Here is a 121896-nt window from a genome sequence, read left to right as displayed (position 1 = left end):
GTGTGTCCTGCTAAAGAATTTAGGCTTTATTCCAAACACATTAGAGGGTCCAGAAGGATTTTACACAGAAGAATGACATTAGCTTCTTTTTGGAGTCATCAAAAGTGAGAAGTTACAATCTCAGGGTTTGGAAACAGATGGAGACCAGGATGATATTAATGGTGCAGTCACTGGTGGCTATGGGAGCTTGGGAAAGTTACCTAATCTCCCTAAGCCTCAGTTTCTTCTTTGAAATTGAAAAACAACCATCACCACTACCACAGCAACAGCAAAACTACCTTTCTCATAGGTATTATTGTTTTATTTTCTGAGAATTAAATGAATACCATTTGTCACATTCTTAGCACAGTGCCTGGTACATAGAAAGCCCTCAAGCCTGATAGCTGCTTTTTACTAGCACACATATCACCTCCAGCATTATTACTATTGTAGAAATTGCTCTGGGAGTTGTATGCAGGTGAGTCAGAGGTAGGGGACAAGCTGGAGTAAGGGACACTGCTTAGGATACCTTTGGAATAATCTAAGGAAGAATATTCTATTTTTATTATTTGTTTTTGGTCCAGTACCCAGCTGTCATTCAGAAGGAATAAAAAAAGTTTATGGAATAAATGAAAAGGAAGACTGAGCAGAATTTAGTGATTGATTAGCTTAGAGAAACCAGGGGGACAGTAAAAGATGACTTCAAGGCTTCATGCTTGGGGGGCTGCAGAGTTCTGGTTCTGTTGACACAAGGAAAACACCCCTGGCTCTGCTTTCTCAGACCATTGCTCACCTGACATCTTTGGATGGTCAGCCGCTCTTCCAATTTCATTCATTAGCTCAGTGACTGTGTGTGCACATCTGCCAATTTGTCTTTTTCCAGAAAGCCTTGTCATAACCATAATGGAGGCATATTCAAATTTAAAAACTTCAAATTTTTGAAGTCTCAGATGCCACTTACAAATTGGTTCTAAATACCTCTCTCTGGTTGTTTCCAAATCTCATTTTATTTGTGGGTCATGTAGATGTCTCTGGAAAGACTATGGCATCCTATGCCTCTGTTTAGGGGCATTGATAGAATCCTTCACTTTACGATTAATGTTGTGTTTGAAACCAAACATTCTTATGGCTTCTCAATATTATGTAATTGCCACTTTCTCTTCTTTTTATATACAGAATAATATTTTGGGTCTCATATCACAAACAGACAACCAAAACTGGCTCAGCTTTTGGCTCTTCTTTTCCTGCTAAAATGGTACTTCTACTTTAACTCTGAAGACAGAGAAACCTGGGAATGTGACCTGAGATCTTGTTCTTAACCAAGTGATCTGTCCACCATGAATGCCTGATTTTAGTACAAGCCTAGAGCGGTTGGAGCTGAAACCATGGTTCCCTGTTGTTGTTTTCCTTTTTCCTTGAGTTTGATTATTCTGATTACTAAAAATGCCTTGCTGTTTGACAAAGAACAGGAATTTTGAGATTGCTCTGGGGCTAGGTTAGCCCAGTTCAAGGCTCTGCCAACATTTAGAGAGATTGTTTTTTAGAATGGAACTTTTTAAAAAATGTTTATTTTTTTATTTTTGAGAGAGAGAGAGAGAGAGAGAGAGAGAGAGAGAGAGAGAACAAGCAGAGGAGGGGCAGAGAGAGAGAGGGAGACACAGAATCTGAAGCAGTCTCAAACTGAAGCAGAACTCAAACCCACAAATTGTGAGATCATGACCTGAGCCCAAGTTGGACGCTTATCCCACTGAGCCACCCAGGCACCCCTAGAGTGTACCTTTTTAATAAGTGCCTTATATGAAAACAAGTGACACATCATAAATGAGTTGAGAGTGCTCTCTACTAGTGAAAATGGTGGAGGGTTGATCCATTCAAACTCTTTGCCTAGTTGTACTTGGGATCCAGGGCACACATCTGTGAGACAGCTCTCCCAGATAAGGGGAAGTAGAGCAAACCCCACTGCCTGTCAGGATGGCTGTCCTGATCTCAGCTTCACTAGCTCCTGAGGTCCTGCCAAAGAATTTAGTAAGAACTCATGTAGACCTGGAGGCCAAAGTTGAACAGAAAGAGTCCCTGCAGTAGCACACATGTGGCCCTTCTTCTCCTTCTCTCTCCTTGTCCCCTAGTCTGTGTGTGTGTGTGTGTGTGTGTGTGTGTGTGTGTGTGTTTCAGAAATAGTACATAAGTGATGGGAAATTAAATGTCTCTGTGGGAAAAAGCAGTGTTTCAGGTTCTCAGCATTTTAGTCAGCTGCTGTCATATTTTTCCAGACTGTAAATGTATTTTGAAGCTATTAAAATCTATTCATAGTGATGAAAAAAGGTAGGAACTCAATGGTTCTTTCCCAATTGCTATTTGTCCAATAACAAATACCTAAACACTTTAATTAGCCTTTTTATTTCCCCTATGGCGGCAAAATAATCCTCCTCATCTATGTGGGGGAAACAAATCTGTGCTGGGAACATAGCAAGACAAAAACCTCCCTGGGCTAGTCTGTTTGTCCAAGAGTATGGATTTTGGCAGCTGCTTTAAGAGTTTGGCTCCCTGATGAGGGCGCTGGTCTCTTTTGGGTGTGGGAAAGGAGAGGTAGAGAGCCCGGGAATCTCTTTTAAATCACAGACAAAAGGAAACCAGGAAGTAAGGAGAAATTACTTCAGTCTGCTCATAGCTCAGGATGTTAAAGGCAGTAACCTCAGCTGGTTGGTTAATCATTAGCAAAAAGGAAAGAGCAGCGGAGGTCAGGACTGGCCAAACCACAGAGACGGACTTGACGCAGGGAGAGAGCTCCTGGAAGAGGCAAGATGTGATCTTTCCTGGTGTTAACCTCTTTCTTGTATTAACTTTTCCTTGGGACGTAAAGCAAGATGACTCTTTTCTGTTCCCAGACATTTGTCTAAATAAAGCCCTCTTAATTTTGTTTTTGCTGTGGGATTCCTAAGCAGACCAGAAGAAAAGGCATCTTCCCTGAGCAGCTGCCCAGCTCCTGCTCAGTTTTGCTCTAGGGCAGCCGCTCTGGCCACAAAAAGCAAGCAGGTGAGTGTCCCCAAGCGGGGCTCGCGGCAGGCAGATCTGCCCCATTGTTGTGAAACAGGGCTTTGCACGCTCTCCGAAGCCAGGGGAATTGGTGCTGACTTCCAAGTTGCCCGGTGGAAGAAGAGAGTGGATCTGCAGAGACTGAAAGGAGAGGGAGAAGCCCCTCTCCTCTCCTCCCTCCCAGGGCACCATGGGCAACATTTGTGTGAGGTTCTTGACGTACTTGAAGCCCTGTCTCCCATGCCTGTTCCAGGAGGCCGACAAGCCGGTGGTGATTGAGAACCCAGTGGCCCGCTGCTCCCCTGATGCTTGCAGGTCACAGAGTCAGGAGCTCAGGAGAAGCCGTGGTCACCTCTTTGTGGCTCTATTTGATTACCAGGCTCGGACTGCAGAGGACCTGAGCTTCCTCGCGGGTGACAAGCTCCAAGTCCTGGACACTTCCCAGGAGGGCTGGTGGTTCGCCAGGCACTTGGAGAAAAGGGTAGATAGCTCTGGGCAGCTGCTGCAGGGCTATATTCCTTCTAACTATGTGGCTGAGGACAGGAGCCTGCAGGCAGAGCTGTGAGTAGTACAAACCCATACTTTATTTCTCAACTCTCTGAGGGCGGGTAATGAGTTTTCCTTCTTATCTGCAACCCCCTAATTTCCAAAGAGCTACCCAGAAAGTATGAGGAAGTACTGGCAAGAACCTTTTAATTGAAACACACCTCTACTGTTAAGAGTGAAACTGGCAGGTAATTGTTGTTGAAATGACTTCTATTACCATATGTATACCCGTGGGCCCTGGGTGTTCATCAACTTTAACAAATGGTGCATCTAATACTCTACCTTTTCTTTGGCTGTAAAATATGTCTCACTTTAAAAAGAGAACTGCATTTCATTTGCAGGTATATCATATATATAAATCACACCTTCAAATCTGAAGTTCAGCTCTCTCTCTTTTAAAACTTTTGAAGCATCAACGCCCAACCCTAACTCTAATTTTAATCCCTTTTCATCCTGTTAGACACACACAGAGCCAATTAACATCAGGGTAGCATTTAGAAGATGCTAATTTTTCACTGCATTTTCCCAGTGAAATAATGACCAGACATTTTTCTTTGAGTTCCAGATATGGACTTAGGCCACACAAATTGTGATAGTTTGGGGTTTTATTATGATTAGAAACTGACCAGCTATAGATATTTAGTAAGTTTTAACAACAACAACAAAAATATAATGGCTGTATTTCCCCAGAGGAGGAGATAATGACTAATCTGATATTTGGAAAAAAAATTCTATGATTATGGTGGACCCACAGAGGAAAATTTTATATACACCCATCCATCCATCCATGCAAGTGCCAGGCACAGCAGAGGCATGGTAAGTGGAGGAGGGGTAGGTTATGCTAGTGGTGGTTGAACATAAAGTGGATAAAGCACAGTCTTGACAATGGATACTTGAGGTTTGGTGGGTTGAGAAGCAATTGGGGACTATTACTGGCCCTAACTTTGTTACTGCCTGGTTCCAGTGAAACCCAAGACTGGGAATGTCTCCCAGGACTTATTTTATGGAATGTATCTTGGTAGAGGAACCACTGAGGATTCACTTATTTTCTCATATGTTTCTCTTTTTTATGAGAATTGCAGCATCCTTTACTGGCCTAAGGAATAAAATGGCAAGGAAGTGCCAATCAGGCAGTATTGCTGCATTCCAAACTCAAATACAAATACAAAAGGAAGGTTGGTAATTTTTGAAATTCTTTCCAACACTAGGAACCTATATGTGTTAAAAAAAAAAAAAAGGGGGTCTTATTTTATGCCTAAATAGAAATGAATTGAAATCTAGACTTTTGGTGAATGGAATTGATCAATTCTCAAATGAGAAAATCATCTGTTTGAACATGTATTTTCTGTGATAATCTATAGGAAATATCTTTATTCACCAAATGCTTGCTTATGTGCATTTATGTTTTCACTACTATATGATTTATGGATATGGTATGATAATGTATGGTATTATGTATGTTTCAAATTCAGCAAAACATATGCATACTAGATAAATAAATACTAGAATATTAATACTAGAGCCTTGAATTCATAATCTAATATTTTTATCATTCTATTTATTTATTTTTTTCATCATGATAAGCGGACTCTTTAATTCCCATCTCCTATTTCCCCCATCTTCCCATCCACCTCCCCTCTGGTAACAACCAGTTTGTTCTCTATAGTTAAGAGTCTGTTTCTTGGTTTGTCTCTCTTTTTTTCTTTGCTTTTCTCTTCTGTTTCATAAATTTCATATGAATGAGATCATATGGTACCTGTCTTCCTCTGACTGATTGCACTTACATTATACTCTCTAGCTCTATCCATGCCATGTTGCAAATGGCAAGATTTCATTCTTTTCATGGGTGAATAATATTCCATTATAGAAATGTATGAGATACATGTATATATATACATATATACATGTATATACATGTATATATGTATATATATGCATATACATGTATATGTATATATATGTGTATATATACATATATCTCAGATACATATATCGTATCTTTATCCATTCATTTATTGATGGATACTTGGGCTGCTTCCATAGTTTGGCTATTATAAATAATGCTGCAATAAATAAAGGAGTGCATGTATCCCTTTGAATTAGTGTTTTTGTATTTTTTGGGTAAGTACACAGTAGTATGATTACTACATTTTAGGATAGTTTTATTTTTAGTTATTTGAGGAAGCTCCATACTGTTTTCCACAGTGGCTTCACCAGTTTGCATTCCCACCAGCTCTGCAAGAGGGTTCCTTTTTCTCTACAACTAGGCCAACATTTGTTGTTTCTTGAGTTTTTGGCTTTATCCATTCTGACAGGTATGAGGTAATATCTCATTGTAGTTTTGATTTGCATTTTCCTGATGATGAGTGATGTTGAGCATCTTTTCATGTGTCTGTGGGCCATCTGTGTGTCTTTTTTGGAGAAATTTCTGTTCATGTTTTCTACCCATTTTTAATTGAATGATTTTTGGCGGGGGGGTGGGTACTGAGTTGTATCAATTCTTTGTATATTTTGGATACTAACCTTTTATCAGATATGTCATTTGCAAATATCTTCTCCCATTCACTAAGTTGCCTTTTAGTTTTGTTGATTTTTTCCTTTGCTGTGCAGAAACTTTTTATTTGATGTAGTCCTAATAGGTTATTTTTGCTTTTATTTCCCTTGCTTCAGGACACATATCTAGAAAAATGTTGCTAGGGCCAGTGTCAGAGAGATAACTACCATGGTCTTTTCTAGGATTTTTATGGTTTCAGGTCTCACATTTTGGTCTTTAATCCATTTTGAATTTATTTTTGTGTATGGTGAAAGAAAGTGGTCCAGTTTCATTCTTTTGCATGTGGCTGTCTAGTTTTTCCAACAATATTTGTTGAAGAGACTTTTTCCCATTGTATCTTCATTTCTCCTTTGTCAAAGATTAATTGACCACATAAATGTGGGTTTATTTTTGGGTTTTCTATTTGATTCCAATGATTTATGTGTCTGCTTTTTGCCAGTACCATATTATTTTAATTTTTGTTTTTCTTTTTCAAGACTGCTTTGGCTATTCGAGGTCTTTTTTGGTTCCATACAAATTTTAGGGTTGCTTGTTCTAGTTCTGTGAAAAATGCTGTTGGTATTTTGATAGGGGTTGCATTGAATGTGTAGACTGCTTTGGGTAGTAGAGATATTTTAACAACATTTGTTCTTCCAACCCATGAGCGTGGAATGCCTTTTCATTTCTTCATGTCATCTTGAATTTCTTTTATCAGTGTTTTATAGTTTTATATTTGCAAATGACATGATACTATATATAGAAAGCTCTAAAGACTCCACCAAAAAAAACCCCACTAGAACTGATAAATGAATTCAGTAAAGTCGCAGGATACAAAATCAATGCATAGAAATCTGTTGCATTCCTATACACTAATAATGAAGCAGCAGAAAGTGAAATTAAGAAGACAATCCCATTTACAATTGCACCAAAAACAATAATATATCTAGGAATAAACTTAACCAAAGAAGTGAGAGACCTGTTCTCTGAAAACCATAATGTACTAATTTTACATACATTCAATTCATATTACTGCTTAGGATCTCTGTTTGCTCATCTGTAAGGTCCCTGATTTCACCCAGATCTCTGGATTCTCTGATTGTCTGGAAACATGAGCTTTTTTTTTTTTTTTTTTTGTGGAACATGAGCTCTTAATGTTTCATATGTAGTGGTTTAGCTACATACTTGACAGACAATGCTGAGGAAAGCAAGTAAACTGAAATAAAATAAGCAATTCAAAAGTGATAACTTTCTGGGTAACAGGCTCAAGCACAGTGTCCTTGCTTATTTGGATTCTATTTGCCTAACAAACACAAAATAAGACAACTAAAATTTTGTGACTATTTTTTATTCTTATGGGCTATCTGTAACCAAGAATACTTTTCTTTGATGCACATAATTCCTGACCTCATTCCTCTTGGAATTTGTTCTCAGCAGTGTTCCAATGTGTCACTACCAACCTATATCTTGGGATCTTCATCCACTGGAATAAAAACTTGTTGCCCAGATGTTGCCACTGGACCTCCTGGTTAGTTCAGGCCATTTCTTTTCTTTCAAGTGTACGCCATGGCCTTCATCTATGATCCTAGGTTGTTAATGAGGGTGCTTGCCACCAAAAGGCTAAATTCCTTCAATACTTTTAGTGCATGGAGCTGTCACCTCTAGAATTCTAGTCCATTTCAGGTAGTGGTGATTTTAACTTAACAATTAAGCAGTTAACAGTCTTATGAGTGAAAGTGTCTGAGTGGCCCACACAGTGCCTTAATACTTGGGGAGTTACACAAAGATGTCTTTTTTCATTGAGTTTTTCAAAGTTATACTTCATTTTTTACTTTCAAATACTGTGGAAGTTAATGTAGGTTTTTTTGTTTTTTGTTTTTTTTTTTACGATGAGCTCAGAATATAGTATTAAGATTATTATTTACATTTACATATGTGAGATTAGAGGCAATGGGAAACCAGTGAGAATTAAGTCATCTAATTTCTAATTAGATTAGTTAAACACAATGCCTATTAGTATTCATTTGTTTGTGTCTTTATTCTTGAGTTGTCATAATAAGAAAACAATGCAAATACTTTTGGAGTTATTAGTGTCAGGGCAAACCAGTTGAAAGTTTTAGCATTTGGCTTTTTTTTTTTTTTTTTTAATACTAAGAAGTACAGATGTTAAAAAAAGAACTATAGTATTGTTAAAAGATAAACCAATTTAATACTTGTTTGTTATTCAACTTTGAAGTGCTTTACCTTTTCTGAATATCTTACGTTAAGTGATATAATAAACCCGTTCTTAATGACTTATTTTGTCTCTAGGAAGAATCATTGTATTACCTCATCTTCAATTTGAATTCCTAGATTCTTTCATAGATGAGTGTTTTTCTTCAACATTTCAACATGGAATTTCTCAAAACCCTTACTCTTAGTGTCTGATTACTCAGAACTCCCTTTATATTTTTTATTCGCAGTGTTTTTAGAGATATAAAGTTCATCCAGAAAATAATGGTATGGAAATTACACATAAATCTTCAAGCCAAGAACAATGGCTTTAAGTTCTATGAGTTTATTGTAAAAAAGTTTAACTAATGCAATATAGTGATGAAAAGCAAAATAATCAGCAATTGTGTAATTTACACGTAGCATCATTTATCTACAGGGGGTTTAAAAAGTTGTTTGCCTGATTGTTAAGTGTGTATAAAAGTGTGGGAAAGCATTTAGTGAAAAGTTTCTTCTCCTTCTATTATTGCCATGTAAAGGCAGATTATTTCCAGTTCCTCTCCTATTCATCATGTTATGAACTGCTTTGAAAAAAAATATTTGTAATTTATAATTTTGTTGGTAGTTTATGCTATGAAATAAAAGTGTTAGAATTTTATGAAGTATAAAGGTAAGAGAACTTCTTTCTATCCATTTAGGACATATTTTCCTAATTGTGCTCCTTTTTAATGTGTCAACTAGAGTTATGTCAAAATTTCATCTAACTTACGGTCATTGCCATTGTTTGGCTTGAAGAAAATACTAAGAAATAAAATGGTATGTTCTTAGGAAGAGAATTCTTTTACCCCACCATTTAAAAATAGAATTGGAGCCTCATTATTTGGTTATTTGAATACTGCTAAATTTAATAACTATCCAATACAAGTTGTACATAGTGTTCCTAGTTATTTTCAAACTAGGTATCCGTAGACTTCTTTCTCAGCTGAGAAATGAAGCCACCTTTTGATCTTGTTAGTTAAAGGTAGAGTAACAATGTGGTTTAAAAATTAAAATTATTATAAATACATACATACATACATACATACATACATACATACATACATAAAGGCATCAGAATATATAGATTTTGAGTATAATTTGGCATACAATGTAACATTAGTTGCAGGTGTACAAGATAGTGATTGGACAAGTTTATATATTACATTCTGTTGACTACAAGTGTAGCTACCATCTGTCCCCATATGTCCCCATTTTAATACCATTTACTATATTTTTATGCTGTGTCTTTTATCCCCGTTATTTATTCATTTCATAACCAGAAACCTGTATCTCCCACTCCCCTGCACCCATTTTGCCCAACCCCTATCTTCCTCCCCTCTGGCAGCCATCAGTGTGTTTTCTGTACTTATAGGTCTGATTCTGTTTTTTTATTTTTTCATTTGTTTTTCATTTTGTTTTGTTTAGATTTCATTTCTGAGTGAAATCATGTGGTATTTGTCTGCTTAGTCTGACTTATTTCACTTAGCATAATACCTTCTAGGTCCATCCATGTTGTCTCAGATGGCAGGATCTCATCTTTTTATGACTGCATAATATTTCATTATATATATATATATATATATATATATATATACACACACACACACACACACACACACACACACACACACACGCACACCCCATCATTCTTCTTTGTTCATGTATTGATGGACACTTAGCTTGCTTCCATATCTTGGTTATTATAAATAATACTGCAATAAACATAGGGGTGCATATCTTTTCAAATTAGTGTTTTCATTTTCTTTGGGTAAATACCCATTAGTGGAATTTTTTGATAATACAATATTTATATTTTAATTTTTTGAGGAACTTCCATACTATTTTCCACAGTGGCTATACCAAAGGCATCGTAATATTCACAAACCAATCTGACATATCTACTTTGAGTAGTTTAAATCACTAGAAAATCACCGACAGGCAATTCATCCTATAATTGTTCTTTTTTCCAGATCATTTATTTCTTTCCCTTTGTGATAGTTTTCAGGGAAGACTAAATGGATATATGTGGAATATGAAAATTATTCATTTTCAGTTTCTCCCCACTAAGACAAAATATATTTAAATACCATCCTTTTAGAAGCTAAGTGGAAAAGAGATTTCCATATAAAAGTAAAATGTATTATAAGAATACATATAGCTGTTTATCAAAGTAAATGTTTCAGATAAATCCAAAATAAGAATTTTAGGACAAATAATTTAAGTTAATTAGAAAAATGTATTAGTAAGTGACTGTATTACCAGTAGAATTATGATGTTTTCTCTCCTAATCCTTTATTGTGAAATAACAATATGGTGCCAAAATAATTAATTTATAAAACATTACATCTCAGATATAATATGGTTTTTCATGTTAGTATAACTATTATGTTTATGTTAACATAACTGTGTTTCTCATAATTTGTTATATAATGAATTTTTATGTACATTGTCACCGTTTTGGGGACGAATGATAGGTAACTGCTAAATTAAAATAAATTTTATAAGAATAATGGCAAAGTTATAGAAGTGAGGAAAAGAGGATCCAACTAAACTGCATTAAAATCACAAAATTTAAGTGTAATTAATAGTTTAAAGTAATTGATAGTAATATTTGATTACAGCATTTCAAGTTATCTTTGAGAAGTAATCAAATGACATGGTATGGAATCATTAAAGTTAATACGAATAATTCTTAATCTTTTAGTTTCTTTTAATTTATTTTATTTATTATTATTATTTTTTTTTTTCAAGTAGGCTTTTTGCCCAGCCTGGAGCCCAGTGTGGGGCTTAGACTCATGACCCTGAGATCAAGACCTGAACTAAGATTGAGTTGGAGGCTTAACTAACTGAGCCACCTAGGCACCCAATTCTTAATCTTTTCTTTTATATAATATATATATTAAAATTTTTTTAAATGTTTATTCATTTTTGAGAGACAGAGAGTGCAAGCGGGGGAGGGGCAGAGAGAGAGGGAGACACAGAGTCCAAAGCAGGCTCCAGGCTCTGAGCTGTTAGCACAGAGTCCCATGTGAGGCTTGAACCCACGAACCATGAGATCTTTACCAGAACTGAAGTCGGACCCTTAACCTACTGAGCCACCCAGGTGCTTCTTAATCTTTTCTAAGAAAATTGATAATACTTTGAAAGTTTCAATTGCAATATGCCATTCAAACTCTTTTCTAGTAACAGTATTGATTTTTCTTTTCAGGTTTTCAACAAGTTAATAATGATGGAAAAAATTTTATGTGAGTGAAATAACACATAAGCTGCTATGCTTCAATCTTAAAGATTAGAACCTAGATTTCAACTTAATCAAATTCATTTTTTGAAAGAAAAATATTCTGTTGGTTTTTCAAATTGGTTTTTGTTCAAGAGAATTTCTTCAAATGTATAGTTTGTCTCTGTAGATACATCCTGATGTTGTTTTTATTTTATTTTATTTTTAATGTTTATTTACTTTTGAGAGAGAGAGAGAGAGAGAGAGAGAGAGAGGCAGAGAGAGAAGGAGACACAGAATCCAAAGCAGGCTCTGAGTTGTCATCACAGAGCCTGATGTGGGGCTCAAACCCACGAACCAGGAGATCATGACCCGAGCTGAAGTAGGGTGTTTAACCAACTGAGCCACTTAGGCGCCCTTCCTGGTATTATTTTTTTGATAAATGAAGGTCAAGCTTCTCACCAAATTGACATTGTCAAGTTAGATACAAACTTCTATATAGTAAAGTAGGGCTAACTTTTGTTAAGCTGCTATTATGTCTTGTCCTCTAGGTCTTGAGGCTCCCAAGAGAAAACAAACAAACAAATAAACAAACAAGGTTTTACTTCAACTAACTGCCTGATTATCAGCTCAGAAAATTCCCTTTGGGTTTTCCAACTCTCAGTACCACAATGAGATACCACTATGTCACAAATAAAAATCAGAGCAATCTTTGGACTTTTCTGCTGGATATTTTAACTAGGTCCAAATGTTAGTGGCACAGAGTTTCAACTGAAATATAATGTTAATTGCTTTTTATGTGCTTAAGAACACAGGCTGTGCAACCAGTTGATCTAGATTGGAGTTTGGCTCTGTCATGACTTGAGCAAATTATTTGACCCCTCTGCCTCAGATTTGTAAAATAGGAATGAAAATGACATCTATCTTGTAAGGTCATTATGTAACATAAATGAGATTATTTGTGCAAAAAGCATACACCACAGAGAACCTGACATATAATAAGGGCTTCATAAATGTTACCTATTATCGAATTGCATGGCTCCCCATTTACTTCTGTCTAAATAGATCATACTTTGTGCATCTCCACTCTAGCCTCAGCTCACAATATTCTTTCCCTAGAACAGGTTTCATACGCTGAACATCTTTTAGTCTTTTTTCCATACTTTCTATCACCTGCAGTCTTGGGCTTCATCCACATGGTCAGACTTGTCCTGCCTGCAAACCTCTCCCTCCTCTTGTCCTGAGCAACTTTCACGCATCTTCAGTCTCACTCTGTTTGTTCTTCTCTCCCTGAAGCCTTTCTTGACGTGTTGAACTAGGTTTGGTGTTCCTGCTTAGAGCCTTTAACATTTATCATCATTGCTTATCCATTTTCTGCGAGACTATGCACTTTGGGTGTGGGAGGTGGAGAAAGGAGCCATTGCCCTGGGTCCCAGAGCTTAGTGTGGTAGCTGTGCACAATAAGCACTCATGAACATTGGCTGGGTAAATGAATAATTAAATGAATGTTTGCTTATCTATAAATCTCAGATCTTTTAAAGAGCAGCTGACAAAGCCAACTTTTTTTCTTAACAGTTGCTCTCTGAGTTGTTTTTTTACCTACCAGAAATAACTAATGAGTTTCCTCACTCATGCATTGGGCATTTTGCATTCTTTTCTCAATGAATTGTTCATGTCTCAATTTTTGGTTAGACTCATAGTCATAAGAGTATAATTTCCAGGTCCCAGAAATTAATGACTCTAATCTACTTCTGGGGGAAAAATACTTAGGGGTCACAAATTGATTTGAATATTGTCCATAGTGTAGAATGACCATCAAACCAGAAACAGATTATGAATCTCATTGAAATGGTATTTCAAAATCACAGACATGCATATTAAACTATACTGTGGTTATATTTAGAGTAAAGGAATTATTGGCCTGAGCTCTTAAATGGATAGAACACCAAAACCCAATTTACAAAATTAATGTTGTAGGGCCAGACTTATAATTTCAGTTTTTATGCTTAACATACATAATTTCAAATTATTATGTATATGAAATATTTTTCAGTTTGTGCATGCTGAAAGTTTGATGCTTTTACTGAATATTAATAGATTTTCTCTGTCACATTCTAAAACATTATCAAACACAATAATTATATGTTCTTTTTACTGGTTTTCTTACTAATTAACTGCTGATTTCTCTGCAGCATTTTCTGATTCCATTTTTAATGGGAGTTCTTAACACTTGTTAGTACTGGAAAGATTGGACCAATTTTTCTGGAGGAAGATAGTTATGCAGATTGACAGTAGCTTGAAAGCTATTTTAGACCTCCTTATGGAGCTATTTTCCTGAAGCCCATAACTTTAGTATTAGTTTATGTGGATTTTTTTTGAAGATCAACCTAACAAGAATTTTGCTAAACTTATAGATATAAATGTAGATCATGTGATCTGTATTATACCCCTTCTTGCTTTTTTGACTAATTTCAGATTCCATATGGACTGTCTCTTGTGTGTGATCTTATTGTCATGATTTCATTTTTTCCTCCAAAGGTTCTCAATTAGATTTATTTGCTATTTAAAAATTGAATTAATTTTAGTGTTAGATTATTTAGTGTTTTTAAAAAATATTTATTTATTTTAAGACACAGAGAGAGTCAAGCAAGGGAGGGGCAGAGAGAAAGGGGGAGAGAAAATCCCAAGCAGGCTCCATGTTGTCAGCACAGAGCCCCTTGTGGGGCTTGATCTCACAAACCATGAGATTATGACCTGAGCAGAAATCAAGAGTTTGACACTTAACTGACTGAGCCACCCAGATGCCCCAAATTCTTTAATGTTTTTACTTATGTCTCCTTTTTTATTTATATGGAATATTTTGTAGTACCTTTAAATTCAAACTAAATTTCTCAGTTGGAGATTTTTTTATGAATTATTTGCTTTTTGAAGGGTAAAATGAGAATGCAATTCAAGAAGTGCTATAACTAAAAACTTTTGTAATTCAAGAAATGCTAATACTAAGAGCTTTTAAACTTTATATTAGGTATCTATTTTGAAAGGCATTTAAAATCTTGTATCAAAATAAATATTTCCATTAACACAAATGTTGCATACCACATTGGCAGCATGATTTGGGCGATTCAGAAGAATCCCATATGGTTCCTATGGAAAGCCAGTATTGTTGGTAGATTTAAAGTCACTTTAATGCTCTTCCAATCTCACATATATCTTTTTTCTATTTATGAATATTAATCAATTACAACATACCAAGATTCTCATTGCAAGAGGGACATCATCCTGCAAGCTCCAGAATTGTCCTGCTTGCAAAGTCGCTTCCAGAAAGTCATCTCTGGGGGATGCCTGTGTCATTTCTGTGAAGTAGGACTCAGAACATTTTCTCCAAAATCTTCTCAGCATTTCTAGTGATTGAGAAAGATGGAGTCTATGGGATTCATGTATCCATTCACAAAATATAAACATTTTGTGTATATTTATTTTATTAAAGGCATTCTTTTTATACAGTGGGAGATACCAAAATGGATAAGACAGTGCTCATTCTCCACAGAATTTTAACAGTCTCTGGAGGTAAGACAAATAAATCAAGAATGTATAGTGCCCCTCAGCCAAAGACCACCAGGAATACACCTGCACTGGTTTATTACTTATTGCAGGGAAGGAGAACACAGCATGGACACCAGTGGAGCATCTCAGTAAGAGCATGTTAGGAAGGATACATTATAGAGTTTGGGGTGGAATTTTGGAGAGAGTTTAAAGAAGCAGGGCTTTGCTCTGGATTGACTGCTGTTAGGCGGTAAGGATAACTATATGATTGGGTATTTTAATACATTTTGTTGAGAAGGAGGGAGACTAGTTCAAGATTAAGGCTACAATTGGTAAAGAAACAATAGTCATTTGTATTGGCCAAGATAGGTAGATATTTGGTCATTTTTGTGGTTGGACAATGTCCATGCTTTTGTGGGTATTCAGATGTTATTAAGAGTGATCTGATCTTGTTTTTGACTTGATCCATCATGGTCACAGGGTGGCCTCGTCTGATGTTGATGTTCTGTGAGACTGTTTATGTTCAACAGAAGAACACCAAGGCCTAGTTATAAGTGCCAGGCCGGCTCTTGGATGTCAGGGGGCTTTTATTTCTCTTTCTCAGCTAGTATAAGACAGATGCTGATACATGCCATAAGGACAGCACAGACTGTCATGTAGCTTGCACTTCAAAAAATAATTATTTAATGGAATGAAGAAGCAAATACGTGGATCAGTACTGCTTTGGGAAAAAAAAAAATCACACCATTCTTTTAGGGTTTAGCTGATAAGACCCTTTCCTAATTTTTCCTACCTTCATAGGAAGAATTCATAATTTGTTCTTCCTATAATTTTGTATTTCTTGTTAGTAGAATAATGGATGTAAAGATGGAATTTTGCAGGCATTATAAGAGGTGTTATAGATGTGACAGGAATAAGAATCGCAGAGTATTATAGACTTCACAAGGGTTATAAGAACCATACAGTGAGAATCTAACTAACAGGAGAATGGGCTGAAGATCAATTCTTTAGAAATGCTCATGGTTTTGGTAAGTGCAGTGAGTGTATAGATTACAGTAATGGTTCCATTTGTTCACACCCTCTTGCATCCACATTCTTGGGAAGTCTCCTCCCACACAAACTCTCAATTTGGCCAATTAACTTGTTTTGGTCAATAGAACAATAGGAAATGTGACAAAAACAGAGATTGAAAAGTGCTTGCATGTTGGGACTTGTTTTCTTATTGCCCTTGGAGTTCTGCAGCTACCTTGAGAAAATCCCAGGCAAAAACCCTGGAGGGTGAGAGACCAGGTGAAGAGAGGGCTTATTTGTCCCACCTGACTTTCTAGCTGACTGGAGACTCATGGTCAAGCCTAGCTAAGATCAGCCGAGCCTGTTCCAAATCACTCCCAAATTAGATTTGTGAGTTAACTATATAGTTGTTTTGAAGCAAAACCTAACTAATCCAAGGAAGAAGAGCCCCTGAAAGAAGCAGTCAAGAATTCATGAAAGTAGAAAAAAAACAAAGGGCATATTTTTCAAAACAGGGAGATAGAATGTCAAGAAAGAGATTTGCGGCCAAATGCTAAAGAAAGATCAGAGTAACAAGAAAGGGGTAAAAACTATTAGAATTGCTTGGAGATTACTGATAACACTAACACGAAGTTTTATAAAGTAATTATGGATGATGTCATGAGATAAAGAGAGTTTAATGAGGAACTTCATGTTCTGTCTAGGACTCTGCTCTGGGAGGGTTAGGCTGGGCTGAGCCATAGGAAAGAGTATTATATTATATGGCTCTACACACGTGACTTGGGTACATCCGAAATTTAGCGAAGGGAAAGCAAAATCAAAAGAGGCAGTGGAACCCAGCTGCCTACATCTCTGAACAGAGCATGTATGGTCCTAAGGACTGTGTCTGTTTGTCTGGGACTTACCAAAGGTTTCACCCTCCATAGGGCATCAAAGTTAGTGGTAGTTTTTTAACATCCTCTGGTGGGTTTGGATATTTGGCATTTGGAGGGTGGGGTAGAGTGGGCATAGGCTGAGGGTTCATCTTTAGTGTGGTCGGTTTGGCCTTCTCAAAATTGTTGGAAAAATTAATGAGTTTTTCTCTTTGGTGCCACACACCTAAAATTTTGGGTCATGTGGGAAGATTGAACTAATTCTAGGTCTTAAAGTAGAGGCAGCAGGGCGCCTGGGTGGCTCAGTCGGTTAAGCGGCCGACTTCAGCTCAGGTCATGATCTCGTGGTCCGTGAGTTGGAGCCCCGCGTCGGGCTCTGGGCTGATGGCTCAGAGCCTGGAGCCTGCTTCCGATTCTGTGTCTCCCTCTCTCTCTGCCCCTCCCCCATTCATGCTCTGTCTCTCTCTGTCTCAAAAATAAATAAAACCTTAAAAAAAAATTAAAAAAAAAATAAAGTAGAGGCAGCAAATATATGTAACTTTTAAAGAAGTTTGTGAAGGAAAGGAGAGATACAGAATAGTGTGTTAAGGAGGCCTAATGAGAAGAACCTACTTGGAAATACTGAGTCAATTTAACAGCTCCTTAAAAATGCTTCAATACTTAATTATATACTTACATCTACATTTTTATTTTATTTTTGCATCTACATTTTTAATACTTTCTATGGCATAGTAGTAGTACTATTTTACAAAATAAAAAGAATGCACTCAGATCCATTTATTCCAGTAATGTTTTATATACAAAAAGCAATACGTGGTCCTCTTTGCATTTTTCTAGAAGACAGATGGGGATTGTGTTAGGTAAGCCCTGACTGTCTTCTATTGTATATTACAGTTGTAGGATAGTCCTCTGTTTAGCTTCAGGCTATTATAGTACAGTGAATACAGTGATGTTTCAGATAAAAGCAATACAAAAGTGACTCAATGTCTTTTATCTGTATTATGCAATGGTTTATAGGAAAACAGGTAGATACTGGGTTTGCTGCTGAATCACTTTGAACTCTGTGCTCTCTCTCATCACAATCCTAACTTAAGGGGTGCCTGGGTGGTCAGTTGGTTGAGCGGCCGACGTGGGCTCAGGTCATGATCTCATAGTCCGTGAGTTTGAGCCCCGCGTTGGGTTCTGTGCTGGCAGCTCAGAGCCTGGAGGCTGCTTTGGATTCTGTGTCTTCTTCTCTCTCTGACCCTCCCCCATTTGCACTCTGTTTCTCTATTTTGAGAGAGACAGAGAGACAGAGCACAACTAGAGGGGCAAATAGAGAGGGAAACACAGAATCCAAAGCAGGTTCCAGGCTCTGAGCTGTCAGCACAGAGCCTGATGCAGGGCTTGAACCCACCAACCTTGAGATCATGACCTGAGCTGAAGTTGGACGCTTTACCTACTGACTGAGCCACCAATGTGCCCCCAAATGCCTATTAATAAGAGGGGATAATTTGTGGTTTATTTATTCAGTAGAGTATTAGACAATAGTGAAAATAATGAATTAAGTGGCATGTAACAGCATGGATGAATTTTGGAAACATAATGTTGAGTGAAAAGAAAATTTCAAGAGATTGCATATAATAAGATTCTATTTTATAAAGTCTACAAATAAGGAAAAACAAATAATATGTTGTTTGGGTAGGCATGCAGGTTAGTAAAGTATAAAATAAAGTAAGGGAATAATAAACAGTAGCTATTGGATTTTCTCATCTGAGTATTATAAATTCCATACTTCTGCAAAACACTTAAATGCTTAGAAGTCACTTAGGTCATGAGACATAAAGGGTAGCAAATATGCTGGCCAAAAGGCCACATACAAATATTGTGATTGAACATATATAGTTCATGATTTACCTTCCTCATAAAACTACTTTCACTGAATTATCCTTTAATATTACCCCCCTAACATAAATAAGAAAGATATAAAAACATATAGCTTTTGCAATTTCTGTTGTCATTATACACTATGATTTTGAAGATACTCTTCCCTCAAATTTCAATGACAAGAATCCTTAACTTGTAGACCATAGACTCTTAGAGATAGGCTTAAGACAATCATGAATCCTCTGAAACGCTGTGTAATATTTCTGTGATGTAGGAGCACCTGGATGGCTCAGTTGGTTAAGCATCCAACTCTTGATTTCGGCTTAGGTCATGATCTCAGTGTCATGAGATCAATCCTTCATTGGGCTCCACATTGGTCATGGAGACTCCTTAAGATTCTTTCTCTCCCTCTCCCTTTGGCCCTCCCCCTGTTCACGATCTCTCTCTGTCTTAAAAAGAAAAGAAATTTATGTGATGTATATTTGTACATTTTTTAGGATAAGGGGTTATAGGTTTTATAATGGTCTAATGGGGACCATGTTAAAAAAGCATACAAATCTGTATTATAAAGTCAGCAAAGGCACAGTTTGTTTGTTTCTCTTGAAAAATTGATTTACTTCCTTATAGCAGATAAGAATTTTATTACATATCACATTTTTTTTAAATTAAGTACCATGAAGCTCAGAGTCCAGTTAAATGCTTGTTCACAATAACCGTATTTGACCTTAAGTCTGGTTTATTTTCTTCCTTCTTTTTCTCTCTCTCCTTTTTTTTAGAATCCTTTTGGTTCTTAAACTATAGAACAAGTACTGAGTTTTGTAGGGGTCTGTTATTATAACCTACTTTATTACATAAATAATAATGATCATTCTAGACATGTTTTATATTTTAAAACCTTAACTTATAAAGAAAAAGTAATTTTGTATCTTTATATACTAATTAAGAATACATTTTTAAATGGTCTTTCTGAGTTTAGTTGAGAGACTAATTCTAAAGCAGCATGACAGGTTGTTGGGTAGATTACAATGAACAACTATTGGCCGAAACTCTACCTAGCCACTCCTTTATCTTGCTCCCAATTTTTCCCCCCTCATTCTAACACTAGTTGGTGGTGTCTCTCCTGCCTCTTACCTTGTTTGTTTCCTTCTCTGTTTCAACCGGGCATACATCTTTGTTTGCTGGAGAATTTCACACAATTTCCCCGCCCTTTCTACTTGTTTCCAGAATTGTAGTCAGTGTGTGTTTGTGCACGTGTAATTCAATCTGGTTATCTCTTGATCTGCAGAGTGAGGCAGGAAATTGCCCTCAGTAGGGGCTTCAAACCTGTGTGAGACCCACATGCATTTGAGGAGAAACACACAAGGAACAAAGAGAAGAATTGAAACAAAGGGAAGGAGGGGACTCAGTGGTTTAAAATGTGGGTAAAAAGAGCAGATGAATTTTTAATAAACATCGCAAAAGAAGATGTAAGGAACAAACAGAAGATCCCATGAGCAAAAATGAGCAAAGATAAACACCAGTATAAAGCTGGTGTTTAAGGAAATTAAATGAAGTGAGACTGTGAGAAAGTAGGAGAAAGGAAATTGGTGAGCAGGTCGATAATAGCATGGCCTGGTTTGTAGTTGAGGGAAGACTAGATACAGATACCTTGCTGAGAATGGAAATAAGTTGGGCAAATGTGGGCACGTAGGAAAGTTCATGATTCTAGGCTTATGTTATTTTAACTGTGTTTAAAAAATTATCCCTGTGCTTTTACATTTGTGTTACATAAACATTTATACTGAGGAGACTATATAACAAGATGAGGTTTTTCAACTCAGGCTTTACTTTTGGGTCCACAGTGAGAAAAATAAAATGCCAATTACTGTCAACCAAAGTGACTTAAACCCTTTTCTTCATTCTACCCTCTTTTTGCCATCCAGTGATATAGTACACTTCAGTGTTGATTATCTTTCACAAGGCAAAAAGAAAACAACTGACAAAAATGCATACATTTATTGTACAAAAAATAAAACCAAGTACATGACTACTGGGACCTAAAAATGAATTGACCTCCTGTACTGTGGACAAATTGGGTTAAAGCAACTTCACAGTGATATAAGAAGGCTTTAACATTCAGTAATGGAAAATTGACTGTACAGGCAAGGTGGTAAAACAAGGCTTTTGTAGGGAATTAAAAGAAGTTAATAGCCTTCCTTGGCCCCCAGTGATTTAGAAAGTCTCACAAAGAAAAGTACTGACACATTTGGGTGTGTCTGACATTCCCCCTTAGGGAAACCTGAAGGCTTGCTTTGTTATTTGCTGATTTAGTAGTTTTTGAAAAATGCTGTGTTCATAATAATAAAAACAACTTTTTTTTTTCTGATGACGTGTTCACAGGCAGAGTATGAAATTGCTTTTGAGGAGCTAAAAAAAATAAATAGGTGAACACATACTGAGAAGGCTTACATAAACTCCTGCAGAGTTCCCGTGATGACTTTTCCTAGGACAGAGCTCACTTTATTTTGTTCACCTTATCTATACATTTACATTTACAGTTAAGTAGACTGGTATTTATCTAGTGAAACTATTTCATTTATTTAATGGACAAAGTACCGTTTAAAAAAATCTTTTTCAAAGGAATATTTTCAGTTTGTTTGATTTTTGAAAGTAATTTGACAAAAGTTAATCTTCAAATGCAAAGAAGGAGTATCTCCCAGGAATCTTTGCTCAATGGTTCTGGGAATATAAAATATGTCAATAAGCATTTTGGTTTAACATTTTAAACACATTGTCATACCTGACAGAGATCAGTCAGCACACTTCACGATTCAGTTTAGTGCAGTGGGTATTATGAGAAAAATGATCTCAACCTGTTTTTGAAACCTATGTTTTTATCCATTTGACATTAATTTTAGCAACTTTTGGTTGCTATAATTTTGTGCCATTGTAGAGAAGTACGAGTATAAGTAATGAATGGTTTAGTTTGATCCAGCAGAAAGTAAGTATATTTGTAGAGGGCAACCCAAGGAATTGGCAAGGTTCACTGCATTCCTGGAGCTTACCTTATCTAATGGGATCTCAGCCACTGCTGAAAGAGGGAAGAAAACGATCCTGTTCCTCGAAGATTTGTCATGGAAAGAGGCTTTGTCCCAGCAAAAAAGGAAACTTTGTTATTTCTTCTTAAATTGCTGATCTATTTTCAGAAACTCAGTATTTGTGCAGACAAACTTATTAAAAAAGAGCAGATAGATCTCCTGCATGTTCCTTTTCTATCCAGACACTTCCTAGAATGGAAAACTGAAATGGAATCATGTGTAATGAAACTTAGAGGTAATGATCCTTGAGAAAGAGAGCCAGAAAAAAGGAAAGAGAATAGTTCAATTGAGGACAAGATGGAGAAAACTAAGGATATGAATAAGGGAGGAGAAGACAATATTTAAATTTCTATTACAAAGCAAAGTAACAAGTGTCAAAGATCAATGTGAATGTTCTCTACTGTAAACAGAAACCATAGAAACAGATATTCACCTGCTCACTATTTATTCACTAGTTGTTGCAACACAAAAACTCAGTACCTGTTAGCTTAACCACCAATATTGGAAAAAAATAATCAGTAGAGTGGAGAATTAAGGAAAACATTTAACAATAATTCTATTTAAAGGTCGGTGAGTCAGAAAATTTGATTTTAAGGAGTAGCTACACGAATTATATGACAGTTTTCCTTGTTTCTTCCTTTTTTTTGATTTAGACATTTGTTACATTTAATTCAAGTTTATTAACTATTATGCACAATAGTTTGCTAATAAAATGTTATCAGATTATAACTTTGAAGCAGAATTTTCAGTCAATATTATTAGGTAGAAGTTTTTGGTAAGTTCTTTTGATGGGTGTGTAGGACTGAGTAATGACTGTGGTCATATTAGAAAAGAATGAAAACATTAGCAAGTGTAGAACATGCCTGATTCTTCTTTTTTGTTTTGTTTTTGTTTTTTATTTTTATTTATTTTTATTTCAAAAGACTCATTTTTGTTAAAGTTTTAACTTTTTTTTGTTAATTTAATTTTTTAAAATTTACATCTGAATTAGCATATAATGCAACAATGATTTCAGGAATAGATTCCTTAATGACCCTTACCCATTTAGCCCATCCCCCCTCCCACACCCCCCTCCAGTAGCCCTCTGTTTGTTTTCCATATTTATGAGTCTCTTATGCTTTGTCCCCCTCCCCCTTTTTATATTCTTATTGTTTCCCTTCCCTTATGTTCATCTGTTTTTTCTCGTAAAGTACTCATATGAGTGAAGTCATATGATTTTTGTCTTTCTCTGACTAATTTCACTTAGCAGAATACCCTCCAGTTCCACCCACGTAGTTGCAAATGGCAAAATTTCATTCCTTTTGATTGCCGAGGAATACCCCATTGTATATATATATACCACATCTTCTTTATCCATTCATCCATCGATGGACATTTGGGCTGTTTCCATACTCTGGCTATTGTTGATAGTGTTGCTATAAACGTGGGGGTGCATGTGTCCCTTCGAAACAGCACACCTGTATCCCTTGGATAAATACCTAGTAGTGCAATTGCTGGGTCATAGGGTAGTTCTATTTTTATTTTTTTGAGGACCCTCCATACTGTTTTCCAGAGTGGCTGCACCAGCTTGCATTCCCCAAGAATGTGCCTGATTCTTTTTTTTTCCCTAGGTTTTTTTTATTTTTTTATTTTTATTTTTTATTTTTTTTTCAATATATGAAATTTATTGTCAAATTGGTTTCCATACAACACCCAGTGCTCATCCCAAAAGGTGCCCTCCTCAATACCCATCACCCACCCTCCCCTCCCTCCCACCCCCCATCAACCCTCAGTTTGTTCTCAGTTTTTAAGAGTCTCTTATGCTTTGGCTCTCTCCCACTCTAACCTCTTTTTTTTTTTTTTTTCCTTCCCCTCCCCCATGGGTTTCTGTTAAGTTTCTCAGGATCCACATAAGAGTGAAAACATATGGTATCTGTCTTTCTCTGTATGGCTTATTTCACTTAGCATCACACTCTCCAGTTCTATCTGCGTTGCTACAAAGGACCATATTTCATTCTTTCTCATTGCCACGTAGTACTCCATTGTGTATATAAACCACAATTTCTTTATCCATACATCAGTTGATGGACATTTAGGCTCTTTCCATAATTTGGCTATTGTTGAAACTGCTGCTATAAACATTGGGGTACATGTGCCCCTATGTATCAGCACTCCTGTATCCCTTGGGTAAATTCCTAGCAGTGCTACTGCTGGGTCATAGGGTAGGTCTATTTTTAATTTTTTGAGGAACCTCCACACTGTTTCCAGAGTGGCTGCACCAGTTTTCATTCCCACCAACAGTGCAAGAGGGTTCCTGTTTCTCCACATCCTCTCCAGCATCTATAGTCTCCTGATTTGTTCATTTTGGCCACTCTGACTGGCGTGAGGTCATATCTGAGTGTGGTTTTGATTTGTATTTCCCTGATGAGGAGTGAGTTTGAGCATCTTTTCATGTGCCTGTTGGCCATCCAGAGGTCTTCTTTAGAGAAGTGTCTATTCATGTTTTCTGCCCATTTCTTCACTGGGTTATTTGTTTTTCAGGTGTGGAGTTTGGTGAGCTCTTTATAGATTTTGGATACTAGCCCTTTGTCCAATATGTCATTTGCAAATATCTTTTCCCATTCCGTTGGTTGCCTTTTAGTTTTGTTGGTTGTTTCCTTTGCTGTGCAGAAGCTTTTTATCTTCATAAGGTCCCAGTAAGAACGTGCCTGATTCTTAAGCATGCTGTGGGTTCAACTGAAATTGAATAATGGGTATTGATTTCTTATAAAAATTATTGACCTCTCTTAAATTCACCAATATAATTTAAATTCTAGTTAGTAAAGAATTAAATGATTTCTTCTTGGAAAGCTATGTAGCAGCAAACAAAATTAACATTCTTAACTCCTGAAAACAACTTAAAATTTTTTTTTTAACTTTTTAAAAACTTTTTAATGTTATTTTTGAGAGAGAGAGAGAGAGAGAGAGGCAGAGAGAGAGGGAGACACAGAATCCAAAGCAGGCTCCAGGCTCTGAGCTGTTAGCACAGAGGCCTATGCAGGGCTTGAACCCACAAATTGCGAGATCATGACCTGAGCCAAAGTCAGACGCTTAACTGACTGAGCCATCCAGGTGCCCCAAAACAATGCTTAACTCCTCTTCCACTCTGGCTGTTGTACTTTAATCTCTTCTGTACAGCTGACCTTTGAAAAAGTTGCCTGTACTTAGGTCTCTTTTTTTCTTTTCTCTATCTCCCATTTTTAATTTTTTTTTAATTAAAAAAAAATTTTAATGTTTATTCATTTTTGAGAGATGGAGAGAGACAGAGTGGTGGAGGGGCAGAGAGAGAGGGAGACACAGAATCAGAAGCAGGCTCCAGGCTCTGAGCTATCAACACAGAGCCCAAATCGGGGCTGGAACTCATGAACCATGAGGTCATGACCTGAGCCGAAGTCAGACACCTAAGCAACTGAACCACCCAGGTGCCCCTTTAATGTTTTTACTATGAAAATTTTCAAACATTTACAGAAGTATAAAAAAACAGTATCCCCTTTCCCTCTTCCCACCCATGTCTCATCACTCAGCTTCAGCAATTACCAACACATGGCAGTTTTATCTCATCCTTATATTCCTTTTTCCTACCCCTACTCCCACCCCACCACTGGGTCGTTTTGAAGCAAATCCTAAACATCATATAGTTCTTTCTATAAATTCTTCTTGTAGATACCTGTAAATGACATGAAAAACTCTTAACAAATGAACTTAATTACAATATAATGATCACTCCTAAAAAAAAAATCCTAATATCATCAAATATTCAGTCACTGTGAAATTTCCCTTACTCTTATAAACCTTTTTTGATCCTTTGTTTGAATCTAAATTTTTGTGGATTTATTTTATGGTTTGTTTATGAATCCAAACAACATCCATCCATTATAGTTGGTTAATTTGTCTTACTTAATCTCTTTTAACATGGATCCCTCCTCTGTGTTTATTTCCTTGAAATTTATTTCCTTTGCTGTAGAGTTCCCCACAATCTGAATTTTGCTGATCATCTCTTGAACCGACTGCAATTAGACTTTTACTCTTTCCACTCTGGGAAGCTGCTCTTATCAAAGAGCTCAACTGAAACATTTCTGCTGGTTCCTTCTCTTCTCCCAGAACACTAAGAGTGCCAAGTCCTCTAACCTTTACTCCTCTTCCCTGTCTGTCCTGACTTTCTTGGTCATCTCATTCAATTTGAGAGATATGCATTCAATGGTCTAGTTGATATCACTGTATCTAAATGTAACTCTCCAAATTCTAGCCATTTCTAACACCTCCAAGACTGAGCTCCTGCATTCCATTGATGAACCTGCCCCATAAAGCCTTCCCCTGCTCTGTCAGTTGCCTCCATTTGCTTAGGCCAAATATCTTGGATTTACCCTGACTCCCATTTTCCCTTCATACTTCACTTCTAGTCAATCAGCACATCATTTTGTCTCTACTTTTAATATATATATCCATGAGTCAACCATCTCTCATCAACTCTTGCCACCACCTAGTCCAACCCACCTTAATCTTTCAATCTGGGTTAGTGTGAGAGTCTTCTAACTGGCCTTTCTGATTTGACTATTGCTCTAAATATAGTCTGTGCTCAACCCAGCAGGCAAATGCTGCATTTTGTTTAAATGCCAAAATATTAAAATTACTTCTCTGCTCAAAATTCTCCAGCAGCTTCCTATCTCATTGAGAAGGATCCCCTATTTCCATTATTACTTTAATGACTTCATTCCTCAATTGTCTCTCCTTGGTTTCTACTTCTGCCACAGAACTTTTTTAAAATATTTTTTCACTTAGACTTTGGAATTGAAAAGTAGCCTTTTAATTGGCTTGTGTTGATGTTTCATCTGTGTTTGGCATTTCAAATGCATTGTCATTAGTAAGTGGTAGCCTGTGTTCCATTGCATGGTCTTGAGAACATAGTCTTTCTTGCTCAAGGATGTTGAGTGCAAGAAGGGAAAATCTGGGAGTTGAACAAAATAGCCTCTGGTACTTCTAATAACATCAACAAAAGTCTGTATTATTAATAGACAGGTATCTAGATTTCAGTTCTAGACATTTCAAAATCCTTGACATTGCATTTATGTTTCTTTTATTTATATTTTTAAAGAATATTTTTCTTAACGAATTCAATGAAGTATATGCACATCTAAAAATAGCTCTAAACACACACACACGCACAAATGAGTTAACTCTGTATTGTCATCGTGTAAAATTACCCTCTGCACCTCAAATGTTTCCCCCTCCCCTAAGAAATTAAGCACAGGCGTGAAATATAAATGGATATGTGTTTGCTGTAATGCTACTTGACATTTTAGTTGTAATTAACAGGATTTCTAATATTAACCAACATTAACAATGTAAAGTGCTTAAACATGGGATGTAATAACAATGCTGAGTAGGTTCGGCATATTCATCAATACACCTCATGCCTATTAAAGATTTCTTTTTGAATGCCGCATCATTAAACAAGTTTATTATGCCTACTGCCATGAATTTCGAGTTTTCTGCTGTAGTTGTTCTGTAGATACTAGTTCTTCCTTAAAATGTGGTGGTATTGAGAATTGGCTCCATGGTCTGAGTCAGCAGGATTGAGACAGTACCACCCCAGGGAGAGAGGTTGATTGGAGATGTGGTTCTGGGAGAAGCAAAACTGCCTTCTGGTTTTTGGGATTTTGTTTTGTTTTGTTTTTGTTTGTTTTGTTTTTTGCCTTCTGGTTTTTGTTTGGTTATGTTAGTATTGTTTTTTTTTTCAAAATGGACATAGGTTCACTTTTTTTCTGATTGTGGGATTTTTTTTCTCCTATGGGAACTAATGCTCACTGCAAAATATTTCAGACAATAATGAAAAATGTGAAGAAAAATTTCCTCTCATCTGAACATCCAGAGATAGTAACTCTCCACATTTTTGATGTGGATCTTCTTTTAGAAATTTTTCCTTTGTTCCATATCAGTCTTTTAGGAATTCTCTCTCTTCTTTCTCTCTCTCTAGCTATATTCTATGTCTGTATATATCTATACAAATCCACTTGCTACATTACATCTCCTCTTAACCAGTACAGCTAGATGTGATTTTTCTCTTCTTGGAAATTCTCCTAAGGATTTTTGGCACTTAATCATATTTTGTCTTATGCTGGTAATCTTGAATATTATTAAAAACATTTGCCAAGTGATATACATATTAACAAATATCAAAATATCTTTTAAGTTTTCATATGCACAGGTCTTTTGTTTTTAAAAGTAATCAGTGTATATATTCTGCTTTTTTAGTACTATGCATTTTAAGGTGCTATTTAGTCTTCATATTAATTTTTCAAATTTCTGTAATATTCTTGTCAATGAATGTACCATAATTTATTTAACTCTTCTCTTTTTAAAAAGATTTTTTTTAATGTTTATTTATTTTTTTAGAGAGAGGCAGAGTGTGAAGCGGGGGAGGGGCAGAGAGAGAGTGAGACACAGAATCTGAAGCAGGCTCTGAGCTCTGAGCTGTCAGCAGGGAGCCTGATGCAGGGCTCAAACTCACAAAACATGGGATCATGACCTGAGCCAAAGTCAGATGCCCAACTGACTGAGCCACCCAGGCACCCCAATTTAACTCTTCTCTTAATAGCACTTAGGTTTTGTTCCATTTAAAATTTTTGTAGTGTTTTGAATAGCATAGCAATAAGTATTTTTCTATATAAAGGTTTTTCCAGATTTTGTGTCATTTCTTTTGGATAGATTCCCAGAATCAAATCATGGAGCCAAAGGTAATGAACAGTTTTAAGACTGTTCATGTTTACTACCAAATTTCTTTCAAAAGGATTCAAAGGATTCCACGGACACAACACAGAATGCTTATACTCTCTTAAAACCATAGTCACTACTTAGTATCATCTTTTCTAGTAACCAGAAATCACAATTTAAGAAAATTGTTTTCTACAGTAACAAATTTTTATTTTATTTTTATGAATTATATTTTCCTCATGAATTTTCAGTCCTTTGACCATTTAAAAATTGGATCTCTTTTGTTTTCCTTGACATAGTGTACGGGCTCTGTCAGAAAAAAACATTAATTCAGTGTATTCGCTTGCTAGGGCTGCTGTGACCAAGTACCTCCAAGTGGTTGGTTTAACCAGAAGAAATGTAGTATTGTCTCACAGTTCTCAAGACTGAGATGGATATCTTGGCAGGTTGGTTCCTCTGACAGTTATCAGGGAGAGTATGTTTTATGCCCCTCTCCTAGCTTTTGGGGGCTTGCTGGCGATCTTTGGTTTGACTTGTAGAATCATCACCCCCATCTCTATCTTCATATTCACATGGTATTCTCCCTGTGTGTGTGTCTGAGTCTCCACATTTTCATTTTTTATAAAAACAATAGTCTTATCAGATTGGGGTTAACAGGATTTCTAATATTAACTAACATCATCCTGCTCCATATGACATTTTAATTATATCAGAAATGACCCTGTTTGCAAATAAAGTCACATTCTGAGGTACAGGCAATTAGGACTTCAACATATGAAAGTTAGGGGGATAGAATTCAACTCATAACATTCAGTAATTCACTTATCAATATATTTATTGATAGTATTTATTGATAATTTAGGCAAGTGCGTTTATGTAGTGATTCCTGCTATGTTAAGCCTTAGGCTAATCATTGCAAGTAGAGATGAAAGATGTAGTTCCTGCCCTCATGGAGCTGAAAGTTTAGATGTGGACCCTACTACTCTCTGTTTCACCGACTTTGCAATGGTCTCCTGCATGTTTTGGGGCACATTGGGCATGTTCCTTCCTTAGGGACTTTGCATTTTCTTTTTCCTCTGCCTGGAATATTCTTTGACTGGATGTCTGTTGAGCTTGCTCCTTCCCTTCCTTCAATTCTCTGCTCAAATGTCACCAGCTCTGTGGGGTCTTCTCTGACTATCCTATTTAAAGTGGTGACACCATGCATTTCACATGACTTATTGTCATGAGTCTTATTGCCTCTCATCTTCTCTTTCTTTTTTTACTTTGCCAATATATGTTATTTTTGCTTGCTATTCAGATTATGTTCCTTGAGATTAGGAGGAGCTCAGTTACAAGTAATAATTTGATTACTTTTAATTTCTTGTTTTTAAATGTTTATTTATTTATTAAAAAAATTTTTTTAATGTTTATTTTTGAGAGAGAGAGAGGCAGAATGTGAGCAGGGGAGGGGCAGAGAGAGAGGGAGACACAGAATCCAAGGCAGGCTCCAGGCTCTGAGCTGTCAGCACAGAGCCTGACACAGGTCTCAAAGTCATGGACGGTGAGATCATGACCTGAGCTGAAGTCAGAAGCTCAACCGACTGAGCCACACAGGTGTCCCTGATTACTTTTAAATAAGCCACAATTGACATTTTGGCATCTGGTGCCATACTAATTTGTAATCGCTACAACCATTAATGCTTGCAGCATAGATAAAATAAACCTAATTTCTTCTTTCTTCCTCTTTTATTTCTCAAACAAAAAAGCACATTGAAATATAATCAAGTGGGATAACTGATTCCACTCTGAGTTTTAAGAGAGTGAGCAATTTGTAGACATTAGTGCCTTTTTTAAAATTAAACTTTTAATTATGAGATAATGGTAGATTCACATGCAGTTGATAGAAATAATACAGAAAGTTATGGTGTACCCTTTACCCTTTTGCCTTATGATAGCATCTTTTAATATTAATTTTTTTTCAACGTTTTTATTTATTTTTGGGACAGAGAGAGACAGAGCATGAATGGGGGAGGGGCAGAGAGAGGGAGACACAGAATCGGAAGCAGGCTCCAGGCTCCGAGCCATCAGCCCAGAGCCTGACGTGGGGCTCGAACTCACGGACCGCGAGATCGTGACCTGGCTGAAGTCGGACGCTTAACCGACTGCACCACCCAGGCGCCCCAGTATGTTGTTCTTAATAGTAAAGATACTGTAGGCAGTCTATTACCACAAGGATCTCTCTTTTTACTTTTTTCCCCTTTTACTCTTTTATAGTTAACCACTACCCTGCTTCTCACTACCCCATTACCCCAACCCCTCCAGTCCTGGCCCTGACCCCTGACAATTACTAATTGCTACTTAATTTTTTTTTTTTTTTACAAGAACCTTATATAGAACGTTCTATACAGAAACGTTCTAAATAGAATCAGACATTTTGGGATTGTTTCCCCCCCCCCCCCCAGTATAATTAATTTCCTGACAATTCATTAAAATTGTGCATGTATCAATATGTTCCTTTTTATTGTTATTGCTGTTTATTTATTGCATGGAGTAGTATTCCATGATATGGATTACACAATTTTTTGACCATTTTCCCCTTGAAGAGCCTCTGAGTCATTTCCATATTTTTGGCTATTACAAATAAAGCTTCAGTGAACATTCTTATACAGGTTTTTGTGTCAATCTAAGTTTTCATTTCTCTGAGATGAATGCCCAAGAGTGCAACTGCTGAGCATATGGTAGCTGCACGTTTAGTTTTATAAATCTGCCAAACTGTTCTCCAGAGTGGCTACACCATTTTATATTCCTACCAGCAATGTATGAGCAATCCAGCTTCTCTGCATCCTCACCAACATTTGGTTTTGATCTTCTTCTTTATTTTAGCCATTCTGATAAGTGGTAATAATATCTCATGATTTTCATTTGCATTTCCCTAAATGGCTCATGATGTTGAACATCTTTTCATGTGTTTCTTTATCCTTTGCATATCCTCTGCCCTGAAATTTCTTCATGTATTTTGCCCATTTTATTTCTTTTTTAAGTTGATTTATTTTGAGAGGGAGCATGAGCAGGAGAAGGGCTGAGAGAGAGGGAGAGAGAGAATCTCACGCAGTTTCCATGCTGTCAGCACAGAGCCCAATGCAGGGCTCGATCTCGTGATTCATGAGATCATGACCTGGGCAGAAATCAAGAATCAAAAGCTTAATAAGGTTCTTTGCTGCTAGCCTGGAGCCTGCTTTAGATTTTGTTTCTCCCTCTCTCTCTACCCCTCCCCCACTCACACTTTGTCTCTCTCAAAAATAATTAAAAACATTAAAATAAAATAAAAAAAAAAAGAATCAGATGCTTAACCAACTGAGCCACCCAGGCACCCTTGCCCATTTCCTTAATGGATTTGTTTTTCTACTGTTGACTTTTGAAAATTCTTTATTTATTTAGACAACAGCCCTACATATGTGGTTTCCAGATACTTGACGTATTTTTCTCTGTCTGTAGATTCCTTTTGTGTCCTCTTATTGTGTCCTCTTAATAGGATTTTTCACAGAGCACAAGTTTTGAATTTTGCTGATGTTCAGTTTATCATGTTTTCCTATTATGAATCATACTTTTGGTAAAAAGTTTAGATTTCTTTGCCTAGCTCTAGATCCTGAAGATTTTCTCCTTGTTTTTTTTTTTTTTTTTTACAATAGTGCATTTTACTTAGGAATTGCTTGCTGCACACTTCTCAACTGAAATCAGTTGTCTTCATTCCAAAGTTAAAAACTATGTAAATGAATACATGGATGAATTAGCCATAGTCTCAATAGCTGGGATCTTTAAAAAGTATTTTTGATGGCTCTAGCATTATAGAAAAGCACAAAGTGCCTCTTCTGTAGGTACTTTCACGAAGGAAGGCAGAGCATGGAAAGATAGGACTCCTGTTCTCCATGCCTTGGAGAGTTATTGGTAGATTACTAGAATGAGGGGCATCCAACAGAAATGTCAAGGAGGAAATGGAGGCCAGAGGTCTTGTGACATGTGAAACATACTCATGTACAGTGAATAATTGGCATACTTTGGAGTCAAGTATAAACAGAACTGTAGCTTATTCTCATAAGAGTGTTTACCATCCTGGGTGGAACCAATGGTAGATGACTCATATTAACAAAGGATTATAACACATGAAAGGTTAGTAATAAGTGAGGACACTTTTGAGAAATAGACAATAATAAGGAAAGATGTAACCACATACGTTGGGTATTGGGGTCTTCTAATTGGGGTCTTCCAAGTCTGGTCTTTTTAAAGGTCAAACTTATAAGTTAAAGTTAATTATAAGTTAAATTTACGTAATGTATTGCAGATTAGATGTTTACATTCTCTACTCCAGGCTTTGAGCTTTAGCTAGTCATCTGAAAATTATGTCAGTCTATATCTTTTTAAAAAAATGAAGCAGTGGCAGTCTGTGTGGTATCATTTGACAGATGTTCCGGGGCCTCACTAACTTCAATTTCTCCTGTAAAATTTTTGCTGTCCTTCGAGTGAAAGTCTTCTCTTCAGAAGATCTTTCTTTCTTTTTTTTTTTTTTTTTTTTAAATTTTTTTTTTTTCAACGTTTATTTATTTTTGGGACAGAGAGAGACAGAGCGAGACAGAGCATGAACGGGGGAGGGGCAGAGAGAGAGGGAGACACAGAATCAGAAACAGGCTCCAGGCTCTGAGCCATCAGCCCAGAGCCGGACGCGGGGCTCGAACTCACGGACCGCGAGATCGTGACCTGGCTGAAGTCAGGCGCTTAACCGACTGCGCCACCTAGGCGCCCCTCAGAAGATCTTTCTAAAGAGGTAAATATCTTACCGGGAAGCAAATATTCATATCCTCAGGTGACTCACATTTCCACACCCACTCCTTAAGTGAGAATAGGACCTAAAGGAAGCAGTTATATTCAAATGCAGCAGTCTAATAATGGGGGAAGGGATTGGAGGACATTTTCAGGTGCCCCCTGACAGCACAGACACAAACTTTATGAAAGGAAGATTTCTGAGGTTAGATCTTCCAATTGAATGTTTTTTGCAAATGCCAACCTAGTTATTTTCAAGTCTAACTAAGGAGATAGTGGGGCTATAAAAGCCACATAGTATAGTTTTTTAAAAATTAATTTTATGAAGTACAGTTTACATACTGTAAAATACACAGATCTTAAGCTTACATTTTGATGAAATTTGATAAATATTTATGCCCATATGCCCAGCAATTAAGATGTAGAACGTTCCATCACCTCAGAAAGTTCCCTCATAGTCCCTTTCCAGACACTCCCCCTTTTCCTGCCCCTGGACTGTAGCTTTGCCTATCCTGACACTTAATATAAATGCAGTCTTACAACATTTACTTTTCTGTCTTGCTGCTTTTGCTCAATGTAATGGTTTTGAGATTTAGCTTTGTTGTTGAGTGTTATCATTAGTTTGCCCTTTAGCGCTGAGTACCAGTTTATTTTATGACCATACCAAAATTTGTTTTTGCATCTTCTTGATAGGCATTTGGGCTGTTTGATGTTTTTGCCCATTATGAGTAAAGCTGCTATCAACATTTTTGTGCGAGTCTATTTGTGGACATATGTTTTCATTTTTCTTAAGTAAATACCCGAGAGTGGAATTATTTTGTCATAGGGTTAATGTGTGTTTAACTGTGTAAAATATTGCCACATAGTTCTCCAAAGGGTTTGTACTATCTTGCACTCTTACAACAACATACGAGAGAAGCTTTACAACTTGTCAATGCTTAATGTTCTCAGTCTTATTTTAGTTATTCTCTTAGGAATGATATATCTCACTGTAATTTTAATTTGTACTTCCTTAATGACTGATGATGTTGAGTCCCTTTTCCTGTGCATATTGGCCAATCCTAGGTCTCTTTTTGTGAAGTGTTTGCTCAAGTCTTCTGCCCATTTTAAAAATCCAACATCTGGGCCTATTTGGAGTTACTTTCTATTGACTGTATTTTTTCTTGGGTTTGGGTCATACCTCCCTGTTTCTTTGCAATACTGCTAATTTTTGGTTGTGTGCAGGGCATTGTTGTAGCTATCCTCAATTCTATTACATTCTTCTGAGAATTACTGGCTTTCTGTTTTTGTAGATAGTTTAGTAGATTGTAGCCTGGAGTCTAAAAGCAAACTTTGTCTCCTTTAGGATATATAACGGCTAGTTATCTTTGTTCTATTTTTATTTTTCCTCTGAGTGTGACTTTAGGTGAAGGTTTTTCATTGTTGTGCTTTTTCAGATTGAGGAAGTTTTTCTTCTACTGCAAACTTGCTAAGTGTTTTTTTTTTTTTTTTTTTTTCAACGTTTATTTATTTTTGGGACAGAGAGAGACAGAGCATGAACGGGGGAGGGGCAGAGAGAGAGGGAGACACAGAATCGGAAACAGGCTCCAGGCTCTGAGCCATCAGCCCAGAGCCCGACGCGGGGCTCGAACTCACGGACCGCGAGATCGTGACCTGGCTGAAGTCGGACGCTTAACCGACTGCGCCACCCAGGCGCCCCAGTGTTTTTGTTTTTAATAGCAAATAGATGTTGATTTTTTCAAGAGCATTTTTTGCATCTATTGATTTGATTATGTAGTTTTTATTTTTGATCTATTAACATGGTTAATTACATTCATTTTAAAATATAAATCAACTTTCTTCCTAGGATAAACATCATTTGGTTAGGATATATTTTTTATTTTATGGATCCTTAGATTTGATTTACAATACATTTTAAGGATTTTTGTATCAGTGTTCATGAGAGATATTCACCTGTAGTTTTCTTGAAATGTCTTTGCTTTTGATACCAGAGTAACTCTGGCCTAATATAAATTAGAACATATTCTTTTTCTTGAATTTTCTGGGAAAGCTTGGGTATAAGATTGATATTTTTTTTTCCTTAAAAGTTGGTAGAATTCATCTATGAAGCGCAGAAATGTGAGGTTTTCTTTCTGGGAAGGTTTTAAATAGTGGATACAATTTCTTCAACAACCTTCTTTAAGGTTATTAAGATTTCCTATTTCTCCTTGTGTTAGTTTGTGTAAGACGTGTTTATCAAGGGACATGTCTATTTCATCCAAGTTGTCAAAATTATTGGCATATAGTTTTTAACAACATTCCTTTATTGTTACTTTAATGTCTATGAGAATCTGTGATGGTCCTCTCTTTAATTGAAGATATTGATCACTTGTTTTTTTTTTTTTCCTTAAATAATGTTGCTAGAGGCTTATACCTTTTATTAATCTTTTCAAAAAATCAATTTTTTGTCCTTGTGGAATTTTTCTATTTTTTGTTTTTTATTTGAGCGATTTCCACTGTTGTTTTTATTGTTTGCTTTCTTCATGTCTTTTAGGTTTAATTTGTTCTTTTTTTTTTTTTTTTTTCTATCCTCTTAAAGGGAATTGCTTTGGAAAGCAATAGGAAGATTTGCATTATTGTATACAGATTCTGCAATCTTAGTTTTATTATGAAGGGAGTTTTAAAAAAAAAAGTTAAATGACAATTGTTGTAAATTTAATCTCAATTAATTACACATAAGGGGCATGAAGATTGAGTCAGCATAGAGAAATCATGAGGCAGAAAATCCTTTAGCACTTTAATGTGGAGCATAGTTAAATATTTCAGGTAATTACACTGCATAGGCCTTTTTTTCATAGTTTCTGCCTTATCAGACATTATATGTGAAAGTTTGTCTGCACCACTGACATATTGATCATAATGTGAATTATAAAACATTTCCTCACGTTTCTTTTAAAATATGTTTCTTCAGTTGTCTGACATCAAAATGATGTATGGTAGGGATAGGTAGCTTATATTTTTTGACTTTTGGCTTTTTTTCTTTTTGTATTAGCCTATATGGGTGTTTTTCCAATTTTAATATAAACTTTAATCAAATAGTCTTTTTTTGTTATTATTCTTATAGCTTATTGTAGACTTCAATAAATGTTTATTTTAGTGTTTTCCCTTTTAGGTGTGATGTTTGTCAACATTTGAAACATTTTAAAATCCATCCTTTTAATTTCTAAAGAATGAGGATCTGAGGTTAAAAATTAATTGAACAAAAAAACTGAGCGTAAAGTATTTTAAAAAACGAACATGAAACTATTTAGTGGTTATTTTTTTTTCACTCCACCTTTCCAACTAAATTTTGGAAATCATTTGAATTCTGACCAGTTAAATATATACTAAGAAATAAGATCAGAAAAATGTGGATAATTACTGAAGTTGAGTGTGTGTTGCACACAAATTGGTCATTATGCTATTCTCTCCACTTTGGAATATGAATGGAAAGTTTCAACATGTCTATTGCGGGTGCACATATTGAAACTCAAGGAGATGGAAAAATTATGTCTGATTGAGATTTTCTAAGAAAATATTTCTAAACATAGATGGATCTAGGTTTCATGAGTCTACAGCTAATATGGTTTGGAGGAGAAGGTTCTCTTTAAGAAAATAAGTACAAAACTATATGGACAGAATTGGTAAGAAAGGGGATACTTAGAAAAGAAGAAGAAATCATTAACAATTATTTAAGCAAGGTGACAAAAAATAAACACAATTGTGAAATATTGAAGAACTACCTTTTATAATTTGTCCCCTATATTTCTGACTCATTTTCTTTGATTGGCTCCCCATGTGACACTGATTTAGTAACACCATTGTCTGTAGAAAGAATAAATGATAATTTAATCTACTTTTGAAATGTCTGATCACATTTTTTTGTTGCAGTTTAGAAAAACTACTCTAAGCTTCATAATTCATTATTTGTAATATCATCTACAACTCTAGGATTGTTTTACTTATTTAAATATTTATTTGAATCTTATTTTGCTTTTAATTTTCAAATTTTGATCCTTATGCAACTAAGCCTATATCTAAATAACAAACAGTCACTAGTGTTTAACTTCATAAAAGTATATTTTGTTTTTCTATGGGAACAGCTTTAGAAACAAATTAGGCTCTTACTATGTATTGAAAGCGATCCATCCTTTGTGTTTTACATAAAATCTTTTCAGACAAAATGCTAAAAAGAATAAAGGCAAATCTTCTGTGTGATTTTCTTTTTTTTTTTCATGAAAATCAATGAAGTTGAAGAGAAATTTAAAAATGAGAAATGAAAATATATGACTTGTTACACTAGTGCAAACCAATGGTTTACTCTGTTTAGCATTCTCTCTGAGAGATATTATAAAAGAGAGCTTATCTACTCACAGTGAAAGGGGTATGCCCCCCAAATCCTCATTTTTTTATTATGGTCACATTGTGGAGTGGTTTCTATGAAGTTAGGTGAAACTATTTTTGATACCTGTTTATAATGTTTTCACCCTGGTGTTCCTTTTTCTGCAATGGTTTCTTTATATTTCTGACCCACTCTGTGGAGTGGAATTACAATGTGAGGACAAGTCCACACTTCCCACTGCATATTCTGCACAATTTTAGAGATGTCACACGTAACTGCTTTGCACATTTGCACACTGGCACTGCTTATTCTGTTCTCTCAGCTCTAGTTTCTAACTCCACAGAATGGAGATATTGAAGCACCTGCTCTGACTGCCTTAAGATTTGCCATGAGAATGAGTGCCGTAATGTAAATGATGACCCTGTGAATTATAAAGTGGAATCCAAATGTTATTCTCACTGTGATTGTTATTGTCACTTTCCTTATAGGACTGTGATCGTTTGATTGGCTATGAGTATATTCATGACTGATAAAATCTGACTTATTCTTTTGCCCTGTTTCAAACCTTCAGATGATTCTCTTTACATTCTTGTCCTATTTTTTGAAGTTATTTGGTCAGCCTTAATGTTTAAGACTCACATCCCCAAACAATCATTTGTTCATTTATTCATGCATTCATTCAAGGGTATTTGTTGAGAGCATATTAATACCAGGTACCGTACTAGACTCTGAGAATTACGGTAATGAGCAAAAAGATAGGGTTTTGCTCCTTGGAGCTTGCAAATATAGTGGGAAAGTAGGAATTAATCAAATAATACCAAAAATAGGAAACCAAGGAAAGAGATGTGAAGGAAACGAATGGGGTGTTCATCTCACCTGTTATGCAGACCAGGATTTCCTGGCACAAGACTTTTTGTTTAATGTTTATTTTTATTTTTGAGAGAAAGAGAGGGAGAGAGAGACAGACAGACAGAAAGCTAGCGGGGGAGGGGCCGAGAGAGGGAGACACAGAATTGGAAGCAGGCTCCAGGCCCTGTGCTGACAGCACAGAACCCAACGATGGGCTCGAACCTACAAACCGTGAGATCATGATGTGAGCTGAAGTCGGACACTCAAAAGACTGAGCCACCCAGGTGACACTAAGGGAAGGGAAGGGGAGCTCTGTTATGTAATGAATCTATCATCACTCATCTTAGGAAAACCTGCTTCTCAGGCCTGCTTGGGGGTCCCAATTCCAAGGCTCTAGGGTGTTCCTGTCCTGGGCTCTCATTCCAAAAGCAGTCTTTTCAAATCTATAAGATTTAAAAAAATCTCTGAGTCACAACTTGACAAGTCAGAATTTACTATACTCTATGTATTTCATTGAGTTCTTTCTTCAGAAAATCCCAGGCTTTTGTGCTTTCGTAACTGGATAATTTTTTGTATCACCAAAATTATGGAACAAAACCTTACTTAATTGCAATTTGCTAATTAGTAAGGTGGCCATCTGGGCAGGACTTACTTCAGTTTCTTTGAACACAAATTTGCATACAAATAGTTTATGTGCTATTTACAAATGATATTTACCTTGTATATCATTAGAGTTTATCCTCTTATGAAGACACTTTGAGAGAGCAAATATTTCAACCTAGTTCAAGAAATTCATAATTTTAATAAAACTTCATTCTTTTTTTAAAATTTTTTTTAATGTTTCTTATTTATTTTTGAGAGAGAGAGAGACAGAGCATGAGCAGGGGAGGGGAAGAGAGAGAGGGGGACACAGAATCCGAAGCAGGCTCCAGGCTCTGAGCTGTCAGCACAGAGCCCGATGCGGGGCTCGAACTCACGGACCGCAAAATCATGACCTGAGCCGAAGTCGGACGCTTAACCGACTGAGCCAGCCAGGTGCCCCAAAACTGCATTCTTTAAAACATAAATATAACTGAAAAAAAAGAAAAAACTCTGCCCCTTCACCCTTATCCTCAGATGTGTACTTGTTCTTGACAGCAAGAATATGTGTAATTCTGTTGCTACCCTCTGCTGTGGGGAGTGGTTTGAGAGGTGCTCTGCTTAAGGATTTAATTTGCTAGAGAAAATTTTATTTTCAAAGCTCTGGTTGTTTGTGCTGTTGAGAATCAGGACTTGGAGTGGATGGGCCTTTATGGAGCAGAACAATTTAATGTCTGTTAGAGTATATACACAGAAGGATGCTGAGAATGCTAGTTTGGAGTCTGAGTGGGATAAGGAACTCAATTGCTTTGCATATAAAACCAGGGATGTTTTGTTGTAAAAGCCTGGTCCAGAGGAGAGAGGAAGGGAAAGTAGACTTGGCAACAACACAGGGAGCTCTGGACCTGAGGGTAAAGAAGGTTTGGGGAAATTCCCTCTTCAGGGTAAGTGATACTAAATTTCTAGGAAGAGAGATTTTTGATGTTTTTGAACTTGTTTTCCACTCTAAACTGTACTGAAAGCTTTACACTTCACAAATTTTACACAAAGTTTGGACTGACTTTATAATATTTTTGTCAGGTTGAAAATAAGAGAGTGGGGTCCAGTGTGGGGCAGAAGGGACCAGAGAGAACAAAGGTTTTGGGTGGGAGACATGGCAGACATGAGAGAATGTCTTTCCTTTCAAAGAAGAGCTGTGCTTTTCAAACGCAGTACCAGGTTCCCAGAGAATTGTGAGGCACTTGAAAAGCTACAGCACCCAGAGCTCCACCTCAGACCTGAGAGCATTGCCTCGTACGCACTCTTCCTGTGCTTTCTTAACAAAGTTTGAGAAACAGGCCCCAGAAGAGGTTGAGAAGTGATGGGATGTGTGTGGCAGGGTGGGTGGGGAGGGACTGTGTCCTTTCTCTTGGGCAGCCTTTCCCCATTGTACTTCTGAGGAGTGGGGGATGTACTTGGGCAATTGCTTTCCTCTAATTTTAAGTAAAAACAAGTCGGAAACTAATTTTTAGGTTTCAGAAAAATCCACCAGTACTGGCAGAGCCTTCCGTTTGTTTCCTGACAAATAGCTTGTTGACACTGAAAACAAAAGGTGTATTTTTCTGGCACCATTTCTGGCTCTCCTTTTGTTAAGAACAAGCCGCTTTGTGGATATGTTCAGCTTCTACCATTTCTAAGTCCACTGGGTGGCATTTATGTGGCTTATAAACAACCTTCAGTTATTAATACTAGGGTTATTATTGGTAATTATTAATGATAGCAAAGTTTAGTTGGTAGCTGGGTGCACAGGATTAAATTATTAAAAAGAAAAGGAAAGAAAAAGAAAATGTGTGTGCCCATTCTGATCTTTGTGGACCCTGTCCCACCTCTTGTCTGTCTTGGGACACCTGCTTCATTTAAACCCCTAAAAAGTCAGTGGGACTAGTGCACATCTGTGATTGTAGCTGTGGACGGACACACACACACACACACACACACACACACACACACACACCCCCATACATCCTCATCCACATATATGTGTATGTCTCTGTGCCATGTATGGGTTAAGACAATAGAGACTTTGTTTTTCATTGTACGTTTGCCAAACGTGGAAGACAATTTCATTTAAGCATTTTGATTTTTGTGTGGACTTAAGAGATATCTAGAAAGAAATCCTACCTCAACTGTTCCTTTATAATCAGAAATATTATTTCTATTCTATGTATAGTTATTTTTTAGAAAAGAATGCTCTTCCCGTTAAACAGATTGCTCACTTTTCTTTGGCTAAAGAGCCATCACGCCCAAGGAGAGCCTTGGAGGATACTTGTAGCTTCTGGTGTTTTGCATTTCCATGAACATCAGTGATAATCAGTGAAATTGATGGATATTGTTTATTTCTTAACTAGAAAAAAATGCTAATAGATATTGGCCAAGCTGCAGTTGGGAAATCTGAATATTGTCTCAATCCTAGAGTGGATTACCATCCTCACTTGTCTACTCCTTTCAAAGATTCTATCCAATTTTTCTCCACAGCTGAATCTATTCTGGTTACTTTGACTTTAGGAACACACAGAAAAACCCTCTGGAATTCCCCCTGCCACATATTGCTGCTAAGAGTGAGTTTTAAAATATAGTCTCTTTTCTTCTTTACTTCATTTTTTTTCTCTTTTGCACTTATCACCTTCAAACACACTGTATAATTATGCATGTTTTTAATTCGTTGTCTATGTTTCCCCATTAGTATCTGAGCTCCATAAAAACAGGACTTTTTGTTTGTTCCATTCACTGCTATATTTCTACTAACTGGAACCATGCCTGGCACATAGTAAGTGCTCAGTAAATAATTGTTGAATGAAAAATGAATGAGTGGAGGGATTTTACGGTGGTAGGCTGTGGTTATAGCTTTGTTACCAGCTCTTTTGTGAACCAGCAAAAAAACCACTTAGCCTTATTGAAGGAGATGGGTAGTTTCTGTCACAGGCGTCACTGAGAATGTAATGAAACACGACTCTTCCCAGAGAATGCACATGCTCAGTAAAACACATTTACAATAAGTTTCAGACGCTTACACAGGGACCCTCATAAAAATTTATTTCTAGCTCTAAAATTCTGGTCACCTCTCTTGTGTTCCTCCCATAGAATAATTCTTTCTTGCTCTCCCTTCCTCACCTTCCACATTTTCACCTCTTAAATTTGTTCACTAAACAATTTTTTAAAGAAGAGGTCAGATTTTCCTGTCATTTTTGCAGGTGTGCCCAGAACTCAAAATTCTTTACTGTTAAATCTTCGATGGAATATCTTATCTTGCTGAAGATCTAATTACCACATAGAGTTGGTTGTTTCTACATGGAATTGCCCATAAACATTAAAGAACTGGTTTTGTTTCTTCTTCATTTAATTGACCCTCCTCCCCCTCATTGCCCTTCAAGCCAATCTACTCATGAACATGTTGCTGGTTCTTCACCTGTGACATACCCTTGCCCTTCATTTCTTTGGATTTCTCATCTTTTCTTAACATGTCTTCCATTATTGACACACTGTTGGTTGTTTATTTCTTGGATTGTAGTTCCCTTAGCACTTAAATGCTTTTGTTTCTGTCACTTTCTTTTTTATTTATTACTCAGTGGAAATGATCTTTTATCCCTCCCTTGATACTCTAAAATTTTCAAAGGAAAAGAAATATACCCTTCTTTTGTTCTTATGATTCTTCATCTGTTCTCCAGTTAGTATGAAATGAATGTTAATGACATATTTTAGCATATGAAGCATTTAGAAAACTATATTAATATCACTTTGTAGGGTAATAAGAAGGTTAAGATACCTTCAAGATGTTTACTATCTTATTTAGAGTAAAGGGTTTAATGGAAGTACATGATGATATAGAGTATATAATTTTTTTTAATTTTAATTTTATTTTTTTAATTTACATCCAAATTAGTTACCATATAGTGCAAAAATGATTTCAGGATCATTTATTCCTGAATGCCCCTTAATGTCCCTTACCCATTTAGCCTATCCCCACTCCCACAACCTCTCCAGTAACCCTCTGTTCTCCATATTTAAGAGTCTCTTATGTTTTGTCCCCATCCATGTTTTTATATTATTTTTGCTTCTCTTCCCTTGTGTTCATCTGTTCTGTGTCTTAAAGTCCTATGAGTGAAGTCATAAGATATTTGTCTTTCTCTGACTAATTTCACTTAGCATAATACCCTCTAGTTCCTAGAGTATATCATTATTAACCAATCATGAACAAGGTAGGCACGTGAACTATTGGCTTACTAGACTCAACATTTGATCTTGTTTATTCTATGAAAAATCCCAAAGAGCAAGTTATTTTATAGATCTTTATTTTTTATTTTTTAAAATAAGCGCTATGCCCAACGTGGGCTTGAAAACACTACCCCGAGATCAAGAGTCACATACGGTACTGGCATGTGAACCAGCCAGGTGCCCCATATTTTGTAGATCTGTCAAGAATACTCAGTGGTTTAAATGAAGTGGGATGAGAGAATATCATTCATGACACTGGGAAATAAATTCTTTAAAATTAAGTGAATTAAAAAGTTCCTTTCATTTTTTTTTTATCTTGGAAGTGAGAAAGGAAGTGTTTCATGAGAGGAGATAACTAGTGGGTTTTTTTCTGGTAGGAAACTAAGTGGAGCAGTCACCTCTGAAATTAGTCCTCCCTGTAACTATTCAAAAGTCATACTCCTACCCAAAAGCTTATTCAAATAAAGAATTGCAGTGAACATTTGTGGTGTTTTGTGAAGTAAGGCATTTTCCTAAGCATTATAAAATCAATTGCATTTACTTTCTTTGGATGTGACAAAGATGGAAACTTCTTAATGATTAATGCTTTTTTTTTTTTTGAAGTTTATATATTTATTTTGAGAGAGACAGAGAAAGAGAGACAGAGAGAAAAAAGAGAAAAAATCCCAAGCAGGCTCTGTGCTGTCAGCACGGAGCCTGACACAGGGCTTGAACTCACCAACCAGGAGATCATGACCTGAACTGAATTCAGGAGTCAGACACTTAACCAAGTGAGCCACCCAGGGGCCCCATGACTAATGTTTTTTTTGACTCTAATCCATATTTCTCTAGTTTCTAGGACAAACTATCACAAATGTTGTACAAAAACAAAGCAGACGGGTTAAAATTTACACTTACATTTCAGGCTTGATGATTGGAAATGTCATTATATATGCCCACACTTTATTTTTTATTTAAAAATTTTTTTTTCAACATTTATTTATTTTTGGGACAGAGAGAGACAGAGCATGAACGGGGGAGGGGCAGAGAGAGAGGGAGACACAGAACTGGAAACAGGCTCCAGGCTCTGAGCCATCAGCCCAGAGCCTGACGCGGGGCTCGAACTCACGGACTGCGAGATCGTGACCTGGCTGAAGTCGGACGCTTAACCGACTGCGCCACCCAGGCGCCCCTATTTTTTATTTTAAAAGAGAAATCAATGTCAGCTTCCATTTCCTTTCACACAAATAGAAGACGGTTGTGAAACCAAAGCAGTACCTTGAGATTGACTCCCTATTTAAACTTTGTTATGTTCTTTATAAAAATTCAAGTGAGTCATTAAAAGTTTTTGATTACTAGTACTGGGAAGTGGGTTCAGGTTATAATCATATCCTTACAAACACATAGCACTACACTTTCCCCACTGGTGAAAGTACCAATTAGTTCATCTTACTTCCTCTCTAAAGAGTTCCTTCAAAATTCCCCTTTTATGATGACTACACAGGTGAACAATAGCAACAACAACAACAACAAAGCTTTATCATATGATCCGCGCAAGGAGCTTCCTGGTTTCCATGTGACCACAAGTCCTACCTCAGATATTGGAGGCGGCATTATCACTTTGTCACGCATTCTTTACATGTTTGCAGCCCTGATAGGCTTGCGTTCTGGAGGACAGAAAAATAAGCTTCATTTTCGATCTTTAGGTTCATAGGCAAATGTTTTCTTTTGGAGAAGACTGTGATCAGATTGGAATTTGTGGTGTGTGGCCAATTAACATTCGAATCTGGCCCAGAGCAGATAAGACTTCTCCCCTAAGCACTTAACACACCAGAACTATGTGGCAAGCACAAATAAAAGATTACATGAACACACAGGCTTTATCTAGTTCAACATTCAGTATAAACCGAAAGACATATAAAATCCCCACATCGAGGTACAATGTATTAATTGTTTCATCAACAGGCATTTATTTAACTATTCTAAAAAGGCGTATGTGATGTTCTCAGTTAGGCTTTGTGCCCAGGAGGTCGTCAGCCTCAAGTGAACACAGAATAATCTTAAAAAAAAAAAAAAAAAAAAAAGGAGCTATAGCTTTTGTATGCTACGTGCAAAACCACCAGAAGGGTAGTCAGTGAATACTGTGGGGATTCTGGGCAGGCAAATTTAAGTGATGCCAGTACAAATAACCGTAAGAGTAGAAGTTTAGCTAGATCTAAAGGATTGATGGTGGGGAAGATACTGTGCAGGAAATGGCTGGTGTCCTGATGACAGACTGAAATTCCAAATCAGTAAGGATTTTATTCCAGAAGCAAAGGGAACCCTTAAAGCTTATTATTTTTTTTTAATTTTTAAAATTTATTTATTCTGAGAGAAAGAGAGAGAGAGAGCACACCTGCATGTGCAAGTTGGGGAGGGACAGAGAGAGAGGAGGGAGAGGGAATCCCAAGCAGGCTCTGCGCTGTGAGTGTGGAGCCCAATACAGGGCTCGAACCCACAAACCATGAGATCATGACCTGAGCCAAAGTCAGACACTCAACCAACTGAGCCACCCAGGCACCCCCCACCCCGCCCCAACAACTTATTAATGTGTATGCATTGGTGAAATGTACCAGGTCATATTATCAAATGATTAATCTAGTGGTGGGGGCGTGAGCAAGGGGGAAGAGTCTGAGATAATGCATGCAACACTGTAGCAGCAGTTCCTGGCTCCCTGTACCTGATCAATAAGCAAAAGCTGTTAATATTAAAGAGAACAAATAGTAAAATATTGCTGTAATCTAAGTGGTGATGACAAATTGGACAAAGGTTGTGATGAGGGAAATAAAAAGGAAGGAATGAATAACAAAATACATATGAGCATTATTTATGTTTTTCTTTGCCCTTCTCATGCTTGTGAGTGGGAAGAGAGTATCAGGGCTCACTTGCTGTGAGCCAAGCGGGATGCTGAGCCTAAGGAAGGGGAGGGATGTGACTACCTGGAGAGGAAGGAACCGCACAGAGGCTTTCCTGGCAGTGTTGCTGAAACCCAGATAGATGCAGGTGAGTCCTATGGAACTGCCATAACTCAAGGGACCATGGATCCAAGCCTTACGTTTAGACACAATAAATGAATAAATGTGATTATGATTATACCCTGCAAACTGTAGGTGTTTTGCAAAAATGTTAGTGTCACTGATGCCCCCCAAGCCACACTGGTGAAGATGATTGGTGGTTTTCTCCATTGTCACATGTGTAACTGTGAGGACAACAAAAAGACAGACCTAACCACGAGTTCCCACCTGGGCAGTCCTTCCAGGTGACTTTCCTCATGGGTGGATAGGCCAAGCTGATCTACCCATTTCCCTTTCTACAGTTTCTGGGAGGATACCAGTAGTAGTCTGGGGCTGGTTTTACAAACTTGTTTTTTTCAGGGTCTGTTTACTGTGGTGTAAGGCCAGCTGTCTTGGCTGTAAGGGAGGCATTGGGAAAAGAAATTATATGTTAAATTTTGTAAATGTTAGCCAGCAGTTATTGGGAATAGGTTTTCTCTTTTTCCAAATATAGGAAGAGTGGTGCCTGACTGGCTGAGTCTGTAGAGTATGTGACTGTGGATCTTGGGGTCATGATTTCAAGCCCCACACTGGGCATAGAGCTTACTTAAAAAAATGTAGGAGGAAACTATCACCATTTGATTGGAATTATGAGCGTGCTAGATACCTACTTTGTGCTAGTCACTAAGGCAGCAGAGTGGACAGAATAAGACTATTAGAGGAAATGAAGAAATATTGACGGAGGCACCACATCTGTTTACATGTTGATTTTCTTAAATTTTGATTGACATCTACATTATCTAATATGTTGATATTAGGTAACAATGCATAAATTCTGTTTTTTTAAGCCTAATTTTGTCTCTTTTTTTTGTAAAATAAAGAACCTCCAGTTATCACACTATAGCTTTAGCCTTTTTGACTTAGTAAAATGGCCTACTGCCACCTGGTGGCAGCGTGTCCTAGTCCAGAGAGGACAGGCAGGACAGAAAAATCACTTGGGAGGAAACTTCTGATACAAACACATCTAGAGAAGTGAGATCACGTTCCCATATTTACTCATGTTTCATCATGACCTCAAACCTAACATGTCTAAAGCCAAATAAATAATTTCTCCCTTAAATTAGTTTTCTTAAAATAGGTGCTGTTTATCAGGCAAGAATGCGTCCAGGCATCAAACACTCTACATACATCGTTTTTCTTACTTTCAAAACAAACCTACAGGGCAGTTACTATTATTCTCACTAACAAATGACGAAATCCAGGCACAGGGAAGTTAACGTTCCCAGTGAGATGCTGTAGCTCTTAATCATTATCATCTTGTGCCTTTAATGTGTTGCTGGGCGCATTGTTCTTCAGCCATCCATATTTGGAACCCTGGAGTCATGTTTGCTCCTCCGTTGGTCTCACTGTTCTTCCGTAAGCGCTTGTCTCATACTGATTTGAGATTTTTCTGCTATCAGTTCTAACTGCCAAAGTTTCTGCTTCAGATCTTTTATAGTATGTAGTTTTTATAGCATGTTCCTGAATGACTTTCTTAAATTTTTTAAGTGAATTACAAAATAATATAAAACAATATATTATTGTAAATATCCAAATTATGGAGAAGAATGCAGAGTAAAAAGTGAAAGTTTTTTCCTTTTCTTTTTTTTTTTGCCATCACTTTTGTTATTGTTCACTCATCTCCAGAGCAGTAAGCACATGTAATTTTTGGTTTTTAAGATATAAATAAAACTAATATTTTGATTACTCTGCAGCTTACCCTTTTTCACCCAGTAGTATGCCTTGCAGATCTTTCTGTGTCTGTGCTACAGAATTTACACACCATAGACACTGGATAAATGTTTACAAAATAAACCTTAGACTTCAATCACATACTCCTTTCATCCAAAATAGACATCATGCTTTTCGCTCCATTTTCATCTCGTTGAAGCATTTTCTTCCCCTTTTTGGTTATTCTTTTTTTTAATTTTTTTTATTTTTTAATTAAAAAAATTTTTTTTTTCAACGTTTATTTATTTTTGGGAAAGAGAGAGACAGAGCATGAACGGGGGAGGGGCAGAGAGAGAGGGAGACACAGAATCGGAAACAGGCTCCAGGCTCTGAGCCATCGGCCCAGAGCCTGACGTGGGGCTCGAACTCAGGGACTGCGAGATCGTGACCTGGCTGAAGTCGGACGCTTAACCGACTGCGCCACCCAGGCACCCCCCTTTTTGGTTATTCTTAATCAAGATCTCTTTCATGGCAAGTATGGCATAGCAATACAGGTTAGTTGCATTAAAGATCAATGAAATGTGTGTGCCTGACTGTGTGTAGTGTCATTTTATTGGGTAATTTTTCCCATGTAAACCAAACTCTAACTTATTATTTTCAGCTGTCTCATATAAATTTTTAATTTTTTTTTACTATTCCTATAACTCAGTAGTTCTCAAATTTTACTGTGCATCAGCTGCACCTGGGGATCTATTAAAACCCAGATTGCTGGGCAACATCCCACAGTCTCTGAATCAGTAGATACGGGACGTGCTTGCAAATTTCCTTTTCTAACAAGTTTGCATGCTGATGCTCCCGATCCAGGGACCACACTTGGAGGATCGCTGATTTGTAAGACTCTCCCTGATCCGCCCTAGGGTATCCTGATCCCTTCTCTGCACTCACTGTTTACTGCACACAAGAACTACAGCTGAAAGCGCTGAGAGTGGCTGTGGCGGACACGCAGGGCTGGGGTGTGCATGACCTTCCAGGATGGGGCCAACAGGGACTCTAATGTGCAGAACGGAGAATGACAGTTCTGCCATGGGCTCAAACCACAAATTAAGGAACAATTCTCCCATGTGCAGATGGTGGAAAGAACTATCGTTTTCCCATTAGTCTGTGCTGCAGCACATGCTCTTACGGTTCAGTTTATAGTGGTTGCGTCACCACTATGAAAGATGGCATTGTAATGCAACTGCATGCAGGAAACAATTGTTTTATTTATATTCACTTCCTGATGGTAGCCGGCCAAATAAAATTCCAGGTATTAACTGAGTTGATGGATCCAATCAAATATTTACATGCATTTCATTGTTACTGTGGATTCAGTGCTGGTGTGATTTGCCTTGTAAAATGAGTGTACCAAACTATTTATTCAAGAATCTAAAATTGGTGACATATAAAAGGATTTTTCAAAAAAAATTACTGCAGAGTTCCTTTCTATAAACGGTGTAAAATTACTATATCTTTAACCATTTGATTTACAAAAACTGCTTATTTGTACATATATTTTTTATTTTTATTTTTTATTTTTTAAAATTTACATCCAAATTAGTTAGCATATAGTGAAACAATGGTTTCAGGAGTAGATTCCTTATGTTTATACATATATTGGGCAGAGAAAATACATCATTTACAGAATTATCCAAAATACAAATGTAATGTATGTATCTAAAACATATAATGGAATGTTTATTCTTGAAAATAATGAGATATATGAGACATAATACTACTTCTAAGAATTTAATCTGCTAGATAAATTATAATTCTTGTAAAGGTTTAAATATTTACATTTAGAGCAAACATTTTAATGTTGATGCCATAATTAATGCACTCAGAATCAGGAAAATGCATTGGGGTTGATCAGTATATTTGACCCATGTTGCTAATGTGCTTAAGATATTTGTGCGAAGAAACGTCGCCATTTCTGGAAATGGACTAAAAAAATACTATTACTTATTAACTATTAGCTTTCATTAAGCATTCAACTGTCCATAAAAATATGTAGTGTTTTTTATGTGTTGACTTAAACTTTATGTAAATGGCATTGTAAGAGTATGTATCATTCTTCAACTCCCTTTTGTCCCTGAACAATTTACTTGTTTTAATTACTGTGTGGTATTCTGTCTTATATCTATAACCAAGTTTGTTTATCTATTCCCTTACAGTGGACATTTAGATTGTTTCCAATTTTTCAATGCTAGAATTCTTCAGTGAATGCTGTCACGATTTATTTCCTTGAGCACATATGGTGTGTAATCTAGAAGTGAAATTGAATAGTATACGAATATGTAGCCTTATTAGATATTGTCAAATTGCTCTCTGGAGTAGTTGTACCAGATGATATTGCGTCTAGTACTGTATGAAGGTTCTTGCTTCACATTTTTTTCCAATACCTGAATGTAAAAGTTTTAAATTTTGTCCAGCTCGAAGTGTGACATTTCATTGTTTTAATATTTAATATTCCTAATATTCCTAATTATTGGCACCGATAGAGACTGTGCTTCTTTTCTTATTTTTATTAGTAATTGGGTTTTCCTTTTCTGTGAACTGTACAATTATGCTATGCCAATTTTTCTACTGTTTTGTCTCTTTTTTTAAAAATATTGATTATAAGTCTCTATGTAATCTGACCACTATCCCTGTTCTTGGTTATATACTTTGCAAATATTTTCTCCAGGTCTGTGGCTTGTATTTTAATTTTGTTTCACGGTAATCTTGCAGTTGTTGAAGTTTTTGTAGTGTAAGAAATATTATCAATTTTTTTCCCTTAAGGTTTTTATGTCTTTTTCTTTTTCTCTTATCTAAGAAAACTTCCTTAGTCTGGTGTCCTCAGAAAGTTTTAAAGATTGCTTTTTACACTAGGTCTTTATGTAGGACTATGTTGTATGTTGTAGGTAGCATCAATTAATTTTTTCCATATGGATTATTTGTGGCACTGGCATTTGTTATTGAATAATCCATTCTTAAAAAAATTTTTTTTAATGTTTATTTTAATTTTTGAGAGACAGACACTGTGAGCCAGGAAGGGTCAGAGAGAGAGGAAGACACAGAATCCAAAAAGACTCCAGTCTCTGAGCTGTCAGCACATAGCTCGACGTGGGGCTTGAACTCATGAGTGGTGAGATCATGACCTGAGCCGAAGTCGGACGCTTAGCCGACTGAGCCACCCAGGTGCCCCTGAATTGTCCATTCTTTTACCTCTAATTTGTGTGTGTGGGTCTGTTCAAATTTTTTAAAATTAATTAATTAATTAATGTTGTTGTTGTTGTTCCATTATTCTATTGACTTATTTCTGCAGTTGTAGAAAAGCATGCATTTGTAAATTTTTCTATGAATTCGTTACATAGCCCCTTGGAATTTTCCATGCCTTCTGTAATTTCAGTCAGGTAAACAATAGTCTGTGGACATCAATTTGGTCCTTGCTGTTGAATCAGTGTGGCAGTCATTAGTGTAGTCTACCAAATGATTCCAGCTCTCTTGCCTTCTGGGAAACAGTGGGATTGCATTTCCTACTCTCTTTGCATTTGGGCACAAACATATGACTTATTTGCAATGGCTTCATTCTTATGTAGAAGCTTTAAATAGAAGCTCCAGGAACCAGCCTGTGACTTGCCACATGTTTTATCTCCTGCCTCAGCAATCGTGGAAGCATGGAGATGGAAATGCCCTGGTAGACATAGAGATAGACACAGAGTAGAGCCCCAAGTGACCTTTGGTAGACATGCAGCTGAATGAAAAACAGATCTTTGTCATCTTAAGCCATGGGGATTTTTTGGCATTGTTCATTACTCCTATGAAACCCGGTATATCCTGACTGGTATAATTAATACTGTGTAATTAGAAACTTGATTGGCAAAATGGTAAACAAATACCTTGGCTTTGTCAGGTAATGATTATAGTTTAAGGTCTCTCTTTTCACTTCCTTTCCCCTCTTCCTTCCAATTGTATCACCCTCAGTGCACTCATACTCCCCAATATCCATGACATGTCAAACCAATTGGAGCCAATTTCTGATGGCCTGTATATCCTCTAACAGCCTACAGTTCCTCACACAGCCTGTATTTCTTCCTTCAAGCCTATATTTTCTCTCTTTGAGTGTCTACATTTTAGAAGATGGTACCTGAAGGGGTGCCCGGGTGGCTTAGTCGGTTGGGTGTCCGGTTTTGGCTCAGGTCATGATCTCACAGTTTGTGGGTTTGAGCCCTGCCTCGGGGTCTGTGCTGACAGCTCAGAGCCTGGAGCCTGCTTCGGATTCTGTGTCTCTCTTTCTGCTCCTCCCCCACTTGCACTCTGTCTCTCTCTCTCAAAAATAAACATTAACAAAAATAAGAAGATGATACCTGAACAGATAAATGTTTTATCTAAAATCTTAGATCATAAAGTTCAACTTTTTGACCCTAGAGTGGGAGGTCATTAGTGAAAAGCATATTTTCTCAGCTTCCTCTTAGTATCACCTTGGTGTCTACCGACTTGATATGCATCTTAGACTGGCTCTCATGTTAAAATACATAATTCTTTGCCAGGGTTGCTCACATTCACACATTTGTGTGTTCAGTATCTGACTCATATTTCTGGAATGTTCAGGATAGGAGGGTAAAGATAAGAAGTGGGGGTGGCACTAAGAAGACACTTCCCAGATGGAAGTATCTTTTTCACATAATCTCTCCACCAATGAAAATTTCCCTTATATTTGATAAATTCCTCCTAAACATGCAAAATCATTGCATCCTATGGTAGGTTTAGGTAGTAATGGATGAGGGGAGGGAATTAATGTCCAGAAAACTACGAGAAAAATCATCTCAAGTATCAAAAGCTACCATTTATACCTGTGATAGTTTCACTAAAGAATAGTAAACATTTCTGATGTTAGAATACTTCTTGCCAAACTTCCTGTTCTTTAAAAAATAATGGTTGATTGGTTAACTAAAGTTTACATCTGTTTCTTTTTAGGTGGTTCTTTGGAGCAGTCAAGAGAACAGATGCAGAAAAACAACTATTATATTCAGAAAACCAGACTGGTGCCTTTCTAATCAGAGAGAGTGAAAGCCAGAAAGGAGATTTCGCCCTTTCAGGTATGGGCATTGTTTGTGTGATCTAAATATGGGTTTGAGAGTCTGTAGTCATGAACCTGCTGTGTGAACATGGACAGGTTAATTTGAAATTTGCCTTATTTCTTATTTTCGTAGTAAGTACCAAAATTAAATATGAACTACCCAAGAGTAATATAGAAATTAACAAACAGTTTCTAACTATGGATAGAAGTTTCCATATGAAATGAAGATTAAATAGGTCTGGCTGCATTTTCTCACTTTTGTATTATCTAGGGGTTTCTCCTTCTAGGGAAATGATAAGCAAAAAGTAGAAACTACATTGTTGTCAAATTTGATCTTTCCACAATACAGTTTCAATTTTTGCATTTCATTTGTCTTTGCCTGGTCGATAGAAAATGAATTGAAATGTTGGATACAAATGCATTTGGTTAATCCCATGACTTGTAAAATTTGGTCAAATATAGTTTTTCAGCTAAAGAGTCAAATACATGTTGACTTTACATTGTCTTAGGAAGGAGGAAAGGCCTGAGAATTATCTTTAATAGTTACAGGTGCTAATATGCATGTTTCTGCTTTCATGGATCTGTCTCTCAGTGTAGGTTGCAAAGCTATTGAATGTCCTTTCTTAAAGACCATTTAGACTCATCTGTCACATGAGACTTTTTCTCTCCTTGCTGTGCTCTGACCTCTGTATTGTCCGGGCCCATTGTATGTTATTATGCCCTTTAAAGTGTGTACTCTGTTTCTCCAACTAGACATAAACCTTTTGGGGGAAGAGATTTTGCCTTCCTTTATCCCTGTTGGCCCTGTGGTAAATGTTTATCATATCTTATTGTGTCTGCCTGGCTCCCTGAGCTGGAAGTCAGCATGGCCTTCATGGTGCAGTAGTGAAGCAGGCCCTGAGCCCACGTGTCCTAGGAACTTTGATTGGACCTGAACTCAGGCCAGACTATATGTGTTTGGTCCCCAGTTTTCTTCCTCACACCAGGAAGTCCCAAATATTAGGGCAGATGGATTGGAGCTGGAAAGGATTAAGGACAGTGGTGTTGAGGCAGTTTTTTTTTCAGAGGCTCCATCCTTCAGCCCCTGCCTATTCCAGCATCAAGTTAATATGGTGTTCTCAAATTGTTTGGTTCCAGCTCCACCCCTACTTAGTTAGAGGATGCTCTTCTGGTTACTATTTTTGAAACGTACCCAAGTAGGATGAGCCTCTGACCTTTCCAATCTTGCTTATATCTAAGGCAATAATCAAAGAATTTAATGACTGATATAGGTTGGGCATTAGCCACTCAGAATTGATGCCCTATCAGCCTGTGTCTTCATACCAGTGCACACCTATATATACCCAGGTGACATAAGTGAATATTTTATTAGGTATAATAACTTTTTTCTGATTATGAAAGCAGTATAAGCACTTTTATATGAACTATCTAAAATAATCTAAGATATCATAATCTAAAATATCACCTTCTGAAGATATATTTTTAATATTTGAATAGCTTTTCTGGCAAGCTTTTTTCTGTGCTTAACCTTTAAACATATTTATTTAAACAAACACACACACTCATATTCAGAAAATAAATTGAGATCATCTTGTACAGAAAAATATGTATAAATATAAATATGTGTGTGTATATACACACCTATTTGTATGTGTACAAACGCACACAATGGTTCTAGGCTCCATTTTTCTTATTCTTTCAGTATCCTTGAATATTTTTTGCATGTCCTTTAATATTTGTCTATATCATTATTTTTAGAAACCCTGCAATCTTCCATCGAAAGGGTATCTATTGAATGGGTATTAATCTATTTCATATTTTGTATATTTTCATTATTTTTAGTTATTTTGCTGTTATGAAATACGATATAGTGAACATCCTTATAGATAAATATTTGAAAATTTCCATGAGAATATTTACTCAGAGGAAGAAAAACATGTCTTTTGGAAATCTCTATGCTTAATGATAAGAAGAGAAGGATTTCTCATTTAAATGTATCCATGTTTGTTTATTTGGCTTTCCCAATACTTATATGTAAAATTAGGTAATCATTATTGGGCTAAAAGCGAGATTAAATGTTTTAGATTAGCATTAAACACAGAGAAGAAGAGTATTTCTATGAGGAAAACAAACTAAAAGTAGAATTGCCTGAGTCATATCTTTGAATAATGCCCAGACTACAGTGACTATTCTGAACACTTTCTAAGTAGAATATTATGGAACAAAACAGCTTTACGGGCTTAGAACAAAATTACAAGGATATTGGCTGTTATGTGCTGAGAATACTCTAGCGCTTGCTTATGGATCTAGGAAGCTTTGTAGGCCTTGCTCGGAAACCAGCATATCATTATGGATTCTTTTTGAATGAAGTCAAACAATTTAGAGTCTTTCAAATGAATTATCTGATTGCTGTGTATTCACTGGGGGACAAAGTAAATGCAGGCCATTATATTCTACTGAAAGGAAAATTTTCTTATTAGCCGGAAGGAGGGCTATCCAAGAGAAAAATGGAAAGAAAAGGTCTTCAATATGTCTACATTAAAACAAACAAACAAACAAACAACCCAACTACTGACTGTTGATTACCACTAAGGACCTTCAGATATACCCGTCATAGATTTATTTTCTAGTGCAGTTGTCCCCTTAATCAGCCTGAATTGATGGTCTTCAATTTTGCTGACTGCTATGCTGCCAAAGGAGGGCCAATAATACCCCTTTTCTATCTCTGTCTTTCCTACGTGAGTTTTCCTTAGAAGTATTGTCTTTATTCCTTGGGCGGCAATGGCTTGCAGCTGTCAGAGAAGAGCTTCATGAAGAAGCATGATTTATTGATGCTGGGGCGGGCTCGAAGCAGCGGCCCAAGGTTGGGGTGGGTGCTAATTGGTTTGTTGTGATCCTTGCATGGCTGTCGGCTCTGATGAGGTCTGAGTAGATCTGGAAAGAGAGTTAGGGCCATGACACTTCTCCTAACAGCAAGGCACTAATTAGCTGTGAATTACAGCTGCACTTTTGGATATTACATATTATATGTGGTAGCCAGAGAATCTGTCTTCATTAGATGCATGACAGGTAGTTTTAGTAGCCCTACTGTTATTTGTCATTGGTAGTGAATTGTTTTTCTGATGAAAAATATAAAATTTCGATTGCATGTCAACTTGTTGGGCTATCTTTTGACTTCAATCAAGTACTTCAGAGGAATTATTATTGTTATTACCATTAATATTAATTTGCTGTTTGGAGTTCTGTAAGCATTTATATTACTGTTTAAAGTACACTTTAAGGAAAATACACTTTGAAGGCTAAAATTGAGCTGCAGGTGGGTTTTTCAGAAGAGATTGTGCATTGCACATTGTAATTTTACCTTAAGCAACTCTGCATATAAAAACCTCTAAAGTTGTAGAGAGAATTCCAGATTCATTGTCAATGAAACCCTTTTAAGAGCAAACGATAACAGATTGGAGATAGTTGAAAAATGACTACATTGAGGACACGAGGCAGAAAAAGCTCATCAGCAATATTAAGGGAGATGCATTTAGAAGTTGATATCATTTATTTATACATTTGCTTATTTCTTCAACAACATTCGAGTGCCTACCATGTGCCAGGCCTCTGCTAGGTGAAGGGCAGCAAAGCAGCAAGGCACAGTCCCTGGACCCAGTCTTCAGGAAGGTACAGCTGTCTAGTGAGAGGAGTGGAGGCAGGGGCCCAGTCTCTGACGGGGAGCAAGAAGGTTTCACAGAGGAGGAAGCATTTGTGTTCTGGACCAATGATTGTTACCAGGTAGCAGTGTGGGAATGATTATTCCTGGCAAGGCAAGTGAATGGAGTTGTATGCCCGGTGTGTGTGTGTGTGTGTGTGTGTGTGTGTGTGTGTGTGTGTGTGTAGCAGGGATGGAGAAGAGGAGAGACGAAATGGCAGAAAATGAACCTGGAAAGGAAGGTTGGAGCTAGACTGTTCAGGGCCTTGTAGACTACGTGAAGAATTTGGATCTTGTTCTACAGAGGGAAATTTTAGACAGAAAGTGACCTGGTCTGACCTTTCAGAGTATATGGAGAAGGGATGAGTTTTGCAGGTGATAGTCTGAGGAGTGTTAGGGCAAATATGGTGGCATCCCTTGCAGCTGTTTGCAATCACAGGTGCAAGGCAGCAGAATTCATCAGCATTCTGCACAGAGGACTGATGGGACCCAAACTCAGCTGGTCACACCAAGGTTCTGCCCTGGCACAGGGTATCCCCAGAAACCACAGGGCCCCTCTGTTGCTCTCCTTTTCTTATGAGGCAAGTGTGGGAATCACTGAGGACTCACAACAGCAGTCTTTGCTTTGGTGCTAAGCAGTCTGAGTGTGGGTATCAACTACTTGCAGGGCTATTTGGAAATCCCAGCACGTATGGGCTTTGGGCACTGTGGGAAACTGCAGTTCATTTTTTGTCTGAGGAAACCATGGGGCCTGTTGCAAGTTGTGGTCGGGTGCAGTCCCTCTTGCTGGCCATAGGGGGTGATAGTGAAACCGGCTCAGTGGGCCCTCACCACACAATCAAGAAACAGCTCCTAGGGTTCTTTACTAGAGAGTCCTGCTTATCTCCAATGATGACAGCCTGAAGCCGGGCAGAGGTATGGCGAATGGAGAGTAGGAAACGGAAGTGAGAAATATTTAGAAGATGGAACCGACGGGAGTTGGTAGTTGATCAGAAGTAGGGTACAATCAGGATGCAGAAAAATTAGGATGACTCTTGTACCTCTGACTTGAGTGATGGGGGAACAATGTGACTTTAGTCAGAATGAGGTATATAGGAGGAGATGGCTTATAGGGAGAGAGGGGAGAAGACCAAGGGAAGAAAGCTTAGAGATGTTTGAAGCAATGGACATATGGTGGACATACAAGTAGCCACCATCTCTTTTTTGACTTGTTTTTGAATTTGAGCAGAATGCTTCTAGGATAATTTCCATTACAGTGAACATGTAGGTCCCACAGAATATGCATGACTTTTATGATACTTTGTGATTACTATGAAGTCCCTTCTTCAGAATATAAAATAGGCCTCTGTAGGGACATATTTTTAATTTTATTTATTTATTTAAAGTTTTATTTATTTGTTTTGAGAGAGAGAGAGAGAGAGAAAATATCCCAAGCAGGCTCTGCACTGTCAGTGTGGAGCCCGACGCAGGGTTCGAACTCACGAACTGGGAGATCGTGACCTGAGCTGAAATCAAGAGTCTGACTCTCAACTGACTGAGTCACCCAGGCACCCTGGGATATATTTTAATTTTAAAGTAAATATACTGAAATACTTAGACCAAATACATGTTTTGCCTTTCAAAGTAATACATTTTTTAGAATTTATTTATTTATTTTTTGAGAGAGAGAGAGAGAGAGAGAGAGAGAGAGAGAGCAAGATAGGGGCAGAGAGAGAAAGAATCTTCAGCAGGCTCTGCATTGTCAGTGCAGAGCCCGATGGGAGTCTTGAACTCATGAACGGTCAGATTCTGACCTGAGTGGAGATCAACAGTCAGAGGCTTAACCAGCGAAGCCACCCAGGTGCCCCACTCTTCAAAGTAATAGAATGCCATTGCTTAAAGTATTGCGCAGATGGTAAAAGTGTCTTACAGAAAGGATATCACTTTTGTTAAAGGCCCTTAGCTGGGGCAACTCTGTGTTCATTCACTGAGGGCAAGTTTGATACTTGAAAGTGGCCAGAATTATCTCAAGCAACTTTCTGAATTATATGGATGAGTAACCTGAGTGATACCATGGATACAAAGTGCTGTAACTTTTTCAATATTTCTGCATGTCTTATAAATTAATTCTGATGGTAATTCAAAAGGTAATGAGAACAACAGTGGCATCATTAGGGAAGATGTGTACCCTTTCATGTTGACCTTGCGTGTATCCTTCACACTGAACTTACCTATTCAAAGATTCATCTATATTTATGAGTTAACTCTTTCACTGTAGGTAAATATGTGCTTCTCACACTAGATTATAAACTCGTTGGGCAGAAGACAGACACTTTTTTTTTGCTTCTGGTACATTCTTCTCCTCTATCTCCATAGTTGCCATATACTTTGTAAAGCCAGTAGAGGCTCAAATACTTACCTCTTTACCCTATAGTCTACCAGGAACAAAGACAAGCAAGACCATTGTCACTTTCTTAAACTTCTAAAATCTGGACCACACAAGATCACAAATAATCCTCCTATTTGCTGTGCTTCAGGCTTATTTTAGACAGACTATTTCTAATCTTGACAGGTTAGTTGTTTCCAGGTAATAAGGCTTTTGTAGAACAGACAAAATTGGAAAAAGACATCACTTCTATTGTGGCCTCTGTCTCTCTGCTGGCATAGGGGTCAGACCCAAACTCACTTCCATTGACCACTGAGATGCCATTATTGCACCCAAACTTTTTGAGATCTGCTGACTCGTTCTAATGTGTTGCTGGCCCAATGGCAAAAGGCTGTGTGTTTTGTTACCAGTCCCCTGAGCTATCCATTCATTCTTCATTTAAAATTAATGTGGACATAGTGGCCACAAGAGTGTGTCAACAGTTCTATTACTATTAACCATGAATGTAAATACAATTGTATCTCCCAAGTAGGAGCCCATATTAAATGGTTAGAAAAGATTGCTCCTTGAATTTATTATGCAATGAAACTTCTATGGATTCTGGGAGCATTTTGATATTGGTTAAAGATGTTTTGCTTTTTAAAAAGTGCACATGCTGCAGAAAGAAATTTTTATGTTAATAACTCCAGTATCTCATATAAAATATATTAAATTTTAAACATGTTGGTGCCATCTTAGAAAATGCCTTTTAATTAAAGTCATAATTTAGTTGTATCCAGCTTAATTGCAAATATCATTGCCTGTAGTAGCAAGTGGCTTTTTTTGTGAGTTATGATATTTCTTAACATTTCCTTTTCTTAACACTACTACTGATAAATTATATTTCAAATGTTTTAAATACTCTATAAAGTTAAATTAACATTTTATTATCTAGTGCATATATCTGTGTTTATGTCTGTACATATACAGACACAAAGAGATGCATAGACAAAGAATCTTTTCTCTAGAGCACTGGCTCATGGAAAAGTCTTCTCTATTGAAAATCTATGACTAACATTTCTAGAAGTCACAGTTCTTTAGCATTCTTCTTTCACTTGTCTGTGAATACTACATACTAACTTATCTACATTTTCTTTTCTGGTTTTGCTTACCTTGTTTTATTTATTAAAAAAAAACCCTCTCTGTATGAATATTTTGAGCTATTTGGAGGAAAACACAATAAAAGAAATGATGCATATTATTGCTTTTTGAATGTAACCTTATAATAATACATTTCAGATATTAAATAAATAAGTAGGAAGTTGATAAGTCATGTGGAGGTCGGTGAAATTGTTTCCTTTTTGTAATTCATGAAGTCTTCCATTCTGTTATTTTTTTTTTTCATTTTATTAGTTGCCACATTAAGTGTATTCTTATTTATATTTTGTCCCATTTTTATACTTCTAGATGGAGGTAATGGCTAGGTAAGAATTATTTGAGTTAGCATCCTCCTGTTTTCTATTCAAGAACATACATAAGGCAGAATCAGAGCAGCTCTGGAAACTGAGTCTATCAATCGATAATTTGTCAGACTCTGGGTGGATATTCTCCCGACTTCAGTGTGACTGTAGATGATCTGACATAAGTGGCAGGAGCACATTTTGACTTTCACATCAGATCAGGGCTAGCGACGAAGGAGGAAAGGGGATGATTTGACCTGTGCTCAGTGTGTGTTTCTGTCTTAGAGAGCCAGGACATGCAGCTACCAGGAAACCAGGCAGCCATTGCCCTCCTGAGTAGAATGACAGGGGATTCGGGCTGTCCCTTGGCAACCATGTGTAGTCCCCTCCTTTTCTGCATCCAAATGGGACAGCTGCTTGCAGCACAGCAAATGTTGTACAGATGGAAGATGACAGACAATGATAGTGTGTTGCAAACTGAGTGAATTTAACCTCATAGAAAGAAAGGAACGAGAACTTTGCTCTCTTGTGATTGTGTTTTTCACGCATTCTTCTGGTTAAACAAACAACTCAGCATTACTGTCTTAGTCGGTTTTGTGTGCTATCACAAATTACCATAGACTGGGTGGTTTAAAACAGCAAGCACTGATTTCTCACAGTTGTGGAGGCTGGACGTCCAAGATCAGGCTGCTAGCAGATTCGATGTCTGATGAGTGTTCCTGGTTTGTAGCCGGCTGCTTTCTTGCTATATTCTCACATGGTGGGGAGAGAGAAAGAGAGAGAGGCTTTGCACATGAGCTCTCGTCTCTTCCTCTCCTTTATAAGGGCGCTATCCCTTCATGAGGATTCTACCTTCATGGCCTCACCTATACCTAATCACCTCTCAAAGGCCCATTTCCTAATACCACCACAATTGGGGATTAGGGCTCCAATGTACGAATTTGAGGAGGAGACAAGCATCAGTCCGTAATGATCACAAAGGACTGAATTCTGTTCTTTGTCATCAGGAATGCCAAGGGGGCAAGAGAAGATCCACCTTTCTTCCAGCAAAGCCACGAGGGCTGAACAATTGCTAAACACTGGCAATATGTTCAGAGGCTTGGTGCTTTAGCAGCCTTCCTGTGTGTGCTCTAAGAGAAAGAAATGTACACTCATTGAAATGGATGGAGAGGAAGACCAGTGCATATGTTTTCTTCTGAAATGCCAAGATTTTTTTCTTTCAACGATGAGTATAATGGGAAAAATAAATAGAAGTAATGAGATTCTGTATATGCAATAACAACCTTTCCCAACTTATGTTCCAGAATGTGAAGTCTTTGATAGGCCAGAAGTGGTCCATAGAACAGAAGATTTAGGAGTTAAATGCATTTGAAAAACATTCCCTCAGCCCTGACTCGACAAAGCACATAAAAGTCTTAGAAGCCCTACAGCAAAGAAATTTAACTTTTCAACCCGGAGTTTCCAAAAATCACTTGATTAGAGAACCATTTCTTTTTCTATAAAACATGGTTTAGGAAAAAATGATAGTATAAGAGATGATAAACAATAATCAGAAGATGTAGAGAAAACTCATACTCATGAGATATTCACTAAAAGGAACAGAAAATTTTTTTGAAAGCATTTGATTTGCAGTTATAAAATTCAAGCAAATAAAAATTCCATGAAATTAGCCATAAAAAGCAGCATGAAAAGGTAATAGATCGGAGATAGCAAACAACAAAATTGCCACTTTAGGAATGTAAGGAGAAAGTTGAGGCGCTCTTGGACAGAGAAGAAAAACAGATGAAAATTTGTGAGGGACGATAATGCACAAACTGGAGACATTTCTTGAAATTTATAAGGATAATGAAATGCAAGCAACAGTTAAATATGTGGTAGAAGAAAATTTTCCTGAGGTGAAAAAAAAAATCTGTGCTTGTAAATTAAGAAGACTCACATTGTTGCCTACCTAGTGTATCTTTTCAAAATAATTTAGTATCAAAGATAAACAAATAATTCTGCCAGCATCCAGGAAAAAAATAATTTCAAAAGAATGAAAATTGAGTTAAGAATTCTTTCTCTACACTAAAAATCAACATAAAAATTAAAAAGAAAAAAAGAAACAAAATTTAACCACTGATAAAAGACCAAAAAAAAAAAAAAAAAAAAGAAAGAAAGAAATACAGAAAGAAAAAGAAAACCTCCACCATATAAAGTATTCCTTCTTTCCCCCGCCAACTTTACTAATGAAGTTGAAAAGATAACTGTGTACATTTACCTAAATTCACCAGTTTTAATATTTTGTGACATTTATTTTCTCTCCCATCATTCATATCCCTCTTTTTCTTTTTAAATGTTTATTTATTTTTGAGAGAGAAAAGAGAGAGAGAGAGAGAGGATCTAAAGCGGGTTCTGCATGGATAGCAGAGAGCCCAATGTGGGGCTCGAACTCATGAACCATGAGATCATGACCTGAGCTGAAGTTGGACACTTAACCAACTGAGCCACCCAGGCGCCCATTCATATGTCTCTTTATATAGACATATATATAGAAATTACAGAGATCATATCCCTTCCCTTTAAAAACTTTAGTATCAATATGTATGTCTTAGGAATAAGGACACTCTTTTACGTTACTATAATACCATTAAACTTGAGAAATTTCACAGTGATAGAACAATATCATCTATTATAGTGTATATACTCAAATCTCTCCAAATGTCTTTGCTACGTCTTTATTTATTTGCGTTTTGATGCAATAAAGGATTATGCATTGCATTTGGTTATTGTATCTCATTAGTTTCTTTTATCTAGCAGAGTCAAAGCCTTTGATAACTCTCCTTTGCATACCCCATAAATTCTTATCTACCTTGACATTTCAGCCCTTCATGGTACTGCTCAAGGCCGTCTCCCAGCCTAATCTTTCATACTCTTTTTAGTCAAACTGTGCTTCCTGCAAGATGAACACCAGCTATTACATGACCATACCTTGCACTTCCTCTCTTCCTAACCCTTTTTTTTTTTAACTTTCTGTAAGCAAGGTACGCGGACTTAGCATAGTGTCTTGCCTGTAGAAATTTTTTTTTTTGATAAATGTTTACTAAAGGTTGAATTGTTTTAATAGTTTGCTACTAATTTTTTTTCTCACCTCACCTTTTCTTTATGTAGAAAAGCAAATTTAAAAAATATTGGGAGGAATATTTTGAATTTTTAAAACTCATTTATTCATTGATTCATTGACATAAAACTTTAATTTGTGTATGCTATGTGGCATAATTGTACAGACAGCTAGCTCACACTATCACAAGCATTTGATTATTATGCGTAGAAAGTGCTTATGTGCAAAATACTTTTAGAACCGAGAGAAGAGAACAATTATTTCCTGGATTAATAAAGGAGGGCAGAAAATTAAAAAAAAAAAAAAAAAAAAAGAGGGGCGCCTGGGTGGCTCAGTCGGTTAAGCGGCCGACTTCCGCTCAGGTCATGACCTCACACTCTGTGAGTTCGAGCCCCGCGTCAGGCTCTGTGCTGACAGCTCAGAGCCTGGAGCCTGTTTCAGATTCTGTGCCTCCTTCTCTCTCTGACCCTCCCCTGTTCATGTTCTGTCTGTCTCTTTCTCAAAAATAAATAAACATTAAAAAAAATTAAAAAAAAAATAAAGGAGGGCAGGGACGCCTGGGTGGCTCAATTGGTTGAGTGTCCAACTCTTGATTTCGGCTCAGGTCATGATCCTGTGGTTGAGGGATCAAACCCTGAGTCAGGGCTCCATGCAGAATGTGGAGCCTGCTTGAGATTCTCTCCCTCTCTCCCTGCCCCACTCCTGCTCGTACATGCACTCTCTCTCTCTCTCTCTCTCTCATAAATAAATAAATAAATAAATAAATAAATAAATAAATAAGGGAGGGCATTACAGGGAAATGAGACAACAGTCAACACTACCCAATAGTGAGTAGAAGTAAATGGAAAATACTATGCACAAAATTAATTTTTTTGTTCAGATAATGCGCATTGTTAAGAACCTTCCTACTCTGAAAAAAATCAGATTATGCTCATTAGATTGAGATAGGAATTATTTGAACCCTTTGACAAAAAAGGTAGAGATCTGTAAATTATTCATCCATTACTACCCATATGCTTGAATAACTATCAAGGTAGTAGACTGTATATATTATAAATTTGATCATGATAAATTCAATATGAGTTTTATTTTTGAGTAACATGATAGTGCCAGAACTGAGATTTGAACCTAGGTGTCTCTGGATCTTGGGCCCAGATAACATATAAACTTAATGATCTCAAAGTGGGAAAAAGAGGAAAGATTAAAAGAAAAGTCGAGCAGTGGAAGACAGCAGGAAGCAAAGAGAAGAACATTTGAGAAGAGATGGTGTTGAGTTCTGGATTGAATAGGAAATGAATCTTGGCTTTGGAAATGAGTCTGTGACCCACAGTCCTTCTAATTCTTTCTCTTTTCCACTTGTCTTGAGCATTTGCTTCCAGTTTATACTTCAGGGAAATAATAACTAAATAAATGTTTGCATCTCAAGGCTGCCTGATTCTTAAATCAAATTAAGCATGTAATCAATTTCTTCTAGTTACTCTTAAGTGACAAAAAAGTATTTGAAAAAATCCTGTAGAATTAAGCCCAACCAATGTATTTCATATGGTGTTTATACAAACAAAGACTTTTGTCTACAGTGCTGAATGCTATACCTCTGCCTTTATTTTAAAACCAAAACACGATGCCGGCTTCTATTTTCTGCTTATACTCTTTACAACATTGGGCCATTGGAGGGCTTTCAGTCAAAGCCCCTTGCTTTGGGGCTTTGCTCCCTCTTGTGGCACATCAGGAAATAACATGTCATTATGGAAACAATACAAGAGATTTTTGTTCTGTTTTGTTTTTAGTTTTCAAGACTCATTAATTTATAGGATGGGAAAGAATACCTGATTTTAGTTGAAAACAAGTTTAAAATTTTAAAATATCTTTAGGAATCTATGCTATAAATGAAAACACCCCCGACTGGCAATAATTTTACTTTATTAATTTCAAAAAATTGACCAAGGTTTAAATTTTCTTAATGATTCAGGTATCTAGTTACTATGTGGTGATAGTTACACAAAATGTGTTCATGATGTAATAAGTGAATGAAATAAATACAATCCAATTTAATAAGTTAGTAGCTTTAATTTTAAACTACATATTTAAAATGATATATGTATTTTAGCTACTTTATAACTATTTATCAGCATCACATCAATCATGAAGTCATTTCTAATGCATTTTAGAAACGTGCTTTGCATTAAGTTGTTCGGAATTTTGGCACAGGAGCTACAATCTGAGAAAGTATTCTGTTGTCTTAAAAGCCTATGCATGGCAGGTACTAAATTTATTTTCCTATTTGTTTTAGTGGGGCAGAGACTTTCTTAAATCCCTTCTCTCTGCAGAGTTAGCTCCTTATCACCTGCAGATGCTGTTAAAAATATTTTTCTGGACGTTAAATATGGAAGAGGCAAAAATGTAAAGGGAGAGAAACAAAAATTATATTCCTATTATTATATAATTTTAGTAAGCATCATTTTCTGTATATCTCTTCTGTGTATAATCCTGAACAAAATGATGACCCAGGCCTTCAGGAACTTTTCATTCATTCATTCATTCATTCACTCATTCATTCAATACTTATTTAATGCCCACTGTGTGCATTTAGTATTCAGAAGGCTGAGCTACAATGGCAAACAAGATTGTCTCTGCCCTCATGAAGCATACATTCTAGTTGGCAGTGGAAGGGAGATGCGGAAAGATATCTATATATTTGTTGTGTTACTCTGGTTTCTATAAGAGGAAGCAAACAGTTGAAATCAAGGAAAACACTTTGTTTTCCTATACAGAATAATGATGGAGTGGAGTAGAAATGAAAATTGCCTTCTAACACTGACAATTTGAAAGAAATATGGAAGTATAATTTTACACTAAGAATATCTAGGCTGGGAAGATGAGGTCATCAGAGCTTCAGTTGGATTCTCCCATTAAAGGTATTACGGTTTATGATTATGAGCTCTGTAGCCTGGTTGTTTGGTTTGGGTTCTTCCTCTTATACCGGGTGGCTTTTGGCAAATCACTCAGCCTCTCTGTGCCTCTGTTCCTTGTTCAGCAAAATGGAAATTAAAAATAGCATCTACCTCTTGGTGGTGTCCTTTGGATTAGATGAGTTACTACAATATACGTAAGGTACTTAAGACACTGCCTGGTACCAGGCAGGCAATATATATATCTGCCATTGTTATTAGCATTCAAACCTAAGCAATAATGAGCCTTCAGACTATTTAGCATGTTGTGATATAACAACAGGACCATGAAAGTATGCTAATTGCTAGGTGGGATGGACCTAAGAAGACACTGGTTTTGTTCTCATCTCTTTGAAATTTGCGGTGTAGTTTCAGCATTTTGTTTTGTTACCTTTGGTAATTTAGGTTGTAAAAAGCAAGGATTAGGTGTGATAATGGAGCTGCTATCAGGGTGGGAGGGATGCCCAGTGAACAGGGCAGAGCCTCAAGAGTCAAGCACATTTATCATCACATATGACCACGTATAACCCACCATGTTGCCCTGAATGGGCCTTTGTCACAATGATCAACCTCCAGAATTCTTAGGTTCCATCTGTTTAAATTTGGGTTTTAGTTTTTCTCTTTCAGAAGGTAGAAATCATCATTTTTCTCCACTACATTCCAATGTTGTGATGACTATATGTATTTCTGTAAAGTCCCTTGCTAGAATAGTAGAGTTAGAATTTGGACAGGAAAGGATTTCCAGATCATCCAGTCAAAATACGCATTGTACAATTGAAGGGATTAGAGGACAGATAGGGTAAGTTACTTGTCCAAGGTAACACAAGTTGGTTTGAGGGTGGCTAGCTGCAAAATTGGATCTTTTGACATCTTTTTTTTTTTTTTTTTTTAATTTTTTTTTTTTTCAACGTTTATTTATTTTTGGGACAGAGAGAGACAGAGCATGAACGGGGGAGGGGCAGAGAGAGAGGGAGACACAGAATCGGAAGCAGGCTCCAGGCTCCGAGCCATCAGCCCAGAGCCTGACGCGGGGCTCGAACTCACGCACCGCGAGATCGTGACCTGGCTGAAGTCGGACGCTTAACCGACTGCGCCACCCAGGCGCCCCTCTTTTGACATCTTTTAAATATTGTTCAGAAATCATGCTGCTTTCTTTAAAATGTCTTCTGTTAGTCAGTTTTTGTCCCTAAACTCAGTGGTTTACTCATTTGCGGGAGGGTTGTTGGTTGGTGAGGCTCTGTCAGAGGTACCAGACCTGGGTTCAACTCCATGTATCTTTCATTCTGGGACTCAGGCCGAGGGAGCAGGGGCAGTCTGGGTATGGCACTCTCAGGGTGGAGAGCAGAAAATGGGGTGGAGCAGAGAAGAGGAGGGCAAACTATTCAGACTGTTTAAAGCTTCTGCTAGGAAGTGCCATATGTTGTGTTTGCCCCCACTCCAAAGGAATCACATAGCTGCATCCTAAGCCAGTGTAATGGGGAAGTATGTTGCACCTATTGGAAGCCATTGCAAGGGCCAAGAGAGAATGATTCATTGACATGCCTCGTATCAATAAATGCAGCCCAAAGGCTCAAGATCCAGTAGAAGAGGCACAGTGTAAATATTGAAGGCATTCAGGACAGCTTCCCTCCCCCTCACTGAGTGCGCCACTTTGGCATACGGATTATTTGAGCTGAAGGCACTTTAGACCCTGTGGGCTCAAGAGAAACTTTTGTCCCTCCTTCAAGCATACAGAAGAATCTAAATTAGGGCCTTTCCAGAATAAGGGTTATTAACAAAGATACATTTTATCTGAGTGACCCATCTGTATGGCAGGGCAAACATCTAATTACCAAACATCTGCTCTTCTTATCACCCTGTCAAATGCATTTCTTTCCTCTGCAATCCCAGACCCCAGTCCCCTTCTCTTCAGTTCACAATGACGTATGTACTTGATTTTGCTTGACTCTCTTTGGAATTTCCCTGTCTGTGTGGATTCCCCTCCCCATATGCACGCTTATTTTAAATTTGATTTTCTCCTGTTAATCTGTCTCATGTCAACTTGATTCTTAGTCCAGCTAGAAGGACATTTGAGGGGACAGGAATTCTTGCTCCCCAACAATATATAGGAACAATAGTGTGGAATGAATTCAATAACAGAAGTGAGATACAAAGGACCAAGGGAGCTGCTCTGCTTGCTTAGGCCAGAGGCTTAACGGAGTAGGAGATGCCTGGGCAGGGCCTTGAAACATGAATTTAGCTCTAATATATAAATAGAATAGCATTCTAGTTGGAGTTAACAGTTTGTGCAAATGCACAGACAGGAGCCAGCATGGTTGGAGGGGGGCAGGGAGGAAACAAAAAGCAAAAACAAAGGAGCCAGCATGGTTGGGGAGGGTGGGGAGGAAAAAAAAGGAAACAGTATGGTGCATTCAGGAAACTATAGATACGTATTTAAACCTTGAAGGTAGAGTGCAGCAGAAAGCTCTCCTCAGGCATTTGAACTTAGCAATAGGAAACACTTGAAGAGCTTTAAAAAGGACAATGGCAAGTTCTGATTCAGGTTTTAGAAGGCTACTCGGGTGACTGTGGCAGATGGACAGTGAGGCTGGAGACAGGGAAAGCAGTGTTGGAGCTTGCTCCAGTAGTCCAGGAGAGAGAAATGGAGGGGCAGTCCACGAGGTGGTGGTGGTGGGTGCAATGCTCACTCAGAGATGAGAAGTCAGGAAGAGAGGGGGCACACGGGTAACCCCCACATCTCTAGTTTAACCATCTGAGTTTCAGGATGGCAGTACCATTCACTGAGAGTATTCAAGCTGGGGTGGAAACTTGGGAAGCAAGATAATGGGAGTTAAAATTTTGACTTGGTACATTTGAGATGCCTGAGGGATCTAGAAGGCAAGAGTGAAGGCAGCATTGCAGAGAGAGACTGGGAGTCACCGCATATTCATTATAGTCATTGGAAGCTGAATGTCTGCAGTAACATCAAGAACAAGTTGTGACAGATTATGCGATGTCCTGGGTCAGAGCAAAGCCGAAGGAGCAGATGGAGGGGCAGAAGCCTGAGAAGCAGTAAAAATGAAAAACAATCATGGTATTAGATGGAGTGCAATGTTTCAAGGAGGGAATGTTCAAGCTATGTTTCCCTTTGAAAGATGTCAATTGCAGAAATAGGCCTTATCTGCAGCATTATCATCATCTCATGATTAAGAAGTAGCAACAAATTCACTTGCTTCCAGAGCCAGTAAGGTGAGCGTTGCCTTTCGAGAGCTGCCTGGCCATCAAGGGAGACAGGTGGTGTAAGGATCAGTTGGTGTAAGAGTGTGGCGTTCAGGGTTTTATCACCTGCTCATGGCACTAATATTTACCTGCTTTGTATCCAGGGGCAAATTACTTAATCTCTTCGTACACTTTAGTTTCTCCTCAGTAATGTGATGAAAATAATATCCATATCCCACAGGGTTGTTAGGAGGATTAAATAAAATATTACATAAAAAAAGCACTGAGCACACTGCTTGCTTAAGGCAGATGCTCAATAAAAATCCAATTGCTCTTTTTATTACACACAAAAAGCGCTGCATTTTGCACGGGAAGATGGAGGCGTTGGCGCACTTGGCCCTGGATCATGCGCTTTGAACTTTTTCTGGGAGTAGCAATGGATCATGCTGAGTGTTCACAGTTGTTCACCTGCTTCACCCCTGAGCTGGTGAGTTATTAGGAAGATGACTGACCAGCCTTCCAAGTGCAGCCTGTGACTAGGGGATGGTGTGTCTGTATTGTGGAGTGTTTACCTGAACGTGACCTGAAGTATGTATGCACCGAAGGATGACAAGTGCAATGTAACCAGACAGATCCTTGTGTAACCTATCATCAAATACTTATCTGAAGTGCACAGCAGGCACATATCCTATATCCTGGGTCCTCATTCAATATGAAGAAATTTCCAAGAATGAGAGCTATTGTCTCTTGGAAATGTGAAGGAATAATGAGCAAATTACCAGTAGTTGTCATGCATATGTAAGCACCATGAAAAAAGTGGAAGGAGATCATATTCTGCTATGAGAATAAATAAATCAGCTAATACACAAGAAGTCCTTCCCATTTTCACAAGAAGATACAAATTGATTTCAGGGTATTTTAATTATCATTCACTACATTCCACAGTGACTTAGATGTTCACTCAGATTAATACGTCTGCTACTTACTGAAAGCAGGGAGAAGAGGAGTTCTCCAGCATGGGGAAAGCTTCCTGAGGGTTTTGAGAGAATTTTTACAAGGAAGGGAAGGAAAGATACCATTCAGAAACCTTTGAGATCTAAAACATTCTCCTGAGAAATTAGTAAATTACTACTCTGTTAAACAAACAAGCCAGGAAACAGGAAATAAGTGGTTGAAAGCTTTGCTGTTCTACTGTCATTTGCCGACACCCCAGATGACTAGACTTGGCTTCCAGCCCCGCAAACAAGTAGCGATTTTATTTTGGAACCTTGGACTTTGCCCAATCAGTACAAGAGGGATTTAGACTAAATCAATTTTAAAATGTCTTGTCTTTCTCATATCACATTCTCTTTTTGTTGACAGACTACTAGAATTTGCAAAGACTAGTCTAATATTCTTTCTGAGGAGTCTTTTATTATTTATTTATTTAAATTTAGTCTTGAGAGAAAGAGACAGAGTGCGTGTGGGGGAGGGGCAGAGAGAGGGGGAGAGGCAGAATCCAAAGCAGGCTCCAGGCTCCGAGCTGTCAGCGAAGAGCCCCACGTGGGGCTTGAACCCATGAGCTGTGAGATCATGACCTGAGCTGAAGTCGGATGCTTAACCACTTAACCGACTGAGGTGCCCCTGAGGAGGGTTTTTTTTTTTTTTTTTAATTTTATTTTTTTCAACTTTTTTTTTTTTTTAATTTATTTTTGGGACAGAGAGAGACAGAGCATGAACGGGGGAGGGTCAGAGAGAGAGGGAGACACAGAATCGGAAGCAGGCTCCAGGCTCTGAGCCATCAGCCCAGAGCCTGACGCGGGGCTCGAACTCACGGACCGCGAGATCGTGACCTGGCTGAAGTCGGACGCTTAACCGACTTCGCCACCCAGGCGCCCCAAGTTTTTTATAATTTGTAAAGGAGCTTCCAATTTCCCATGATCAGAAAGCTAGAGAATTAGCCTATTCCATTGTTGGACAGTTTTTTTCCATTAGAAGTTCCTTCTTATGTTTAGTAGATGCACCATTTCATTTGATTATCATTTCATTTGTGCATGTTTGCTTCCTTCTACAAAAGGTTTTAAGTTGGCTTACACTACCAAAACACAGTGTCAAACACAGCAAAACATAAAAAAGACAAAACCAATGAAAAAGAACAGAGAAATAGAATTTGCTGAGCCTCTAATGGGAGATAATTATCACAGTTTAGAAGTCAGTTTAGCCACGGGTTTTCTGGCAGATAAGGCAAAAAGGGGAACACATTGTGTTTCTCACTGGCTTAATGTAGGAAGAGATGCATTATGATTTTAAGCATTAAGTCCAAAGAGAAATGAATTCACGGGGGTCTTTATATAAAGACTATCAAGTATCAGAATAGACAGTCTTGAGCTAAATGTGTGAACATTGTCTTACATGGTTAATTCTTATATTGCCTCTCTAAAAAAGCTGGAAACATTATGTATGCATTTTTATTTTAAAGTCACTATACCTTTATTTCTGTTGGTTTGGAAAACAGAGGGTGTAAAGTACTCACAAATCTGGCAATCTTTTCATGTTGGCAAATTTAATCATCTTTTCCCATATGCAATTATGGTTTTCACAGGGACCTCAGTAGGGTTCCTTTAGGGCTAAAGGCCCCAGGATATGTAAGCTGCCAGATGTATCCTCATGTTTGCAATTGTACTATTCTCTTAATTTTGTACCCCACTTATTTCCTTCGCACATTATGTTTCTTCTTGTTCCTTCATAATTTTTGTGATTATATTTGTAACTCTCAATTTTCAGAGCTATTACAATTTAGTAGTCATTTAGTGCTATAAACATGCTGCAGTGAGCATCCTTATACATATAGCTTTTCCTATTTTGGATGATTAACTGCATTTAGTTTCCCATATAAATGCTTTCATTGAATTTCAGGTTGAAAATGGACCCACATTAATGGACACTGTCAGAGCCACCCCTTTGCAATGTGTTGGTGTATTTATATTAAGAATGCTGCTGCTGTTGTTACTCATGACAGTTTCTGTGTTTTGTTTGTTTATTTGTTTCTTTTGTTTTGTTTTGTTTGTTTTTTTCATTTTCTGTGTTTTCTTTGTGAGGACCAAATGAGAAATTTCTCATTTCGATTCCAGGAATGGTTGTGGTTTTTTTGGCTTTGTTTTTCTGTTTTTGTTTTTGAGTAACAGTTACTATTTTCTTCAGGGAATCAGGTAAATGAATTGTTTCCCTCATGGCTGTGAGCTGCCAGAAACGCAGAGTTGAATCTTTGGTGCGTATCTATCAAACATGGATTGGAATGTAAAAAGCACCTCTTACATAAAGCATACCAACCTTGTTCCTAGAGTATCGTCCTTTCCTTCACCTTTTGTCCTATTTCCTTCATCCACTTATTCTAAATTTATTTTATTTTGATAATTTATGCAAGCCTTTGAGTCTTTCTGGAACAAAGCAGGGATACAGTTAAATACATGCATGTCAATATTTGGATTATTTCCTTAGGGTAAGTTTTGAAAAGTGGAAGCACTGGCTCACATGTCATATTAAATCTTAACCCAGTGAAAGATTTTCTGTAGGAAACTGAGATAATATAATCCGAGCATGTTAAATTCCTGGTGATTTATTGCAGATATAATATTGAGTGAGACATTAGAGTCCCGAGAGGAATAAAGAGTCAAGTTGTTTCCTGGAGACTTTCTCTGCAATATCAGATGCTGCAAAAAGCCATTTTCACGTGAAACTGTGGGAGATACTTCCCAGTCATCTGGCAACATATTCAATGTTACGATTATGTACTACTAATTTAAAGAGATACGCATCTTTTTAGAATTTTTATTTTAGTTAGGTTTTTTTTTTAATTTTTTTTTTCAACGTTTATTTATTTTTGGGACAGAGAGAGACAGAGCATGAACGGGGGAGGGGCAGAGAGAGAGGGAGACACAGAATCGGAAACAGGCTCCAGGCTCCGAGTCATCAGCCCAGAGCCTGACACGGGGCTCGAACTCACGGACCACGAGATCGTGACCTGGCTGAAGTCGGACGCTTAACCGACTGTGCCACCCAGGCGCCCCAGTTAGTTAGGTTTTTAAAGTAGGCTCCACATGCAATGTGGGGCTTGAACACACAACCCTGAGCTCGAGAGCCATATGCTCTACCAACTGAGCCAGCCAGGCGCCCCCTGATATTCATCTTCTTAAGATGTGTAAACAATAAAATCAGTGTTCTGTTCTGAAAATTTAAGAGCCAGCTTTGAAAGGGAGTTTGGCTTACTTTTAGAAGGATCATAAGGGTCTTGTGGATAAGACCAACATTTTCCTCAAAAATGTCATAAGTATTTGGACAGACATACGGTTTAGGGTAACGGATTATGTAGTCTTTGATTTACAAAGGTACCTAGTATTGGGGTGTATCTTCAAATAGCACTTGTAAATTTTTCTGAGTCGGCTAATGAAGACATTTTCTTCATGGGTCTTCACTTAGCTCAACCTACCAGTTTAATAGACTTACGGACCAATGTCCACAGCACTCTGAAATATGCCTGGCTGGAAGGCAAAAGTCCTTGGGGACGCACTAGTTGAGTCATATGTGTAAAAAGTAGTTCCATTTATTCCCTTTGGTTGTATTGTGTGTGTTTTATTTTCTGAGAAAAGAAGATAACAACTCTTCTGCATGATACTTTTTAAAATCTTTTAAGATAGATGTACTTTCTCCTTTCAAAACTGTTCATACTGGGATCCTACTGTATCTGCTGTAGAACAAAATAGAGTGCACAATGAGTGTGTGTCTTGAATTCTGTTTTAATAGGGATACGATATAATAAGTAAATTGAATGTTATTTACTTATTGGTGTAGACCAATGTCAGCATGATTTCTGAGGCAATGGTATAGGAGGAGTTATTGTGATTATCTTCATAATAGTTTTGAAAAGTACTAATAAGCAGGAGTTTGCAAGTACGGGAGCTCTCTCACACAGATTTAATAACAATTTCTTCACTTAATATGTTTGGTGGTCACTGTGTAACATAATCATTATTGTGCAAAGAGTGGAAAATTTTACTTTCTAAGTGGCTCTCTTTTGTTGACAAAGCTATTTGATAGTACTGATATTCTAATATAGTGCTCACACATTGCACATTTAGATGGATCTATCATCCCTTGTGAATAATGGCACTCAAACGGTCCCTGTGGGGGTCTATAGATAAGATCATTATTCTCATTTTCTAGATAAGGAAACTGAAATGAAATTCCTTGCCTAAGGTCAAAGAACAAATCACTGGTGGAATAAGATTAGGGCAGTGAGTTCTTGATTTTCAATCCTTTGTTCAATCAACTAAGTCATATTGTTTTACTCAGTATGGGAACAGATTATTATCAGTCAAGAGGAATAAGGCTGTGCCCAGATGATGCCAGAAGATCAGCTGAAAAATGAAAATCTGCTCAATCAACCATTTGTTTGCCTATAAGATGCCAGACTACTCATTTTACTGGTATTTTTCACTGGGCTTCTAGGTTGTCTTCGTGTGTTGCAGACAGTCTCTAACTTCACATTCATATTGCATTCTGAAGTTCATTTCTGGAGGTTGTGTCTTTTAAAAAACCTAATTTTGGATTATCTTGGATTTCATAATGATGTAATGTGTACTGAATCATGTGTTAGTGGTGTGGTAGAACGGGGACAGAACTCCTTGAAAGTGCTTTTAGATGAAAGCTTGCAGCACTGCTTTGTGTAGCAGCAAACACTTTTCTACCATCAGAGACCATATCAACTAGGATCTCGCCATTAGGAGAAAGCTGGACTTCTGTATCTGCCATCCACCACTTAGAAAAGCATTTTAGGGCGCTTGGGTGACTCAGCTGGTTAAGCATCGCTCTTGATTTCAGCTCAGGCCATGATCTCACAGTTTGTTAGTTCGAGCCCCACATCCAGCTCTGCACTGACAGCACAGAACCTGCTTGCGATTCTTTCTCCTCTCTCTCTGCCCCTCCCCCGGTGGTTTTCTCTTTCTCTCTCTCTCTCTCTCCTTCTCTCTCTCTCTCAAAGTAAATAATCTTAAAAAAAAAAAAAAGAAAAGCATTTGAATCTGGCAAATAGGACTGAAATCATAAGATTCCATCTATATCACACATATTGCCCCACAATTAGTTACTCTGGATGTGAAGATAGCCAAATAATCACGTGACCTATGCCACAGTCCTTACAGAAGTTAGTGGGAAGAAAGAGTTGAATTCTTTCAACAGTCAACAATCCTTTAGTCTGCTCCTTCTACATGCTTACCTATATCTCTGCAATATATCCTAATTCTTGGACATGTTCTGGTAGATTAATCTGTTGACAGGTGAACCATTTTCCCCTAGGTCAAACAGCGTACATGAGAGTCAAGATGTAAACTCAGGATGCCTGGCCTTTTAGCTAAATTCATTCAGTCATGATGCTCCTGAGTTTGTTGATTGATGGCTTCATTATATTTTATAGTTAGCCTTATGGTTTTTGCAGATGAACTACTTAGAATGCTTAACTAGTCTGAACTCTGTCATTCACAGTAAGGATGGCACAAACATTATCATTCACTTATAGTCTCTGGAATTTGAAATAGGTTTGGCTCAATAATAAAGATCACAGCAAACCAGAAAAAAGAATAGAAAATTCATTTCTCCCTAGTTCTGAGACCCTGTGAATTCAATCTTTATTAGAAATGATGACTTGGGGCTCACCTAACACATTAAAACCACTTTTAAAAAACAATCATATATTTTGGATTTGATTACTCAAAAATACAATATGAAAAGTGCCTTCCTCCAGACTAAAATATATTGAATTTTTCTGATGTAGCTTCTGTGGTCTAATTTGTAAATCATGTATATTATATATATATATATTAATAACTATTATATATATATATATATATATATATATATATATATATATATGGTCTCTTAGTCTTATTTAGGTTGAAAACTTGAATGAACCTTATATAAATATCCATTCTGGATATGGGGGATGGAGTAGTTATTTCTGTGTTATGTACAAAAAAAATGGATATAAATATGAATGTCTGTCCTCTAACAGTATGTATATTCTGGGGCCAAGTGTGTTTTCCTCCCTTTAAAAAGAAAATTCCAGGGAAGTCTTATCTTGAAATATTTGTATAATTACCTATTTAATTTTGCAGCAGACATTTCAGAAGCTTATATTTCACTTCAAATTCAAGAGTTAGTGAATCATTGTTCGTTCATTTAGCAGATGTTTGTTAGTTGTTACTCTGTGCCAAGCTCTGGTTAGGTTTTGGATCAAAATGGCAGAGTCCCTGCCATCATGGATCTATTCTAAATAAATACTATCACGATTAAACAAGGTGATAAGAGGGATCTGGGAGAGGTACATTCAATAGGGTCGGGGGACAAAGGTGGTTCTGAGGATTTAAACTGAGATCTGAAGGAAGAGGCTGGCTACAAGAAGATTAGTAGGAAAAGCATCCAAGGTGGTGTTAAGGGCTCTGAGGTGAGAATTACTTGTTTTATCAAAGGGCTACAAAAAGTAATGGGAATTCAAGGAGAGAAATCAACAGTCAGACATGTTTGATCACTAAGGTGGAAACAATTGGAAATTTGGAGATTTCTTAAAGCCAGCTTTTTTATTTTAATGATGGAAAAACCGAGGCCAGGTAAGATTGAGGTGTTTTTGGTCATTTTCAAGTTCAATTGTGACCTGGGTCTCCCATCTCCCAATTTATTGCTTTTTCTTTTTTCTTTTTAAAAATATTTTTATTTTATTATTTTTTTAATTAATTTATTTTTTACATTTATTTATTTTTGAGAAACAGAGTGAGACAAAGTGTGAGCAGGGGAGGGGCAGAGAGAGAAGGAGACACAGAATCAGAAGCAGCCTCCAGGCTTTGAGCAAGCCGTCAGCACAGAGCCTGATGAGGGGCTCAAACCCACAAACTGTGAGATCATGACCTGAGCCGAAGTCGGACGCTCAACCGACTGAGTCACCCAGGTGTCCCAAAATACTTTTTAAAGTTTATTTATTTTTGACAGAGAGAGAGAGAGAGAGAGAGAGAAAATAGGGGAGGGGCAGAGAGAGAGGGAGACAGAGGATCTGAAGCAGGCTCTGTGCTGATAGCAGAGAGCCCGACATGGTTCTTGAACTCCTGAACCATGAGATCATGACCTGAGTTGAAGACGGATGCTTAACTAACTAAGCCACCCAGGCGCCCCTCTATTGCTTTTTCTATTAAACAAAATTACTTTTGTTGTGTTGGATCTCTCAAGTATTGGCTTTTACAGCTTCGAGTTGAAACCTTTACAGAGTTGGCAAACATTTATTTAGGCTTTCTTTATAATCAATAACAATTGCCAAACACATATCAATCGTTGTGATTTGCATCCTTATTAAGAAAATCACAAGGAGTACTTTAACTCTTCAGTCATTTATTGACTTTAGCCTCTAGCTTGGAGATCTTTTAGATTTTTTGTTGTGCATTAAGAAAAAATTCCTGTTTACGTTTAATTTCCACATAGTCCACTTCAGTTTGAAACTAGATATTGTCTGTCTTGTTCAGAAGAGGGGAATTTTTTTATTGCTTCCAATCATTTCCCGTTATAGACCTATTGGCTTGCTAGAGGTCTCAGCTATAATTTGTGTACTTTTCTTTTTGATAAATGGCAAAGCTTGAATTTTTGAGGCCAATCATTTATATAAATTTCAGGTATGCTTTATATTTAGCTACCCTTCTACTTCTAATATTTTTATTACTTTGTGGAGAAATGAATTGGACTAATATTGTTGACAGCTCTCTTTGAGTTTTTTTGTTAACCTTTTAATCCATTTATGAGCCTTGCTCTATATCCTAATAAAACCCTTCTACTTGGTGATGATTATACAGGGCAACTAACATTGTCCCAAGAGTCATGTTCAGTGGGAATGGTAACTTGACAGAGCAGAGGGTATAAGAATGTGTCGCAGAAACTTCAAAAATTGAAATGGAAGAAAACTTACGTGGCTTTGGGAGGACCTAAATGTACTCTGTATTATATAAAAAAAACTAAAACTACAAGATTTTTGTATATGCAGATGACAGGATTCTTTTTTCAGTTTTATTGAAGAAAAATTGACAAAACTGTAAGATATTTATTAAAGTGAACAATATGATGATTTGATATACATATACTTTGTGAAAGGATTACTCCCACTGAGTTAATTAATACATCCATCACCTCACATATTTACTTTTTCTGTTTTTGTAAGAGAACGTTGAAGTTCTACTGTCTCAGCAAATTTCATTTACACAATGCAGTGTTATCAATTATACTAACCACGTTATACTTTGGATCCTCACACTTTATTTATCTTATAACTAAAAGTCTGTACCCTTTACCAACCTCTTCCCTATTTCTCCCTGTCCCCCAGTTCCTGGCAACCATTTTTCTCCTCTTTGTTTCTATGAGTTCAACTTTTTAAAAAAAATTCCACATGTTAAGTGTGACCATTCAGTATTTGTCTTTCTCTGTTTGGCTTATTTCACTTAGCACATGCCCTCCAGGTTCATCCATGTTGTTGCAAATGACAGGATTTCCTTCTTTTTTAATGCTGTATACATTTTCTTTATCCATTCATTTGTCAATGCATTTAGGTTGTTTCCATACCTTGTCTATTGGGAATAATGCTGTAGTGAACATTGAGATAATGATTGTGTTTCTTTTGGATATATACCCAGAAGTGGGATTGATGGATCATAGGGTAGTTCTATTTTTAATTTCTTGAGGAAACTCCATAGTGGCTGCACCATTTAACATTCCCACCAACAGTGCACAACACAAGAGTTCTCTTTCTCCATACCCCCCAGTGTTTATCTCTTATCTTTTTGATAGTAGCATTCTAACAGGTGAGAGGTGATGTCTCATTGTCATTTTGATCTGTATTCCTGATGATTCATGATGCTGAACACCTTTTCTGGTACCTGTTGGCCATTTGTTTGCCTTTTTTTTAAATAGTTTTTTTTTTTTAAATGTTTGTTTATTTTTGAGAGAGACAGAGAGACAGAATGCAAGCAAGGGAGGTGCAGAGAGAGAGGGAGGCACAGAATCTGAAGCAGGCTCCATGCTCTGAGCTGCCAGCGCAGAGCCTGATGCAGGGCTCGAACTCGTGGACCACGAGATCATGACCTGAGCTGAAGTCAGAGGCTTAACCAACTGAGCCACCCAGGGACCCCTGTTTGTCTTTTTTTTTTTTTTTTTTTTGGATAAATGTCTGTGCAGGTCCTTTGCCCATTTTTAAACTGGCTTTGTTTTGTTTTGATGTGGCTTCATAAGAATTCATTATGCATTCTGAATATGTAGTTTGCAAATATTTTTCCCGTTTTATAGGCTACCTTTTAATTTTGTTATCAATTTCCTTTTCTCTACAGCTTTTTAGTTTGATATAGTCCCACTTGTTTATTTATGCTTTTGTTGCCTTGCTTTTGGTGACAAATCCAAAAAATCATCACCAAGACTGATGCCAACAAGGCTACCCTGTATGTTTTCGTCTAGTTTTATGGTGTCTGGTCTTACATTCAAGTCTTTCAGCCATTTTTGAATTAATTTTTGCTATGGTGTAAGATAGGGGTCCAGTTTCATTCTTTGCATGTGCCTGTTCATTTTCCTAGCATCATTTATTAAAGAGAACTTTCCTCATTGTATATTTTTGGCTTCTTTGTCTGTCATAAGCTAGTTGACCATTTCTGCATGGGTTTACTTCTGGGCTCTCTTTTCTGTTTCATGGATCCTTGTGTCTATTTTTATGCAAATGCCATACTGTTTTGATTGCCATAGCCTTGTAGTATAGTTAGAAATCAGGAAGTGTGCTCCAGTGTCCATGGAATGTTCTCCAGAATAGACCATATACTGGACACAAATCAGCCCTAAGTAAGTACAAAAAGATTGAGATCCTACCGTGCATGTTTTCAGACCACAACACTATGAAACTCAAAATCAGCCACAAGAAAAAATTTGGAAAGGTAACAAATACTTGGAGACTGAAGAACATCCTACTAAAGGATGAATGGGCTAACCAAGCAGTTAAAGAGGAAATTAAAAAGTATATAGAAGTCAATGAAAATGGTAACATCAAAACCCAAAACCTCTGGGATACAGCAAAGGTGGTCATAAGAGGAAAGTATATAGCAATCCAGACCTTCCTAAAGAAGGAAGAAAGATCTCAGATACACAACCTAACCTTACGCCTTAAGGAGCTGGAAAAAGAACAGCAAATAAAATCCAAAACCAGCAGAAGACAGGAAATAATAAAGATTAGAGCAGAAATTAATGCTATTGAAACCAAAAACAAAACAAAACAAAACAAAAAAACAATAGAACAGATCAATGAAACCAGAAGCTGGTTCTTTGAAAGAATTAACAAAATTGATAAACCCCTAGTCCGTTTGATCAAAAAGAAAAAGGAAAGGACCCAAATAAATAAAATCAAGAATGAAAGAGGAGAGATTACAACCAACACAGCAGAAATACAAACAATAATAAGGGAATATTATGAGCAATTATATGCCCATAAAATGGGCAATCTGGAAGAAATGGACAAATTCCTAGAAACATATACACTACCAAAACTGAAACAGAAAGAACCAGACCCATAACCAGTAAGGACACCAAATTAGGAATCAACAATCTGCCAAAAAACAAGAGTCCAGGGCCAGATGGCTTTCCAGGGGAATTCTACCAAACATTTAAGGAAGCGTTCACACCTGTTCTCTTGAAGGTGTTCCAAAAAACAGAAATGGAAGGAAAACTTCCAAACTCTTTTTATGAAGCCAGCATTACCTTGATTCCAAAACCAGACAGAGACCCACTAAAAAGGAGAACTATAGGGGCGCCTGGGTGGCTCAGTCGGTTAAGCGTCTGACTTCGGCTCAGGTCATGATCTCACGGTTTGTGAGTTCGAGCCCCGCATCGGGCTCTGTGCTGACAGCTCAGAGCCTGGAGCCTGCTTCGGATTCTGTATCTCCCTCTCTCTCTGCTCCTCCCCTGTTCATGCTCTGGCTCTCTCTCTCTCAAAAACAAATAAACATTAAAAAAAAAAAAAAAAAAAGGAGAACTGTAGACCAATTTCCCTGATGAGCATGGATGCAAAAATCCTCAACAAGATATTAGCCAACCAGCTCCAACAATATATTAAAAAAATTATTCACCACGACCAAGTGGGATTTATACCTGGGATGCAGGGCTGGTTCAATATCTGCAAAACAATTAACGTGATTCATCACATCAATAAAAGAAAGGACAAGAACCAAATGATCCTCTCAATAGATTCAGAGAAAGCATTTGACAAAATACAGCATCGTTTCTTGATAAAAACCCTCAAGAAAGTAGGGATAGAAGGATCATACCTCGAGATCATAAAAGCCATATATGAACGACCCAATGCTAATATCATCCTCAATGGGGAAAAACTGAGAGCTTTCCCCCTAAGGTCAGGAGCAAGACAGGGATGTCCACTCTTGCCACTGTTATTCAACAGAGTATTGGAAGTCTTAGCCTCTGCAATCAGACAACACAAAGAAATAAAAGGCATCCAAATCGGCCAGGAGGAGGTCAAACTTTCACTCTTCAAAGATGACATGATACTCTATATGGAAAACCCAAAAGATTCCACCAAAAAACTGCTAGAACTGATTCATGAATTCAGCAAAGTTGCAGGATATAAAATCAATGCACAGAAATCGGTTGCATTCCTATACACCAACAATGAAGCGACAGAAAGAAATCAAGAAATCGATCCCATTTACAGTTGCACCAAAAACCATCAAATACCTAGGAATAAATCTAACCAAAGAGGTGAAAAATCTATACGCTGAAAACTATAGAAAGCTTATGAAAGAAATTGAAGAAGACACACAAAAAAATGGAAAACGGTTCCATGCTCCTGGATAGGAAGAACAAATATTGTTAAAATGTCGATACTACCCAGGGCGCCTGGGTGGCTCACTCAGTTGGTTGGGTGTCCAGCTTTGGCTCAGGTCATGATCTCGTGGTTCGTGGGTTCCAGCCCCATATAGGGCTCAGTGCTGGCAGCTCAGAGCCTGGAGCCTGCTTCAGATTCTCTGTCTCCCTCTCTCTCTGTTCCTCCCCTGCTCATGCTCTGTCTCTCTCTGTCTCAAAAATAAATAAAAGATTTTTTAAAAAATGTCGATACTACCCAAAGCAATCTATATATATTCAATGCAATCCCTATCAAAATAACACCAGCATTCTTCACAGAGCTAGAACAAATAATCCTAAAATTTGTATGGAAACAGAAAAGACCCCGAAAAGCCAAAGCAATCTTGAAAAAGAAAACCAAAGCAGAGGCATCATAATCCCAGACTTCAAGCTATACTACAAAGCTGTAATCATTAGGACAGTATGGTCCTGGCACAAGAACAGACACTCAGATCAATGGAACAGAATAGAGAACCCAGAAGTGGACCCACAAACGTATGGCCAACTAATCTTTGACAAAGCAGGAAAGAATATCCAATCGAATAAAGACAGTCTCTTCAGCAAGTGGTGCTGGCAAAACTGGACAGTGACATGCAGAAGAATGAACCTGGGCCACTTTCTTACACCAGACACAAAAATAAACTCAAAATGGATGAAAGAAGCCATCGAAATCCTTGAGGAGAAAGCAGGCAAAAACCTCTTTGATCTTGGCCACAGCAAGTTCTTACTCAACACGTCTCCGAAGGCAAGGGAAACAAAAGCAAAAATGAACTACTATTTTACTCATCAAAATAAAAAGCTTCTGCACAGCTAGGGAAACAATCAGCAAAACTAAAAGGCGACCGACAGAATGGGAGAAGATATTTGCAAATGACATATCAGATTAAGGGTTAGTATTCAAAATCTATAAAGAATTTATCAAACTCAACACCCAAAAAACAAATAATCCAGTGAAGAAATGGGCAAAAGACACGAATAGACACTTCTCCAAAAAAAGACATCCAGGTGGCCAACTGACACATGAAAAAATCCTTAACTTCACTCATCATCAGGGAAATACAAATCAAAACCATAATGAGATACCACCTTACACCTGTCAGAATGGCTAACATTAACAACTCAGGCAACAACAGATGTTGGCGAGGATGCGGATAAAGAGGATCTCTTTTGCATTGTTGGTGGGAATGCAAACTGGTGCAGCCACTCTGGAAAACAGTATGGAGAGTCTTCAAAAAATTAGAAATAGAGCTACCCTACAGCCCAGCAATTGTACTACTAGGCATTTATCCAAGGAATACAGGTGTGCTGTTTCGAAGGGACACATGCACCCCCATGTTTATAGCAGCACTGTCAACAAAAGCCAAAGTATGCAAAGAGCCTAAATGTCCATCGATAGATGAATGGATAAAGAAGAAGTGGTATATATATACAATGGAGTATTAGTCGGCAATCAAAAAGAATGAAATCTTGCCATTTGCAACTATGTGGATGGAACTGGAGGGTATTATGCTAAGTGAAATTAGTCAGAGAAAGACAAAAATCATTTGACTTCACTCATATGAGGACTTTAAGAGACAAAACAGATTAACATAAGGGAAGGGAAACAAACATAATATAAAAACAGGGAGGGGAACAAAACTGAAGAGACTCATAAATATGGAGAACAAACTGAGGGTTACTGGAGGGGTCGTGGGAGGGCTAAATGGGCTAAATGTGTAAGGGGCACTAAGGAATCTACTCCTGAAATCATTGTTGCACTATATGCTAACTAACTTGGATGTAAATTTTAAAAAATAAAAAATAAAATAAAAAAGAATGTTATATTAAAAAAAAAAGAAATCAGGAAGTGTGATGAGTCCAGCTTTGTTCTTTCTCAATTGCTTCGGCTATTCAGGGTCTTTTATGGTTCCCTACAAATTTTAGGATTGTGTGTTCTATTTCTGAAAAATGCAGCTGGAATTTTGATAGGGATTGCATTGAATCTGTGGAAGACTTTGGGTAGTATGGACATTTTAATAGTATTCTTCCAATCCATGAGCATGGAATATCCTTCCACTTATGTGTATGTTCACATTTCATCATCAATATTTTATAGTTTTTGGAGTACAGATCTTTCACCTTCTTGGTTAAATTTATTTCTAAGTAGTTTATTCTTGCTGATGCCATTGTAAATGCGATTTTTATTTTATGTTATTTATTTATTAACATTTATTTATTGTTGAGAGACAGAGAGAGAGTGCAAACGGGGAAGGGGCAGAGAGAGAGGGACACAGAATCCAAAGCAGGCTCCAGGCTCTGAGCTGTCAGCACAGAGTCCGAAGTGGGGCTCGAACCCATGAACTGTGAGATCATGGACCTGAGCTGAAGTTGGACACTTAACCAAGTGAACTACCGAGGTGCCCCAGGGGATTTTTATTTTAATTTCTCTTTTTGATAGTTTATTATCAGTGTATAGAAAAACAACAGGTTTTTTTTTTTTATATTGACTTGTATCTTGCAACTGTACTATAGTTGTTCATTAGTTCTAACAATTTTTTGGTGGAGTCTTTAGATTTGTTATACGTAATACTAACATAACAGATGACATGATTTTACGGTCATGAACTGGATGTGTCTTATTTGACAACTAGATCTACTATCTGAAACTCTCCAGTTATAAGGAATCTTAGAATCACAAGTCCCCATGTTTGAATCCTGGCAATATCACTACTTGCTTTTACGAGTTACAAAACAGGCCTATTAATGTCTACCTTGTATGGCTATTATGAGGACAAAAAGAGATAATGTACTATAGTGCTTAGCATAGCATTTGGTTCAATGAATGTGAGTATTACAGAATGTTAGATGGAATTTTTGACTATAGCTGTGAAGATACAATGGAAGTAAAATCCAATGCCAAATCACCGTACCCAGAGTTTACCAAGAAATTGGTCAAAGACAGGTATTGCAGCTCTTGGATCCTTCAGCTTGTTAGTGATCTTAAAAGGGTGCTAATAGTAAGAGGGAGGAATGCTTTGATCAAGGCATTTTGCTTTTGGAAAAATCTATGAGTCCCTCTGATCTTCCCAGGGAGATGAGTGGAACCCCAAACCTAGTGAGAAGTCCACTGTGAGAGTTTATTCTCTGCTCTCTCCAGTTGGTCAGATACAATACTCGAGCCTGACTCCAATGGCTGAGTAGGCTAAAGCAGCCTGTAGCAGTAGGATGGAGGTGCCACATGGCATCAGTCAGTCCCCAGCAACTGTCGGGGTAAAGGATGTGTGAGTGTTATCTTAGACCATAAGTGGACCTTGTACATGAGCAAAAGTGCCAGGGAGCTGTAGATAAATGGTCTGGAGGAGTTTTGGGTTCTGCTCAAGAGGACTTCTGCCAGAAAATGAGGGGGGACCTGTAAGCATTGGAGTGGAGGGTAAACTGCTAAAGAAACAGAAGCTGAAAAGCAATTAGGGCAGAGGTGGCTTAGCAGACACCTGCATCTTAGGAGGGAGGGGGCTACATAAGTGTTCTTGACAGAAGAATCAGCTTGAACGTCTGCCAGGCTGAGAGTTGAAGCTGATTTAGACTCTGCCAGTCCAATAAGAACTTCCTCATTCTTTATCTCCTCCTCTCTATGCTCTTACCCTAGATACTCAAATCCTGGCTGGCAAGGCCATGAGGAAAGAACACCTCTAGGCAGAGAAAGAAAGACAGCCACCCACACCTACCTTTCCCACTGCTGCCTTTCAGCCTGATGTACACCTGAACAGACAGATTAGCTATTAAACTGAATAGCAGAGTGTTTTGATTAATATCTTGGACTGGGCAATCTAAGCTTGAGTTTAGACTGCATTTGTGATTTTAAGTGAAAGCTGAACCTATAATTAAGTGTGATCAGAAAAGCTCTGTTGGAGCTTTCATCTAGGTGCAGGGAACTGTCTTTCTTATTCAATGTTATTCAAAAAGCATGGAACAAAAGATGTTATTACATTATTAGTTGTGCTTGTGTGGTGTGTTGGTTACATTATTAGTATTGTTGATGTAATAGAAAGGCTACCTTCAAATTCAGCATCATGCACTCAAAAAAATTTTCATTTATGTTTGATATTCCTCTGTATTTTTCTGGCTTATAACCTATATTCTTATATCAAAAATTAACTCAGTTATTTAGGAGGACATTTTGTAACCAGGTTTTTCATAATGCTTATCAGAAAGTTATTTTGCTTACAATTAGTGTTCTTTGAATACTTTACTGAGAAAATTTGATATCCAAAATGAGAATTAGGTAGCATTTACCTTAAAAACTTTCTAGACTGAAATAATTCAGCATGTGCCATGATGTAGCACTTTGGGGACTTGATGTTCTATTTGTCCATGAACTAGAGCAAATAACCATGAAAAAATTCTTTAAAAAAATTTTTTTGTGTTTATTCATTTTTGAGAGAGAGAGAGAGAGAGAGAGAGAGAGAGAGAGAGAGCAAGAGAGAGCATGAGTGGGGGAGGAGCAGAAAGAGAGGAAGACAATCTGAAGCAAGCTCCAGGCTCTGGGCTGTCAGCACAGAGCCCGATGTGGGGCTTGAACTCACGAACTGTGAGATCATGACCTGAGCCGAAGTCAGACACTTAACCGACTGAGCGACCCAGATGCCCCTAAAAAATTCTTTTAAATTGATGTATGACATGTGTAATAAAAATACACAATTTGTAAAAGTTTGGTTTGATGAGCATTTATGAGGTGAACACATGCATGTAAACCAGCATCCAGTCAAGAAAGAGAATCTTACCAACATTCCAGTCTGACTCCTAATATCAATAGTTTTGCTAGTTTTTAAATAAGGGAACTATATTTTTGTGTTTGTGAGATTCATTCATGTAGATGCGTGTATTTATGGTTTGTTTATTTACAAATCTGCATAGGATTCCCTAGACAAACATAAAATAATTTATTAGTCTATTTTATGGTTGATGGACATTTGGATTGTTTCCAGGTTTAGACTCTTACAAATAATACTGCTAAAAGCATTCTTATACATGTGTTTTGGTGTATATATTGTACATTTTGTTGGTTATATGTTGGAGTGGAATTACTAAACTATAGGTATGGCTGTGTTCAGTTTTAGTAGAGCATGACGGTTTTCTAAAGTGATTGTAAAAATTACACTTCTATCATCTGTGTGTGAGAGTTCCATTTACTCTACTTCCTTGGCAACGTGTGATATTGTCTGTTTTTTATTTGAGCTATTGTGATGTGCGCCAATTCTCTTGTGAGAAAAACTTTGCCCTAGTAGTTGGCATGCCCTCAGTAAACTTCCAAACTAGGATTGAGCTGTTTTCTTAGTCTTCTTTTCTTTCAAGAGAGCATTGCTCTAGCATGACCCATTATTAAAGTATAATTTTTATATTTAGCAAGGAATTAAGAATATCTGTATCCTGGTAAATGCTGCTCAATACTTACCAATAATTTGGCTAAGTGAAAGAATAGCTTATGAAATGTATTAGTCAATATTTTTGAATGCAAGTGCAAAAACTAGTTGAAGTAAAAAAGTTTTAAGTAAAGTTTAAGTAAAAAAGTTACTAGTTTAAGTAAAAAAGGTGACTGATTCTTCAAGCTGAAAAGCCAGTGTGATTGGCTCCAGGGTCTAAGCTTCATTTTCCATATCAAGGAAAGAACTTCCCAGGCAAAGCTTTCTCCCTGCCTGGGGCAAGATTTTGCCTGTAGGTCCAAACTCCTAGCAGTTAAACAGAAACAAAACCAAAACAACAATCATAACAACTGCTTCCTGTTTTCCTGCGGCTCTGTAGCACAAGTCCTGGAATTGAGTCTTCTTGGCTCTGATTGTGCATTCCTTGGCTCAAGGTTGGCAGTGATAATCTCTGGACCACATGCTCTCAGAGGAGCAATGATTCTCTGCAAAAAATTGGGGTGCTATTACAAGAAGAAGGGAGAATTGTTGGTGGCAGGCAAAAGCAAGAAATCTGCTATAGTCAGATGATTTGAAAAAGGGTATGCAATCCGTTCATTCCACTGGCTGTTACGAGACTTGCCCTTGGATCAAGCAATAGTGCTGGGATGTTGTATACATGGATTGCATTATTTTGGGCCCTGTAGAATAGCTTTTATTGAACTGTGCTTGGACATTCTGTTATCACCCTGCATTAAGAGACAGAATAATAAGCGGCCCTGCAGAATTCCTGATGTTATTGTCGGATAGTCCTGAGGACACCGTTTTATTCTATTTCAGTGTCCCCTTCATAGGATCTCATGGGAGAAAAATCTCCCTGGTCTCTGTGCCAGGAAGAGTTGAACTATTTTTACACAACTTTTGTGATTTTATCTTGTGAACGCTGTGATTTCTGAAACTGATAATATTTCCCTCTTTGCATTGCCAGAATGATAGAGTCAAAAATTGTTTTATAAGTGGGACTTGAACTCACGACCCCAAGATCAGGAAACACATGCTCTACTGACCAAGTCAGGCAGGAATGCTTAGAATGATAGAGTCAATTTTATGGCTTGTTTTAATCAAGTTCAATAGGCCTCAAAGCCTAGATTTTTAGTGGTGACCTCACTCTGTTATTTTTATCTTCTATTTCCTTTAATGTGGTTTCCCATTTCTTTTCCCTTTTTATTTTGCTATATATCCTTTATAAACTTTCTGAAGTCTTTTCTGAAACAAAGTTGAGAAATGAACAGAATTTATGAAAATTTTATTCCATGCATTGAAACTATCACCACAAAATAAGTAGATTTGCTTGGTTTTGGCAAGAAGTATATTAATAGGACTTATTTTGGGTTCCAGTTTTAGATGAAGGGATTGTGAAACACTACAGGATCAGAAGACTGGATGAAGGGGGGTTTTTCCTTACCCAGAGAAGAATCTTTTCAACACTGAATGAATTTGTGAGCCATTACACCAAGACAAGGGATGGCCTGTGTGTTCAGCTGGGAAAACCATGCTTAAAGGTAAAATGCTTTCAAGCTGTGTTGATTTTTTTTTTTTTTTTTTTTTTTTTATTTATTTTTGGGACAGAGAGAGACAGAGCATGAACGGGGGAGGGGCAGAGAGAGAGGGAGACACAGAATCAGAAACAGGCTCCAGGCTCTGAGCCATCAGCCCAGAGCCCGACGTGGGGCTCGAACTCACGGATCGCGAGATCGTGACCTGGCTGAAGTCGGACGCTTAACCGACTGCGCCACCCAGGCGCCCCAAAGCTGTGTTGATTTTGAGGTTAACTCTTTCCCTTCAGATACTGGAGTATTAGTCATGTGATATGTCTGTTCAGAAAAAAAAAGTCATTTGATTACCTACAGCATGGATAGAGAAGCCATGGCCTATGAGCCAGTACTGTCCCACACTTACATTTTAAATATTAAGTTTTATTGGAACATAAGCATGCTTATTTATTTAAAAATTCCCTTTGATTTTTCTCTGTGTTAACAGCATTTAATAGTGGCAACAGAAACCTTATGGCCCACAAAGACCTAAATATTTACTATCTCATTCTTTTCAGAAAAAGTTTGCCAACTCCTGACCTTAGGCACTCATTGAAGCCAGAAAATATTCATCCTTTGCTCCAAGAAATTAATCTGGTATCTTGACACTGGAGCACTTACTCATATGGCTGGAGGGAAAAAAAAGTGCTGGAATATAATTCTTATTTAGCTCTGTATTCAAGGATATCAATATGAAATTGCTAGGCTCATTATCTGGCTGAAATATCTATATAGAAATATCATTTACGTAACTGTTATAATAGTTTGGCCAGGCCAAACAACATTTATAGAGTTTATTAAATCTATCAGTATTCAATTATTGCATGTTTTACCTAGGTTGATTTAAAGTTATGTAGTGGACTTACATGGTAGTGGGGCAAAACCTCAGCTCCTCGTCTGAGTTCAGGTCTCATGTACTGTCCATGGGACAGCCAGCCCTATGGTTTATGCCTGGATGACCACTGAAAGCTTCCTGGTGATGCCTGACCAAAATATTATGGACAATTAGAAGCTGAAGACTTTTGTCCAGTATGTAGGGAATTCATTGACTTAAATCCTGCCCAGTGAACATGCAACTTTGGTGTAAGTATTACATGTTGGATGGAATAGGTATGAATGACCCCACAAGAATGGTTAAGCTCATGCTAAGAATAGCTTACCTGTGGCTTAGAAAATACTCTGTTTAACCAATATTGTTGAAAAGTGTTCACAAAGAAGCATAAATGATCTTCTGTGTACTCAAAATGCTCATGACTTGGTGGAGGGGCTAAGAATTTCCTCTGGTAGATAGTAAACTAGATTATGAACTCTCAGAGGGCAGGGGTCTTGCCTACTTTGTTTACAGAATGGCACTTTGTTGGTGCTTGAAAAATTATTATTTATTAAATGAACAAGTACATGAATGAAATTCAAAATAAGATGAAAAATTTAATTATGCAAAAATATATGATACATATAGTAAACGATATAGGCCAAAGAATTTGGGAAGTAATTGTGGATGAGGTGGAACTTCAAATGGGTCTTAACATTGGTAGGATTTAGCTTGGCAGAGCAAGGCAAAGAGGCAGAGGAAGACCATGCCAGACCCAGGCAGGGATGGCATTGGGTGTGGGGTGGGGCAGATGGACAGCAAGGTGCCTCATGTAGCAAGATTTAGGGAGGAGATCAGCTCAAAGAGGTAATGATACAGATTCTGCCATAATTGCTTTCCATTTTAAAGTAATTAGAATAAAATTTACAATATTTTGGTTTTAAAAATGGTTTCTCTTTTTAAAAGTGCCTAGGCTATTATTTTCAACCAAAAAATTGTTAAATTTTTTCTTATAGTTTTTCTAATTATTCTGTGAAACAGGTACAAGTACCAGCACCTTTTGATTTGTCTTACAAAACCGTGGACCAGTGGGAGATAGACCGCAACTCCATACAGCTTCTGAAGCGATTAGGATCTGGTCAGTTTGGTGAAGTATGGGAAGGCCTATGGAACAACACCACTCCAGTAGCAGTAAAAACATTAAAACCAGGTATGAGAATGAGGATGTCAAAGGTTAAATGGCATATGTTAATTAAAAAAATTATTTTGAAGTTTATTCATTTTGAGAGAGACAGAGACAGTGTGAGTGGGGGAGAGAGAGAGGGAGAGAGAATCCCAAGCAGGCTCTGTGCTAACAGCACAGAGTCTGATGTGAGGTTCGAACTCACAAACTGTGAGATCATGACCTGAGCTGAAACCAAGAGTCAGATGCTTAACCGACTAAGCTACCCAGATGCCCCAGCATTTGTTAATTTTTATAAGCTCAACTTGCCACTGTAAATGTCTGCAAGGTCACAGGACAGCCAATGCAGGCACCAAGCAAGTACTGTAATCATGTTTTCTGGCCCAGGTGACCATAAAGCATAACATGCTTCAGATTCTAAAGGCAAGAGCATGTGCCTGGAATCGGCTAAGTCTTAAAATATCCCCAATGCAAGATTTCAACCACGCATTTCTTCTCTGGAGTTAGGATTGTCCCTCTCCACATTTTTTCCTAGCCTTCGTTAAAAATGCTAACTTTAGGGGTACCTGAGTGCCTCAGTCGCTTAAGTGTCCAACTCTTGATTTTAGCTCAGGTCATGATCTCACGGTTCTCGAGCCCCGCATCGGGCTTCATGCTGACAGTGCAGAACCTGCTTAAAATTCTCTCTCCCTCTCTCTCTGCCCCTCCCCCACACATACACGTGTCTCTCTCTCTCTCTCTCTTAAAATAAATAAAATAAACTCTTAAAAAGGTGACTTTACTGGAAGTACTTAAAACAATACTTAAATCAATAGAACCTTGGAGATCTTCAGGGAGAAACAATTTTATTAAATACTAATTGTTTATGGTTAAAAGGTAAAATGGTCCATCTAAAAGACCTCATATTTGGAAATGTAGGAACTATTTTTTCTTCCATCTTCCTTTTTCCTATCATGGACATTAAAAGTGAGTGTACTAAAATAATATTTATTCAGGCAGGCATTATCTCTTCCATTTTAAAAGTGAGATAAGAAAATGTAAAAAGATTAAGTAACTTTCCTGAAATGTGCTAGTCTTATGGTCTTGAGTAAATTTTAAACTACTCTGTGCCTCAGTTCTATCATTTGCAAAAAAGAGATACTAATAAGGCCAACCCAGCAGGATTATTACGAAGATTAAACTGGGTCATTAGTGGAAATGCTTTGAATAATGTCTGGTTCATATTAAGTGACCAAGAAAAACTTTTTATTTTAATTATTATTATTACTGTTATTATTATTATTATAAGGTCAGTAAATGGAGGAGCTAGGATTTGAACTCACATCTATCACTATTGCATCACACCCCAGGGGAGACAGTCTATGAAAGTACAGCGTTACTGTAGTCGCCTCATATCTACATCTAATAACATAGGTAAGAATAATAACTAGAGGCTAGAAATTAGTTCTCTAGGGGACCTTCATTCTTTACTTAACCAGAATTCTTAAGGGTTTTGAAAGCCTCCTGATGGCAGAACTTGAGCACCTGGGTGCTGCTGGATAGCACCATTCCTTTGGTGACATCATATCTTTGTGAAACTGGGTTTTTGGTGGTGACTGGGATCACATTCAAGAGCCACACAAAAATTTCTCTGTATTACTTTTTTAAATGGGTATTAAGTTGTTAGAACACAAATACTTTTAAAGTTGCTTTGATTTAACCAAATAATCAATAGAACTCTTAGGTATTCATTTTGGCTTAAGGGCATATCATGAAACAAGTTACTGAGACAATGAGGATGCCATGAACCAAGAAAGTCTGGGCCCCTCTGGTGTTATAGTAAGAGCATAAAGTTTAGTATAAAATAGAACTGAGTTCAACCTTGCCTCTGCCCTCTGGGACACTGGACAATGTATTAATCTTTTGAATCTCCTCATCTGGAAGTGGGGATTATAATAGTTCCTACTTCATAGAGTTTTATGAGGACAAATTGAGTCAACGTACATAAAATATATGCAGTGAGTTCTTAATAAATGTTAGCTTCAATGGGGATGCTGACAGATGTCCACGGAAGTGCAGATTCGCTAGTGCAGGACGTCTGTCAAGCATTTACACCTGCCTCATGAAGTGATGGAGAAGCACTTTTAAGTGGCTGATGCCGTGTGAGCACTCCAGGTGAGAATGATCTATTCCAGCACCCGAGATTTTCACAATCACTGCATATATATTATTTTGAATCGTAATCTCGTTGACACTTGAGCCTAAACTTTATTGTTCAATCTAATCATTCTTTTCTCAAAACGAAGTAGCTAGCTATTCATCCTAACACTGCTCTCCAAGGAAGGCCTTCTGGAGGTCAAAAAAGAACAAAAAAAAAAAAAAAAATCACTTTTCTTATATTAAAAAAAAGCGCCACGATAGTTTTCTCTCCAACAGGAATAATTATTATTGATTTACAGTGTAATAGCAGCAAACAGCTTTGGTGATTGGTTAAATGTCTTCACTTCACTGGGGCCATTAATCAATCTTAGCAGCTATTTATTGCTTAGCAGACTACCACGCAATAAAGACGAGCCTGAAATCAACTCCCATAGTAGCTTTGACAGGCAAAAATTAATATTTAATGCTGCATTACTAGCTGACTTGAAATTGGGTCTCTGCTGTGTAGCTGGTCAGCTGCAACCAGCGTAGCCATGGAGTGCTCTAAGCAGCCTTCACCTGCAGAGGCTCCTGATGTACCGTGGTTTTTCAGGTCTTGTGGGTAGTCTGATTTGGCAATGATTCGAGTGTCCTGCATTTCACAAATCTGATGGCTACCAAAGCATTAGAGTAGAAACATATTGTGTATATAAATTGCCTGAATGGTGACTATTATCACTGGAAACTTAATGAATCAGATTATGTTGAGGGTGTGGTGGGAAGAATCCCACTATCCATATTTGACCATAGGCCAAACTAAATTCAACAAGAAGAAAGTCCTTCATTATGGTTTGGGTGCCTCTTTTATTCTCAGCTCCATTTTGCCACTATGACTCGAAATTTTAATCCTCTTTGATTATGTAGATAATTCCAATTCCGATGATAGGGATGGAATTGAGGAAGTACAGAAGATCATGATGGAAATGAGAATAGGTCATTTTTCTCTATTTTCCCTCAGTAAGTCCTTGCCCCTTCCACTCCTCAGTCTGTGAAAAAAATACAGTTGATCTGTTTGGTTTTTCCTAGAATATGCTTATTAATAATAATACAAATAATGGCCTACAGTCATTGAACGTATATGTTCCTGTTATTGCAATTTCCTGATCATGATATTATGGTATCAGTAGGGTTATTAGCCATGTTATACAGATGAAGAAGTGAAGTTTGGAGATGTTTGGTAACTCGCTGAAGATTACCCAGTGAGCTAGGATTTGACCAGAATCTGGAGTTTAATCAAGCCTGTGTTCTGAACTTCTAGACTCTCAAGGGAATACCAAAGGCTAGACTGCCTAAATGGTTTATGTGAAATGATCTGCAAGTCACATGGAACTCGTCTTGACTTCATATTAATAAATAAGTCAGACTGCTATTTTAGAATGTCAAAGCTTATCCATGCCTGGGTTCAAATATCAGTTGTGAAGTCTTCATCATGAGATACTGATGAATGGGACAGTCTCTTTGAGCATCAGTGGAAATGATATTTGCACTATCCATAGTGAATACTGAGATATGAAATGACAGTATTCCTTCAATTACAGCAATGCCTCTGATACATCATATCTTTAAAAATAATGAAAGATTTTTGAAAATTACTGGTAAAGTGTAAACTCCAGGTATCCTTCCTCTTCTTAGATTTTGTTATTAACTACGTGGCACTTTGCAAGGTAAGAGTTGAACCATTAAAATACAATTTAATTGTAGGTGAGTCTTCAAAATAGGTCCCAATACTTCTCCCTTATCATTTGGTTAATCTGTTAAGAGTCTGACTTATGGAAGTATTAACATAGGAGAAAATGTTGAAGATCAATTTCAAGTTAGACATAAAAGACTAGTGCAAAAAGACACTCAGTTTTGGGTGTAGCCCTTGAATATTTTCTGTTTGGCCTATACCATATGTCCCTACAGAATTAAGGACATAAATATGGCAGAATGTCATGGCTTCAGGATTGTTATCCAGCTGTTCCCACAGTGGGTACCAAGGACAGGGCAGCTATCAGTCTTCCCTGGATCCTGGACCAAAAAGCTCTGGCTGCAGTAATTAAACATTCAGTGTCCTCCAGCATTCATGTTAATAGAATGCCTTCTTTTCATGCTCTTAATTTGCTTGCCTTGTTTTATCAGTTAGACTGCCAGTCTCTCCTTTTTCCTTCATTTCTCATATGGACCTGAATCAACCTCTCCTCACCTACAGGTCATAACACATAAATTACACACCCTTGATGCACCAACACATCAGTTATTAGGTTGCCCTGGGTGGACTGATTCTCTTCTTTGATAAATCTGAAGATTTGTGACACCAATGCTCTTATTTTACTGAGAAGCAGGAAGCAATCTTGGTGATTCCCACCAGACTGCTGTGAGGATAGGAATGCCTCAATAACAGAAAGTGATTTCCTCCTCTTCTTGTTTCAGGTTCAATGGATCCAAATGACTTCCTGAGGGAGGCACAGATAATGAAGAACCTAAGACATCCAAAGCTTATCCAGCTTTATGCTGTTTGCACTTTAGAAGATCCAATTTATATTATTACAGAGTTGATGAGACATGGAAGTCTGCAAGAATATCTCCAAAGTAAGCTAAAGACTTAATAAAAGGAAGAAAGGAGGGATTTAGTTTAACTAGTCCTATAAATGTCAATTTAGCAAGCCTTCTATAACCCAAAGGATATTTACTATGTGTATATCTGTGAGAATGAATGGCTCAACTAGTTTTTAATAGGATATATACCGTGTGCTCAAAGGGAGGGAAAATATTTATGTAGTGAAGAACAAATTGTTCGCAACAGACATATCAGAGTACGTAAATGTAATGTAGAAAATTGAAGAATAGGTGTTTTGCGTGATGCTTTGTTTCCTGCAGTAACTAATGGAACATTATCAGTCACGGGCCAATTTGATCTATGGCTCAGAATTAGGGAACATGGGATACTTTGGGGGAAAGAGAGGGAGAGGTACCCTCATTCTTTTTCCTTTTCCGGTGTTAACATCATACTTGTTGGTGTTTAATATACTTCCACTGCTAGGCAGCATTAGAATTTTCAGACTAAAAAGCAGAAATATACAATTGCTTTATTTCTACATCTGCTTCCTGTAGTCAGAGAAGACTTAAGGGCATTGTGAAATTTTGATGTTTATTGCAAATGAATAATTTAATAAGCAACAATATAATGAGTATTAAAATGAGATGTTCAAAGTAGTGGAGATCAAGTACTGAGAGAATAATTCATGCTTAAAAAAGAGACTTTTTCTATTGCTTTCCTGAAATGTCAGAGTGGGATTGATAGAACGTGCAGAGGTAAAGGGAGGTGAGAATAATGGAACAAAGATATTAGAAAGATAAGAGTATTCTCTGATTTCAGGGTGACTTGTGAAGCTGGCGGTATTAAATTGCAAAACTGGGGAAGAACAAAGGACCTGGGCCTGTTAAATGCTGTTAAAAATTATGCCTAGCTCCTTTGCATGAGGATTTCAAATTTAACAGTATCAGAATATGTTAGCCACCGTGGAAAAACTAACCTCAGCCATTGCCCCCTTTGCCTTATTCCCTGGGACAAAAGTACAGTCATTATCTTGGGTCCATCTTTCACAAAAATGATTTGTCAAGGGCACAGTTTCAAGTCTAATACTCAATTCTCAGTCTTCAGACCTGTTAGCATTTATTTCAATGGACACTCTTTCCCTTTGGAAATACCTCTTCATTTGGCCTCCAGGACACTTCACTCAATGGCTTTTCCTCCTGTCTTTTTGTTGATTCTTCTCCCATCTGTGTGATTTCTCTTATCTCTCAGACCTCTTGGAATTTTGTAACATCACCAGTTACTTGCTAAGCACAGTCAGTTTCAATGTTAAATAATATTTATGTATCAAAGACTCCTGAAACTACATCCCTCCATTACTTCAGAATCATAAATCCAACTGCTTTCTTGACTACTCTACTTGAACCGTCCTCTGGATAACATAGGTATGATGCAGCAACACTCCCCTCTCCCAAATCCCAGAGGCACTTATTTCTTGCTCATGCTATGTGTGCAAAATAGATTGGTTGGTCGCTCAGGTGTTTTGATCACCTTGGCAGGGAAAGGGATGGGACTAATCTCATTCTGGCTCTTCGAGTTCCAACCAGGAGATGCAGAGATAACTTCTGTGCCCTTTTTCATTTGGTCAAATCAAGTCAAAAGGAATAGGGAAGTACAATTCTTTAAAGTGGTTGCAAGGAGGAAAAAAAATGTTTGTGAACAGCTGGAATTTTCTACTCCAGGTGTCTATTAAAAAGTCTCAAAACAGCCATGTCCAAAACTGATCTTATATATCCCCAGTAATCTGCTACTCTTGTGGTCTTCCCGTCTTTGACAATGTCAACACTCAGGCCTAATCTCTTGATCATCTCTACTTCTCACAGTTTCTATCTAACTAATCTGAAAACCCCATTGGCTTCTTTCCAAATATATCCGGGATTTTGCACCTCTCAGCACTCCTACCCTGGTCTAAGCTGACATCAACTCCTTCCTGGATTAGGCAACAGTCTCTTAAATGGTCTCCCTTGTTTAGTTCTTGCTCCCTTCAGTCTCCACTCAACACAGGAGGTGGAGAGAGCCTGTTAAAAGGTAAATCAGATTGTCTTCCCCCCTCAGCTCAAAGCCTTCTGTGACTCACTGGTTTTCTCTATATAACCCATAAGGTCCTACATGGCCCAGCTTTCCATTACCTCACTGACCACATCTCTCCCAGTGTCTCCCTTGTTCAGTCTGTGTCAGCTGCCCTGTCCTTTGCTGCTCTTCATATCTTCCAGGTGCGCTTTGCTTCAGGCCCTTTGTGCTTTTTCCATCCTCTATCTGAATTCCACCCCCTCCCATTACTTACCCATGTACTCATTTCCTCACTTCTGAAAAGTCTTTCCTCAGACATTCCCATTACAGTGAGTCTTTCAATGGTCAACCTCTGAGTTCTAAAATTTAATCTCCCTCTCCTGTCTCTTTGTATTCCTCTTTTCTGCTTTTTTGTTTTCCTTTTTCTTAGCTGCTAATCATCATATAGTGCATTTCTTTTTTAAAGATGTTTATTTATTTATTTTGAGAGGGAGAGAAACAGTGCACGAGTTGGGGAGGGGCAGAGAGAGAGAGGGAGAGAAAGAGAATCCCAAGTAGGCTCTTCACTGCCAGCGTAGAGCATAATGTGGGGTTTGAACTCACAAACTGTGAGATCATGACCTAAGCCGAAGTCAAGAGCCAGATGATTGGGGCACCTGGGTGGCTCAGTTGATTAAGTATCCAACTTCAGCTCAGGTCATGATCTCACAATTCATGGGTTTGAGCCTCACATCGGGCTCTGCACTGCAGAGTGTGCTTGGGATTTTCTTTCTCCTCCTCTCTCTCAAAATAAATAAACTTAAAAAAAAAAAAGAGCCAGATGCTGAACTGAGTCACCCAGGCATCCCAATGCATGACTTTTTAATATGGCTTATTGTTAGCAACTTCACAAATACAACTCCCTGAGGACAGAGATTTTTCTTTATTTTAATGATAGAAGAGTGTCAGGCACATAGAAAGTGTGCTCTAATTATGTGTTGACCGAATAAATGAAAAAAAAATTAATGGATAGATTAACTGGGGCTATTCTAAACCTAATATGATCAGGACTTGGGGTTGAGCTTGTCTTGAGACTCTTGGTGTCAGCTTGACAAGATCCACTTATTAATTATGAACTCCTCTGGCACTGAGAATTTTTGTGGTTTGTTAATGTGTTTTACTCAGGGGTGAGCACAAACCCTGTCATATTTTGGATTGGGCTATCAGGGTCAAGTTTACCAAGGCCTTCATTTGCTAAGATACTTAGTAGCCATGAGAAATAATGAAGAGATGCTCATTACAGACAATCCCTTCCCAATTAAGAGGGCTTAAATTCAACAAAGTGATCTTAAAATGAATCTGCCACGTTTAAACAGCCCATCATGATACATATTCTAAGCTGAAAGACTCAAGTGATGGAACATAGTTGAAAATATTTTCTTGTTGCGGATGTAAATTGTTACAGAACTGTGAACCTTTATATCAGTTTTGACAACTGACTGTTGCATTAGAAGTGTGTTCTGAGGTTCCCCTGGGCAGTTCCTAGGCCATTCTACTCTTTCAGGGTAGAAAATATGTTAGTACTCGATTTCCTTCGCTATTGTGCCGGTCAGTGAAAACTTTATATCCACTGTAATAGAATTAGATGTTGAATTTGATAGTTGAAATGACATACATAGTTTTCTATGGAACCACCTTTGTAGACCCTAAGCTTGGCTGAATATTTTTTTTTGTAATAAATTTCTCCAAAATAGAAGAGGCTTACCAAAAAACTTTAGCATTGAGGGTAATTGATGTCCAGTATTTCCTGCTGAAATTTAAAGAGAATAAATATCTGCATTTTTTTTTGCATGTATACATACTGTTTAAAATAAATCAAGCTCCAGCATGTTGTTCATCATTCTCATGGACCGTTCACTAAAGTGGACTGAGGTAGACAGGAGCGTTTTTACTAAGATACCCTTCAGCTGGCTACAACTGTAGCCCCAACCTTCAGGTCCTCAGGAATCATGTGTAACGTAGGTTTTAGGGAGAAGTATAGAATAGTTTTTAAGAGCATGAGATTTCAACCTCAAACATGCCTGAACTTGAATCGCCACTCTACAACTTATCACCTGTTCTTCTAAGTAGCAGAAACTCCTATGAAAGGGGGCAAATAGTAATAACACTTACTTCATGTAGTTGTGAGTATAAAATGAGGTGATGTACTAAAAAACCAAATGAGATAGTGGTAGGAGAGGTGCATATATTTACAATTTATTTTTCTAAAAAAACCCCACACTATATAGTACTTACTATATGCCAGGCATTTTTGTAAATGTAGTACAAATATTAACTTAGTTCTTTCCTCTAATGACCTGATGAAATGAGTATTATTATTATCATTTCTATTTGATAGTGGAAGAAACTGAAGGATGGACAAGTTTATAACTTATCCAAGGTAGTTGAACCAGAATTCAAACCCAGGAAATCTGGCTCCGTAGCCCATGCTTTGAACCGTGTGCATAGCACTGACATTATTTTCTTAACATGAACCTGTATTCGTTATCTATCGTGCACAAAAAATTACCCAAAACTTAGTGGCTTAAGTAAGCAAGCATTTATTATCTTACATTTTCTGTGGTCAGGAATCCAGGTGCAGCTGAGCTGGGTCTTCTACCTCAGGGTTTCTCACAGGGCTGCAGTCAAAGTCTTGGCAGGTGCTTCAGTTATCTGAAGGCTCTAGGGGAAGTTGATCTATTTCCAAGCTCACTCAGGTGATTGTTGGCAGGAGTTGGCTTCTCCAGGGCTGTTGGATTGAGAAAGTCAGTTCCTTGCTGGTTGTTGGCAGGAAGCTGCCCTATGTTCCTTGGTACATGGACCTCTCCATAGGGCAACTTTCGCCATGACAGTTGGCTTCATCAGACTGAGCAAGTGAGAGAGCAAGAGAGAGGAGAGTTCTTGCAAGATGAAGCCATAGTCTTTTATAACTTATCTTGGAAGCGATACCCCATCATTTTGGTCATATTTTATTTGTTAACAGTGAGTCAGTAGTCCAGACCACATTAAACGGAAGGGAATGTCACAGAAGCCCAAATACCAGGAGGCAGAGAATATTAGGGGCCATTTTAGAAACTGTCTACCACTTGGCCTAGGACTAGTCACCAGTTTATCTTGGCTTTTCACATTTCTTTTCGTATCGAGTTAATTTGATATCAAAAGGCATAGCTATTTTGACTGTCATGGCAGTAATGCTTTGCCATTATGCTGCACACTAAGTTAGGTTTTGTCGTTTTGCTTACATCTCATTTTACACTGAAGAATTAATGTTAGCTGCTATAACATACAATTCAAAAAATTTAGTGATGTGACAAAGATATGCATTTAAAAAAATTTAAATCCAAGTTGGTAAACATATAGTATAATAATGGTTTCAGGAATAGAATTCAGGGATCCATCATTTACATATAACACCCAGCGTTCATCCCAACAAGTGGCCTCTTTAATGCCCATTACCCATTTAGCCCATCCCCCTACCCAACACCCCGCCAGCAACCCTGTTTGTTCTCTTATGGTTTGTCTCCCTCTCTGTTTGTATCTTGTTTTTGTTTCCCTTCCCCTGTGTTCATCTGTTTTGTTTCTTAAATTCCACATGAGTGAAATCCTGTATTTGTCTTTCTCTGACTTGCTTAGCGTAATACCCTCTAGTTCCATCCACATCATTGCAAATGGCAAGATTTCATTCTTTTTGATCACCAACTAATATTTCATTATATATATATATATATATATATATATATATATATATATATGCCACATCTTCTTTATCCATTCATCAGTCAGTGGACATTTGGGCTCTCCCTGTAATTTGGCTATTGTTGATAGTGCTGCTATAAACTTGGGGGTGCATGTGTCCCTTCGAAACAGCACACCTGTATCCCTTGGATAAATGCCTAGTAGTGCAATTTCTGGGTCATAGGGTAGTTCTATTTTTAATTTTTTGAGGAACGTCCATACTGTTTTCCAGAGTGGCTGCACCAGTTTACATTCTCACCAGCAGTGCAAAAGGGTTCCTCTTTCTCTGCATCCTCACCAGCATCTGTTGTTTCTTGAGTTGTTAATTTTAGCCATCCTGACAGGTGTGAGGTGGTATCTCATTGTGGTTTAGATTTGCATTTCCCTGATGATGAGTGATGTTGAGCATTTTTTCATATGTCAGTTGGCCATCTGGATGTCTTCTTTGGAAAAGTGTCTATTCATCTCTTTTGTCCATTTTTTCACTGCACTATTTGTTTTTTGGGTGTTGAGCTTGATAAGTTCTTTATAGATTTCGGATACTAGCCCTTAATCAGATATGTCATTTGCAAATATCTTCTCCCATTCCGTTGGTTGCCTTTTAGTTTTGCTGATTGTTTCCTTTGCTGTGTAGAATTTTTTTATCTTGATGAGGTCCCAATAGTTCATTTTTGCTTTTGTTTCCCTTGCCTCTGGAGACACGTCAAGTAAGAAGTTGCTGTGGCCGAGATCAAGGAGGTTGTTGCCTGTTTTGTCCTCTAGGATTTAAAAAATAAAAAAAATTTTTTTTCTTTTTTTGAGAGAGACAGAAAGTGACAGAGCATACATGCGGGAGGGGCAGAGAGAGAGGGAGACACAGAATCTGAAGCAGGCTCCAGGCTCTGAGCTGTCAGCACAGAACCTGACGCAGGGCTTGAACCCATGAACCATGAGATCATGACCTGAACTAAAGCCGGACACTAAACTGATGGAGCCACCCAGGCGCCCGCCTCCTCTAGGATTTTGATGGCTTCCTGTCTTATGGTTAGGTCTTTCATCCATTTTGAGTTTATTTTTGTGTGCGGTGTAAGAAAGTGGTCCAGGTTCATTCTGCACATTGCTGTAAAAATATGCATTTTTGATATGCATCACACTGCTCTTCTGAGTGGCACGCCTTAGATGGTGATGTAGGGATTTAGACTCCTTTCATCGTGTGGCTCTGCCATTTCAAAATTTATTTCTTCTAGCTACAAAACTGCGGGAGATTTTAAGGATTAGGCCTGTAAGTGACGGACATCCTCTCTTGCACGCATTGCAGTGCACGGAACTAGTGGCATGATCCAATTTAACTGCTAGGGAAGATGGGGAATATAGTCCTCTGTGTTTGCCCAGGAAGAAGAGGACAAATGGATCAGTGAGAAGTTAGTTTCACCGCATATCCTATTTAAATATACTGCTTGCAGGGGTGTCTGGGTGACTCATTTATTTAAGCATCTGACTCTTGATTTCAGCCCAGGTCGTGATCTCATGGCTGTGGAATTGAGCCCCACGTTGGGCTCCATGCTGAGTGTGGAGCCTGCTTAAGATTCTCTCTCTGTCTTCCTCTGCCCCTCCCTCTCATTTGCGCGTGCTCTCTGTCTCTCTCTCCCTCTCTAAAAAATAAAATAAAATAAAAATAAATAAATAAATAAATATGCTGCTTGCATTAAAAAATAAATATGTATTTACCGACACATACGCATACACACACTGTGCTTAGGTCTTCACCGTAAAAAAAAAATCTCCTCAACTCTGTTTATTTCATTTTTTATTGGAAAGATAGCATACATTATAGAAAGAGCACACATCATAGAGCATAATTTATCATTACTTAAGAGTGAGCAAGTAAATAATGGTATAGCCACTGCACAAATCAAGAGTGAGAACATGGCTAGCACTCCAGAAACCCCTAAGTCCCATATCATTGACAGCCCCTCACAGTCATGAATTTCCTGATAATCACTTTCCCATGGTTCACACTTTCCTCTGCCAACTGCCAATCTTTTGTTGTCTTCCTTTCTTGACTAGGGTTTGGAAATTGACATCTCCTCCTGCTGTTTCCATGTCCTCAGCTTCTGTTCTGCCCTCAACCCCTTGTCCCCCATCTCCAGTGAAGTTGTTCATCCTGCCACTAAGGCATTCAGTTCTTACCTTGCTGGACTTACTTGTGGAATTTGGCAATGGTGGTGACCTTCTCAAAACCTTTGACTGTTAGGGTGTTCTCTTCTGGTTCTTCTTTCATTCTTTTAACTGATTCCTCTCAGTTTTCGTGCAGATTTATCTTCCTCTGCCCACCCTAAATGTTGATGTTTCTCATGATTCTGTCACTTCCCAGCTGTCTCGCCCACTTTTAATGTTTAATTCCTACTCATCAACTGTGATTGTTAAGTTGACATCTTTAGCTGCGTGCTCTCTCCTGAGCTCCAGACCCTTGTGCATGTCTTCATTTAGACTTTTCCGTTTGAGTAATGTGTATGTATCTCTACCGTGACAAAGCTTAAACTGTTTAATTCCATTCAGGCAGCAGCAATGAGAATAAAAACAGGTAGGGTTTACCTGGTTCTTTCTAGGTGCCAGGCTCTGCTTTAAGTGCCTTACATGTATTAACTCATTTTAACAACCAATACCATAAGGTAATTACAATTACCACAATATAGATGGAAACACTGAGGCACGGGAGTGTTAAGCGGCTTGCCTAAGGTTAGGAAGAAATGTGAGCCCTGTGAAAGCCCTGATCCAGATTCTGGTACTCTAACTTCAAGCCAGTTTTCCAACACCTGAGCTACAGTTGTCTCTCAAGTCAGAAGTTGTGCCTAAGACTCTTGACCATGAATCCAACACACTTTTGGTAATATTTGGCTTATTCGGTCAGGGATGATGATAGTTTGGATTTATATGAGACCTTTTAATTCTCCAGAAATCTGAAGACATCTACTAACCAGTATAGCAGCTAAACAGTATCCAGGATGGCTGACCGCCTTGCACAAAGTCCCCACATAGTAAAACTAACCTCTCTACTAATGGCCAAACTGACTCTCCTGCATAATTTTCTGATTATGAGTAGTGGGAGAAACTGTGTCTATCAAAGGCATGTCCATGCCTGGAGAGATGAGCAAACCATCTCTAGGATTAACGGGCTTAAAAAGGGAAATGAAAAAAGTGCATCAAGCTTAATGAAGTACAAATGTAACACACACATTTTATAACTACTGATAGAGTCTTCATTTTTGTTACTGAACTAATTTCTAAGAACAATATGATGGAAGAATGAGAAATTTTCATTGGCTCAGCCATGCAAATTAGTATTATTTTATAGCGTCAAGGACTAAAACAAACTGTGCAATGTTTGAAGGAAATCTAGAGGCAACCAAGTAAATAATTTCCATGAAGAGATGAGTCAGTGGTGCGTGCTACGGAAAATGACAATACCTGGACTCTTTCAGGTATTTATAGCTGTGTTTGAATCATGTGATACTGCTGTTTCTTTCTCAGTGTAATGTTCCTTTAGGGGAGGAAGGGCCACAGCCTTGGAATGTGTTTGGACTCTGAAAATTGTTGCCCTTCGCAGGAAATGAATAGTTTGTATTATGTTTCTTGCTCAACAGATCGGTGCTATGGCACTTAAGCCCACTGGTAGCTCATTCATCATAATTCTCAGAATTCACTTTAATAATTCAAATGTTCTCCAAAGTAAACCTTTGACTTTCTCTTATTGCTCAGATGATGCTGGAACAAAAATCCACCTGACCCAGCAGGTAGACATGGCAGCACAGGTTGCCTCTGGAATGGCTTATTTGGAGTCCCAGAACTACATCCATAGAGATCTGGCTGCCAGAAATGTCCTTGTTGGTGAACATAATATCTACAAAGTTGCAGATTTTGGACTTGCAAGGGTTTTTAAGGTGAATTTTGTTTTGTTCTATTTAGGTTTTGTCATGGGTTAAAAGACTAACATACTAGTAGTCTAATAGATTTGCTGTTATTCTTCAAAATAATCTTTGTCCAAGTTGTGTGGTCCACAATCTTTGTCCACAGTTGTGGGGTAGCCTAAAGCCTTACAGATAAACTACCTCCTGTTTCTATTTCTTCACCAAGGAGAAAAAAAAAAAAAAAACAGAGAAAATGATGCCCACCCAGATGGGAAAGTATGTGATTAAGTTTGTGGTTGAATTAATGATCCATTTTTCAGTACCAGGAAGCCTCTGGTTGTCTGTCTCTGTTTTCCTTACAAAAGGCATCACATTTTCTACAGTTACCCCATCCCCCTTTGCTTACTTTATGCCAACTAAAATTTCATGCTGCCAAAATTCTTCAGTAATCATTGGCTTTTTAATTCCGCCCCTCCCCTCATTTCATGACATCAGGCCAAAAGAAACTTATATAAGAGATATAGTATTAGGTGTTTTTCTCCTCATTTTCAATTTCTACATTGTGCCCTAAAAATATGGATGTGGAACATGAAACACAACATACAAGTGATTCTTTTTTGATCTTCATGAATTCATCATCTCTTTTCTTGATAAATTAATTAGAACCCCAGTGAGTTGATATATTAATTTAAATCATTTGGATCCTACTTTTCAGTATTAAAAAGTGGTAATGTGGTAATTATTAAACTCGGTGGCTCTTCAAAACCAGCAGTAAGTTTGAAAACAGACAGGCTTTGCTTTCATTATTTTTTTATTGTTCTTTTTTTATTTGCTAAAGACCGGTTGCTAAATACCATCGCACATGAATTCTCTCATATGTAGTAGAGTGGTCCTGCCAATGCTATTTTTAGCACATAGTAGGCCCTTATATGACATTGCATTAATGACTTCTCATAGATTCCTCAGTCTTATAAGCCAGATTTGGAATTTGCTACTGTAATCATCAATTGACCTAAGCTCATTTTGAATCTTTTCCCTCTAAATTTTAATGTGAAGCAGTTTACAGATGAATGAGGGTAGAAAAAAAATATATATATATATCACTGGAACGTGGCTTGATTCCTTAATGCATTAACAGGTAGATAATGAAGACATCTATGAATCCAAACACGAAGTAAAGCTGCCAGTGAAGTGGACTGCACCTGAAGCCATTCGTGCTAATATATTCAGCATTAAGTCCGATGTGTGGTCATTTGGAATCCTTCTTTATGAAATCATTACTTATGGCAAAATACCTTATAGTGGTGAGTAATTAATCCTGAAATGGGCCTTTCTGCTGCAGGTCACTTACTTAGGTTTGACTTTAACTGCTTTGCCCAGGCTTAGAGGGCAGAGTTATGAGGCTGACCACACCATGTGCCTGTGGGAGCATAATAGATAAAATTTGATGACGATGATTTGCATTAATGAGGTGGTTTATTGCCTCTGTATCCTTTGCTCTTAAATTGCAGTCTTATAGACATTATTTGCTGCAAGATTTAGTTTAATCTCTGCAGTCTGGGAAGGGGATGGTAGACCTCATAGTCTCACCAAGGAAATCAGTTTGCTTTGTAATCTGGAGTATAATTATCTATGAATTTAAGACCCTGATCTTTAACTTGTTTTTTGTTGGTCCCATTCTGTATTATTTAGGCATGACAGGTGCTCAGGTAATCCAGTTGTTGGGTCAAAACTACAGACTCCCTCAACCACCTAACTGTCCACAAGAATTCTACAGCATCATGTTGGAATGCTGGAATGGAGAGCCTAAAGAACGGCCAACCTTTGAGGCACTGCACTGGAAACTTGAAGACTATTACGAAACAGTATTTTCATATTCAGAGGCAAATAACTTCATAAGATGAACACAGAAAGGAACATTAAATAATGAAGTAGCAAAAAAGTTCAATAATCAGTCCAGAAATAAAGCTTATTAATCAACTGTGAAAAGAGCTTACCTTGACACATTCAAGTGATAGGGTCAACTTGGCCATGTATTATGAAAAAGATTATATGTTCATTTTATCGACTGGCCCACACTGCTGGACAGTCTATGATGATATTTTATCACTGTCTGGCAAAATCAAGCACACTAAATCCAGTTATTTTTCTTTTTTAAAAATACTTACATTTGTATTTATTGTTTGAATCACCTATCAAGAGGATCAACAGATGATAGTCAATTTTTACTCAGTGACTGTTGTAGCATTTTCCTGTTTACTGATTAAAGTGGTTATTCATTATTCCTCGGTTTGCTAAATCCCATCAGGATGTTATTATGAAGGAATCTGATTGCTTTGCTGCACAGCAGGTCCTGTGCTTTGAGATTTTTTTTTCTCTTTTAAAATATCCTGTAACTACAATGATGGTAAAGCCATGTTAAATGACTTGATTGTACTTGGAGTAATTGCACATATTTTTTTTTCCTATGCATAAAATAATGAAGCAGCTGTTGAGAAAAAGAATTAAAATTTCTCTCATTTTGTAGAAGGAAATCATGGGATTTTTCTTTACCTCAGTATGTGTCATCTGAGAATCATCTACGTTAGTTTTAATCTCCTAATGTTAAGAATCAGATTGCAAGGCAGATGAGTTATTATCTCTGGAAATAGGTGAGAAACATCTAATAGCCCGCGAAATCGAGAAATAAGTATAAAATAGTTTAGGAAAATGAGAAGAGAGTAGTAGGATTGCTATAGCTTGGGTTTCTGAATAATTTTTTAAAAATGGGCCTTTGACATATAGGCTGGAGTTTTAAACTGACTACAATATAGGTCAAGCTTGGTTTTAGATCTAGAGGCTAGAAATAATGTCTGACCTTGGTTATGAAACTGTATTTTTGTCTGGTAAGACAAAAGGGGTTTTACTCATCTTAAATGGCATTAACCTTTGTAAGAATGTTACTGTCTTCTTAAGCAATGGGTGTATCAAATTTTGTGCTTCATTAGATGATGAGGGAGGGTTCTCAAAGGTAGTTTCAAAATCAAGGAGATATACAAAGATCTTCTGCCATAAAGTAATATGAATGAAACAAGCCATGAGGAAACAAGATTTTGAGTATATTTTCTCATCTTTAAAGCAGAAGAGGAGCATATTTAAACCATCACAGAAACCCACATTCAAAGTGGATGAAGCACTATGTGTGAGCTCCAAATGGAAGGCTGGAGGTAGAGAGGGCTCTAGGTATCTGACCGCTAGCACTTTAGCGATGTTGACAGGACTCATGTTATTCCCATCCTCTCCTGTGTCACCAGCGTTGTCCTCATTCTCATAGTCACAGATGGCTTGGTAGCAGCTGGGGCTCCCCGTTCTTTTCTCCTCATCCAGAAAATGGGAAATATCTCTCTATGCATTTTTAGCGTGCATAAAAACCATTCTTTTTATGTTCAGGCAAATCGGGGTCATATGCCCTTCCCTGGATGAATGATAGACTTAATGTAAATGTTATGTGCTGATTGGCTTGGCAGAAGTTGTGCCACTCAAACTGGGAATGTGACCATTTTTTCTGGAGACAAGTTGGGAGGTTGACTTATCTGAATAAAATTAGATGCTGGGTAGGTATCCATTAAGGAGAAAATCCCCTGAGACTTAAGTAGGTGTATATACAGACATTCAAACTTCTCTGAAACTAAAATGGGTCATGTAGAGCTAACAATAATAGAGACTTTTGACTTTTTTATAAATAGAAAATAGTTGTAAGCTAAGGTCAGCACTAATTATTTAAATCAATTGACTATGTATAAGACAACTTTATTTAAAGTCAGAGTCTAATTGTGAAAATTCAACTACTATATAATTTGTCTTACATAAATTTCTAAGTAAGATCTGATTTTGAAACATATAAAGGAGTTTATCCTCTCTTGTTTTAATAACACCTGAAACCCATTTTACTTACTACATTTGATTCTTAGAGACATTTATGTTCAAGGTTCTGTCAAAGCAATCTATTATTCTTGTTTTTGCCTGATGGATCATAGAGAAAAATAATGGATTCAGTTATGAGAAGCAGTAATAGATTTTTTTTAAGCTGACATAAATTTCTTTTCCTGTATAGAATAAAAAGATCAGGAAAAGATAAGTTGAATTTTCCTACAATGAGCCAGTTCTTGTTAAATTTACCTCCCATAAATTGTAGCAAAGCACTTTCTATGTAATGTTTTATTTATGTAATTCAGTTATTTGGAGGTGGTGGTGAGGGATGTGAGTGCATCATTTCATGTGGTATTTCAAATCTCCTTTGACAAAAGCCTAAGAATTTTTGCAATAGGAAAAATTCAAAATTCCATTAAACGTCTTTTAAGAAGGTTAGAAAGGAAATAGGTTTACATTACCTAAGGTCAAAAGAGGCACAGAATGGATTCCTAATAGTTGTGGAACCTGAATATTGTATCATCAAAAAAAAGTAAAATCAAAGTGACCAGCAATCTACAAACTGGGCTGTGGGGGAGTCTTAAAGGACACTGAAGAACAATTGTGGGGAAGTTATCAGGCTAGGCCAACTCACAACATGTACTCACAGCACATGTCTGCATGGGACTACATGGGTCAACTCAACCACAAGGGGCCTACACTCTTTTGATTCTCTGATGGCCTGGAGGGAACCCTTGCCCTTGGAAGGATGCCATAATGTCACACAGCTGGAGCTTCCTTGAGGAAGCAGGGCCCAGCTGGTGATCCATGGCTTTGTCAAGCATATGCCCTATCTGCAATAAGGTTTCTCATAGTCTGGTTGAGCATGTGGTTTCTGGACCAAAAGCCTGTCTAATAGTGTGTTTGTGATGACTTTTTAGGACTCTTTGCAAAGACACATTATGTGAACTGGAATGGTGATAATGTAGGTACTTACTCAAATTGTGTTAGTGTGTTCTCCCATTGGAAAAGTCCACTCTTAAAAAAAATAATAAATGAGGTTTATACCTGGATATTGGAATTGCCTGTGGGCTCATCTGGAGATGTTTTTGTATTTCCTTGGCATCATTATGGAGAAGTTTCGGTCTATAGTCTCCAACATGATCCAAAATTTTAGTGTTGTAGGATTAAAAAAAAAAAAGGCTGGTGGGAAGCTTGGTGAAGAGAGAATACTTATAAATCTTTTAAATCCGTGGCTCCAGCAATATTTTAATTTTCATAGTGTCATCTTTTTACTGCCTACACTGCCCCATTAAACTCCTTAAGATTCTTCCTTTTTATATTAAGGAAGTGGTGGTAAATCTCTTAAATTATTTATTATATTTAGACATAAATTGAAGAATAAAAATAGCACAGAAATTCCGAATATCAGAGCCTGTTACAAGTTTAACTTCAGTCTGCACTCAGATGGTACTGTCTACATAGGAGTTATAAGATTAAGTTATAAGGAAAGAAACACCCAATTATTTCCATTTTCTCTTCTTGCCTGGGTAGTTTATCTGTTAGTCATCTGAAGTAACAGACTTCAATGTAACATCTTTTTCATCCTCATGGAAAATAATTGGCTCTTCCAGAAAAGGGTAACAAATCTCAAACATACGTTAAGGATCTAGTTATGTATATTTCTGTGCAGGGGATTCAAGTCATATAACATAATAGCCCTGAAATCATATGTTAGGGAAAAATGGTTAAAAGCAACTAAAATTGCTTGGCTTGGAAGAAGCTAAACGTTGTCTTGTAATAATTCTCTGAGATTTTAGAATAGAGCTTATGTTGTACTATATGTGAAAGGTAAAGTTGTTTGATATTAACCAAATCTCATTTAACTTTTATGGTCCACACAATTTCAGAGCAAAGGATATTATGGCTTTTAATTGTTTTTCAAAATCTGCATTTAATAATAGATTCAGAAAGTGGGAAACAAAGCCGATTAGCCCGGTTCTATACTTTGAAGGTGCCACTGTGAGGTATTTGTCTCTAAAGAAATGAGTATTTCTCTATTATACCCTTTAATAATACTTACGTTGCACAATTACATGTGAGTGTGTTTATACATGATTCATTTACGTATGCAACGAGAAGGATAAAAAAGACTTCTTTTAGCAGTGCCTGACTGGTTGAGTCAGTAGAGCATGCAACTCTTGACCTCAGGGTCATGAGTTCAAGCCCCACATTGGGCATGGAACCTATTTAAAAAGAAAAGAAAAATTAAAAAAAACACCTTCTTTTAATTGTGCCACTTGTTACAAAGCCGTTACTTATCTTGATTCAAATGCAACTAATTTTTTTAAAATTTCTATTTCTGTGTTCTTTAAAATATTAAGGCAAAGGCTTTTCTTGAAAATATATTTTAATCTAAGTGTTCTATCTTTATTTACACTGGAAATGACTATTATTTTTTTTTAAATGTTTATTTTATTTCTTTTGAGAGAGAGAGAGTGTGAGCGGGAAAGGACAGAAAGAGAGGGTGAGAGAGAATCCCAAGCAGGCTCTAGGCTGTCAGTGCAGAGCCTCACGTGGGGCTTGAACTCACCAACTGTGAGATCAAGACCCAAGCCAAAATGGAGAGTGGGAAGCTTACCAACTGAACCACCCACGCACCCCTGTAACTGATTATTTTTAACTTGACGTTTAAAAATTGACTTCACTGTTTCAGAGGTCAAGCTGGTTGTGGACCCATGACATAAATTTAATGTGTTTTATAGTATTTAAAATGTTTCCTCAGTCGGCTGCATTAAAAGAGCTTACGTTTATATGATGGGGAAAGTAAGTCTGTGAATCTAGGAAATAGACCTTGCTTATGCCACATACTCACTGCAGGTCAGCTGCTTCATGTGACCTTTGTCAGAGACTCAGGCTGACGGAGAGGCCCCCAGCTCTGACGCTGTCAGCTGTACTGGCAGTGGAAATGAGAGCCCTGGTGGGTCTCATGTTGGCAATCGAATCCTTGTACCCAGAAGATACACTTGTCACTTCTGTTCACAACTAACTCATTGACCATAATCGCATGGCTTCACCGAGACACAGGGCATATTGGATGTGTCATCCTACCATGTATCCAGAGACAGAACACCAGAAATACTCAGTAAGCAGCACTAATCACTGTCATACCACAAAAGAACATCAAGCAAATTTTACACGGTACTGAGTGGTAAAAGGCCATGTATTCTTATTTACCCATTCCCTTAATTATTTTATTCATTCAATAAGCAAATGTAGATTGCCAATGAGTAACAGACATTGGGCTACATAACTGAAAAGAACTGTGAACAAGAGAGAAATAGACCCTGCTTTCTCTAAGGTTACAATCTATCGGGAGACAGATTGGAGTATGTGACTCTCAGCTCACAAATCTATGTGCACAGTTTACCTTTCCATTTTCTCCCTGAGAATAAACTTATTGTCTGAAAGCTCCTATCCCATATCCATTCTCTCGCTGCTCCTTAATAGAAGAACCTGTTTTCTTGGAGGCCAGCTAAAAGATTACATTTCTTAGACTTTTCTGTAGCTAAGGGTTACCAAGGAGATGTAAGAGAAAATTGCTCAGAAGGACTTCTAGGAAGAGTCCATAAGAAGTGGAGAGACAACTGGCATGAGCTCTTTCTTGTCTTTCCTTCTTTTGACCACTTTTGGCCTAAAATTCAGTAACCATCTTAGATCATGAAGAAACCTTATAGTTGGGTCTGAGTAGGGTCTGGGTTCTTGATAAGAGTGCAGCTGCCATATGTGCCTTGGATGGCTGACCTCAGAAATTCTACTAGAGGAGAGAAAAATAAGCCAACATTATGCCGTTTAAGCAATTCTTATTTCCAATTTCTCTTTCTAGATATTGAGACGGCCAATTTCTGAATGGCACATTGTCTACTGAAAACCTCCATTCTACCAGGTATTCTACCAGGAAAATAACTTAAAAAAAAAATTACTGTTTTATTTATTTTTGACAGAGAGAGAGAGAGAGAGAGAGAGTGAGCATGAGTGGGGGAGGGGCAGAGAGAGAGGGAGACACAGAATCTAAAGCAGGCTCCAGGCTCTGAGCTGTCAGCACAGAGCCCGATGTGGGACTCAAACTCACAGACCATGAGATCATGACCTTAGCTGAAGTCGGATGCTCAACTGACTGAGCCACCCTGGCATCCCAAGGAAAATAACTTCTTAGTCCGTTCTTTCTTTCTTTCTTAAGTTTATTTATTTTGGGGGGTGGGGGAGAGAGAGAGAGAGTGCAAGTAGGGAAGGGGCAGAGAAAGAGGGAAAGAGAGAATCCCAAGCAGGCTCTGCACTGTCAGTGCAGAGCCCGAGGAGGGGCTCGATCCCACAAACTGTGAGATCATGACCTAACCAAAATCAAGAGTCAGATGCTTAACCAACTGAGCCATCCATGTGCCCATCCTGCTATTTCTAGGAGTTTTTCCTGAGTACTGGGTGCTTATGATATGTTAAGGTTTTGGAGGAGTTGGAATTGTCTAGTGCTGGTATCAGGTTATCTCTTGTCTACGTGGCCATCCCCTATAATGTCTTTCCTCTCATCTGAAGTGATGTCTTGGTCTTAGCTCTTTCTCATCTATTTTCATGTTCTTCCTGGGTCCAAAAGAAGCATTTGGCCCATCTTTCCATTTGCTTCCACCTCCAGGAGCTGTTCTCTCCTGCGCCAAGACACGTGTCAGGAAGTACTCCAACGCTTTCCTCCTTTCTGGGCTCTACTTGGGAATACTTCTCCCGGATTCCCCCTCCTCACATATCAGAATAGGGTCCTACAAACCTCACGTATATCGTACTTCCCTTTGGCTCCATTCTTCCCCTGTCCTTGGAATCTTTTGTCTTTTAAGGTAGTAGAGTTGGATGGGGTGGACCAGAAGGCCGATTGCTTTCAAAAGCCTTGGATTTTAAAAGAAAAGAATTTGAGCTTGCTTTCCACTGTAATAATCTTTTTCTTAGATAACAAGTGCCTCATGGTCTAGTTGCCTGATATGGGAGGACCAAAATATGATAGAAAGGGGCGCCTGGGTGGCTCAGTCGGTTGAGCGTCCGACTTTGGCTCAGGTCATGATCTCGTGGTTCGCGGGTTCAGGCCCCGCCTCGGGCTCTGCTGACAGCTCAGAGCCTGGAGACTGCTTCAGATTTTGTGTCTTCCTCTCTCTCTGCCCCTTCTTCCCTCATACTCTGTCTGTCTCTCTCAAAAATAAATAAACATTAAAAAAGTATATAAATAAAAGAAAATACCTGGGAAAAACATCAATTAATATCTTAAAGTAGTATCCTGCCACACATGGAAATTCAACAAAAATTACGCAAGTAATTACTTAACTGTGGTTGTGCTGAGTATCATTAAGGAGAAATGTGGGGTGCTGTGGCAGTGAATAAAACACATCCCCATCACTAGGTCTGGGGGGGAATGCAGAACATGATGTTTCACTGCGGTCTCAAAGATGAGAAGGTGTTCGCTAGCTCCAGGGGAAAGGTAGGCACAGCAAAGACAAAGAGCACAGGACAACTGAAGAACTAAAAGAAATCAAGTTTGCCTGGAGTATGTGGAATGAGGGGGAAAGATGCAATTTACGGCTGGCCTGGAAAGTTCAGTTCCAATAATGGGGGCTGTGTAGTCCAAGTTAATAATATTATTATTAATCCTAATGGGCAGACGTTGAAACTTTTAAATTGACAGCATGACCTAATTTTGATTTTTAAAATATTCTTTTCACCAGCACATGGAGAATGGATACGAGGGGACAATTTAGGAGGTCCGATTGTACAGGAGAGAGACGATAGTGAGTCAGATGAGCGGATGACAGGAGATCTAGAAAACTGAACACATGGGAGATGTTTGGAGGTTGAACCAACAGTTCTTTATAACTGGTTATGCGGGTGAAGAATAATTGGGTCTCAAGGATGACCTCATGTGTCCTCTAGGAGCAACTATATATGGAACAGTGGAAAAGAAGCAGTTTAGGGGAACAATGATCATAGAAGCTGGTGAGCTGATGAGTTGTCATGAAACACCCAACTTGAGATATTAATTGAAGAGTTGAATATTTGTACCTGGAGCTTAGAAGTGACGTATGAAGCCAAACGTAAGTTGAAGATGACTTGTTACAAGGAATCCATGCAAAGGTAGGGAACCACTCAGGAAGAGAGCAGAGCATGAGAAAAAAAGAGGACTAGTTCTGAGGAGATGGGGCATTTAAATTTGGGTGGAGGGCACCTGGGTGGCTCAGGTGGTTGGGCGACCGACTCTTGATTTCTGCCCAGGTCATGATCTCGAGATTCGTGGGATCGAGTGCTGTGTGGGGCTCTGCACTGACAGCACGAGGCCTGCTTGGGATTCTCTCTCTACCTCTCTCTCTCTGCGCCTCCCCTCTCTAAAAATAAATAAATAAACAAACATAAAAAAAAATTTGGGCAAAGAAAAAGGAACCAGAGAAGTGGATGGGAAATCAGGAGTGTTTTATCACAGAAAGTCAAGAATTAAGGAGTGCCAATCTACTGAATGTTTATGAGAGCTCGGAGAAGAGAGAAAGTGAAAGTTTCCATTAGGTTTTAGAAACACAGTTGTCCCTAGAAAGTGTAGTTTCACTGGAGAAGTGGTATCAAAAGTGAGACTGTAGTGGGCTGAGGCACAAGCATGAGATGGTGAGGACATTTAGGGCCTGGATGGTTTTTCTCCATAGGGGAGTGTGCATACAGGAGGAGAAGTGAATGTGGGATTCAGAGGCGGGTGTGTGCAATTCAAAAGCTCTAGAGACTAGATCTTATTTGAATGCTGTTAGGATGGTTTTTGGAGGTTATTTTAGGAGTAGGAGTATGTAGGAGCAGGAGTAGGGTAGTACGTAGTGTGGGAACATGTTGCAACTCAAATAATTCTGAAAGAATAACTCTGGCCTTGCTCACTGAATTTGTGTGCATTATATAATATGGATATTTAGTTGTTAAGCTAAATATCTTTACCTTAAGGGAATTAAGTTCTGGAATGTAGTAAAAATATTTTTGAATGGATACATCTCTTATGCCAGAACCACTTAACTTTGTTTTCATGAAGATTTCATGATGAAATTTTCTTACTTGTTTCCCCAAGATTGATTTAGTTTGCTAATATTCTGTGAGTAGATAGAAGGCTTTTTTTTGGAAACATAAATTTTAACTGGATTAGAGAAACAAACAAAAAAAAGAAAGAAAGAAAGAAAGAAAGAAAGAAAGAAAGAAAGAAAGAAAAATTCAAGTAATCCCAAGTAAAATATCTATTCATTTTCCTTGAATATGAATGTTTGGTCTAATTGTTCAAAATGAAACACTATGGCTCATTGCAAATGAATTATGAAATCCATTTCAGAGCACGGTACAATAATGTCAAGGAGGTGATAAGAAGCTGGAGTTTTGATATTTCAGGGGGAGGACATTTGAACCACCCCAAAGAATATAATCATAAGAAAGAATAAAAGGGAAAAGTGAAAGAAAAATAAAATAAAGGAAGCCAAGGCTGTTTTAAGAAAACATGCCATCAAAATCTTAAGAGAAATGTTTCTTCATCTATCTTGCTAATCAGCTTATGAATAATGCAGAAATGTACTTATTTGGCTTTAAAATATCCTTAGTTCAAACCCTAAGTTTTGGGACTTGAGTCAGACAGACGTGATTTTGCAATAAAATCTTTTTTAGGCATTATCTTCGTCAACCTATTTTCATAAAACTGCAGAATTTTAGAGCTGGTAGGCACCTTGGAGATCATATAGCTGGTCTCACAGGAGTTCTTTCCTTCTTTTGAAATGAAAACTCAGAAGCAAAAATAATAAAAAGCAAGGGGTATTTAATCATTCGAGAGATAGTTTTCTTCAAATGAAACTGCTTCTTAGACTCTTTAAATCCTTGCAGAATTATTTGCAAATCTTCAAGAAAAGACTTGGCATAAATAAAATTGCCTCAAGTTAATTGCCTTTCCCCTGTATTTTAGAGAAACTTATAGCTCTTAATTTAGAGAAAAACCAAAGATAAAATTCAAGATCTGATTTTGTGGCTGCATATTAAAAATATTTTAAAGCTTGCAAGATGTGCAATGTTGCACAAATGGGAATGGGTGCCAACATCAAGTAATAGCAGAAATCAAAGCAACAGGATAAATGAAGTACACAAGTTCCCAAGCTGACCAGCAGATGGGGGCCCAGCTTGCTGCCGAAGAGCTATGATTGGGGAGGAAGGGGAAGAAAAGAAAAGAACCTTAAAAATAATCTAAATTCTCATCTAATATTTAATTTGTATGAAAAAAATAGTAGAGGTAGCACACTTGATCATAGGTACCTAGGCTCAGACCTGCAATGAAGACATTGACTATGGATTATAACACAGTGCCCCACAGTTTCAGAGAACTGCACAATTATGCAGTTCACTCCTCCCCAAACTGCTAATTATCAAAATAACTTTGACTGCTCACCAAAGTAGACTTAATAGCAAAGTAAAGAGCCCTCATGAATGCTCCTTTTTTGATATATAGATTTTGATATTTCAGTTCTTGTTTTTATATGTATTTTTATGGTATACCCTGAATATCTTCCCACATGCCCAATTATATTCCAAAAGCATTGACATACTCTTTACATGTCATTGCTTGCTTTCTTTGCTTATTCACTCTTGTGACAAAGAAGTATGAATAGACCTCTGTGAAATTAATTTTAAAAAATTATAGGCATATTGTTACTAATATGAAAAGTAAAACATTTTCAATACTACCTTGCAAAACTGACAACGAATCATAGTTCATTTTTTGTTCAATCATGGGAGACTTAAGTGATTATTATGCAAGTGAAAAATTGCACATTTCCCCCCACTGTGTTTTAGAACTTTTAGTTTAGGAAACAGTGAAAATGATATGTTGTTTGTGGCATTAACTCCACTTAATTTGGAAACTTAGAATAATTTTATTTCTTCCATTCAATCTTTAATGCACTTTCAGCATAACATTTAAATATATTACTATGTCAAATATTGATTTTGTGTTAACATTTTAAGGCTACGTAAATCACATTGACACTTTTTGGTGGATCTGAAAGCCAGTTGATGTGTACTTTATTATCTGCTCAATATTATGATTTTAAGTTAATTTGTTGACTAAAGAAGAATTATATCTTTCAGGTTCATTCTATTATGATAATCAGGTTTCTAATACTGTGAAGAAGACTTAGAAAGAATCATGTACTTTTTCTGCATAAATGATACAATTACATTTTCTTTTTCATTTTTTAAAACAAGATTCTTTTTTTTTTTTAATGTTTATTTATTTTTGAGAGGGGAGCAGGGGCAGAGAAAAAGGGAGACACAAAATCTGAAGCAGGCTCCAGGCTCTGAGCTGTCAGCACAGAGCCCGATGCGGGACTAGGAACTCATGAACTGAATGGTGACATCATGACCTGAGCTGAAGTCAGATGCTCAACTGACTGAGCCACTCAGGAGCCCCTTCTTTTTCATTTTGACATTACTTAGTTAAACTCTGGTGGTCTCTTATGTGGTGAGAAGGTTTTAGGAAAGGAAAGCATTACTCTATTAATGCTGCAAAAACTCCAGTGGAAGGTTGACTTCATATCTTGTTGGTCTTATTGTTTCTGGGGTAAGATGTATGAAAAAAATATAGAATGTTAGAATCCCAATACGGTTCTGACAGACTGCTGTGCTAAGAGAAAATCTGCCTCTGGGACCATTTAAGAGAACACTTGATTTACCTACAGAGCAAGTTCAGTAACACCTTTATAAATACTAACTAGTTTCGGGAAAAGACAAGGGTAGCAGAAAGGAAAAGGGTGGATGTTCTCAAAGAAATTTAGGAATTTTCTTCTCTATGCATCCCACAGGGGTTGTCCTATCTTTCCCTACTTCATACTCTGTTTGGCAGAGGGTGGGAATGAGATAAGAGGGAAAGGAGAAAAAAGGGCATTAGAAAGAAGAAATAATGTAGTGAAGCATTGAGATGGTGAGCTAGTGGGAGAAAACTAACTCTTCCCTCTTGAGACTATATAGTCAGATTTATAGTACCCATTTCAGTCTTAGCCAGAGATTTACGGACAGATCTTTGCCAAATCAAATCACTTAATTTTATAAGCCCCCCCACCCTTTTTGCTCATCTAAGGGTATTATTGTTAGTATTAATGAATTGCAAAGAGGGTTTCATAAACATAAAGCCATGAATATTTCATGAAGATCTTGAGATTTTTAGATCTGAGTATGGTTACCAAATACAGACAACTCTCAGAAACCACTTAGTGGGTTATGTGTGGAGAACTTAGTTCTGGACTGATATCTTCTTTCCACATAATATATTTCTGAGCTTGTCTCTTTTTACAAGTTAGTCACTATGTAGTTAAGGAGAGCCATCTAATTTAATTTCTGTATTGGCAGTAAATCTTGTGCTATGAAAGTTTGCGCTATGAAAGGTGGGGGAGTAGTGGAGGAGGAACTGCTTTGGGCTTTCATTCAATCATTATTTCAACACTTAATGGGCATCTGCTCCAGCTAGGGACCACATTAGGGTTTGGGAATAAAAATATGAGTGGTAGAGGAAACCTTGTGTTGTTACGTGATAAGTCTTTGGAGCTAGACTTACTGGGTTTGAATTCTAAATTTGGGTTAAGAGTTGCTAGCCTTGAGCATGTTATTTAACCTCTCTTATCTGCTTTCTTATCTGCAAAATGGTGATATTACCCAGGTCACAAACTTGTTTTGAAAATTAAGTGAAGAGAGCAATTTGAACAGTATCTGGCACATGGTTATGTACTCGCTACATGTAATCTATGAAGATTCAGTCTCTGTCCTCTAAAACAGTCATCTGAGGGGGAATATGGATAAGTAATGAATCACTAGAATACAGTGTGGTAACCCAGACTTGCATAGGCCTTTATGAAGCCTCAGGAGATGCAGAAAAATCAGACTGAATGGTTGGTCTAAGTTGGCAAAGGATGTTAACACCAGGTTTTGAAGGGAATTGCATGCCAAGGACCTATACTGTAGTCTGAAAAAATATTGGTATATGAAAGGTTGGGCCTACGCCGGCGAACTCCATCTTTTTCTGTGATTCACCTTGACCACACCTCCTCCCCTTGAGTAACCCCCCCCCCCCTCAGCTGCCTAACAGGACTCAGACCGTTACCCAGCCAATCGGCTGAGGCCGCAGCCATTACCTCACCAACTGCCCCTAGGCCCCAATAAAACCTTTGTCCTTTTGAAACTCGCTCTCTCTCCCCGGTATCTCACCTCTGCATAGGTGCAGATAGGGGACTGAGCTCGAGCTAGCTCGAATAAAGGCTCTTTTGCTTTTGCATCGGACTCGGCTCCCTGGCGGTCTTTGGAGATCACGAATTCTGGGCATAACAGTATACAGCATATAGACTTCTAGTCTGAGCTTCAAGCTCAGGAGATCTTTGTCCAAGAAACTATAATTAGGGTTTTCAACCTCTAACCCCTCTCTTAAGACATGAAAGAACTTAGTTTTACATCTTTAGCGTTTGACCCTTTTCATCCATCAGAGATTTGGCTTAGTTCTTATGGGGCCCTTTATCTCACCAAAAATTTAAAAATTATTTTTATATTTAAACTATTTTTATCTACCTTC

At 37.7% G+C, this 121896-nt stretch overlaps 1 protein-coding gene across 1 annotated transcript; it reads left to right on the top strand.

The window, feature by feature from the left end:
• Positions 1-2289: 2289 nt before the first annotated feature.
• Positions 2290-111328, top strand: FRK (fyn related Src family tyrosine kinase). The gene is made up of 8 exons (XM_025925524.2): positions 2290-3573; positions 53206-53327; positions 89777-89940; positions 91823-91991; positions 96555-96713; positions 106219-106400; positions 107506-107671; positions 108060-111328. The coding sequence occupies exons 1-8, from the start codon at positions 3203-3205 to the stop codon at positions 108269-108271; spliced, it is 1545 nt and encodes a 514-aa protein (XP_025781309.1). The 5' UTR covers positions 2290-3202; the 3' UTR covers positions 108272-111328.
• Positions 111329-121896: the final 10568 nt, after the last annotated feature.

The sequence above is a fragment of the Puma concolor genome, chromosome B2 (genome assembly GCF_028749965.1).
Source record: "Puma concolor isolate L17-30 chromosome B2, mPumCon1.1.hap2, whole genome shotgun sequence".
Lineage (NCBI taxonomy): Eukaryota > Metazoa > Chordata > Mammalia > Carnivora > Felidae > Puma > Puma concolor.
Note: the sequence above shows the minus strand (reverse complement) of the source record. Positions and strands in the feature narration are given on the sequence as shown.

Excerpts from the sequence above, each read along its gene's own strand:
- FRK (XM_025925524.2), top strand. The coding sequence starts at position 3,203 with ATGGGCAACATTTGTGTGAGGTTCTTGACGTACTTGAAGCCCTGTCTC. Across the intron at positions 89,941-91,822 it reads TGGGAAAACCATGCTTAAAG|GTACAAGTACCAGCACCTTT; the intron begins GTAAAATGCTTT and ends TCTGTGAAACAG. Across the intron at positions 107,672-108,059 it reads TGGCAAAATACCTTATAGTG|GCATGACAGGTGCTCAGGTA; the intron begins GTGAGTAATTAA and ends TGTATTATTTAG.